The 144,179-nt window shown below is 34.0% G+C and overlaps 1 protein-coding gene across 2 annotated transcripts; it reads right to left on the reverse strand.

The window, feature by feature from the left end:
- On the reverse strand, positions 9,762 to 98,047 carry GABRG1 (gamma-aminobutyric acid type A receptor subunit gamma1). Of its 2 annotated transcripts, NM_173536.4 has the most exons (9): positions 97,803 to 98,047; positions 71,194 to 71,342; positions 57,979 to 58,046; positions 39,357 to 39,577; positions 38,434 to 38,516; positions 32,478 to 32,615; positions 32,210 to 32,362; positions 25,417 to 25,631; positions 9,762 to 15,247 (listed from the first exon to the last, which is right to left on the reverse strand). In NM_173536.4, the coding sequence occupies exons 1-9, from the start codon at positions 97,904 to 97,906 to the stop codon at positions 14,981 to 14,983; spliced, it is 1,398 nt and encodes a 465-aa protein (NP_775807.2). In that variant the 5' UTR covers positions 97,907 to 98,047; the 3' UTR covers positions 9,762 to 14,980. The 2 variants fall into 2 exon arrangements, with proteins under 2 accessions (NP_775807.2, XP_016863479.1); XM_017007990.2 differs by lacking the exons at positions 57,979 to 58,046; positions 71,194 to 71,342; positions 97,803 to 98,047 and adding an exon at positions 53,224 to 53,368.

A 144,179-nucleotide genomic window follows, 5' to 3' on the forward strand; every position in this document is an offset into this window, starting at 1 on the left:
CAAACTTTAAGGCAACAGCAGTTAAAAGAGACAAAGAGGGACATTATATAATGGTAAAATGTCTTGGCCAACAGGAAAATATCACAATTCTAAACATATATGCACCTAACACCGGCACTGCCAAATTTATAAAACAATTACTAATAGACCTAAGAAATGAGATAGCAACACAATAATAGAGGGAGCCTTCAGTACTCCATTGGCAGCACAAGACAGGTCATCAAGACAGAAACTCAATGAAGAAACAATGGATTTATAGTATACCTTGGAACAAACGGACTTAACAGATACATACAGAACATTTCATCCAACAACCGCAGGACACATATTCTATTCAATAGCGCATGGAACTTTCTCCACGGTAGGCTATATGATAGGTCACAAAATGAGCCTCAAAAATTTTAAGAAAATTGAAATTATATCAAGTGTCTCTCAGACTACAGTGGAATAAAACTGGAAATCAACTCCAAAAGGAACCTTCAAAATCATGCAAAGACCTGGAAATTAAATAACTTGCTTCTGAATGGCATTGGGTGAAAAATGAAATCGAGATGGAAATTTAAAAGTTTTTTAACTGAATGACAATAATGACACAACATACTAAAACTTCTGAGGCCAGGCACAGTGGCTCACACCTGTAATCCCAGCCCTTTGGAGGCCGAGGCAGGCAGATAACCTGAGGTCGAGAGTTTGAGACCAGCCTGGCCAAAATGGTGAAACCCAGTCTCTACTAAAAATACAAAAAGTCAGCCAGGCATGGTGGCAGACACCTGTAATCCCAGCTACTTGGGAGGCTGAGGCAGGAGAATTGCTTGAACCCGGAAGGTGGAGGTTGCAGTGAGCCAAGATCACACCACTGGACTCCAGCCTGGACACAACAGAGCAAGACTCCATCTCAAGAAAAAAAAAAAAATTCTGGGATAAAGCAAAGATAGTGTTAAGAGTTCTGGGATACAGCAAAGGTAGTGCTAAGAGGAAAGTTCTTAGCTCTACACACCTATATAACAAAGACTGAAAGAGCACAAACTGACATTCTAAGGTCACACCTCAAGGAACTAGAAGAACAAGAACAAACCAAACCCAAACAATGCAGAAGAAAGAAAATAATCAAGATCTGAGCAGAACTAAATGAAATTGAAACAAAAAAATTACAAACGATAAATGAAACAAAAAGCTGGCTCTTTGAAAAGATAAATAAAATTGATAGACCATTAGCAAGATTACCCAAGAAAAGAGAGAAAATGCAAATAAACTCACTAAGAAATGAAACAGGAGGTATTACACTGACACCACTGAAATACAAAAGATCATTCAAGGCTGGTATGAACACCCTTATGCACATAAACTAGAAAACCTAGAAGAGATGGATAAATTCCTGGGGAAATACAACCCTCCTAGCTTAAATCAGGAAGAGTTAGATACCCTAAACAGACCAATAACAAGCAGCAAGATTGAAATGGTAATTAAAAATTACCAATAAAAAAAAGCCCAGGACCAGACGGATTCAGAGCAGAATTCTACCAGACTTTCAAAGAAGAATTGGTACCAATCCTTGTGACACTATTCCACAAGACAAAGAAAGAAGGAACCCTCCCTAATTTATTCTATGAAGCCAGCATCACTTTAATACCAAAACCAGGGAAGGACATAACAAAAAAATAAAATAAAATTACAGACCGATATCCTTGATGAACATAGATGCTAACATCCTTAACAAAATACTAGTTAACCAACCAAATCCAATGACATGTCAAAAAGATAATCCACCACGATCAAGTGGGTTTCATACCAGGGAGGCAGGGAGGGTTTAACACAGACAAATTAATAAATGTGATACACCACATAAAATTTAAAACAAAAATCACATGATCATCTCGACAGATAAAAAAAATTAGAGAAAATCAAGCAATCTTTATGATCAAAACTCTCAGCAAAATCAGCATACAAGGGACATACCTTAATGTAATAAAACCATCTATGAAAAAGCAACAGCCAACATAATACTGAATGGGGAAAAGTTGAAAGCATTCCCTCTGAAAACTGGAGCAAGACAAGGATGCCCACACGCACCACTGCCCTTCAACATAGTATTGGAAGTCCTATTGAAAACCCTAAAGATTCCTCCAGAAAGCTTCTAGAACTGGTAAAAGAATTCAGCAAAATTTCCAGAGATTAATGTACACAAATCAGTAGCTCTCCTATACACCAACAGTGACCAAGTGGAGAATCAAATCAAGAACTCAACCCCTTTTATAATAGCTGCAAAAAAAAAATACTTAGGAATATACCTAACCAAGGAGTCAAAAGACCTCTACAAGAAAAACTACAAACACTGCTGAAAGACATCATAGATGACAGAAACAAATGGAAACACATCCCATGCTCATGGATGGGTAGAACTAATATTGTGAAAATGATCATACTGCCAAAAGCAATCTACAAATTCAATGCAATCCCCATCAAAATACTACTAACAGTCTTCACAGAACAAACAATTCTAAAATTCATATGGAACCAAAAAAGAACCCACATATCTAAAGCAAGACTAAGCAAAGGAGGCATTACACTACCTGATTTCAAACTATACTATAAGGCCATAGTCACCAAAACAGCATGGTACTGGTATAAAATAGGCACATAGACCAATAGAACAGAATAGAGAACCTAGAAATAAGCCCAAATGTTAACAGCCAACTGATCTTCAACAAAGCAAGCAAGAACATAAAGTTCGGAAAGAAAAGGTGTTCCCTTTTCAACAAATGGTACTGGGATAATTGGCTAGCCACGTGTAGGAGAATGAAACTGGATCCTCACCTCTCACCTTACACAAAAATTAACTCAAGATCAATGAAGGACTTAAATCTAAGACCTGAATCTACACAAATTCTAGAAGATAACATTGGAAAAACCCTTCTAGACACTGGCTTAGGCAAGGATTTCATGACCAAGAACACAAAAGCAAATGCAATAAAAACAAAGATAAATAACTGGGAACTAATTACACTAAAGAACTTTTGCATGGTAAAAGGGACAGTCAGCAAAGTAAACAGACAATCCACGGAGTAGGTGAAAATCTTCACAATCTATACATCTAACAAAGGACTAATATCCAGAATTTACAATGAATTCAAACAAATCAGTAAGAAAAAAATGAAACAATTCCAAAAAAGTGGGCTAACGACATGAATATAGACAATTCTCAAAATAAGATAAACAAATGGCCAAAAAAAAAATGAAAAAATATGCAACATCACCAATGATCAGGGAAATGCAAATCAAAACCACAATGCAATACCATTTGACTCCTACAAGAATGGCCATAATAAAAAAAAATCACCAAACCGTAGATGTTGGCATGGATGTGGTGAACAGGGAACACTTCTACACTGCTGGTGGGAATGTAAACTAGTACAGCCACTATAGAAAACAGTGTGGAGATTCCTTGAATAACTAAAAGGAGAACTACCATTTGATCCAGCAATCCCATTACTGGTTATCTACCCAGAGGAAAAGAAGTAATTATTTGAAAAGGATACTTGCACATGCACGTTTATAGCAGCACAATGCACAATTGCAAAATTGTGGAACCAACCCAAATGCCCATCAATCAGCAAGTGGTAAAAAGCCTGTGAGACATATATATATATATATATATATATATATATATATATATATATATATATATATATATATATGATGGACTACTACTCAGCCATAAAGAGGAATGAATTAACAGCATTTGCAGTGACCTGAATAAGACTGGAGACTATTATTCTATGTGAAGTGTCTCAGGAATAGAAAACCAAACATCATATGTTCTCACTGATATGTGGGGGCTAAGCTATGGGGATGCAAAGGCATAAGAATGATACAATGGACTTTGGGGACTTGGGGGTAAGAGCAGGAGGCAGGCGAGGGATAAAAGACTACAAATATGGTGCAGTGTATACTGCTCGGATAATGGGTGCATCAAAATCTCACAACTCACCACTAAAGAACATACCCATGTAACCAAATACCACCTGTACCCAATAACTTATGGAAAAATAAATGAATAAATAAATTTGTAGACCCAGTTTAGTGATTGCCTGTTTGTCCCCCATTCATCTCTTCAATCTTGTGTCTGGACATTTAACATGTGGCCTTGATTTTCCAGTTATATGGATTAAAGTAAACAATGTTGTTTCTCCAATTTTTCAGAACCTTAATTAAATATTCTGTTTTCAGTCTTATACTGGACATGTGTATGCTGCTCACTCTGTACTCCAATGTTAGTGACCACAACAAAATACGTTCATAATAATGCTTTAGGGTTTAGTCTGGGTACGTGGGGCCTGGATTCATAGACAGGCAATCTGGTAGAGTGCTCATAAGAATAGGCTCAGTCTGGCATGCCTGGGTTTAAACCCAGTTGTACCACTGCAATCGCTATCTCTGTGTCCTTGGCAGGCACGCCAACCACTACATCGCTATCTCTGTGTCCTTGGGCAGGTGTAGTCAGCCACTCTGTGGCTCAGATTTCTCCTGTGAAAATAATAATAGTAGCTATTTCTTAGCGATGTTGTAAGGATGAAACTGGTTATTATAAATATAGCTCTTAGGGCACTGCCAATATTTATTCAGCACTGGCTATGATTATGTTTTCTTATTGTCATATTAATTTTTATGTTCTCATTCTTTATTCCCAAAAGCCATTCCCTCACATAAGTCCTCATAGAAAAACGTGTCTAACATGACTCCTATTCCCATTTTAATTTCATGTATTACACTTATTTGTTAAAAGTGGTCAGATTAGATTTAAACTAAGATGTGCTTGTGTGGTAGGTAAAAGTTCAATTGCAGGGCCAGTCGATATTATCAATACACTTTGGTACATGCCCAATTATATTTTTGTAAATAATTTTGTGCACATAGTAAAAATTCAATACATAATATTTTACTCTATAAAAATTAATGATTCTTCTCTCACTTTAGTGTCTGTGTGCCGATGCCTCCGTAGGAAAAATTGAATAAATACGCACCAAAGTGAGAAATGAGTTGTATTAAATTTATACTGAAGTGCGTGGTCATCTTAGTAATTCTAGAACTTTCCATAAACTATTTTATGAAATGCATCAACGTTTCTATTTTAGTGTCAAGACACCAGAAAAAATTAAAAATGATTCTACTGTATTTAGTCCTACGATAGATCACACGACTATTCATCGAAGTGAAAATACTGGTGCCAACAAAAGCCAACCTTTCAAGAAATAATCTGCCTACAGTGTTTGATCCAGTATCTATACACATAAAACCAGCTGCAAGATAAGCAATACAATTTAAAACAGTTGTTACAATTTCAAGTGAAATTGGTTGCTTCCAATAAGACTTCCTTTTATATAGAGGGGAAACTCACAGTGTGGCAATAAATTCATATTCATTTAAATTAGTGCCTAAATATAATGTGGGTGGTCTCCCAAGCACTCCTTGGTGAATTATTGGCTAAGAGGTGTTTAGAAAGTCTGGGAGGGTGGGTAGTGATCATGGGTGATAGATACTGTCAAGAACTGAAGACAATAATGAACTCATATAGTTAGAGTTCTAGGGAGAATTCATTTTTAAAGGAGTTTTTTGGATAAAATACTACAGAATGCCCAATTAGACATTCAAAAATAAGGAATACTGCCTTTGAGACTCTGAAGAAAGAGGATAAAGGAGGATTAAAATTAAAATAATCACTTTTTATACTCATACTCTAGAATATTATCTTGCTTCCTACCATACCATCACTTAAATGACTTACTCCTAATAATCTTTTACATCTCAGATTAGCTTCTGAACAGTTAAGCCTGGATTTTTTTCACCTATTTGGGCCTCAATTTAGTTCCTCTACATAGCTCATATCAGATTGTTCATAATTTTCTGGTTATTATTTGTTTTTTTCATTTGATTCTAAACTATTTAGCCAGTAACTATGGCATTTTTATTGTTATACTCCTAGCAGGAAAGGAACAGCCAGGAAGACCACGACCTTGTGGTGGTCCAGGTTTTTTTTTTTTTTTTCCCCCTCCTACAAATTGTCCAAGAAAGGTATGTAGTGTAGACCAAAATATATATTTTTGGCTAACAGAACTTTTGGCAACACATGTAAATTTAAGAAATCTAGTAAATTAGATTTTGGCTCTTACAACAAACATATGTCTCAAAATTTACTACACCAATGTGCCAAAAATTTTATTTGCCAGTATCCGAAAATACAGAGCCAGAGGGAAAAAGAACAATCTTCTTAGATGCACTGGTCAAGCTTGCCAAGGCATCCTGGCTAAGCCATGGCTATTGGACCCTGTAACATGAGGCTGAGAATTGAGATTTGCTAGGGGTGCCTCTAGCTCCTGTTTTTCATGTAGGAAGAAAGAATATATGTGACCATAAAGTGCACTAACTTTAATCTGTTCTGAATCCTATTAATATCCTGACATACTCTAAGTATTTCCATTTTCCCTTCCAAATCTTCCCTCCACCCTTCTGCCCTCTGCACTGTGTCCCAGAAAAGAGATGTATGGCTTAGATCAATGGCCCCCTTGCCATCTGGCCTCTGCTTAGGTTGTTCCAGTTGGGAGGCCTAGCAGAAGAGAAGAGGGAGGAGAAAGTCATGCCACTGGAATATTTGTTCCACAGGTTCCCTCCAGCAGCGTTGTCACAGCTGCCTATATCCTTAACTGATGAAGGCCACACTTCATGTCAGATGTTCTTTTGCACACAGAGTTTTTTTGTTTGTTTGTTTGTTTGTTTGTTTTTTCCCCCTGAGACTTAACTCTCCCTGGCCCCGGCTACACGGCTAGAGTGTAGTGGTGCAGCGGCACGATCTAGGCTCACTGCAATCTCTGCCTCCTAGGCTCAAGTGATTCTCCTGAGTAAGCCTCCAGAGTAGCTGGGACCACAGGTGTGCACCACCACGCCCTCGGCTAATTTGTGTGCATGTGTGTGTGTATTTTGTAGAAACGAATTTTCACCATGTTGGCCACACAGCGTTTTACAGCTTTTTACAACTACTCCCTCCCCTTGGTCCTTTATCTCCACCTCCTCCTTTTGTAATTTGTTTCAGGATTCTGGAAGAGCCTAGGGGTATATCCTAACTCTAACTCTTTCCCATACTTTTGTTAAGTGTCCTTTCATTAAAACCTCTGCAAATTACATGATTTGAACATCTGATTCTTCTTCTGAGATCATTACTAAAAAACACATAAAAAACATCTTGGGATGAAAACAAATTTTCATACCTTCCTTACTCATCCTTAAAGAGACAAAGTCAGGGAAGATGGGAGAGATTATGTATGTGGTATAAATCATTTGAATTCTTTTATAATATGCCTTAAAACCTGGGGTTTGCCTTGTAAACACAGAACATATAAGCAAAAGCCTTGAGCTTGCTGTGCATAATATGGTATAGGTCAGCCAAGCTCCCTGGCTCATTAGTTTCTTCTTTGTCAAGTGGAGGGCTTAATATTTGTGCCTCATATTCCACAGACTTTGATAGTGGCCAGCTGATATCACTAATATGAAAACGTGTGTACAGTAAAACAATATGCTAATATTAGTTATTAATGTTAATACAAACAGAGATCTTCAAAGTTTCAAATCTTTTTTATTATGATAGTAATTTTAAAAAATGATAGACTAGGTAATAATTGAGATTTTAGCCAAAGTATTTGAATGCAAAAAGTAAAGAGAATTAAATACTAAAAATCAAATTATCAGTATGAATGTAAGAAAATTTTAGTAGTGACTTGAATCAATATTCAGATATTTTATTTAAGGTAAACATAGAGTATGCATGTCTAAACTTCCCTACTCTATGGTGTTAACTTGAAGGAGCTCTCCTATTTTATTCAGAGTATACAATTGTTTAACAAACTACTCTTTATGACTATTTTAAATATAAATTTTAATCATTGAAATGCACATACTGAAATGCAAAAGGAAAGACTATGAGTAATGTACAAAGTGAATTAAATATTCTGATGAAATTACTAAATTATTCATAAAGGGCTGCTTGGGTTTTAGTGCTGCAAAAATATATTGTTAAAAGCAAGATTTCATATTGACACAAACAATCTTAATGGGAAAACATACCTTATGCTGCCTCAAGAGGGAAAACACTAAAATTACTTTAATATTTGTATTTCTCACTTTTCTTTTACTTAAAGCATCTTGTGTCAATTTTAGTGGTGACAACAACTTTCTCTCTAGATTAACCTACTTTATCTACTTCAAATAATATTGAAATAATTATGAAGAAGCATGTATTTTCATTAATGAAACAGATTTATAATAATTTTTTACAGATCTTAAAAAAGAGGGCATAGTTTTAATTAATGTCGCTTTGAGAGAAGCTAAGAGGATGAAGTACAGTGGAGAGCAATTAATTGCATTACTTCACACCTTCAACGCAGATCTTTTCCTTTTAAAGTTAAAAATTAAAAGAATTAAAAAAGCACTTTAAATATCTGGTGCTTTCTAATTAGTAGTAAAATTTTTCTAAAACAATAGTTGGCAAACTTTTTTCTGTAAAGTGACAATGAGTAAATATTTAGGCTTTATGGGCCATTTAATTTCTTTTGAAACTACTCAGCTCTGTTGCAATAGCGAAAAAGCAGCCATAGACAATAGCGAATGAACAAGGTGATTGTATCCTATTAGTCACTGCTATGGCCATAGTTTGCCAATATCTTTCTTAAAAAGTGAGTTCTCTATATTTTGAGTGAATATCAGGAGTAATTTTTACAAACATACCTAGTACATGTTTAAAATGTTCCAGCTGAAATGAAATCCACTTTAGAAATAAAGGATGAAAAGAGCATGCTATTATGCTGTTACTAAATAATATAGTGTTTTCATGCTTTAGGCAAATGGAGTGGGCTGTTTTTCAGGTCTTTGCTTCTCTTTTGTGAAGGAAAGATGTTCTAGTGTTGGAATAAGTGCAGTCACTCTACCATCAGAGTCCTTCCATGTAAATGAAAGAGAAGGTCTTTACAGATACAGGTACCTAAATTTAATTTTAGGTTACAGGTATATGAACTTGGAGAATGTGTCTACTATACTGAGCTTTGGTCTTTTCACCTGTTAAATAGTGTTCTCTGCTTTGAAAACTGTTATTAATATATAATGCATTTGTAGTTCTAGACACATAGCAGGTACTCCAGAAACAGCAGTCATCCCCTGCCTTCTTCAGCTTTATGAAAATAGCATATCTGTTATTTGGACCTGAGAGAAGAATCACAAAGTTTTAAAAAATATTGTACTGTGGCAACAGGGAAGGGAGAACTAGGAGAATGAAGCAGATAATACCTTATCTCTTGATATTCTGACTTTTAATTTTCCTTCAGTAACTGTTCCTTCAAGTGGAATAGAGTTTTTCATAACATGGGATAGTTGGAATGGTCTAGATATTCATCCTGACCAATATATATTGCTCTCACTGGCACACCTACTGAAGAATACCTGGCCGTTCAAACAGGGTAAAATCACAAATAGTTAGAATAATCCAGACATTCATAGAGCAGTGAAAATCATGCATAAGCTTCAATTATCTTTACCTAAGCTTTTCAAGTTAAACTCCTTTTCAAAAGTCTCAGTCAAGAAGAAACTTTTTAAGGCTCTTAATTGAAAAACTAATGTGAAATTACAAGGATCAGAAGTGAACTTCAATACTGAAGCTATGATCACATACTCTGAAACAGTGAAGGGATATAGCTGTATGAAAACTATCAAGAAAGACACAATTTAAGAGAATGTGACTCTTTATTTATAACAAGTTACTGGTATTTTTTTTGTTCTAAGGATCATGAGAGTAAAGAACACTGAAAAATTGAGACACCTTTGCCACAAAATTACAAATGTTCCTCAAAACAATGAGGCAGTAGCAGAATAACAGAAGCCATTATAATCACAAGCCATAAAACTTTATTATACAAAGTGACTACAAACACTTAATAGATGCAAATAATTGTTATTACAGTGAAGGATTGAAAACCAAACTATTTCCATTTAGGTAAATCATGTCTCAAAAGTCTTCTAATTAGCCCTTTTTGCTTAGCTGCATTTCAGTTATCACAGCCTTTACTATTCACACACTCAAAGGGTCCAGGTATGTTTCATTGTCCAACAATAACAATTCTTTTATTTATTCTGACATAAATATTTCAGAAATTGTTTGAGGAACAGAAATCAACTTTCTGGATTTGTCTACACACAGTAGACTATTTCTACCTGCAATTCTCTTATTCTCTTTGTCCAAATATATATATAATTTTATACATATATATATGTATGTATGTCTCAGTTAGAAAACTGGAAATGGTTATTTGAATAGAAAACTCTTTTAGTGAGGAACATTTTTCAAAAAATAAGAATCTAGACAGATCACTTTAGGATTTACATTTCAGATTATTTTTTTCTTCATCTTTTATGTGTGAAAAAGATAAATCAACAGGAAAAATAAGCCTTTGTATTACATTCAGAATTTCCTTATGGTGTCTTTGTACCCATCTACATGCAAGCAAGTATCTACTACAGGATCCCTTCCACCCAACACACCATGTCTCTCAGTTATGTTGTCTGTTAGTCAAAGCTTAATGTCTGCCACTTTTCTTTCTATTTGGGCCTATCATCCCCCATCTCCGCTGAAGACTTGTGTCACAAGAGTACGGATTTCATCCTCATATTAGCCACTATAAGCTTATACGCCTAACTGGCTTGTTATATTCCAAACCATCACACACAAATAAGATGAAACTTCTGCAGAAATTTTAATAATGTATCTTTTGTACTCAAGTATCTCTGTGAACTTTTTATGACTTCGTAATTTCCCCTAGCCTCCTGAAGTCCACATTCGTACTTCTCAGTTTATTGTTCTAACCTAACCTTTCATTGTCTCTATATGAATCTTAACTTCCAATTAATATGGAATTTTCATTTGTGCCCAGGCTTCTGTTTCTTTTTTCAAGCTGTTTACCCAGTTGGAAATTGTGATCTCTCTCCCTCTTACCTGTTGAATCCCCAGCTCGCATCTCTAAACACATATCCTCCACAAAACCTTCCCAAAGTTATCCTCCCTTCCTTAAATTGTATAACTAATCCTCTCATCTTTCTGACTACATTATATGTTCCTTGAAAGTCATCTTTATATTCCCTTTTGTATTTAGAACAGTACTTTGTACACAGAAAGTGCTGCATATATATTTGAATGAGGTTACCTCACTTCCGAAATGCAAACACAAAAAGTCAGAGCTGACCTTACATTAACTAGAGCAATGTGGTCAATAGTATTTGAAAACTCCATTTGGAAAGTCCTTGATAAAGTTTGGTAATGGTTTTTGTAACTGTATAGAAGCCTGGCAAGACCTTCCTAGCAGTAAAAAGCAATAAAGAATGACCAACAAAAATGGAAATACCAAGTATGTCTTGCCATCATACGGTACAGCACTGAGAAGCTGAATAAATTTGATGATGTGAAGAAAACTTGGTAGGTCAGAAATAAATGTTTCTAGTGAGACAAGCAGTAAAGGCTTAAGAGTCTACTGGGTACCTTCAATGCCAGTTCTAAAACCAATGAAATAATTTCAAATGTAGTATTTTTTTACAGGAAATTTTGTAAGAGTAAAAATAGGTACTGGTATAGAACTTTGAAAATATTATGCATGTATTTATTCATTCGTTATACATTTACTTAAATACTGGTTATTTATTTCAATCTACTAAAATCATCTTATTTAAAGCTCCTCTCTTGTAAAATCAAAGTGTTTTGTGTATTTTTCACAAATTTTGACCTGGAATATAATTTCACATTTATAACTATGGGGCCCTTGGTGTGAGAGAACTGTAGCCTATTCTTTTTTATGCTGAATTGGCATGAATGCAGATTTCAATTTTATTCTTGTTCTTGAGACAAAAACATTGTCTATTTTATGATGATATACTAATGCCAGAATATGGAAACACAAGTGAAAAAATCCTTATGATTGCCTTCATATTTATACACATTTACTGTGCTTAATTTAAAGTTGATCAATTTTAAAAACTTATTAAAGAAATCTGTCTTTAACTTAAAATAAAATGCCTCCAATTAGTTATCTAATTCCCACTTACATCAAGACTTCAGACTTACTGGGAAATTTTTCCCTGTCCCTGCTAAATTCTCAAGTATTCTATGTATTTTTTACTTTTTTTTAGAACTTACTTGGGTTTACAAAAATTAATTTAAGTGAGCCTAATTTTGTCCATGGAATTCGAAGATAAATAAAATATTACCCTGTCATTGTAAATCCAAAATCACATTTTCCCCTCTCAGAATTTCTAGATCCTTGTCACATATTTAGAGGATAGGTCTATATAAACAAACATTTTTACAAATGATCTTATTCCTTGTGCTCCAGGTATCCTTCCCAATTCTTTATATCTAATTTTGGGGTCTATGTTAGCATTAAAAACATTGAAAGCATCCAGGAAAATCAAGTTCCAATAAATTCAATAAATTATTATATAACTCCCCAGAGAAAGAGGAAGATTTTTTAAAAAAATTATTTCTCAAGGTGGTGAAACTTATACTTGGAATAGAGGAACAGGAAATGAACTGAATCAGCTTTGAAAAAAAGCTGTATTTGATTTCTTGAGAAAGAAGTCTAAATGTAGTTTTACCTTTTTATTCTTATTTTTAGAAATAATAAGATTTGTACGCCATTCTTTCTGATCACACATTTAAATAAAACTGATCAAAATACCACTTGCTTTGAAAACAAAGTGCTTGCTTGATGGTATATACAAGGAAAGGCATCTTTCATATATTTACAAATTTTATTTCCACTTGTAAATATTGTCAACATTTAAAACCAAGTTAATGAAACACCAGTGAGAAAATCAAAGCTATTTTTTTTCTTTTACATAGAACGTGGTTCAGAAGGAAAAGCTATTTATATCAAGCACTTTTAAGTATTTTAAAATACAGTCATGCTCAGATACACTTGAAAGAGTCCCAAAATCAAAACTGTCTCATGATAGTAAGCTATAGCTTCAAACATGAAAATAGCCATACAATATTTTAGTAAAGTATTTTATTCTTTATTACTACTTTATTTTTTATTTATCCTTAAATGAATGCTCACTTTCAAAACATCCATCAGTACTCAATGTTATTAAAATGAATGTATGAATAATCTGTAAATGAATATATAGATGGCCAAAGTTTAGTTTGGCTGTTCATTCAAGAAAAGCAGTGTCGGTGGATATTGGGCATTACCATTTGATTCATGCTTATTTTTTTCCAGAAGTTTATGAGCAAGTGAAAAAAAAAATAGAGTTAGCTGGGAACACACAGTAAATTATAAATAAATTAATTAAAAATTTAAAAAACTAGATATTTCCAATACACGTGTATAATCATGCCAGACATTCACTAACCACGCAGCGGAATTATAACATTAAAAACTAGAGTAACAATTGCAGAGGTGACAGGTTTCCTCTCAAACCTTAAGTAAGATAGGCTGTGATCATAAAACTCTTCATCATGGTCATTGGTCTTGGCAACAGAAACAATCTTTAAAGGTTATTTCCAAGCTAAACCTGGTGGTTCTCCAGAAATTTATGTGATGAATCTTATAAACAATTGGTATGTCAAGCTACTTACAGGATTATAATGATTGAAGCCTAAATTTATTCTTAACAAAAGAGACATTTTTAAAACTATTAACTGATAGATTTTACATCCAGTGAGATGCTAAGAATTTAGAGAGCACTCACATTCATGTTCATTAAAGATGCCTCTAACAAAACTCCCTCTTTAACATGATTTTGAGGCTGCCCCCAGTTTCTAGAAAAAAAAAAGAATATTATAATAATGTATAATGTAGTTGCAAAACTGACAGGGTCCAAAACTTTGGAGCTGGAAGAGGCAATATGTAACGCAGGCCTAAAACTGTTTTCTGCATATTACTAGTCTAAAAACAATGCTAATAGCACATATTTAAGATTTTGTCCTCAATATGACCGGCAACTCAGTTTGCCAGGTAATAATTTTTTAACCACGTGAGTAAATACAAGCAATGTTCCTCAATATTTTTATTTTAGGGACTGCAACACTTTCATAAAACATAAAGAAAAAAATAATCATTTCTCTCTGCATTTAATTTGCATTAATGTGCATTTGCAGATTTTAATATTTCAGTGTTAACCTCATCATACATTATAAATGCTATGAAGCAGAGAATAAAATGGTTAGATTTTACCTGATTTTTTCATCTTGCATTCTTAAAAAATGACTGGTGGCTTCATTCCAAGTTTGCAAATCACCAAAGTAAATGCAACTGGCGTTCTGTTTAATATTGTGTCAGAAAATGGACTGGATTAAAAGACAGGTAAAAATTGACCTTTTCATAAGTCTTCAGTAACTGATAGTTTAAAAATAAATCAATTTCTTCTTGGGAATACAATATCTTGGAAGAAAATCCAAGAAAACTATGGCTTTATGTTATCAACTAACTGTATTTCAAGCAGGGTAATCAAATGAAAAGCAAGAAAAAACAAATTAACAGTCTTTTTTCTGGCACAAAAGTTGCTACATAAATATTAGTAATTAGTCTTACATTACAAAACAATTATAGATTATATTTAAACAAAATATGTATTAAAATTATTCCATCTTTAAAACATGAATCATAGAACTTAAAAATTCAAAATTATAATAACATATAAGTAAATTAAAGAAAATTTAAGTAAAAATATGTGAGTATTTTAACCTACTGGATTTTGCAACTAATCAGTTTCACGTAAATTAGCCTGAAAGCTGCTACTTTATTTACTTCTGAAGGCCTTAAAATAGTTACAATACTATTCACATTTTAACCATTGGTCTCTCTGCATTTTAAATTTAAACTTCAAGTTACTGAAGCACAAAAGATTCTACTGAATTTAGTCAGACTTCTTTTGATTTTTGCTTATGAAGTAGATTTTATAAGTAAAGATAGCCAACCCAATAAACCAAGTTGAACAGGGCAAAAGCGGTTGGGAAAAATATTCTAGAATAAGAGTCAATTTTGGCAATGCGTATGTGTATCCTTCCTTCCCTCCAAGATCCTGTTCTGCAGTCTTCAAAGCAACAGAAGAAGCTGGCACAATCTTTGCCCTCCAAACACTGATACCCATAATCATCTTCTTGCGGCACAGAAATATTATTCATTGGAATCAGAGTGGATCCAGGATGGAGACCAGGAGTCATCTGAGCACAATAATAAATGAATTTTTGACATCAAAAAAGTAGCATAAGGAAAGATCAATTTGCTCCTTTAACGCAAACTCTAGGAGACTGACAGGTAATGAAAATAATCTTGATTTCAAAAAATCAAGTATTTTCAATTATAACATGTTTTATATTATAATTTGCTTTGTAATAGAACATTTGTTACATTCTATTAAGCAGAAATGAAATACCCCTGAAAAATAAAATATATTTTTATACATTTAGAAAGTTGACTCACCAAAATATCATTTACCATGGATCTAATTCTAAAATAAAATGAACTGTATATTCTATTTTATATTAAAACATTAACAGTGCTATACACATCTTTTTTTGCTATTATATATTATTTATCGACTTTAATAAAAATGAGAATAAATAGCAAAGAAGACATTTTGATAATGCAAAAGGTTTGTGAAGATATGAATTGACAAAAAAAGTTATGGGGTTTGTGATGGGTAAGCACAAGGCACCATATTTGGGAAAGAGGATGTGTAGGAATTAAAAGCTCAGACTTGGGAACAATTGGTGTTCAAATTCTGCTCATTCTACCAATGTATCTGTCTTCATAGCTGGAATTATACTTGCACCTAATTTCTGTGATAGCTATGATAAGTAAATTTCAATGGCTTATGTAAAATGATCAATGCTCCATCATGCTCAGTAATAATAGCTACTATTATTAACAGCTTTATTTGTAACATGTTAAATTAAGTTTTTATAATACTTGATTTTGAATAATACTTAAATAATTAAAAAGTGAAAGTATTATTCTTTGGCTTCTATGTTTTCTTCTGTACAAAAATGGCAATAAAAACATTGTAGGTTTGCTTGATTATTAAATGGGATGATGGATATAAAACACTAAGCAAAATACTTGAAACATAGCAAGTAATCACCTGCCAGTAGGTAACATCATTATTGTTGTCATTGTTACTGTTTATTCCTGATGAGGCCTATATCACAATTGATTATAAAATTCATGCTAAGATAAACATACAAACAATAATAATAGCAACAACAACAAAGTCCTAGACCACATAAAAATGTTACTGGAAAAAAGTTAATGACTCCTTTAATAAGCTGGCAAGTAAAAGATGAGTATTTCAACTTTAGCAATTCTTCGTTTTTCAGAATTCAACATATTTTGAGGGTTATCTCAAGATGTGAATCTTACAACTTATTGTATTCAGCAATTTCACTCTCTAAACATTAAATATAGCGCCAATTTTATAAAAATTGTTTTAACCAGCTCTTACATCTTTTCCCATGCAAATGTTTGTTAAATGTTTTCATGCTAAATTTTGAAATAGGTCAACAAAATTAAATATTTTATGAAAAACATTTTTACAAATGTATACAAAAGTTTAAAATTTCTTACAACTTTAACTATATTCATGTCCATTTTAGTTCTAAAAAGAAACATAGATTCCAAGTCACCAAATATTAAAAATCCAGTAGATGCAAAAGGAAGCAAATATTCACATTTAGTGATATTTTTAAAAGATTAAAGCATCATGCAGGTCACAATATTCATATTAGAGACAAATGTGCACCTTGAGGATAAGGAGAAATGCCCCAAACACAAGTAAGTTCATGATTAAACTTGCTTAGCTATATCACAAAAAGCAGAGGCAGTATCTTATTAAATGTTAATGACAGATCTTTTGAGGATGGAACTGGGGATAGTTGATTACATTCCTAAATTTTAATGGAGCACTAAAATCATGTAAAAAAAAAGAGAGAGACGAATTGGTACCTATTTCCTTGTCACTTGATACTTGAATAGCATATGCTCTTATGCTAATCAGAATGAAAATTAATTTTAAAAAATTGTTAGGAGGCAATTTTAAGATTATGTGGTAGAAAACACATTCCATATATGAAACGGCATTATCATAAATGGAAATATGGTGTGTTTTTCAGAGGATATTAGTTGTTCATGAGAGAAATGATTAAATTTTTTAGTGCACTAAAATGAACAAAAACTGCAAGGGGTTTATTTAAAAAATGAACTCTCTGGTGAGAGTATCATGGAGAGTTCTATGGGAAATACATTTTAAATTGGCAGTTGTCTAGATTTTTGCTCCCTCCACCCCATCCCCTCAAAACTCAAGTTCATGAATTGAAAGAAACTACACATCAGTGAACAATGAAAGTAAACAGAAATGGACATATAAATGCTGAGAAAAATAGCCAAAAATCTAACACAATGTCAATAAAATAAAATATTGATGAAACACAGATTTCTGACCTTTAAACCACTGAGAAATTAATCAGAAAAATGTATACATTCCAAGTCTTATTTATCTGAAGTGCAGCTATGCTACCCATCTTTTAGTTTCTCAAGAATAGACCCTGCCTTCCCCAAAAAAGCAAACATTAAAAAACAAATCAGTTAAAGCAATTTAAAAAGTAGCAACATAATTGAATAGAATATTCTACCTTAAATAAAATCGTTTTTAAAATACACTTTTAAAAAATTTCAAAAATTACTAAGAATATAGCTGAGCTCACTATTTTGAGAAATTCATCAAATTTTCACTATTAAGGATATATCTCTGTCTAGTTATATACTAATAAAATATATTTTAAGCACCAAAATATACTAATATCAAATAAATGGGAAGTGATAAATAAATCAGTATTTACATATAGTTATTACTTATACCATCTGATAATTATTATACCATCTGCTAAAATTATTAAATATTAGTAATATGAATGGTAAATATTATTTGATGATTATATTATTATGAAATACTGACTATATAATATTAATTTCCCATTTAAAATATTGCATGAGAAAATGCCAAACTAAGCACTGTTTACCACTCCTTCACAAAATCCTGTTTAAGTTGGGATGTTCAAAAATTGTAGATTATACCATCAACATTAAAAAATCAACAGGAGAAGGCTGGGCACGTTGGCTCACACCTGTAATCCCAGCACTTTGGGAGGCCAAGGTGGGCAGATTTCTTGAGCCCAGGAGTTTGAGACCAGCCTGGGCAACATGGCAAAACCCTGTATCCACAAAAAGAGGAAACAAAAGAAATTTATCTGGGTGTAGTTGCATGTGTTTGCAATCCCAGCTATTTGGGAGGCTGAGGTGGGAGGATGGCTTGATCTCAGGAGGTTGAGGCTGCAGTGAGCTGTGATTGCACTACTGCATTCCAGCCTGGGTGATGGAGTGAAACTTTGTCTTAAAAAACAGAAAACAAATTCCAGGAGGTGAATCTTGGTGACGAGGAGCTGCCAATCAGCATTTAGAATTTCTGATCAATTTCTGAAGTACAAAAAACAGATGGAAATAGGCCAATGGATAAAGCAGACCAAAAGAAGACACATCTCAGAAAGGCTCAGTAAATGGAAACATGACTGTGGAATCTACTCTTCCACTCAGTATAAGGAAGGAAGAATGGGAGTAATGAATAGAATGGAAAACATGGTGTTAGCTAAATGTCCACCTCCAGATCAGCTGCACTCCTTTGAACTATGGTTCACCTACTGTGCATGTAGAGAGTAAAGATGACGACGGTTGGCATTCACTCATCTCTAAACTCTATAACTTCTAAAAAATGAGAAGAAACTTTCACTATCCTAGGAGAAAGGTTAGGGCTCTTGATGTTGGAACTGGAATGTCCTAGTATTGTGCCATCATCCTATCATTTAGAATGTATATGTGTATATTTGGAAGGAATCAGATGTCATGCCACGCAAACACACGTATGAAAGTAAAATCCGATGGTTGCAAACTTGACAGTTACATACGAAACTTACCGGGCCTATTTGGGGAACAATCATGAAGAAGTTTTGAGGTAAGTGAACAATACAAAGGAGAAAAGTGAAAATGAACAGCTGGAATTACTGATTCTAATATTTTAGGAAATATGAGAAAATAAATCTAGTTAGTCCACTCAGAAATACTTGAGGAAGTAATACATCCACTTAAGGAAAAATGAACAAAGAACAGTTAGAAAATAAGACCTCTCTGAAATTCATAAAGTTATTGTAAATTTTTAATAAGCTAAAAGTGTTAAAATGAAATCTTGAAAAAACTGCTCATAGTATGGAAAAATGGCTTAAAATATGATAAAAGGAAAATCTGGAATATATGCTGAACCTAAGAAGTCAAAAATCTAACTACCAGTAGTTTCCAAGGAGAAAATAGAAATTAATTGGAATGAACAATTGATAACATTCTCAAAAATAAAACATAAGAATATTAAGTAATGAGGAAATGAAAGAGGACAAAACACAGAAAATGTACGACTCCTTAAGATTTTTTTTTCACTGTAAAAAAACAAGATGATGGAAAGTTTCTTAAGAAAAGAAAAAAAGTTTTATCTGCAAAGAATGATAATAAAATTGGCACTAGAATTAATCACAATAATGAATTCAGAAGTAGAGATTTAAATATATTATTTAAAGTTTTAAAATTAACCAAGTGCCTGACTAATTTTTTGTATTTTTGTAGAGACGGGTTTCACCATGTTGGCCAGGATGGACTCAATCTCCTGACCCCGTGATCTGCCCACCTTGGCCTCCCAAAGTGCTGGAATTACAGGAGTGAGCCAATACACCAGGTCAATAACTATTAATAGTAAGTTAAAATACTGAGAAAGAGAATAAGAAAGATACAACAGAAGAGCTATTTTTTCTTTTGTACCAAAGAGTTATAGATACCTGGAAATTTGGTACAGTAAGAATCAGAAATACAATGAAAATAATAATTACAAGAATGTAAAATCAGAAATGGTTACAATGTAGTTGATTCTGAGATTTTGGACAAAATGTTCTAGGTAGAGAATTTTCTTTATTTGTACATTTATGAATTGTTCTATTTGTTTATTTATGAATTGTTCTATTTGTTTATTAGTTTCAACCATGCTCCACTATTACTGTTAAAATTAATTTTTTTAAATGGGAATTTTACTCAATGATTAATCTGGTCCCTTTCTGCTGTGATAGTCTATGATGTTTTAAATAGAAATATAAATATTAAGCAGTGTTCTTTGGTAGCCAAGGTAGAAAAAAGAGCTGTTGGTGGTGGTATCTATACACTCCAGGGAAGCATCATATGGCCATTGTCACAACTGGTACTAACTGGTTACTCTATCTATTGAAAACATTCCACCATGCACTGACTCTTTACAATTGTTTAAGTAACCTTCTTGCTGTATTTCACATTTCACCAATATCACATAATCCTTCCTGGGAGCTTTGCCAAATACTATTATAAGAAAGAATCTATAAGTTGTGAAACTGTGGATTGATACAGCTTTTCATTATTTTAGTACTCTGAGAGGTAGACAAATGTTTATTCAATAGGCATGCACTGACTGAAATGAAAATCTCTTTGCTGAAAAGGAGCTGTGGGTGAGGACTGTGGGGTGAGGCGGTGCCAGGGGGGACCCAAAAACTTGCTAATGCATTATTTTCATCCTAATATCTTGGTTTCAGCTTTTAGTATTATATTACTTCTGGAACAACTGCAATAGTCTCCAAATTTATCTCCCTGCCTCTTTTGCCATCCAAGTATATACTGTATACTATTTCTAATTATCTTCTGAAAACATACATAGAAATATACCATCCTGCTTAAAAACGTGTATAACTTGCCTGCGCTAACAAGACAAAATGTAAATTCTTAGCATGACTTTAAAGATTTTGCACAACCTGGCCATAAACCACTCTTCTATCCTCAACATAGGTTATTTTCTTTCCTAAGAGAAAATGTTTCTTTCCTACTTTCAAGATAAACATTACCCAATAGCACTTTCTGTGATGACAATGTTCTACATCTACACTCTTCAATATGATAGCCGTAAGTCACATGTGGCTATTGAGCACTTGAAATGCGACTAGCGCTACTAAGATACTGAATATTATATTTTGTTTAATTTTAATTAATTTAACCCAACCTATCTATATGTGCTTAGTGGCTATTATATTGGACAGCACAGCTTGGGACGTATGCTAGTCTACTTTTTGTTCTCACATGTAAGGCTCAGCCCAGCTGACATAGTTCCCTCTATCTTAAATGTTCTTTCTAATTTGTTATCTTGAAAACTGCAACTTTTTCTTCAAAAAATTACTTCAGTGAAGCCACACTTTCTCTGGAATTTTCCTTGCCAAACTTCCATCAGTTTATATGTTTTATGAATGAATTATTTACACATGAAATGAAAGGAATCCTCTCCTCTCCACAAGGTTCTCTTCAACACTGTGTGCCTGTTCAATGTTTCACAGGCCACATAATATGATGTCTGAAGACTGCCTGGGATGCTAGGCATAGGCCACATAGGTCTGGCTTTGTGATACCTGTCTGTTTCCACAAGAACAGTTCCTTTAAAAATACATTTTATGTTTTTATAAAAAATAAAAATATTGTTATTTAAAAATAATAAAATATCTTATGTATATTTGTTATAAAAATAACCTACTTCTGAAAAAGCATGAGAAATTATTCATCTAATTGTTAATTCCCTCACAGACTCCTTGTTTAATTTTGATCTTTATCTTGGACTATTATTTATATTGTATCTTATTATGTTTGTATTTGCGATGCATTTTTTCACAACTGGATGTAATCATCCCTGAAAGCAAAGAACACATTCTATCTCTTTTTTGTCTCCATAATGTCTCGTCCATAGCTGGATAAATAAATTTCTATAATTTCACATCTTAATAAAATCAGGAAACTAAAAATAAGTAAGTTCAATCCTCAAATGGCTATAGCAGGCCCCTGAAGTAGGTACAACATGGTTTTCTGAAATTTCTGCTAGCCTATGGGCCGAATATTCAAGTTTCAACATAAACTACTCTTCAATTGGCAAAGGCTAGTTTATTACTAGTGCCTTTCGGTTTATTACTAGTGGCTTTATCTGTTGCATAAAATGTCTTGATTCCATAGTTCAACATATTTAACTTAACTTCTTAGACTTTCTTGAAAATAAATGTTGGCACAAATACACCTGAATTATATACTTGCCGATTAGTAATAATATATATTGGATGGGCATATGAAACAATCCAAAATGTCATTCACATGTACAATAAAATGGAAGAAAAATTTGGTCATAATGGAATAGAGAAGGAAGGAAGGAAGGAAGGAAGGAAGGAAGGAAGGAAGGAAGGAAGGAAGGTTCTTCCAAGGTAGAAAAAAGAGCTGTTGGTGGTGGTATCTATATACTTCAGGGAAGCATCATATGGCCATTGTCACAACTGGTACTAAATGGTTACTCTATCTATTGAAAATATCCCACCATGCACCGACTCTTTACAATTGTTTAAGTAACCTTCTTACTGGAAAGAAGGAAGGAAGGAAGGAAGGAGAAGGGAAGGGAAGCGAAGGGAAGGAAAGGGAGGAAAGGAAGGAAAGAAAGAAGGAAGGAAGGAAGGAAAGGGAAGGGAGAAAGGAAAAGCAAGGAAGGAAAAATAGAAAGCGAGCAAAAAAGACAAATGAAAGAAAGAGAATGAAAGAAAGAGTGAGAGAGAGCAAGCAAGCTGGCCCATTTCATGTGGAGAGTAAGTTAAAACGGGTGTTTATCAATTTATATTTTTAGGTGGTTCTTTGAAGCTAAAAATCTATTTTGTTCAAGTATTATCTCTTCCAAAAAAAACTGAACATTTTGAGATTCTCAGTTAAGCAGTCAACAAGATGTCAGGAAAAGGATTTTAATTTTGCTTAATAACAGAATTGTTGACCTTTCAGCAACTCTCTAGCCAAAGTATTGCATCCTAGCCTGACTATAGCCCTAAACATTTTTTTTAAAGGGAAAATGCTGGATTTTAAACTACTCTGAATTTTAATAAAGAAATGGGGAGATTGAAGGAAAGACAAAGAGGAAAGGAGAGAGAAAGGCGGAAGGAGGGGGTGAAGTCACAAACATTTAATACAGGCTTAATGGCAAGATGCTACAACATCTTGCAACCAAAGAAAAATGTGGATTCCAGAAAGCCCTTAAATAGAGGATTTGAGACAACAACAAACAGAGTTGCCTGTTCCTCATAAAAGTACATTCTGATTTACCTGATTAGCAAGACCATATGGCTGTACACTGAACCATGCAAGGAGTCAGATTTGATTACTGATCCCGGTTTTTCACTCAAAATATCATTTAGGACTGAAAGAGCTCATAAAGCACATAATTGAACAAAGAAAAGAGACTATCAAACTTCATTATGAATGGCAGTAAAGAAAATATTTTTGGTACTCAAGTAGTCAATTATAATATGTCAATTTAACTGTTGCTATTTGCCATTTAGTACTTCAATACTATCATTTAATTTTCGTTCTTTACCTTTCCATAATTAGTAGTTTGCAACCTAGGCTTGATGCTAAATTTGAAAGACTTAACATATGGATTAAAAATAGTAACTATTCTAGAACAATGCCTAGATTATGGAAGTCCTTAATAAATAGTTGATGAATGATTGAATAACATGATAAGTTTAAAGTCTACACTAGAGTAATCCAGCTCTCTTGAGTAAGTGTGCCATTGGAACTTTGGCTGAGTGTACATGATCTGCGGTCAAACTGATTAGCTACCATCCTAGAGTAGCCATGTTTTGGTTGTGTCCTTCGATAATATAATAGTGGTACCTAAATTATTTATTCTTAGAATGAAATTAGAGAATGGATGTGAGATTGTACATTGCCTGGCCTCTATATTAGTTATTTTTATTCTAAACATCTCCACTCAAAATTTCCAGAAATAAAACTTTCAAGGCAATAATCCAACATAGATACAGATAAGTAAACGATAAAATGGAAAATCCAGAGAAGATGCATGGCTTTGATGAAAGGAAAATTGTAGAAAGCATTCATTTTTCTTTATCTAAAAATGTAACAATGGATATTATAGTTGACTTCTGATTTGTCCATTCAGGAGACAAAATATATCCTATAGATAAGCAAAAATGACGTGAAGTTGACGGAGTCACTGGCTAATTCTACAATGCAAGTTATCAAATTTGTACTGCTAGCAATGTGCTCTGCTTTCTTGGAATATTGTGGGTATCTGAAAGCAAAATACACCAGGTTTTTCTCTTGGAATATAACATGAAAAGTAAAACATAACTTAAAAGTATAGCAGAGTTTTATAAAGAAACCAATGAAAAAAGATTAGGGAAAAATGCATTGACTCCTAGAACTTAAAAAGTTAGATAATATGGAAAACTCATTATATATACATTAAGGTAGGCTTACAAGCTTGCCACTAATGCCTGGCTATTTGATACATTTCTCATTTATTTGAGTATTTTGAAACAAATCTTTGAAAGCATTTACTAAATTAAATGTTTTCTTGTTAATTTTAGAAAAATAAATGTCTATTTTTTTAAGCCCTGTGAGAACAGGATATATAAAGGAAGGGTCACACGCTTGAGCTCTGGCACCAAAAAGGATCCAGGTCTGAGTCTTGGATCTTTCGCTTACTGAGGCTGTTCTTGTGTAAATCATTGAACCTCTACTTAGAGAGTTGCTCTAAGCATACATGAAATCATGCATGTAAAATGCTCTGCAGAGTGTCTGGAACATTCAACATGTGTTAGATATTACTTTCAGGTTGCTATAATTGATAATATAAAACATAATCATAGTCAATAACCCCATACATGAGTATATTAGATTCAGGAGAATCCATTTTAATATATTAGACTTGATGTGATATAAGTTAAGGTAATTATATGATTGAGATGGGAGAGTAAAATAGTACAAATACAGAAAAACAAAAAAAGAACGTTGTGGTCATCACTTTTAAACACAGTTGGACACTACCATTAAAGAGGAATCTTCATCACTAAAAGTAAGGTAATTTTGTTAGAAATGCAAATCCTAACACAAAAAATCGGATCAAAGGTAAATCACAAATAATGTTTGAGGTACAAAGAATCTACCACTGTGGGAAAATTCAGGCCATAATAAACCACTCTTTACACAGGGGATCCAATGGGAGACATTTGAAAAACAGAAATACACTTTTCTTGGTGAGCAATGTTAGGTACTCCAGTTTCATCTTAACTTTGTCTTTGGTTATGGGTCTCAAGCGTCCCTATTTCTGTAAACAAACACATAAATATTCAAAAGAGTATCTCTAAGTAAGTTGAGGTTTATAAAATAGAAATTTTTCTTTTTAACATACCGAGGCTTTATTTTTTAGCTTTCTGTCTTTAGTAGCAGTCTTTCCTTTTTGGTTGCTGGTAAAATAATGCAAGGTTCCATATTCCATCAAGGCTGCAAAAACAAAAATGAAACAAACAGAAACAAAGAGATCCATCGCAGTCACATAAGAAACCTTAGGTAAAGACTTCCTGGCAATTGTACTCAGGGTTGTCATAGTCAGAACTGTAGTGATACCTATAGAGAGAGGAAACAAAACAGGAAATGAAAATTAATAGACCACATTTATTCTTCCATCTGATTTGGCAATATTGTGAGTGAAATTAAACAATAGAAACAAAAATATGATTACTAGTAATTTATATTAATAATTATTGGTAGCCATAGCAACATTGTGTCCAATGTGCTCTTTGTGTTTCTGTGAGTTCTAATCATTTAAATTACTGCGGAGTGCAAGTTGACTCCTGATATCCATTCTTCCCTTCCTCCATTGTAATAGAATATCAAATATTTAGCTGGCATATGACTGCCCAGAACAACTTTATTTGCCATCTCTCTGCAGTTGAGTGTGGCTACAGGCTGAGATCTAGCCAAAGGGAACCAAGTCAAGAATGTAGGCAACATACAATATCCTAAAGACAGCATTAAAGAGACAAGGAATGCCCTTCTTTCCTTCTCATTGCCTTCTGCTGGAATACAATGGCCAGACCAATAGCACTATCTTAAAACATTAGATAATATTGGAAATTAAATTTACTCACAATACAGGAGAAAGCCAGAAGGAGACTGAGTCTCTCATACTATAATGCATTGTATCGCCTTGAAATAAAAAAAAAAAAGAAATACCTACCCCTAGACTTCACATAAGCAACAGATATTCTTCTATCTAATTGAAGTGACAGTGACTTGACATTTTCCACCATACATATACAGTCAAAATTAATCCAAACTAACATAGCTTTTTGTTATATAATAACCTGAGTTAAACCCATTTTTTAATCTCAATGTTTAAGTGAGGAATACTGGCACAGTTATATCAAGGGAATACTGCTTTGAAAGCACAGAGTAAATCCTTTTATTTTTGAGAAGTCAGCATGTATACCTGGGATGTCCCCAAGGGTCCCAATCCTGTATGTGTATCCTTGAAGGGATCTGTTTCTCATCAGTCTTTGTGTGGTTCTTATCACTATTAATCTTAGGTCTCCTAAATTACAGATGCACATGCTAATATTTCTTTTAACCTAAACTTTCATAATCCTCATTCGTTTTCCCAGTAAATATGGCCCCATGAGCGGAATTGTTTACTCTCTTAAAAGTACTAAACATAATGCTAAATGCTTCTTAATTTGACCAATATTTATAGAGTGACAACATTTATGATGAAAAGTAAATCAAAAACAGCTGTAGCAACAGTCTCTTTGGTATAGTGAAGGCAATAACCACCTCTTCCCCTCATGTCTCCATTGAAACATACCCTAAAAATTCTACTCACAAACCTGTCATTTCACTTTTATCATTTCTTAGGATTGGAGAAAATATTAAAGGTGAAACAGTTGTGATGAATTTGGAATTATGATACAAATTTAGGTTTAATCTCTGACTCTTCTATTAGCTCTGTGATCTTAACAAAGTTTTTCAACTCCTTTGTGCCTCTCGTTTAAAAAAAACAAACACAGTAATATCTTGCTTCGTAATTGTAGTAAATATACACAAAATGTACTTAATTTAATTATTTGTCTTTTTTTTAAATTTCCAAATATACAAGGCCATTGTCAGTTATATTATTTTTATTTATTTTTAATTTACTTCCTTTTTTGTTAGAAAATATACTCTGAAAATTTTAGTGTTTTGTATTTTAGTAATATCTTGTTTAATGATCTATATGCACTTGAAAATATTGTGTGCTCTGAAGTTAGGTGTAGTGTCCTATAAATATCAATCAGGTAAAGTAGTTGATGATAATTTCTTTTCAAAGTTTCTATATCCTAATTAACTTTTTCTTGTAGTTCTAACAATGAATGAGAAAACAGTATGGTTGCAGATTTATTTCTCCCACTATCCCTTACAGCTTTTACTTCAATTATTTTGAAACTAAATGTACATTTTTAAAGGCTTTGTTATGGTAAAGGCTAAAAAAATGATATATACAAGTCTCCCTTTGCCTCATCTCCCACACAAGCTTATTAAATCACATTGTTCCCATCGTCAGCCCAGGTAGGTTTCCAAAGTGTTTCTTGGCTCCACAATTATGTCTCCTATCTGAAAAATCTTAAATCCAATGTGTGGTTTCATTTTGTTATCCACTACTGCAATAAATTTTACTTTATTAAGTTTCTGTTACTTTCTTTTTTAATAAGGCAAAAAAACTAAGCAGAACTTTGCTTTCAGACATTTATTTAATTTAGTAATTATTATCACTGTCATTACCTTGAGAAGAACATAGTGGATTTTCTATTAAAATATTTCTGAGTCCGTGATAATAAAAAACACTTAAGATATTAACAGGATATTGAGAAAACATTTTGGATATCATTGCTATATTCTCCATGGCTTCCCCTACTCAAGATCCTACAATAGTCTCCCATCGTTTAAATCTTTAATCCATCTTGAATTGATTTTTGTATAAGGTGTAAGGAAGGGATCCAGTTTCAGCTTTCTACATATGGCTAGCCAGTTTTCCCAGCACCATTTATTAAATAGGGAATCCTTTCCCCATTGCTTGTTTTTCTCAGGTTTGTCAAAGATCAGATAGTTGTAGATATGCGGCATTATTTCTGAGGGCTCTGTTCTGTTCCATTGATCTATATCTCTGTTTTGGTACCAGTACCATGCTGTTTTGGTTACTGTAGCCTTGTAGTATAGTTTGAAGTCAGGTAGTGTGATGCCTCCAGCTTTGTTCTTTTGGCTTAGGATTGACTTGGCGATGCGGGCTCTTTTTTGGTTCCATATGAACTTTAAAGTAGTTTTTTCCAATTCTGTGAAGAAAGTCATTGGTAGCTTGATGGGGATGGCATTGAATCTGTAAATTACCTTGGGCAGTATGGCCATTTTCACGATATTGATTCTTCCTACCCATGAGCATGGAATGTTCTTCCATTTGTTTGTGTCCTCTTTTATTTCCTTGAGCAGTGGTTTGTAGTTCTCCTTGAAGAGGTCCTTCACATCCCTTGTAAGTTGGATTCCTAGGTATTTTATTCTCTTTGAAGCAATTGTGAATGGGAGTTCACCCATGATTTGGCTCTCTGTTTGTCTGTTGTTGGTGTATAAGAATGCTTGTGATTTTTGTACATTGATTTTGTATCCTGAGACTTTGCTGAAGTTGCTTATCAGCTTAAGGAGATTTTGGGCTGAGACGATGGGGTTTTCTAGATAAACAATCATGTCGTCTGCAAACAGGGACAATTTGACTTCCTCTTTTCCTAATTGAATACCCTTTATTTCCTTCTCCTGCCTGATTGCCCTGGCCAGAACTTCCAACACTATGTTGAATAGGAGCGGTGAGAGAGGGCATCCCTGTCTTGTGCCAGTTTTCAAAGGGAATGCTTCCAGTTTTTGCCCATTCAGTATGATATTGGCTGTGGGTTTGTCATAAAAACCCTAGAAGAAAACCTAGGCATTACCATTCAGGACATAGGCGTGGGCAAGGACTTCATGTCCAAAACACCAAAAGCAATGGCAACAAAAGCCAAAATTGACAAATGGGATCTAATTAAACTAAAGAGCTTCTGCACAGCAAAAGAAACTACCATCAGAGTGAACAGGCAACCTACAACATGGGAGAAAATTTTCGCAACCTACTCATCTGACAAAGGGCTAATATCCAGAATCTACAATGAACTCAAACAAATTTACAAGAAAAAAACAAACAACCCCATCAAAAAGTGGGCGAAGGACATGAACAGACACTTCTCAAAAGAAGACATTTATGCAGCCAAAAAACACATGAAGAAATGCTCATCATCACTGGCCATCAGAGAAATGCAAATCAAAACCACTATGAGATATCATCTCACACCAGTTAGAATGGCAATCATTAAAAAGTCAGGAAACAACAGGTGCTGGAGAGGATGTGGAGAAATAGGAACACTTTTACACTGTTGGTGGGACTGTAAACTAGTTCAACCATTGTGGAAGTCAGTGTGGCGATTCCTCAGGGATCTAGAACTAGAAATACCATTTGACCCAGCCATCCCATTACTGGGTATATACCCAAAGGACTATAAATCATGCTGCTATAAAGACACATGCACACGTATGTTTATTGCGGCACTATTCACAATAGCAAAGACTTGGAACCAACCCAAATGTCCAACAATGATAGACTGGATTAAGAAAATGTGGCACATATACACCATGGAATACTATGCAGCCATAAAAAATGATGAGTTCATATCCTTTGTAGGGACATGGATGAAATTGGAAACCATCATTCTCAGTAAACTATCGCAAGAACAAAAAACCAAACACCGCATATTCTCACTCATAGGTGGGAATTGAACAATGAGATCACATGGACACAGGAAGGGGAATATCACACTCTGGGGACTGTGGTGGGGTCGGGGGGAGGGGGGAGGGATAGCATTGGGAGATATACCTAATGCTAGATGACACATTAGTGGGTGCAGTGCACCAGCATGGCACATGTATACATATGTAACTAACCTGCACAATGTGCACATGTACCCTAAAACTTAGAGTATAATAAAAAAAAAAAAAAGAAAGGAAAAAAAAAAAAATAAATAAATAAATTAAAAAAAAAAAAAAAAAAAAAAAAAAAAATAGTCTCCCATCACATTTGAAATAAAATTTAAAGTCCTTAAAATGGCCCACAAAAATTTACCTGATCTAACTATTGGCCCCTTCTCCAAATTTATTTTCTGTGACTATTCATTCAGCTCCAACCACATTTGTCATTTTTCTGAACCCCAAAGCATGGCATAGCAGGAAGATCTGGCTTCAAAAACCATATGGTTCCCCCTGCCTGGAATATCTTTCTGCCCAATATCCACCAGGTTAGCACCACACTTCATTGGGTCACTGCTCAAATGCCACATCATCAGAGGTATCTATTGAGACTCCACAATATAAAATAGCAAATATCATACCACTCACACCCTGTCATTTTCTAAACATTGATTTTGCTATCTCTTCACAGCCTTCATGACTCACTAAAATTTTATTGTATGCCTTTTACATTTGTACATTACCTGTTTTCTCTACTAAAATGTAAACACCATAAACACGAAGTTTTAAAATTTTATTCACTGTTAACACTAAAGCACCAAAAACACTGCTTGTTTAACAGAAAGCATTGGATACATTGTAGAAAAATGCAAGGTTGAGTTCAGGAAATTGTCTTGCAGTGATATGTGTGTGCATGTATATTTAAAGCAATTGTAATTCTCTATCTTAGGGTCCACAATTACAAGAGATATTTGTCAAGTTACATCTGGCTGTGCTTACCTTTATGATTGATATGCTAATATTGAATAAAAATAAGTTTATGCAAAAACGACTTCACAGTTGGCTTTTCTCTTCATGACACTCTAGCATAGAACTTTATACAAACCCAGTGGTATAAATAATCCATTCAAATTCTTTTAGAAACTTCCAAACAGTTATGCATAGTGGTTATACTAATTTACATTCCCAGAAAAATATGGAAATAGAAACAAAAATACTATGGTTAAGTTATAGTAGCATACAAAGAAACTCAAATAATTTATACAACTTATAAAATAATTTTAAACAATGAAAGGAAACAAAATTGAGATACGAATGGATTTTGTCCACTAGCTATGTCAATATCCCTGTTTAGATGGCCAAGAGAACTTCAAGTATAGACCCATGTGCCTCATGCATTGTTGTTGTCACTTTTATGTGACCTGCATTTTACTGTACTTATTAGATGGAATCATTTATAAGCTATCATAGAAATCACATATAAACTTCTTTGTGGTTAAAAATAGAAACTGTCTCACCTTTCTTTACATATTTTTAAGACACAATTATGAGCAGTGTGATTCATGTGTCTTTCACTGATTTGGGGGGTGAATCAATTGATTAACAAGTTTTATTCCTATATCAATACCTGATTGCAGGTTATCATTTTCTTTTAAATAACTATACTGTAATTAGTCACTTATTTTGTTATGTGATTTGATTATTGCAATAGATTGTTACAGAAAAATAGTAAAAGTCTATTTTGTCAAGTATGAATCAAATTACCCTGTTAATCAATGTTATTCTACAGGCAACTACAGGCAACTCTCAAGTATTCACAGAATAAATACACATTTTATACATGACAGAAGCCACAGAAGCCAGGGAGCGTCTTGTTCCTTTCAGCTACTTGCCCTTTGGAAAGATTGACTTCATTAGCAATGTTATAAAAGCAGGTTATTTTAAAGCCATCTGCACACCTCAGTAAATAAACAGTGGTTATTAGTGACTCAGCTATAACATAAAATAAAATCTTGATGAAACGTGATAGAAAAACTCAACCAAAATAAGATTTAGGAATTACGTATGATTTTCATGTATTAATTCTTGTTATGGATCTATGCTTCCCTTGGTCTTCATTAGCAGAAAAAAGAAGGAATTTTCTGAAATTTCAAGTTCTTTACAATTCCATTTTCTACTTTTCTTTTTTTACATATCTCTTTCAACATGGTATTGTCCCTTAGTTCCTGTCAATTTTTTTCCTGACTGTAGTCTAGAAGAATATATCTAATAAATGTGACTATGAACTTTTATCACATCAAAATGATTTTTTAAAGTTCTATGGCATTATAGCATAATATTACATGTCATACCCAACGATGTTCTTGCAGGCACTGCATCTTTATTGATCCAAAAAGACACCCAAGAAAGAACAACTGTCAGAATGCATGGAATGTAGGTCTGAATAGTGAAATATCCCATTCTTCTGCTCAGGTCAAAAAAAATTGTCATGATAACATAATCCCCTGTAAGAAAAAAAAGTTTTATTTTGGCTATATAATATAAATCACAATCCATATATTTAAAATAAAAATGTCATTTAATGCTAGCATCATTTCACTATTTGAGTATTCTTTTTACCAGAGATCGTGTGAGTGATTTCAGTTGAGTTCCGTAACCCTACAAATGCAAACTGATATAATCTCCAGTATTTAGGATCAGCCACTTCTACGGAGGGCTTTTTCCACTTATACTCAATTTCATTTTTAGGGTATCCATCTATAGAGAAAAAATACATAGATTAGCAAGATCCAAATTTGATACCATTGCAATGCCAACATTATCCAAAGGTAGATTCTTGGAACTTTCTCCTCTTTTTTTATTACAAGATATGCCAAACATAGAATATTTGAATACAATAAATATTAATAAGCAGAGTTTAATGACTAATCATACATGGATCAAATAATGATAACCCATGTAATCTACTTAAGAAATAGAAACTTGCTAACACACAGAAAACCCAATATGTCCACCCCAATATAGTACTTCCTCCCCAATCTAGAGGTAATAACTATCCTAATTTCTGCGATGATCTTTTCTTTTTAATATAGATTTTTCATATGCATTTCTGAAAAGTATAGCATAGTTTGGGTTCCTTTGAATTTTATTTGATCATTCCCATACTTAAGGCATTCTTTGGCATATTATTTTTTTCTTCTTTTTCCTCATGCTACCTTGTCTAAGAATGTATTTTTTAATATATTGTGATAGTCATCAAAGTTGTACGTAGCTAAATTTCTTCCATTGTAAAAACACACCGAAATTTATCTATTATACTGTTTTAGACATTTGTGGTATTTTCTGTTGGCTATAACCAACATTGCTCTAGTAACATTATTATGCATGCCTCCCGAAACGTGGCATGCAATATGCAAGCATTACTTTAGGATAGAGTATGGAGTAGCTGGGTCATGGGTTACACATAATATCAACTTTATGAGGTAGTGCCAATCTTTTTTCCATAGAGAGTATACTAACATATTCTCCTTTTTTTTTTTTAGACGGAGTCTCACTCTGTTGTCCAGGCTGGAGTGCAGTGGCACGATCTTGGCTCACTGCTAATGTCTGCCGCCCAGGTTCAAGCAATTCTCATGCCTCAGCCTCCCAAGTAGCTGAGACCTATACAGGTGCTTGCCAACACGAATGGCTACCCTTTTTTTTTAATTTTCTTTTTATTTTTATCTTTATTAGAGACAGGGTTTTGCCATGTTGGCCAGGCTATTCTCGAACCCCTGACCTCAGGTGATCTGCTCCCCTCGGCCTCCCAAAGTGCTGAGATTACAGGCATGAGCCACCACGCCTAGCCACTAGCATATTCTCTTATCAGCCAGAGTGTGAAAGTTAACATGAATGCATATTCTCATTAATCTTGATAAATGCAGTCTTCTTCATTTTTACTCGTCCATGAAGTGTATTTTATTTCACATTCTCCTGATTAATAATAAAACCTAGCCTTTAAAAAGTATGTTTATTAGAATTTTGGATTGCTTCTTTGAGGAACTGCTTGTTCAATTGCCCATTATTTATTTTTTACTTTCTCTTATTTTTTCCTCTCTTTTTATATTAATGTTTTATGTATTCTAGATACTAGTCCTTTGTTAAGGAAAATGTTTTTGTCTACTTTGTAGCTGTCTAGAACGGAGGTCTATCCTTTCATCTTTCTAAAAAATATTTCTGTTTCTGGCTTGTATCAGGAATATCTTTGAGGACTTTTTGAACGAACCAAGTGAAAGAAATTTGGGCTAAAAATCTATTTGAGGTAGACTTGTAATTAGATTCTCTCAAGAAGAATCATCTCACCCTGTATGCTGATTTCAGGGGCAACCTCCCTTTTAGCTTTCGGTGGTTGTATGTGTGTGTGTGTGTGTGTGTGTGTTTAGGAGGTAATTCTTCACGTGATCTCAACTGGTCAGGCTTTTGTATGCCAACTTTATGTGGAGATTATGTTCTATTACACTACCATCTTACAATACCATCAAAGCAAAGCTTGAAGGAAATTACCACGTTTTGTCAATGTCCTCAGGTCAAAATCGGCTGCAACTTTACCTTTCTGGTTTACAGTTTTCATGTAGATGTTTGTAGCTAAAAAGTTCTTTCTACGTATGGTCACATACATGTTTTAGAATATTTTAATGGTATAAAATTTTTGTTTTCAACCGAAAGATTGGTAGCACATTACATAAACAGAATTCACTAATTAACTTGAAATTTCAAAAATAGTATATCCATGTATTTTGCACTAGGATCTCTATTAGTCATGCAATGAAATAGTTATCATCTCTGCTGATCTACTTAATAAATAAACTATTTTATCTTTCCTTTTCTCCATCTTCTTTCACTTGCTCTCTAGGGTTGTAGCCATTTTGATTTCTATAGTTTCTGTCTTTACTTTTAAAAAGTTTTAGAGTCAATAGAGGATAGACATAGTATACAGTAGTGTGGGCACAAATAAACATGATTGGCTAAATAGCCACTCTGAATCTCATGATATTAATTTTTAAAATTGGGACTGCAATGAAATCTTCCACACATATTTGTTGTGAAATATTAGATGCAGATGGCTGAATTCTCTACTGGACCCATGTAGAGTGCCTGAAAAAAATTAGCTATGATTATTATATGTTAGCTATTGACACCCAATTAAACTCACAAAGATAAATGATTAATTACTATTAACAACAATCAAAACCAGAGAGCTATCACACCAAAATTTAAGAATGGCTTCTAGAATGAAGAAGTACAACTGCTACATCAATTATTGCATATGAACTTTTCCTTGAGTTCCTTGAATTCTATCAATCAAGTATTTGTTGCTATTTGGCTGTCTTATCCACTTCAAAGTTACTGTTTAAAAATCAAAGCAGTGAGGTAGATCATTAATATAAAAGAATGCTTTAATGAGACAAAATCATTAAGAAAATTCAAGAATATCATTAATAAAAGGCAAAAAAAAATGTGGAAATTTAGTAAGTGAAGAAGTAGGGTTATGCTTATGAATAAAATGTCATATTACACTCTACCAAATTCTAGAATGTGATCTGTGAAAACAATAAATTTCAAAAGAAAGAAAATAGCATTAGACAATTTGTGGGTAAAGGCAACCACATTTTTATAAGCCATTTTACATATTTTTAAGATAATTGTATGTATCTAGAAAAATACTTTTATAAAAATACATGTGAGGATATGTATGTTAGTAAATATAAAATAAAATTAATATAGCTCTGGAAAGGTTATAATTATTTCCTATAAAGAATATACCAGGTTTTTTTTTAGGATAAATAAAAGCATTTTAATATAACTGATATTATACAGTAGGAAAGTAAACCACCACTACACAGCTACAGGAATGAAGAGTTAAAAATACAACATTGAGCAATATAGAAATAGCATAAGTTACCACTTACATTTTTTTTTTTTTGGTTTTGTTTTCTTTTGTTTTTATGTGGAACAAATTTGTTTATTTTATTTTTTTTATTATTATTATACTTTCAGTTTTAGGGTACATGTGCACAATGTGCAGGTTAGTTACATATGTATACATGTGCCATGCTGGTGTGCTGCACCCATTAACTCATCATTTAGCATTACGTATATCTCCTAATGCTATCCCTCCCCCCTCCCCCCACCCCACAACAGTCCCCAGAGTGTGATGTTCCCCTTCCTGTGTCCATGTGTTCTCATTGTTCAATTCCCATCTATGAGTGAGAACATGCGGTGTTTGGTTTTTTGTCCTTGTGATAGTTTACTGAGAATGATGATTTCCAATTTCATCCATGTCCCTACAAAGGACATGAACTCAACATTTTTATGGCTGCATAGTATTCCATGGTGTATATGTGCCACATTTTCTTAATCCAGTCTATCATTGTTGGACATTTGGGTTGGTTCCAAGTCTTTGCTATTGTGAATAGTGCCGCAATAAACATACGTGTGCATGTGTCTTTATAGCAGCATGATCTATAGTCCTTTGGGTATATACCCAGTAATGGGAAGGCTGGGTCAAATGGTATTTCTAGTTCTAGATCCCTGAGGAATCGCCACACTGATTTCCACAATGGTTGAACTAGTTTACTGTCCCACCAACAGTTTAAAAGTGTTCCTATTTCTCCACATCCTCTCCAGCACCTGTTGTTTCCTGACTTTTTAATGATCGCCATTTTAACTGGTGTGAGATGGTATCACATTCTGCTTTTGATTTGCATTTCTCCAATGGCCAGTGATGGTGAGCATTTTTTCATGTGTCTTTTGGCTGCATAAATGTCTTCTTTTGAGAAGTGGAAATGAAGGGTATTCAATTAGGAAAAGAGGAAGTCAAATTGTCCCTGTTTGCAGACGACATCATTGTATATCTAGAAAACCCCATTGTCTCAGCCCAAAATCTCCTTAAGCTGATAAGCAAATTCAGCAAAGTCTCAGGATACAAAATCAATGTACAAAAATCACAAGCATTCTTATACACCAATAACAGACAAACAGAGAGCCAAATCATGAGTGAACTCCCATTCACAATTGCTTCAAAGAGAACAAAATACTTAGGAATCCAACTTACAAGGGACGTGAAGGACCTCTTCAAGGAGAACTACAAACCACTGCTCAATGAAATAAAAGAGGATACAAACAAATGGAAGAACATTCCATGCTCATGGGTAGGAAGAATCAATATCGTGAAAATGGCCATCCTGCCCAAGGTAATTTATAGATTCAATGCCATCCCCATCAAGCTACCAATGACTTTCTTCACAGAATTGGAAAAAACTACTTTAAAGTTCATATGGAACCAAAAAAAAGCCCGCATTGCCAAGTCAATCCTAAGCCAAAAGAACAAAGCTGGAGGCATCACGCTACCTGACTTCAAACTATACTACAAGGCTACAGTAACCAAAACAGCATGGTACTGGTACCAAAACAGAGATATAGATCAACGGAACAGAACAGAGCCCTCAGAAATAACGCCACATATCTACAACTATCTGATCTTTGACAAAGCTGAGAAAAACAAGCAATGGGGAAAATCCTTTCCCCTATTTAATAAATCCCTATTTAATAAATGGTGCTGGGAAAACTGGCTAGCCATATGTAGAAAGGTGAAACTGGATCCCTTCCTTATACCTTATACAAAAATTAATTCAAGATGGATTAAAGACTTAAACCTAAAACCATAAAAACCCTAGAAGAAAACCTAGGCATTACCATTCAGGATATAGGCATGGGCAAGGACTTCATGTCTAAAACACCAAAAGCAATGGCAACAAAAGCCAAAATTGACAAATGGGATCTAATTAAACTAAAGAGCTTCTGCACAGCAAAAGAAACTACCATCAGAGTGAACAGGCAACCTACAAAATGGGAGAAAATTTTTGCAACCTACTTATCTGACAAAGGGCTAATATCCAGAATCTACAATGAACTCAAACAAATTTACAAGAAAAAACAAACAACCCCACCAAAAAGTGGGCAAAGGATAAGAATATACCCGGTTTTTATACTCTAATTATTCACCTCTAACCACTTCTCTATGAATCAATCTTTTTTAATTAAATCAACTTATTTCTACCTTGGTTTTTCTACCTTATTAAAGTAGTCTCAAATATTTGCTATTCGTATGGTAAATACTATTTGCCTAACCAATTTTTGAAACACATTTCAAAATCTAATGTAATAAAGTTAAATCTTGCCTCCAGGAACATGAATATAATTTGAATCACCTTTTCTTGGGGACTGTGTAAAAACATTTGAATACAAACCTATTTTCAATACTCCTTTATTTAATAAAAATAAGCAAATAGCATTGGAATAAAATTAAAAGTTATAAAGAATGTTTTAATAAAATATATGCATTCATAACACATTTATTGTAAACTTTTAGTTTAAAAGCAAGAAGCAAATATATTATTTGTAATTATTTTATCTAAAAGAATTGAACATAACTCACACTTTTGAAAATCCTATTTTATTTTCTTTCTTTTCATTTTTAAATAAACAGCTTCTAAGGTTAAAATTCTATGAAATTATCAAGTGTTTTGTTACTTACAGCTTGAAAATTCCAGTGGACAGGAATGTTCATCCATGGGAAAGTTATGAAGCTGAAGATAACATTCTGCATTAATTGTCAATCTATTTAGATGGAAAGAAAAGTATTAAATAAAGATAAATAATTTGAAGCATTAAAAATCTCCTGTCTCATTTTAAAACAAGATTTTGTCATATGATAATAGATTGTGACCTATTAGAATATAATAATGATTCTAAAGTCTCAAAGTCTTAAATAGCAATAATATTATAATATTTATATATGACAGAATTCTAACAATTTCCTCTTCAGTCAACTAGGTTACCTCTGTATACATTTCAATATGATCTCTGTGTTTACACATAATAATTCATACTTCAATATGTCAGCAAACACACATATGCAAACATAGCAGATTAACAGATTATAAATGGTTAAGTATGGTAATTTTTTCTCTTGGTTTATTATGAATATCTTTTCCATGAAGGATGGTTCTTAATAAGCAGATATGTTTAAGTCAATGAGTTAAATAAACTTGAACCTTATACATCAACCTTCATTTAATCCTTTCTTAGGGATGTTTTACTACACCATTGAAAATTAGAGTATTATAAAATTTTATAGCAGGGTGGGTTTCTAGAGGAAATCTTACTCAATTATTTGCACTGCAGGTTAAGAAAACCATAATCTTTATGCTGCAACCTGTTCTGCTTCAAAGGAAGAAAATCAAAGAATTTTTTCTCTTTGCTTTTAGTCCTTTTCACATAATAATAACTGAGCTTAAAAAAGTATTGCCAAAGTATTTCACCATTTTATATTTTAGCATGTGAAAGGAGCTCCACATTTTTGGTTTTGCAACTTTGAGAAATAAAAAATTAAGAATTGATTAAATATTAGTATGGAAAATAAATGAGAGCAACTACAGATTTTTAAACCAATATTACCTTAGAGTATACAGAACTCGTCCATCATTCCAAATTCGAAGCAGACGATTAGGAGTTGTTATCCAGTGAGCATCAGATTTTCTTGAGTTTCTGAAGAAAGTGTCAGGAATCCAAATTTTTCCAACCATATTACTGTTAAGCATAAGCACTTTCATGGTACTATTGAATTTTAAACGACTGTCAAACCAGGTTTGGGCAAAAATTATATCTATTGTATATTCCTAAAATATAAGAAGAGTAACAACATATTAGTAAAGCTACTATTTTAGTTGTTTTTCTCGAAAGTTTGAATTTTTGTATTGTAAAGTTTCTGCAAGTAACAGTTAAACTCAGTCTTTTCGGAGGAAAAAAATGCCATTATTTTAAACTTTTTTTTTGAGACAGAGTCTCGCTCTGTCTCCCAGGCCGGAGTGCAGTGATGCAATCTCGGCTCACCGCAAGCTCCGCCTCCCGGGTTCACGCCATTCTCCTGCCTCAGCCTCCGGAGGAGCTGGGACAACAGGCACCCGCCACCACGCCTGGCTAATTTTTTGTATTTTTAGTAGAGAGGGGGTTTCACCGTGTTAGCCAGGATGGTCTCGATCTCCTGACCTCGTGATCTGCCCGGCTCATCCTCCCAAAGTGCTGGGATTACAGGCGTGAGCCACCGCACACGGCCTAAACTTTCTTTCTGTTTGCATGAGTCATGTAAAATGAAATCCAAGATTTCAAGTAGTTATTGTTGCACAGTTGGCTTTATTATTTTTTATTTTTTGTGTGTGAATTTTACTCAAGATTTTGTAGTATGTAGGATGTACTCATTAAACTTAAAAGCAAGTTATCTTAATGTCAACAATTATATTAATTTATACATACAGTTTAAGTCACATAAACAAAAAAGAAACTAGACGCAAAAAACAACCAAATTTTTTAAGAGCCCTTACATTGTTTTTTGTCTAAAAAGTTAATTCCAATTATTTATATCTACTGTTTTTAAATGTTTTAAAGCAACCACAAACTAACTTACTGAGCAATTATAAAATGCCAAACATATGTTAAGAGCTTTGCATGTTCATCTCACTAAATCTTTATTGCAACTCTGTGAAATATGTACTACTATAATCATTATTTTTCAGTAACATCTATTAATAGAAATATAAAATAATTCTTCTCACATCACAGAACTAATAAGCAGTTGATATGGAAACTGAGCCACTGCAGGCTAAATCCCAAGTCCACATCCATAACAAATGCATATAATGGTGGTTATAGTGAAGTCTGATGGGTTCCAAGGTTAGAGCAAAGCCTTTGTCCATAGTAACTGTAATTAGGAAATTCCACAATTAACAGAGAACCTTCAAGAGTAGATGATTAGATATTATCTACCTTTGTATCCTGACAAAATGTCTGCCATATTACAGGCATTTAACATATATAAAATGAACAAGAATGCAGCAGTAATCAATGCCATAGAGGAAAGGAAATAAATATACATATATATTATATATATGTACTATATATATTTATGTGTGCGTGTATATATGTGTGTGTATATATGTGTGTGTATGTATGTTTGCATGTGTATGTATATACTTTTGATATTTAAAAGAATAAGTAAATTGAAAAATAGGTATTATATAAGTTACTTCTGGTGGGAGAGATTGATTACTTGCACTTGATGTCGTATTAGCAATTGGCCAATTTTCCTGAAGGAAAATATTTAATATAAGAAATGGAAGTACAATTGGGGAAGTGGCCAATAAATGAAAAATGGAAAAAAAAATTACAAGTGGTTCATAAGTAAACAAACTAGATTCAACTTATTTATAGGGAAGTTGGATCAAATCCTAGGTTCCAGGCATACTACTTATAATTACAATTTGCTTAACTGGAATATAAAAATAAATTGAGAAGCTACCTCATTTTATCTATTTTTGATGAACAGTGTTACAATTCTGGAAAAGCATATACATAATAATTATTTAAAATCCAATAGGTACCAGAAACTATGTAATTGAGTATGAGATGTATGTTTTATAAAGGGCTTAAAATATATACACTTATAATTCTGAATAATTTATTCATATAATGAAGTAATGTGTAATCATTCAATAGTCTACCTATATATTTAACATCTATATTATGTCAGTCATTGTTTTGAATGGATTTAAAATATGAAGTTTTTGTGCACAAAAATGCTTGCATCATGACCCTCTCTTTACATAATTTTGATTGCTGTGCTAGAGTAACTTAGGGAGATAATTAAAATTTTATTTTTTGCAACTTAATATGGGATGGCACAGATCAAACTGTGCTGTGGAATATGGACTGAAAGTACTTTTGCAACCATGTAAGCCTTATAAATCTGATAGCCACACCCTTGCTTATATACTGTGTTTAAAGCACAGGCTGAGTCATAAGGCAAACCGCATCCCATAATACATAGTAATTCGTATTTACGCTGTAGATGTTTAATCATCTTATTGAGTAATATTAATGGAGTAACACATAAATTGTGCATGCATTTAGGAGGTCCAAGAGACCCTTATACACAACATCACTGGTGTACCTATTCTTTGAACCTTGTGAAAAATTCTTGGACAACTTCACTGAAGTTATCATTAATCCCCACTCTGCCTGCCTGTGTCTCAGGCCAGATGTTTTGTCTTTGGAATCAATTATAATTTAGCCAAGCAGCCTCTTCACCTGACACAAATGACTAACCATTCAGTCTAACCATGTAACCTACGCTAATGACATGATGTCTAATTTTAATGGCAAATACAAATAGACAGAAGGCTCAAACTCTACTATGGTAAACTAAATGCCCTGGAAAGAGCATTTAGTCAACTTTATTTGCCAGAATTATGTTGTACTGTTGCATAGGATCAAACAGCAGAAACTACTTAAGATACCAGTAAGGATTGCGGCTAGGCAAATATTCAACACTGGTTGGTAGAGGGAATGTAATGCTACTTGGCAGTTATACTTAGCTGCAGTATTCCTAATTCACAGGGCATTAAATGTGGCACTTGAGAACCAATTTGTCTAAGGCTGGGATTTCCAAAGCAGCTGTCAATACTGCTTAGCAGCTGCAGGACCTTCTTTAAAATCCCTGATTCTGGAAGTGTTAATCACTGTTGGAAGACTTATGATTTCCAAAGGATCAGAAATGGAAAAAGTTTTCTACTCACAGTTGTCCCCTCAATCTAATATCAAGAAGAGAAAGACTCAGAGCATATGTCTTGATAATCCATCCATCCCAAGCCCTTTGCAGAAGCTAATACTTATAAGCCCTTTTAAATTGCTAATTTTTAATAAATGCCTCACTGAAATAAGAAGACCATTAAAATCTATGCCATGTTACACGTAATAAAAAAAAATCCAGTTTTGTATTAGTGTAATTTCCAGCAAACGACCAAACTGCTCTTGTACTTCATGTTCCTGTTCACAGGTTATAATGATCTACACAAGAAATAAGCAAAAGAAAAACATAAAATCGAACTTCTGTTTACTCAGAACGAAAATACAAGAGTTTCTAAGATAAACATTTTGAGATAAGGAACAGTGCATTTAAAATTTGACATCCAATGTACTTTACAAAATGTGCTGTATCTCCTTGCAAGTTAGCTGACAAAACAGCATTAGTGAATAAATGTGAAGTGAGCCATTTTGATTCCTAACTTAATAAAATCAAATAATAATTGATAAGTGTGTAGTGCAGTCTCATTACTACATTGTCAGTTTGCAATTAAGCACTGTATCTCACATTTCAAATTACCAGTTAATTCAATATTACTGTCTTTCTAGTAATGGGAGAAACTTCACAAAAAATTCAAGACCTGCCAAAGCAATTAACCTAGGTGCATAATTTCATCATAAAATTTGATTGATCCTGATTTATTATTCCTATGTTGGCATTAATCTCTTCCAAAACTGTCTAGTCACATGGCCAGAAGAGAACGGTGGACCTAATAATTTTTAGCAGTAATGGAGCTATAGACATGTAGAGAAAAAGTACAAGTACAGCTAATCCATAGGACAATTAAATACCTTTAGTGGTAAAATTTTATAGGTATCAGCTCCAGTTTGCTTAATTATTGTAAAAGCACCAGCTTCTGAATTCTAGCAGGAAGAGGTAAATACAAAACTTGGTGTTATTCTATGTTTGAAATAGAAAAAGAAATAGGGAACAAAGAGGTTATGCCAATTGCTTAAATCATTGAAGTCATCAGCAATACAGGAGAGAGATTCAAAAAGTAGACACATATTCTGGATTCAGCTACTAACCCTTTGTGCTCTCTTTTTATATCTATGAATGTAGATTGCCAAAGGCACATAGCATCGTGTGCATTCATCAATTAAATTTTTAGCAGACATTTTTCAGTGTTCTTGTTAGTTTTATAATGTACTTGGTTTACAAAGACGAAAATGGAACCTTCTTGGTATGAACATATACATCATAAAATTGGAAATTAATAAAATGTAGAAGGGGTATAAAGAGAAATAGAAATAGTAGAGATTATTTTTAGTTAGGGGAACTTAAGAAAGATTTCACGACAGATGTTGCATTTAACCTGAAACCTGTAAGATTTGGAAATATTTTGATTTATGCACCAATTAGTAAATGGTGGAGGGAAGGGAGAGGACAAAGAGGCAGTAAAGGGCAGGGCGGGATGGAAAATAAAGAATGCAAGCCATATATAATGAAAAAGTAGACATCTTCTGTATGTCAGGGAATGTACATTCCTCAAATACACAGGGTATCCTACATCTGGAAGAGCTTTTTAGCAACTATTATCTAAAATTACCAATTTCCAATGATTGACCCTGCAGCCTAGAAACAGCTCTGAACACTGCACTGAGAATAATGAACTGAAAATCCTAGCACTTCATGTGTTAATTTTCTGCATCATGCTCAATCAACATTTCCTACTGGAAATATATAACTATATTTCCAGAATATATATTATATAATATTCTGTATAAAAATCAAAAGAGTAAAATATCAAACATTATATTCACAGAACAGTTAAACTATATAAAATAGACCATGAAGTAATGCAATCTGTAGGGTTTTATAAACCCTATGAATGAACTCCCAGTTCTTAAGAAGTTACAATAAAATAGGACAAGGTCAGCTTCCAGACCTTGGAATATATATAGTACCTGAGTACCTGAATTCTGGGTTTGGAGCAAGCTATTCTTGTGAGCTTGTATTAGTAAAGGTACTCCATAGAAACACAGCCAACGGGATAAATAGGTGGGCATATAGATGCTGACTGATAGGTAGAGGGATAGATAGATGAAAGAGAGAAAGGGAAAAGAGAGTTGAATCATGTGATATTGTAGGGGCTGGAAAGTGCAAAATGTGCAGGGAAGACTGGTAGTTAGGGAGCCAGGGAAGAGTTTATGATTCAGTCTTGAAGCCAAAGGCAGTCTGCAGCCTGAGTCTCTTCTTCCTAGAGGAACCTCAGTCAATCTTTAAAGTGCTCATCTGACTGGTTGAGGCCCAACTACATTATAGAGGGTAAACTGTTTACTCAAAAACTACTGATTTCAATGTGAATCACATCTAAATAATACCTTCACAGCAACATCTGAACTGGAATTTAGCCAAATACAGTCATGCACTGCCTAATGACATTTTCAGTCAATGATGTACAACGTTGGTACCATAAAATTACAATGCAGCTGAAAAATTCCCATCACCTAGTGATGTTGTGGCCATTCTAACGTCCTAGCACAACAGATTACTTACGTCTTTCTGGTGATGCTGATATAAACAAACCTATTATGCTGCCAGTTGTTTAAAAGTATAATACACACAATTATGCACAGTGCATAGTATTTGGTAATGGTAATGGTAATAAATAACTAACTTAATACTGGTTTACATATTTACCATACAATAATTTCTATCATTATTTCAGATTATCCTCTTTCTACTTTATACACACACAGACACAACAAATATATATGTTAACTGTATTATATATATACATAACACATATATATGTTAACTGTAAAATGACAGAAAGTATAGCATAATAAATACATAAATGAAAATACACACACATATGTTATATATATAATATATAAATATATTATAATGTAATGTATATGATGTATTTATGTATTTGTATACAATATGTATATGTACCATTATATATGTTAACTGTAAAACATCCTCAGGCAAGTCCTTCAGTAGGTATTCCAGACGACGTATTGTTATCAGATCAGATGACAGCTTTATGCATGTTATTGCCCCTGAAGACCTTCTAGTGGGACAAGATGTGGAGGTGGAGGACAGTAATGATGATGATTCTGACCATGTAGACTAATGTGTAGGATTTTTAGTTTTTAACAAAATGTTGAAAAAGCTAAAAAAAAAATTGAAAAAAGCAAAAGCTTACAAAATAATGACACAAAGAAAATACTTTGTACAGTTGTAAAATGTTTTTAAGCTGTTATGAAAATGTCAAACTTATAATAAATTTATAAAATAAAAAATTCAGTAAGCTGATAATAATTTGTTATTGAAGAAAGAAATTAAAAAATTAATTTAGTGTATTCTAAGTGCACAGTGTTTATAAGGTCTAAAGTAGTGCAAAGTAATGTCCAGGCCTTCACATTCACTCACCACTCACTCACTGACTCACCCAGAGCAACTTCCCTGTCTGCAAGCCTTCAGTAATAAGCCTCTTATGCAGGTATACCATTTTTATCTTTTATACCATATTTTTACTGTATTTTTCTATGTTTAGGTATGTTTAGATATGCAAATGCTTATTGTGTTACAATTACCTGTGACATTCAGTTTAATAATATTCTTTACAGGTTTGTATCCTAGAAGCATTGGGCTATATGATACAGCCACAGTATGTAGTAGACTATACCATGTAGGTTTGTGTAAATACATTCTGTGATGTTTCCACAATGGTGAAATTGACTAAAGATACATTTCTTATAATGTGTCTCTGTCATTAAGTGATACATAACTGTATTTGGGCACCATAGCCTGGCTAAGTTGACATGTAAAATTAACCATCACAGAGCTATTAACAGTAGGAATAGACACCCATGGATTGAGAACGCTTTTATAAAAATTATCCATGTGTTTCTTTTCCAGACAAGGGACAATTTATACTGTGGCAAGAAGGAACATATTCCTCCATCTCATGTTCTCTATGAAAATCTGTATTCTTGTCATTTTGTTCCATCTCTTGGTCTCTCTGAAGTTTGCTTCATATTTCTCAATTGAGTGGATGTAATATATTAAAAATCCATTACCTATAGATTATTGTCTCTGTTTATTTTTCTGCACTTTGAACTTGATCTGAATGACCATGAAATCTGAAAAGAAGTGATCTACACTGAAAACATAAGAGTATTGAGTGATGTTTCAAGAAAATAAGGGCAGAAAAACCATTGTGATGCTAGCTTCGCATGTGCGATGAATTTTTTAATTAAGTGAGATATAATAGAAGTGTGTTTACCTGTTTTTTAAACCTATTTTAAACTTACTTTGCCTCTGCTGAGATTCAATACTGATTTAAAACGGAGCAGTTCTTAGTAAAAATACTAATATTTGACAGATTTTAGATATATTTATGATAATATAATTTTTATTTAAAATCTAGCAATCTGGCAAAAGAGTAAAGAATTTCATGAAGTTAGTTTATGTCAAGAGTTGTCATATGCCATAAAATAATTTAAAAAATAATTATCCAAAAACATGCCTACTATTTTTGATAAATTAGAAATGTTTCCATAAACCTTTATTAAATTTAAATAAATATATATTTGATAGCCTTTCATTTAAGCAGGGAAAGCTAATGTAATTCCCTTCACAATATTTTCATTTGCTTTCCAGATTCCATCAAATTGTTTTTGCCCAGTGACTATTCTATATTGCCAAGCTCTATCTTCTCATTTTTTCCTGCTTTTCCCTCATTTTAATTGAGATACAAGGAAGCCTTTCCAAGATCATAGAACGTGTAAGAGATTCTGATCATGTACTCCACAATTTTAAACTCTTTACCGTAACTCAGGTCATCCATATGAGGCAAAAATTTTTAAACCAGAGAAATGAAATTTATATTTTGACAATTAGTAGTTTTGGTCACTTATTTCATACTTACCTTTCTTTTATCTTGTTTTTTACTTTCATGGCATTTGTATCTATGTTATCACTGTGGGTTATTTGGATGAATAAATGATTGAATAAGTCTAACTTGCATGGAGCACGCTTCCTAAGTATGAAACATAGTATGGTAACAAATATACAAAAGATCCCCTTTATTCATGGGGATACATTCCAAGATCCCCATTGAATGCCTGCAATCTTGAATAGTTGGGAACCCTATATATACCATGTTTTTTCCTATACATAAGTACCTATGATAATGTTCAACTGATAAATTACGCACAATAAGAGACTGACAACAATGAATGATACAATATAATTTTAATAACAAAATACTGTACTGAAAGTTCTATGAATGTGATCTCTACCTTCTTTTCAAAATATCTTACTGTACTGTGTTCACCTATTTTTGGATCATTGTTGACCATGGGTAACTGAAACCACAGAAAGCAAAACCACAGATAAGGAGGGACTATTGTATAAACACACTCAAACTATACTTCCCCATTACAGTTTATTACCAATTAACAGCATGATAAGAAGTTCTCTGTGACAAATGATTGATATTCAGATGAAGGTTCTGCTTCCTAGAAAAGCTTCATAGCCAATAGGCAAACTTGCTTTCTATCCACATGTGCAACATTTGTTATAGATTGGTTCAGTGCTAAACAGCTAGATTAATTGCTGTATGATCTGAATGGGAAAAGTGTTTCTACATCTGTGACTGCCCTGTACTAAAAATATTTTCTTGATGTCTGAATTAGTCTGTCCATCTGAGCAAGAGAGAACACTATATTTGGAAATGATATATTTAGAAATAGTCCACGTGACTCATGTTTTAAATTATTTATATTATTACCAGTTTATAAAATGCTTACTGTTGTCCACAGTCCAGCTGCAGAAAATGAAAAACTTTCCAACATTGTATCCTGCTAGTGGGGCATTATTTGCACTGCTGTCGGAAGCACTTGCTGCTTCTGTTTACCTGAGGAGTTTGAATCCTATTGCACATGTCACAAAGCTAGGTACCCCTACCAGGAAATCCAAGGCTTATCATACAGTTTTAACAATTTCAGTTATGGTAATTTGTTACAATTTTTATTATAACAAAATGTCCGAAGTCAAGATATTTAAATAAGTTTTCTCTGCTTCACATTTTAATTAAACTGAAGAGCAGCTGGTGTTAGTTCAAATTCATTGCCAATCTAAGACAAACCTTTACTACATTGTTTTAAGCCTTTGCTAGATATAAAAATAACACATTGAATAAGGGATAAGGTATTGTCTTTTAATTACGTACATAATTTTAAATACTTTCCAGATAATCAATAGAACAAATACTGAATATATCCAAAGTATGCATTACAGTAAGAGTAATGTGTAGTACAAAGAACACTGATTGGATGGAATGGGAAAATTTTGTCATAATTCTGATTCTGAGACTTACTAGAGTAGGGTGCTGACTGAGTCACTTATACACTCTTATTGGCGAAATGTGGGCAAAAGGCAAGATCATAATTATTATATTTCCCAGCTCTAAGACTCTATGATCATGAAAACATTATAAAATATTAGAAATTAATATATATATATTTTAAAAAGTCCTACCTATAAGGAGGGATAAAGCCTAAGATGAACACGGTTTCTTTCAATGACTCTTCCTCATACAAATACTTTCAGTCCGTAAGTACCATTGTTTACTTTCCTTTAATCCTACCTAATCCCTACTAAATTTATAGGTGAAAATGGCCTAGACTAGTAATCTCCAAACCTGGTTGACTAGAATTCTCTGATAAGCACTTTCAAAATTCTTTTTGTTAATTTTTAACTTTTTTACTTTGAACATTTTATTTTAAAATTTTACTTAGAATTTTATTTTAAAAAATTAGAGGCAAGAGCTCACTGTATTGCCCGAGCTGGTTTTGAACTCCTGAGCTCAGGTGATCCTCCCGCCTCGGCCTCCTGAAGTGCTAGGAATACAGGCGTGAGCCACTGTGCCCAGCCAGCATTTTCAAAATTCTAATTCCAGGACTCCATCTGAGATTACTGTATCCGAATCCCCTGGCCTGAGAACTTGGTTTTTTCTTTTTCACAAAATTGCCTTTTTCCTGTCTATCATTTGGGGTTATGAAGGTTTGAAAAACTATGGCTTTATATTCCATTTCTTTACCAGGGTGTAAATATCTACAAAAAATTTAAAAAATCAAATAAAAGAAGAAAGAAAGAAAGGTCCTTGCTATATAAAGAAAATTCTATCTAATTGCAGAATTCCAGGACATTTAAGTGCATTTTGGAGTTTATATAATATCTTTTGCAGCAACATGGATGGAACTGGAGGCCATTGAGTGAAACAACTCAGATAAAGAAAGATAAATACAAATATTTCCATTTATAAGTGGGAACGTAAAACTCTGTACACATGGATGTAGTGTGTGGAATGAGAGACAATGGAGATTCAGGAGGGTGGAGTGGCAGAGTGGTGAGGAAGATAATAAATTCCTTAACGGGTAAATGTACATTATTGTGATGATGGCTACCCTAAAAGCCTGACTTCACCACAGCACAACCTATCCATGTGACAAAATTATACTTGTACCCCATACAATCCTATAAATTAAAAAATCTACAGATGAGAAAAATTGTCTAGGACTCTTCAATCTGAATCATGGAGGCTACCATTTTTCTAAACAGTAGCTCTTTATACTAAAATCTATATGAAAATATGTGTGTTTGTGCGTGTATGCATATGTACATTTAAGGAAATTTTGGTTTTTAACATTCAACTAACATATGTATCTCTACACAGTTTTAGAATGTAATCTCCTAACATGACAAAATATGAACTACCTAAATTTATCTTAGGTCATGTTCATATATATATATATATATATATATATATATATATATATATATGCTAAATTACTTTTTCTTAGATATGTATGGTTGGATGTGTGTTTTTATTATTAGCAAAGTCACTCTTTTCTGATAAATAAATGGGTAAATAAAGGTGTAAAAAATTAGGAATCATAAGAGTATGTTTGAATCAGCTATAACATCTGAGATTTGGAATAGTGACTTGGAGCAGCCAGTTAAAGCAAGGCCAAAAACCAAGTTTTAAGTACATTTATGATAGTCATGAGCTGAAGCAAACTAGACATTCATTCTGTCAGAACATTGCCCACAAACCTGCCCTGAGGCCAGAATTACCAAGCAGTACATTCTACAACATTCTATGATTACTAACCCATAAAAAACTAAAAAAATTGTAACCAATTCAAGACTGTTTGCCTTGAGGTATCTATCTTGAAGTTTCAAAAAATTCAAAAAATTTTTGAATTTGTTTTCTAGGCATTCAAAATATTCACTTTCAATATTTGACCAAAATCTGAGAGGTCTAGGGTGTGTATATATATAGCCTGAAGAAATAATAATGGTGGCTAAAATATTTAATAATAATATTACTCTTAATTACAGCAAATTGGAACTATTCCACATGTAAAATAATTCATTACTAAATAATATGCAACATTTAACGGATTTCTTAAAAGTAATGACATAGTATATCATTACTTTTAAAAAATCCGTTAAATGTTGCATATTATTTACAATGAGAACACATGGACACAGGAAGGGGAACATCACACACTGGGGACTGTTGTGGGGTAGGGGGAGGGGGGAGGGATAGCATTAGGAGATATACCTAATGCTAAATGACAAGTTAATGGGTGCAGCACACCAACATGGCACATGTATACATATGTAACAAACCTGCACGTTGTGCACATGTACCCTAAAACTTAAAGTATAATAATAGCAATAAAATATTTTTAAAAAAAGTAATGACATAGTATAACACATAGAAAAACATAATACTATAAAACAGTGAGGTTAATAAAGCATTGGGTAAAACTATGTACATAAAGTTATGATCATAACAATGGTGACCACTAGATATAATATTTCAGGATATTTTAAATTTTTTCTTCTATCTAAATTAAATTTCTAATTTTCTTGGTTGAGTATGTATTTCTTTTATAATAAAAAACTATTTTTATGAAGAACATCTTTAGAAGAAAATAGCATTAGGATCACCATTTACAATTTAAAATAGGTATAACTTCACACACAGAATTTTTTTTGCCTTTTCCCTTCTCTCTCAGTCTAATTTGCATTTTTAGTCATCTTCCCTGCTAGGTTTTATGTCTTCTGAAGAAAGGATGACATATCTTTTCTGATATCTTTTTTTAACAATGAACCAATTGTCACTATAATAAATGGTAAATAAATATATGACAGACAAATAAAACAATGAAATATATATATACATATAAAATGTGTATTTGAATTAAGAAATAAAATTATTTTGATAATTTTTAGAGATTCTAAGGTTAATCTAATTTCCTAATACTAGGAACTTTCACTTCATATTTATAGAGTCAATGAACACACTGGATAAAAGAAACAGCGATGAAAATGACTTTTATTTATTTCTAATATTTAATTTTTTCTCTATAAATGTTGAATCAAAAGTAACTAAATTTTTTATTATTTTAAAATAAGATCTGTTAAAAAATATATTTTATGTAGTGACAAAAAGTTAATATATGCAGAAGAAAAGAAATTAAAACCATAGTTTCAAGCTTTAAAATACTGCAAACACCAAGAAAATAAACTTATAATAGATTTTAAAAATACAAATGTGTTTCCTAAAGTACTGCAATTAATCACATCTAAGAAGACTAATACCTTTTTCTTCCCCACCATTGGCATATGCAGGTCAGTTATCTAAATAGCAAACAAAATCTTATTTCCAAGCATTTGCCATTTCAAAATTCTTCAAGCTAATGTACTTGGCAAGAATTGCCTCTTTCCAGTTAATATAGTAAAATGAATAAAAAGGGTTTCTTTGATGTGTAGAAACTATAGCTAAAGGTTTTATCTCCTAAAACTAGAAGCCCAGAAACATACAAGGGAGAGAGGGACAGAGAAAGGGAGGGTGGCAGGGAGAAAAAGAGAGGGTGAGAAAGAGATCAGCCTATGGAATGCCGGAACCAATTGCATGAACCACCCTAGAAACATGTGTTTCTTGCAATGGAATAAATTATATGGAAAGAATATCTCTATGAGCACCAGTTTTCTCCATATGTTTAGAATGCTTAAATACAAGTTATATGTCTTGAGAGTTTATTATCAAAATGAGTTTGAAAAGTTAAAGAGGCTTACTTAAAAGTCAGTTCTCACCATTTTGAACTGCCTCTTAAAGCTATTTGACCATAGATTTTGGTCAAATATTGAAAGTGAATATTTTGAATTTTTATAAAACAAATTAAAAAATTTTTTGAATTTTTTGACACTTCAAGATAGATACCTCAAGGTAGACAGTCTTGAATTGGTTACAATTTTTTCTAGTTTTTTATGGGTTAGTAATCATAGCCTATCTACATTAAGGTTGGATACTTGGCCATTTCACTTAAATAAAGGAAAAACAATATTATTGAGAAAAATCCCTCATTTACATTCTATAATAAATAATGTTTGTGACTTCTGTAGCTCCACATACATTTTTGTTTAAAAAGTTTTGTTTTTTTTTTTTCCTTTTGTAGAAAGCAATTCGATTTTCGTTTTCTGTTAAAAAAGATTCTGAAAATGGGCATTCCTGTTACATATTTCTGCACAGGCCAGAATGAAAGCATTCTGTCATTTGCTAAGTTAGCCTGATCCTCTTTGCCTACTGCTCACCCCTTTGTAGTCCTCTCCAGCATGCACTTATTTTGAAGTATAGCCCAGGTGACTTCCCAGCTCCTTTTTAAATTGTCGTCTTCGTAACTGGTGCCCTTGTTCCTCAGCCCTGTCTCCGTTACTAAGAGGAATCAGAATTTCTAGCAGGAAGATTCTACCCAGTTTCAATTTCCAGCAGGAAGATTCTATCTAGTTTCAGAAGTATATTCTAGGACTGTGTGATATATCACTTTTGCGATTGGAAAATATTTAAATTAAGTTCTGCAGATGCGAACTGGGATCTAAGTAGTTTTTATTAGTTGTTCCTTGTCCCTCACTTTCAAAGTTTCTATATTAGTCATCTCTTAATATTGGATTATATAAGGGTATACCAGTTCCTACAATTAAATTCATGTCCAAATTATACCTGGAATTTTTAGTGGTAGCTACTTTTGTACTTACTAATCTTATACTGTAGCCTCCTGTTAGATACCCATAATATCATCTTGAATTTCCTGGAGCTTTTACCAATTTTGACTTGGCTTTAAAGAATTGCTATGGCCCTTGAGTGTTGTACTTGCCAGTCAGAGGGTACCCAACACCGTGAGATATTTACTCAGAAGAGTAAAGATACATAATATCCCCCAAATCTGAAAAGTTACGAGGTTATAACCATTTTGTCTCATAAACTCTAGTAACATGTTCTTGACTTCAATTCTGATTGCATATTTTTCTTCTGCTTATATTGAAGATAGTTATAATCAAACCATATATAAAATTGAACAGCTTCTTTCCAAGTTACTCTATTTTTCCCCAGTCTTCATTAGTGCATCTGTTACTCATTTTGACTGTAAAAAGAAAAGCATATTCCATTGTAGAATAATGTCGTTTTAGGCATTATTCAGAAATCTATGGAAATGCATTTTATGTATCCAAGTTTAAAAAGAAACACCCATTTTGCAGCAAAACAAATTTTGGCTAACTTAAAAAAAACTAATATATTAATTTTGTTTCTTACTGGTCACTTAAATTATATGAGTACTTAAGGGGGTGGCACCCTCTTGCTTAAATATGCTCAAATCTGCTTCCTTGATTACACTCACATTCAAAGCAATTTTGCTCATTTTATGAAAAGTGAATTCTAATTTCCCTGTATTGTTTAGTTAAAATAGTCTTCTACTTAACCTATTTCTTATTCATCCCTAGTATCACAATGCTTTTCTTTTTAATAAACATTATCAAGTGTTCCATGGGGTTCTTTTATTTGTTTATTTTCACCTGTTTTAGTATCACTAGTTTCAATAGCAATTTTATTTAATTAGGTTTTTTTAAACAATCACTGTTGAAGGTTACAAGTGTGTAATTTGCTCCACTGGGGAAACTAAATCTTTAATACCATTAATCTTTTATATAGGAAGATCATTGTAAAAGTCTGTGATAGCCATTCTTGTCAAAGTGTTTCTAGAATACCAATACATCCTTGAATCTTGTTTCTCTTTACTTTAATGACCATATTTTTATTTAATATATTCATGCAAATTGAAAACATAAACCCCAAACGAAAAATATACAATTCATGAAAATGCCAACATTCCCATATGCTCAAACAGGCTTCTTTTCTCTAGGCATTGGTTACTTAGAAACTAAACATTACAATACTCCACTAAAGAAGAAATATAACATTTTAGCAATGTACTACTTTATGAAATCTGATATTTGCATATTGTTAAAAATGCACCTATTACACGTGTATATTAAAAGTTTTCTGTTTGCAAAAATCAGCTTATTGTATAGTAATTTGTTTGAGTAGAACTAATACTAAAAAGATTTGTTGAAACTTTCTCTTCCCTTGGTTTCCACGTCATTGTTTTGTCACTTTCTTGCCAACCTTGATGTTTCATTTACTATCTCAGCTTCATCTTTCAGGTCCTTAAATACATGTGTTCCCTAAGGTCTGCTATTCATTTCTTTGTTCTTCTCTCTTCACTTTAAGGCTGTTTTCCCCCATCTCACAGAGGTTTAGCAAATTCCTGACAAAGATTTGGCCCCAGCCTCAACTTTTCCCTGAATCTTAGCCCCTAATTTAAGACTAACTTCTAGGTCAGTCTATTGGAACATTCCTTCATCCTCTCAAATTCAATTTATCCACAGCCAGTTCATATTTTCTTGCACTAATGTGACAAAGATGTCACTTATGGCATGGCTAGAATGCTATCACTACAGTAATCAGTGCAGACAGCTGTAAAAGTTAATGAGAGTCATGTGAAGATTACATTGAGTAGGAGAAAAACTGAGTGTGACTGTCACACCAAAGGAGTAAGCAGACATAGGCAACTGTTAGGCATATTATAAAGGTTCACCAGCTATAAAGTGGTAAAGCCTGTAATAAAGGGATGATTTGACTATTATAATATTGAATAAATAAAATGAAGAGGAAAATCAGCAAGATATTTGAGAATTATCTTTGGAAGTCTTATGGGCTGAACCCCCTAAATTCATATGTTGAAGACTTAATCCCGAGAACTTCAGAATGTGACTATATTTAAAGGCAGAGCATTTAAAGTCAACATGCGGCTTTTAGGGTGGGCCCTAATACAATATGACTTGTGATAAGAAGAGAAACGTTGGATACAAAAGGAGATATCAGGGATGCACAGGCACAGAGAAAAGACCATGTAAGGACACAGTGAGAAAGCAGCTGTCTGCAAGCCAATGACATAGATCTTGGACTTCTGGCCTCTATAACTGCAAGAAATAGATTGTTGTTGCTTAAACCACCAGTCTGTGCTACTTCGTTGTGGCAACCCTAGTGAACAAATACCAAAGGCAAAAGCGAAGGAGAGGAGTAGAAGACATTATTGAATGCATTCCATGGGATCCAGTAGTTTGAACTCACAGAAATGGGATTATTAGCGTTTGGAACTGAACATTATGAAGTCTTTTTTAAAATAATGCTGGTTGCTCATATTGGCATTGTTAATTTTGCTCTTCATTAGTAATAAAACACTATTTATTCTATGTATAAAACATAAAAAATGAATATCACACTTTCTCAGTTTTCATTCTAAATGGTCTTTTCTTGATATTTTCTCAAATTATCTCTCCCTCCCTTATTTCTCTTCTTCTCTCCTCTACCTTCTCTACTCCCATACTCTTATCTCATCTTCTTCTAAGCCATGTTTCTCAAAATAGTAGTTTATAAAATTAAATCTACATTCCCACTCACTCCCTAGCACCCAGAAACCAGCACATGACTACATCACTATCCCTGCAGGAACCATATTTATTCTCAGGGATCCATGGCAAAAAGTTTGGACATGAGATCAATTTTGAAGATGAAGGAGGGATATGCAATCCAGCTGTTATCCCTTTCCTGCCTTCACCATTCCAACTGAATTTCTCCTAACAAAGCTAATCAACACCACCTACTTGTGAATGCCAGTTATCACTATCTAATCCATTTTATTGTATTCTCATGTGCATTTGTAACTCATTATCATTCCCTCCTTCTTTATCCTCTTTACTTTCTCAGATTTTATAATATCATCTTCTCTCGGTTTTGCTCCTACCCTTCTGACTTTTCTGAATATGTCCCCTTTCTGTGCTTCTCTTTCTTGCAACTATATTTTACATACATTCATCTCATTACACCATCTGGTCCTCAGATCTGTGATCTTCTTAATCTGAATCTTCTCTTAGATCATCTCACACATTCTTAATGTCTTGAGCTTTATTATATACTGCTTGTCTCCTTTCTCTTTCTCATCTACATCTATATTTTGTCCTAACTTCTTCCCTGATAGCAAATCTATAAGGCAAAATGCTGCTGGACCATTCCTGCTGAATGCACCATGAGCATTTGGGGTACATAGGCCTGCACTGTATTCCTACATCTGATAATGACTCTACCATCTTCAAAGTCTCTTCATTTCAATACCTTGGAGTCAGGTTACACATAATTAATAAGTCACCAAATTCTCAAAAAATTACCTATTTTGAAAAAAATGTATTATTTTCATCTCCAGCTTGATTGCAACTGCAGTAGGTAAGCCCTTGAAGATCTATTGTCCAGACTAACACAATAACCTGTAATGGGTCTCTGTAACCCTAACTTGGACTCTTACCTCCATCTTCTATACTGCTATAAGAGAGATGTATTTAAAAATGTACATCTGCATTTGACACTCCCCTGGTAAAATGTTTCCTGTCATTTATCTTCTCCCAAGGGATACAATTTATACATAATACAATTTACAAGCTTCCTATTATGATGGCTTACAAGACTGTCCTTGATAAGATCCTTAAATATCCCTTTTGCCTCAATTCCTTACTTTACACTTTATATTCCAGTAACATCAAATTGCTGGAAGTCCCCCTGATCTTATCAGGCTGTTTCATTCCTCTGTGACTTTGTGCATGCTGCTTTCTCTGCCAGTAAGTCTTTTTTTTCTCTGATTGACTACTTTCCCCTCAGACTTCCTGATTTTTTTTCTTTCCAGATTTCTTCAGGGACCTCTTCTTGGTGGATCAGATGATAATTTGTTATGCCGTTGCATAGTTCTACCAAACACAGCACATTGGAATAACAAGATACAGATTCTTAGATACAGGTATAGTTTAGCTCCAGTTGCCAATACCTGGCACAAAGTAATTGTACATGTTGATCTGAATTCATTCAGAATTAACTATAAAAAATTACTCACATGCGAATTCTATTTTGGAGGTATACACGAGAGATCTCTGTGGCAGTTATTATTTTTAATATTTCTTACTTACCATATTAATTGGATCAACTGGTCCAATGCTGTTTACATAAACATCAGTTTCAATTACTGTGGGCCTCACTGCAAAATATCAACAAAAAGAAAGGTCAAAGATATGATTAGACATTGTTTTAAATAAATCTTAGTTTTAAAGAAATCTTAATAACTACTTATATATTAACACTTCAATCATAAAACATCTTTTATTATGAAATGCAGAAATGTAGCCTTTATAAAAAACAATCTTTTTGGTTTGCAAATCAGTCACAGATAATTATATAGAGATAAAGCACATGAGATAATGCAGAAAAATGACCTTGTAGACTGAAAGTTTCTGTTATTGTGGCATGTTTTTAGTCATACATGCTCAGTTATCCTTTTCAAACTTCATCTGTTTTTCCTATATGACCGAGTACTTATCACTCATAATCGCAATGCTATGATTGACCAGGCAAGATGTATTTATTCTTTTAATACACACACAAGTCTGGCAGGCTGAATATCTATTCAGTCTCAGTCTCCTGGTCTTGGCATTTTTCAATCTGACAGAGCCCTCAAGCTACCAAACTTCAGTGAAAAACTTGAAGCATTTTGTAAAACAATGTCTATCAAATTTTAGAACAATATTTTACCCCTTGCAATTAAAAATACACTTAATAAAACACACAACACTTACATAGTTTGTTTTTCCTCAAGCAAAAATTTTATTATATTGCATACGTATTTAATAACACAGATTTAATTTTAGTACACAAAACTATGTTTCTAGACCTACACAATACTTGAAAATGCAATTCCATTTGCTAGCCATCAATTAGATATCTTAAATAAAAGTAGGTCATATGATTTATAGAAGGTTTTACAATTTAACATAGGCTGATGACTTCTGAGATGAGTTGCTTTAACTGTTTCTCCTTTGTTTCTGACTAGCTAAGACTTGTAGCCAATAAATATAAAATTAAGCCAGTTATAGTTAGATTTACAGAATGATTTTCATGAAAGTCAATTAACAACGAGACAATAGATTTATTAGTTCCATCTGTAAGTACATTTATTACCACTTATAAGTAGTTATAACTGGTATAAACAATATACCATTCTTATATAATAAGAGATTTTTTTTTTCAGTTAAACTGATAAATCAGCAAACGCCGAGTGCCTACTTTTATTTCACATATTCAAAGCTGAACGTTGTCTACATTGAGAGGGAAATTGTTCCTGGGACAATTTTCTTTAGAGGATAAATGTTTTCTACATTTACAATGTCAGAGGTTATAGATATTAGTTAACTGTCTTGGTTTCCTGACATCAACATTTCTTAGCCAATTATAAGATAAACATATACATTAGAAAAATAACTCTGGCATTTTAGCATGAGTTACATAGAAGCAGAGATACTGAAGTGTTTTATGATGAGCATAGAGCAATTGCACCCAGAATGAGACAAAAGAATAATCATATCAGTAAGTCCAATATTGCTACTAATATAGAAGATACTTAGTTAACAATTGTTAAATATGTATGTGAAAGCTATGACGAATCTTTTTGAGTTATTCTGTTCACCATTTTGTAAACTTGAGATGCTATTTGATCTGATCCTTGAATCTGCAGCAGCAACCGACAAAGATGAATAAACCAGGAAGTAGACTAAAATATTTCATATTAATTTTGAAACCACGGCTGGTGATATGCTTTAAAATATAATTAAGAAAAAAAACCAGAAATCTGTAATTGCTTCTTAATAATGACTCATTGTTGCTTTGATTCATACTATGAACAATACTAATGAGTAATATTACTTAAAATACAGGCTTTTGGAAATTGACTAAGTACTCTTTCTTAGCACTATGATTTTCTCAATCCAAAGTTTATTCAATTGCAAGATATGAGTGATGTTCAAAAACTAAGACATTATATTTTAATTTAAAACTAGAAAAATAAAACTAACAGAAAATTGTCATTCCAGACTCTAAATAACATCTTGAAAGTAAGCACAGACTATGTTTAATTCATCAATACACATGGAGATCAAAGATCTCTTTTTTGCAATAGCATAACAATGCATGAGAAAACCATGTACTGCCATGGCAAATCACATATGTATATATAAATGTGAAGGCAGGTAGAGATGACACTGGATTATTTTTGCAAGGTTTCTTTCTGTGCTGTTATTTTAAGTACTTTGCTTTAAGTTGCTCAACAGGATATAAGTAGATATTCTCCCAGTGGGATTAGAGGTTCAGGGCAATTTAAAGAACATCCAGAAAACAGAAATAGGAAGAAAAGTTTAAAATTTTAAAAAGAAAAAAGCTGTGTGATCAATAAAGTTTCCACATTCAGATTCCAAGTAGCAAAGGCAATAGTTAGGACAGCCAATTGTAGAGGTGGGTAATTGGTATATCAGTGAGAAAATATAAACTACAATAGATTTTAAAAATCTTTTCTTTATAATTGATTTTAACCATGCTTTCTTGGACACACTATTCTAATTTCACTAAGATATCTTTAGCAGATTATGTAGCTTTTTGGTCACTTTTGTATATTAAAATTAATTTAGGTCAATTAAAAACTCTAATCCTGGAGAGTTTTATAGACTTTTCTTATTGTCACAGAATAGGCCTTAAAAAAGAGAAATAGTCCCACTTATTCAGATATTGCAGTTATCACACATAATTTTTTTTCTTTATTTTATGTTATATAAATTTTACTTCAAATTTAAATATTTCATTTCACCAAGTATATTATTGTTTGTAAATGATATAGGTACAATTCCAAGAAAGCAAGCAACCACCTAGTGTGAATACTCTTACACAACTGATTGCTTTTGGACTCTCTTCTGGTCCTTGCCCATATACAGGTTTATTTTTATCAACCTACTCAAATTTCTATGAATATTTTCTTTTATTGTGAAAGCAAGTTTTTGTTTTGTTTTGTTTTTAGAAAGCAAAGGAATAAAAGAATGGCTACTCCATAGGCAGAGCAGCCTCTATGATTTTCTGAAAGTTTATTCAGGGAGTCAACTGTTTTTACCTGCAAATAATTGTTTCTCATAAATGTACCAACTGTTTTATTCAACCGATACATTCATGAGAGATATGAGCGTATAATTTTTTTTTCTTGTAATATCCCTGGCTGGTTTAGTTATCAGGATTTTGCTGGTTTAGTGAAATGAGTTGAGTATCCTTTCTCTATTTTTTTTAAAGAATTTGTGTAAGACTTATAGTAGTTCTTTCTTCTATATGTGGTGAAATTCACTAGTAAAGCAACAAAAATGTAATATTATTTCTGAACTGAATCATCCTTCTGTGAATACGTTATTGAGACAATTGGGAAGTGGGGCCAAGTATTCACTGGTAGTAATATATCAATATTATCTTCCTGGTTTTCATTATTGTGTCATGCTTATATAAGGTTGAAATAATATAAGTATATTCTAGGACCACAACAAAGTTAAAATAGAAGTCATTAATAAAAAAGATATCTTTAAAAATCCCTAAATATTTAGAAATTAAATAACATTTAAAAAATAATCCATGAATCAGGAAAAAGTCAGGAGGAGATAAATTTTTCAATAGTAAATAAAAATGAAAATAATGTTACAAGTTATAAAATTGAGAAAAATAAAATATCGATCTAGTTAACAGAAAACCTATAGTTATTAAATGGTAGAGCTTATAAACATGTCCCAAGAAGGAAAACTCCAGGTCCATACCACATATAGACTTTGAAATAATTATGATTAACATGTTCCAGTTTCCCTAGACTATACAGCAGAAGTCTTTGACCCAAAGATAGATACCAAGCTCGAGTTTAGATACTTCTTGTGAGACCTTAATTAACAAGGAAATGTCAAACACCACTTGACAATCAACCTTTCCAGGTTACATTTAGATATATGTGGATGAAAAGGTACATAGGGATAAGTAGATTCTTAAGGCTGAGCTGTCTAATACTGTAGCCAGTAGAAACATATGGCTGTTTAAATTTAAATAGAAATTAATTGCATTTAAATGAAATAAAAATATTTCTTAACCACACTAATCACATTTCAAGTACAGAACAGCCACTTGTGGCCAGTGCTTCCAAAAATGGTCAATACAGAACAACATTTCTATCATTTCAGTAAGTTTTAATGAACAATGTTCACCAGTGGTTCTCAATGAGAACACCATGTCGCCTGTAAATTATTTTGAAAATTTCTGGGCAGCTGTTTGTGTTCGTCACAAAAATTGGGATTGTTAGTAGTAGTGTTTAGTGGATGAAGTGCTTGAACTTCATAAAACAGTCATATGTAATGAAAAATTGTCCCACATTTAACAAGATTTTGAATATCCTGTCTAGCATTCATATAGGTAAAACAGTATGCCTTATAGTCTGAACCTAGAAGATAAGTTTTTTTACACATAAACACAAAATATTTCTGTGTTTGCTAGGAATTCCTGAAAAACAAAACACAGAAATATGGTATTTATTTTGTTCTGACTTTTACAAAATGTTGTACACCATTTTAGATAGCCATATCACCAATCACAATGTTGCTCATAGTACTGGAGTCACTGATAAGACACATTTGTATCTCTTAACTTGCGCAGGCTTTCCAATATGCAGTCATTCTGTGTATAAATGCAAGCATCTGGAAGCTTCATAATTTCTTTCAGTGTAGTTAAACCTGAGCATTCGCATATAGAATGCCAAATATTTCATTATAAATTACTTTTCGCACCTTACAATACAGGCATGGTATAGTGTATATCCCACTATAAAATACACACACACACACACACACACACACACCCCATATATCTATATTTAAATGGCATGTGTGTGTGTGTTTGTGTGTGTTTGTGTGTGTGTGTGTGTGTGTGTGTGTGTATTCCCAAGAATGTCTTCTCAGGAAAATTGAAGGCTGGTTTCTCATTCTCTACTTAAATATATGTTTAGGCAGCAGACTTGGCAACCTGCTCTTGCTCCCATACCTGATCAGGGAAAAGGAAAAATAGAAGTGATAGGACTTAAAGAAGAAAAAGCAGAGGAAGAGCTGCACACCTACTCTTTAGCACTTTTAGGATATTTTATTTTCTTGTGGGTATAAAGCACGCCAAAAGAAAATAACTTGGTTAGCAGCGTCTCACAGGTTTTTTGACCTCAAGAGAGTTGTGCATCAGCAGCACATATCTTCAGACTAGATTGCTGATGAAAGGAGTTAAGGCAGGTGGAAGATACAGAAGAGCATCCAGATTTCCCAAGCCAGGGAATTGAGCCATATACAATGCCTATGAAAAACAACAAAAAATTATTTATACCTCCTAACCATAAAAGTCATTATTTATACGTCAAGCCTTTAACTTACACCTAAGGCCACTTGATGTTACCCCAAAAAGAAGTAACAAGTAACAAGACTAAGGTTGCAACTATGCCCAGTTAAAACGTAGACCAATCTTCTTTATATCTCCCCCATGTCCCCATCGCTAGAAACATAGAAGAGATAAAGAGATGGAATAAAACAACAAGCCACACTACTCCCTTTCTTACCATCCTCTTACCCCCACAGTGTCACCCTAGTGGTGCTTGTCTTACCTGTGTCTCAAGAGAGGATGTCTTTTAATCTGGATATTAAATTTTTATATTAGGTTGAACTATTTAAATAACTGAAACTGTTTGGAAAGTCATAGAATCTACTTGTAAAGTTGTTAAGAAGTAGGAAAATAGGCTAGGCATGGTGGCTTCTGCCAGTAATCCCAGCACTTTGGGAGGCTGGGGCAGGCAGATCGCTTGAGCTCAGGAGTTTGAGATCAGCCTGGGCAACATGGTGAAACCCCGTCTCTACAAAAAATACAGCAATTAGCTGTGCGGGGTGTGGCACGCTTGTAGTACCAATTACTCAGCAGGCTGAGGTGGAGGGATCAGCTAAGCCCCAGGAGGTTGAAGCTGCAGTGAGCTATGATCACACCACTGCACTCCAGCCTGGATGACAGCATGAGACCATGCCTCAAAAAAATAAAAACATAGGAAAATAATATTTATCATAAAGCAATGGAAGCTTAACTGGATGAACAAAACCTTTCTATGTTAATTCTCCATTAAGTTCAGAAGACCTCAATAAGTTGGTTTTATAAGTTTTCATAGCATCACCAAAGACAAAGGGTACTAAAACATATTTTGGACAGAAAGCGATACATACAAAAATTACTTCAACAATTAAGTCACCTATGATGTAGTCAGATGCACAGAAAAAAATGCTACTATTCATGATACAGTTATCAAGGTATCCAGGACATATTTAACCTAATGTATTAAACACAGTGATGCTATCACAATTGTATATAAAATTTGAGCATTCATAGCTTGATCTGAAATAAATGTACCTAAAATGCAAAACTCATGGAGTAGGGCAACTATCAAAATACCTACACATGGACTAAAAAAGACTATATACAATGGATTCTATTCTACAAATACTTGGTAAATATTAAGAGAACCTAGTTTATATTTTAAGCATTGATTTAGCAATTAGGAATATAGTGATTTATAGTTTTAGGGAACTATATATAGTTCTCTATATATAGAGAAAACAGACACAAAATAATAATAGTAAAGTATAAGGAGTAAAACAGAAATACAGACTCTGATGCTTCCTTTGTGGTTTAATTGATATCAAAATATCCAACCCAATAAAGAAAACTATAAATTTTTTTTAAATAAACACACACAGATGGTGAAGAAAGCAGAGCAAATCAGATAGCCAGAATTTGATGTAACAATTCCCTGAAGATAATGAAAATGACGTGAGTTCTACATTACTCTTTGGCCACTTCTTCCCCTTGGTATATTTGCTGTTTGACAGCACAGCAATAGTGACTGAACAGAACAGAGCAGCTTAGAGCTTTTAGATCTTTTATTTGGCTGGAGAGACAAAACTTCGAATTAAGGGCTATCAGGACAGCTAGGACTTCCCTGGAATACACACACACACACACACACATACACACACACACACACACACACACACACACACACACACACGGAATTTAATCGGACATTCTACATGGGATTTCCCCTCAAGGCATTTGCTGTTTCCTAAATTGTACGTATGTGATGTTGACAAACCAAATATAAGCAGCTCCTAAGCATCTAAAACAACAGGAAGAGAGTTGAGCTATTTTAGGGATGTCTGACTAACAAAGGAGAGAGGATCCTGGTACAAACCTCAGGCTGTCAGTCCAGACATCTCAAATGGTTGGTCTTAGGCAAAATAAAAGCTTTACCAAGGAAATTACGCTAGTTCTGACCAAATGACAGTGATTTTCTTTACTCAACCTGACTATCGAAACAAAATTAAGTCCTCTCTGGAATAAAATAATGTCATGTAGAATCTCCATTATTTTTCACATACCCTACTCGCATTCAACACAAAATTAAGACACATTCCATGAAATACAACCACATAACCTTAAACAGAGAGAAACAATGGAAAAGAAAATTTTAAAAAGTTACTCAAGTTATCAAGACATCGTAATGATCAAAGATTTTAAAATAACTTCTGTTAATAAATATAAGAAAATAGAAGAAAAGATTGCAAATATTATAGTATACCTGAAATTGATTTAAAAATCAGGTGTAAATACTACCAGTGAGAAACATTGAACGGGAAATTAGGTCGGTAATAAAGAGCAGATTGAAACACAAATAGGGAGAAAATTATAGAAGAGCGTATGAGATGTAATGACATAGCAGAGGTCAAACATACCCGCAAGTGGAGTTGCAGAGAAATTGAGACAGAAGAAAAATGTCTGATGAAATACAGGCCGAGAATTTCAAAAGCAGCTATGTTTCAACCCACAGATTCAAGAAGCTCTGTAAACTCCTCAATATAAATATGAAAACAAAGCAAATCTAGGGACACTAAAATAAAATGGTAGAAAATCAAAGACTAAGAAAATGTTAAAATTGTCCAGAGATAAAATACATTTTATCTTCAAAATAGCACGATTAATGTTGAAATGTGACTTTTCAACAGAAATAGTAAAAGTCAGGAGAAAATTGAGTGATATTTATGAAGTTTGGAAAGGAAATAACAGGGTTTCCATATCGATTGGAAATATTCAAAATGAAGGCAATACAAAATAATTTTCATATAAAACTGAAATACTCCATTTCGAGAGACTTGCACCAAAAGAAATACTGCAGAGAATATATTTCTAAGTGGAAATAGGGTATTTAAGAAAGGAATTAACACCAGAAATGATAATTTATTGGTATAAGTTAATTGCTTTTAAACACCTTAAAACAATAATAATCATGTCTTTTGGTATTTCAGATAAATATAGAATAAAACATATGGACATAATAGCAAAATGACACTGTAGTTTATGGAAAAAGGTTTGAAATTTCTTTGAATTATGATAAACTTACTGATTTATGATTAAATCTAATAAAGTGCATATTTTACTGACTAAAATTTATAAATGAATATGTGTACAATGCAATGATAGAAGGATAAAATAAAACTGCAAATATTTAATGAATTCAAAAAAGGAAAGAATAGAGAAAAATATAAGCAATAGAGAACAAATTAAATAGCTTAACAAAACAGAAAACAATAGAAAGGTAGTCGATTTAACACAAAATATTCAATAATTACCTTAAACATATCTGCATTAACCACTCCATTTAAAAGAAAATAATTGCCAGACTTGATAATTAGGAAATAGGAACAATATACATATTTCCTAAAAAAAATTACTTAATGAAGGACACAAAAATACTGAAAACTAAAGTATGAAAAAAAGATATTAAAAAATCAAATTGGCCAGGAGCGGTGGCTCACACCTGTAATCCCAGCCCTTTAGAAGGCCGAGGTGGGTGGGTCACCTGAGGTCAGGAGTTTGAGACCAGCAGACCAGCCTGACCAACATGGAGAAACTCCGTCTCTACTAAAAATACAAAATTAGCCGGACATGGTGGCGCATGCCTATAATCCCAGCTACTCAGGAGGCTGAGACAGGAGAATTGCTTGAACCCAGAAGGAGGAGGTTGCATTGAGCCAAGATTGCACCATTGTACTCCAGCCTGGGCAACAACAGCGAAACTCCATCTTAAAAAAAAAAAAAAAAAAGTCAAATCATAACTCAAAGAAAACACATATAGATATATAATATCAATCAAATTAAATGTTATAGCAAAATGTATTCTACAGACCAGAAAGATTGTTTCCTAATGATAAAACTGCTATTCAACAGAAGGTGTAACCATCGCAAAGAAAATTTGGTATATGTATACAATTGAGTACCATTCACCCACAAAAAAAAGGATAAGATTCTGTCATTTGCAACAACATGGATAGAACTGATGACATTATGTTAAGTGAAATAAACCAGGCACAGAAAAACAAAAGTCACATGTTCTCACTCATTTGTAGGGGTTGAAAATCAAAACAATTGAACTCATAGAGTTAGAATAGAATGATGGTTACCAGAGGGTAGTGAGGTAGGGGAGTGGGGATGGTTAATGTGTATGCAAATATAGTCAGATACAATAAATAATATCTATTATTTGATAGCATAGCAGGGTGACTACAGTCAATAATAATATATCATACATTTAAAAATAACCAAAAGAGTATAACTGGAATGTTCATACCAAAAAGAAATGATAAATACTCGAGGTGACTACCCCATTTATCCTGATGTGATTATTACACATTCTATGTGTATATAAAAATACCTCATGTACCCCATAAATGTATACATCCACTATGTATCCATAAAAATAAAAGTAAAACTTTTTTTAAAAAAGGAGACAAAACAATCCAAAATTTGTGTGTACCTAAAACAGTTTCAATATGTATAAAGCAAAATCTTACTGGACTAAAAATTTTTAAAGGCTAAGTCAATCATTGTAGTCAGAGATTTTTAACACACCTCTCTCAGTAGATGTATAGGATTATACATCTATACATTTGAGCAACAAGAATTATAAATCTGACTTAAGTTTATGTTTTCAGACCCAGATTAAATTAATGTAGATACCAATAACAAAAATATACCTAGAACACAGGCTAATTTTTGAAATTAAACAATATTCACTAACTACTGCATGTGACAAAGAAGAAATTACAAAGAAATAAATCGTAAAAGTCTAAAGCAGTACATGAGAAAATTTACATAAATTCCCTGTGTCTTCATCTCCCAATATTTCCTTCAAAAATGTATATAAAAAAAAGAGAAAAGTAGAAGTAAACAAAAATTAAGTTCTCAGTATAACTTAAAGACAAAAAATGCCCACACTTCAAAATGACTGTAAATGTCAAACAAGCAAACAAATAAAACCCCAAATACCAAATCTGGAAAGAAATCTTTCAAACATTGTCTCATCTCTACTCTAAGGCAACAGTTTATGGTGGGCACAGCAGCCTGAAATAGGCTCTGTAGAAGACAGAAGGGAGTCAGTGATGGGCCTAAGGTAGATGCCAAAGTCCACTGAAGAAAGTAAATGTACCATTAATATGAAAGTATTTAAACATGTATTTGGAAACCAGCACAAGAACTAAGAGGAAAAGGATCTACAAGTATGTGTGATGTCAAAGAGTGATGTTCAAAATAGGTTGTTTCTGGGCCAAGAAAAATGTCAAAAACAAAAACAGAAGTGAGGTTAGGAAATAGTATAGTGACAAGGAAAAGTCAAGGGGAGTACCTCATGCTTCTACAAGGAAAAGAAGAATCAATGAATTGGAAGTAACAGAATTTCTCCCCGACCACAAAATAAATAATACACCCCAACACCACAATCAAATCCAAAGTATCTGAACTTTGCTATCGTGACATTAAAATACATCAATAAGCTAAGATCTTGTAGAACACCCAGAAACCACAAAATTAAAAGGACAAAATAATTATTGCAGAATTAAGATACGAAGATCCAATACAAATCAATTGTGGAAAATTCCCACACAAAATAATAAGCAGAAGAAACTGTAAGAAAATACTCCCCACAGTTAAGTATATTCAAACAAAAATTTAGGAATAAGAAAAAATCACCTTGAATAAAATAATTCAGAAACTAAGCAAGATAAATACATTTCTCACGCACACACAAATACACAAAAAGTAAGAAATAAATAAAAAATTGGTTGAACTTTAAAAAATAGAAGAAAAAGACAAAATTATGATGGTCACCAATGAATCAACTAAAAACAGTTTAATAATAGGCAGGAAAATAATGAAGAGAATACAACTGAGATGAAGAGAAGTCAGAAAGTCAGAGAGAATATTGTGCAAATACAAGGCAGGCAAAGTGTGACTAACATACCTATAGTGGGAATTCGTGAAGAAGAAAACCACAACAATGTAACAGAACAAATATTCAACTTTATGTTCCTAAATAAATAAATACAGAAGTAAATGCATTTTCCCAAGGTTGAAAAGAAAACCTGAAATTACATTTTGAAAAAAATGTATCAATGTCTAGAAAAACGGCTACCCAAATTGAACAGCTCTGAAACATATACTAAGAAAAGACTTCAGTTGAAACCTTTCTTAAAAAATCCTAAAGGCTTCCAGGAGGAAAAAAAAAGACTAAGTAAATTACAAGGACTGAATAATAGACTGGCATTAGACTTTTCAAAAATAACACACAAAGCAAGTTACCAGTGCAATTAGGCTATTAAAGTGAAAAGTCAGTGAAAGAAAACATAAATTGAGGATTTTCTATGTAGCCACTATGTCCTTCAAGTTTCAAATCAATAGAAAAATAATTTTACATGCAACAACTTTCTGAAAAATCTACTCAATAAAGAGATGACTAAAATAACTTTAGCAAAATATACCAATGATGAGAATTTTTTTAATTAGTATTTAACTTTTATTTTAGGTTCGGGGTTACAAGTGAAGGTTTGTTACGTAAGTGAATTCATTTCACAGGGGTTTTCCTGTAAAGATTATTTTCTCACCCAGATATGAAGCCCATTACCCAATAGTTATCTTTTTTGCTCCTCTCCTCCTTCCCACTCCCCACCCAGTGTCTGTTATTCCTTTCTTAGTGTTCATGAATTCTCATCATTTAGCTCCCGCTTATAAGTGAGAATGGGTGGTATTTGGTTTTGTGTTCTTGTGTTAGTTTCCTAAAGATTGTAGCCTCCAGCATATATTGAAAGAGCCTAAAGACTAAAGCAAAGATTGGGAAAATGGTGTTAAACAAATTTACAAATATTACATGTTGTGACAAAGCAGAAAATATATAATTAAAAATAAAAAAGCAAAGGAGAAGAAAAAAAGAAAATAGAAAAATATCATTAATTGTTGTATGGACAGTATGTGGGAGTTAAATAATATCAATAACAACTGAGAATCCCGAGTAAAGGGCTAATAAATGAAAGACTAAGGCTATTAAGATAAAAGTACGAAGGTAAAACTAGAACAAAAACAGGAAGCTTCCAAAATACTAAAATAAAACAAATATTAATTAAATGCAAGAAATTCACTGCCCATATAGATACATAGCAAATACTACTAATATATGATGCCAGGGTTGAGCACAAAATTCTCCCTTTTATTTCTTTTCCCTATCACTGCTCAGTTTCTTAAACACACTTCTGTCTAGCTTTCTGATATTTTTCTCTAACCAGAAAGAAACCTGTTTTGAAGACTGTGTTTTCACATCACACATACTTGTAGATGTGTAGGGAAAGAAAGAACCCTAGCAAAATAGAAGAGAAGGTAACCAAAAAAAGTGTCCTTAAAAAAGACGTTTAAGCAAGCATCATACCTACTAGTGAAATAGAGATTACCTTTCCAGATATCAGGAACAATTTGAGATTATTCAACATTATACTCTAGTCTTACCCAGTGCAATATGGCATGAAAAAGTATAATTTTGGAAATGAGAATGTAAAATATTCATTATTTATAAAAATGGTCATTATTCTGTATCTTATCTTTCAAATATTAGCTCTTTTATGAAGTATTTCTCAGTCTTAGGCAGTTTTATCAAAACTCGGTCAGATATTGTTGTAGCAGTTGGAAAATAATTACATTAATTTTTTTTCTTTTTTCTTATTTCAGACTGTGAACTCCTCAAAACATTAGTGACCATTCTAACCAATAATCTTCAAATTCAGCAGATTCTCTGACATACATCAGACACTCAAGGAATAAGAAATAATGATTAAAATAGTACCAGTAATGATATGTTTAATGGTCATCAAAATCCCAGAATGGTAACTCAAGCTTACCTCCTATATCTGGACGAAGTTTATTGTCATAGCCTTGAAGCAATGAATTCAGAATTTGTGTGATATCTCCTTCATGAATTTTTGGGGCCAAGACCCAGGTTTTGTTCACCGTTAAATCCTCATCATCTTCATCATCTGCCTTATCAACACTAAATAATTCAAAGAAAAAAATGGATGGTAGAAGGTTCAATCAAATCATGTATAAAAGTATAGTTTAAGTATGTTACAATTGAGTAAGAAAGTAATAATGGCAGACAAAAAGGTATTACACTAACATTACATTTAGTAAGACCAATACATTTGTCATACAAAGTGCCCTGATATAATACTCAAAAAATGAGAATTCTGTGCAAGAAATACACAATATTAAAATAATAAAGTAAATTTTGACCACTCCCACAACTGTCATTAACATTCATAAAAATTATTCCACCAAAATATGACTGGTGTCCCCTAAATTTGTATAACATAAAATCTGTGCACCCATATGTGGTGACCTTAAACCATCACAACCAAAAATAAAAATTAAAAGGTAAAGAATTACAGGAAAAGATGTAATAATTAGTCTGGTAAAATGTACAAAAAATGGATGTGTAGAAAAGAAGAATTAAGAAAAATTGAGTAAAGGAAGGTTTGAATAAAAAGGAAAACATGTTTGTTGTACATACTGTTGCTCATTTCTTTTAAGTCGGAAGAACCCAGCCATCTTTTTCCAAGAACTTTGTCAAAGATTTTATAATCATCAAATTATCAATAGGTGACTCATCTTGCACATATATTTGGGAGGAGGCATAACTATCACATTTTACTAGAAGTGATATTGGGGAGATCAAATAACTCTCTTCCTTTATTTTATAACTGAGAAAACCAAGGACCACAGAAAAATAGCCAAAACACAAATCTATTTATCAGCAAAACTGAGACTCAAACATTGCCTCTCCAACTATTGCTTTCTGATACACCTGTGTGCTTAAAAGTGAAAAGATTCAGCTGACTTCTGAATTGTGATAGAAACATCCAGTAATAAAGATATTCATCAACAATTCATCAAAGGTAATAAATTACTCTTCTCTTTATTGCCCATAAGTAACGCCATCTTCTTTTGAGTAAGGTCATTCTAGACTTAACAACACACCCATTTTAGGAAATCCCTCATGCTCCAGTGAAAAGGGGTCCAAAAAACTAAACACTAACATTGGTAAAATCAAGTAAATCTGTAATTTTCCAGATTATTCACATATATTTCAAAGATGTGTTTCCCTCAAACAGTAAATACTTAATGCTTTCTACAGTATCTATTCAGACCTCTTTTGCTTTGAATCTAAACACCTTAGCAAATGCAGCCCCAACTCCTTTTATCCGTAAACTCTCAAGCTGATTTGAATTGCTAAGAAATACATCAAGCATGAGAATACAAGAGAACACGCCAGTCCGAGATGTTTATTTTATGTTGGACTACCCTGGTCTTGAGAGAAATATTACTGCTTTTGATTGCCACCTCTTTGGTATTTTTTTAGTGCTTGCCTTCTCATTTTGTGAAAGAAAGTGGAGTGGCCAAACAAATCCTGAATTTTCAGTTCCATTTCCCAAACATCAGCTATAAAAACCTGGATATCACATCTGCTTTGTAGGCTCTCTGTACAATGGTTGGGGGGTTGGGGCACTTAATTGTATCATCAGATTCACATTGCCCTCTATTTTGCTTTTCGTGAAAATATTTTTGTTAAGATGCTTATGAAGATGCTTGTGAAGTAAAAATCCTTATATTGCCATAAAAAATTTTTATGAGATTTTAACATCATAAATTAAAATTTTACTTTCAAAGAATTTACTATATTATTTCATCGTTATAATAATTATATTAATAGTTATCTTCCACGGATTAATAACAGTGTATTATTAACAATGTTTCTCCTCTTCTTGTGAAATAATTATGCTTCTCACCCTACTAACTTTTAACTTGTCTGTAATTTGCAATACTCCTTCCAGCAGGAGGATTATACATCCCTGTCCTGTTGAACTCAGGTCTGACCCTGTGATTGACTTGGGCTAATGGTATATAACTGACATGCATCACTACCAAGCAGTGGGTTTAGTGTCAGTGAAGTTTATTACATCTCTCTTGTCCTTCTGCCAGGTGATACTCAGCCATACTCACAGGCTACTCCATTACTTCACTCTCAGAGTGAAGGTGACTTGGACAGAGCCACAGCTGAACTACAATGGACATGTAATCTGAGTGAGACATAAACATTTAGGGTTGGAAGCCACTGGGATTTGGAAGTAGTTTGTTACCACAGCATAACCTAATGTGTCTTGGCAGATTGCCTCAGGATGGTCCAATTTTATTTGTAACACTTTGAGAATACAAATTGAGAGATGTTAAGTAACATACGCCTCAGTTCTACTATTCCAAATCTCACCAGTTTCTCCCACCACCAACACCTTAGTTAAACAATCTTAGCAAAATCTCTGCCAAAACAATTCTGGCCCCCTCAAGTTAAGTATATCACTAAAGTACATAGAATGTGCTTTGTATGCAACCTCAAGAAAGCTTTCTAGTAGTCAGAGGCCAGTTCTCAGACCCTAAAACCCATGGTCCTTCTACTATTATTATATTCCCTTACTTTGCAAATGAAGAAAAACTCTGTGAGAAGTGGATTAACTTGACCAATGTAACACTGCTACTCTGGTAGAACTGGGGCTCTGATACCCGCAGTATGCAATGAGCACACTATAATATTGTTCCAATTTGAGATACGTTTATATATGAGTAAAAATACTTTGAGCCTGTACTTCTAAGGATGCATTATTTTAAAGTATACAAAGTTTCACTTATAACCCTATGCAGATTCCTGGAGAACATATTAGTTAACATATTTTTACTTACGTACATCATTACAGTAATTATTTTGCTCTACTTATCTTGTGTACAGTATAGAAATTTTGTTATATGATTTCCTTCAAATAATTTCCTATTATTTTCTCCAAGTAAATAAGTACATATAAGCTGAGGAATTAGAAATACTGAGTTGTCACATGTTCTCATTTATAAGTTGGAGCTAAATGATGAGAACACATCGACAAATGGAGGGGAGCAACACACACTGCGGCATATCAGAGTGGGGAGGGTGGGAGGAGGGAAAGGATCAGGAAAAATAACTAATGGAGACTAGGCTTAATACCTGGGAGATGAAATAAGCTGTAAAACAAGCCACCATGACACAAGTTTACTTAACAAACCTTTACATGTACCCCTGAACTTAAAATAAAAGTAAAAAAAAAATACTGAAGTATTAAGAATCTCTGCTGGTGTGTGCTTCTGGAATGTTTTATTTCCTAATTAGACTTGTTGAGATATTGGCAACAACTTAAATTTTAGGTTTTCATTCACCTCTAAATTTCAGTTTTATAGAATGAAGTATCTGGTGGGTATGGCAAGCCACTGCACATATAAACAGTTTATCTTTCCTTGAATAATGATTGCAATCAAATGGAAGATTTTAGAAAAAAAAAAAAAAAGCTTTTTCTGTTTTTTTTTTTATGGTGGCAATATTTTGATAATCTAAAATCCACATGGTGATACTAGTTTATATTGCCCTTTTCTCAGGTAGTAGAGAGGTAATATGAAAATTGACCTCAAAAATACTATAAAGTTATCTTTCCTCAGTTTCGGCAATAACATAAAAGAAATTTCATTATAGGTAATTTATCTACACCTTTTCTCTAAGCTATCTAAGTTATGCTCAGAATGTTCATTAATTACTTTGAATATTACATTGGTGTTATCTTGGTGATTAAAAAGTACTTCATAATTTTAAAAACATAGCACTTATAGTGTGTTTCATGTCCTGATGTTTTTTGGAAGCTGGGAGATTTTTGTAGCAGTTACATGTTTTGGATAAATATTTATTTGGAAGAAACAGGTATGATTTTTTAAAAATAATACTCTGAGAATTTATTAAAAATTAATATACCTACCTTAAAAATGAGAAAATAAGAGATTATAGAATTCCAGGACACACAGCTATTAAACAATAGACCCAGAATTTAAAATAATGTTGATTTAATTTGAAGACATATTTTCTGCTTCCTTAAAGTTTTCCTGGCACAACATATACCTTTATTGAATAATCTAGGGTGGTTCGGTTTTGAATTTCCTAATTCACAAGACCGCAACAAAACCTACGGTACGTAATTAGCAGACACATTTGGATTGTGTGTGGCTAGGGTAGTCTCAGCCCTTGACTCCAGAGAAGGTAGAATCATAAACTCAAGGAGTCGCACACTATATGACAAAAAAAGCACTGTGATCTCAATCTCTGACCCAGTGTTTTTGTCCATCTACAGAGATAATACCGTGTACTAAAAATGTGCTAAGTGCTAGGAATACAAAGACAAATGAAATTATAATCTTGATCTAGATGGTCTCATTTTCTAATAAAGGAGAAAACATTTTCAATCCAATGACACAGAAAAGCATCAGACATTAAGATGCTTATCACGGTATTACCTATGATTATATAACTTTTTTAACAATAAGAGTATGTTTAAATAATGATTTATTAACAAAAAGTACACATCTATTGCTTGTTAAGAGTCTGTAAAAACATCAAATTATTTTCATAATTTAATATTACATGAAAAATAACAGAAAACAGTTTGCTTTAATTGTCATCTATGTATAAAGTAGCTTAAAAGACTTGATGGAAAAACAGAATAATGTATACACTCAACATTCTATACTAGTGAGACAATAGAAAATTTATTTTTGCATGTTAATAGTATCCTGAAATCTTCATGTACACATTGTATAATGTAAATAAATGAAAAGGAGTGAATTCGATGTGAATGCCTACCTAAGAATGAACTTCTTCTTATATACCAGATAACGCTCTGAAATAAATTTCTAATTATAAAATGAATAACTAAATAGAGTATTTTAGAGAGAGGTAGAATATCATACTCTCTTAAGAAAATTATTGTGGCATCCCTGAAAATTTGCCACTTGGTTCTCCTGCTGTGAGAACATAGCTGCCTGCCAGTACTAAGGATGAGCCCTGAGTCTGCACCAGACCCAAGCTGTCTCAGGCTGCTTTCTGTCAATAACTGAACATAGTAGGAATATTAATTCAGATCCATTCCTGTCAGACTAGGAGCCCCTCTGAAGGGCAATTTGTGTTGGAGGATTCCTACCTCCCTGGCCAAAACTTTCTTAGAAGGGTATTGCACTCAGATTCTTTTGATCCAAACTACTTCTTCCCCCCTCTACTTTCATACGTTTCAAACATCTTTGTTACCTGAAGCCTCTCTTGCCACTCCCTCCTCCTCTCATTTATGTTTCCCAAGCATTTCTCTCTTACAAGTCTAAGGCCATCTTGACATCTGTTTCTCAAAGACTTCTTCACACATTCAATTGCAACCTGTACTTATTTACTAAAGAAAATCTTTGAGTCATTTAGTATATGATTATTATTTCTTTTTGTCTTACTAAACTCAGCTATTTTAATGTATCATACAAATTTCTTTGATGACAAGAAATTACTGTATGTGGGAAAAAAACCTTTAATAACTATATTACTCTTCTACATAACAAACAAGAGTTTCAAAATAATAACCAAGGGTTAATTTAAGTAAAGACAAGGCATGCTTTGCCATAAAATTATGAAGAAAATCCATCCTTATTACTAGAGAAAAAAATATATGCCTATAGCAAGTCAGTCAATTAATATAAACTATTTTTCATGCGTAAATTAAACATTCATTGAGGTTTGCCAAGGAAAATCTTGGTTTACACCTGTTGCCCCAAAATGATTTTTAATAGCAGCTTCTCATCACAAAATGGCCTACTTTGGATGATTAATGATCTAGTCACCCTGTATTTAGTTCATATAAAGGTTATTGCAAATTTCCTGGTTCTGACACGGGAGGGAGCTTCTTCCATTAATCTGTTAAGAAACCAGAGATGAAACTCAAAGTAGCTTAATAAGGTGCCTGAGGAATGTGAGTAAACCCTGAAGAAATAGTGATAGACTATTTTCCCCACAGTGTGAAAAAAACATAATTGCAAGTGAAATTGATTGATGAGGCCATTTACATACTTCATTGGAAAAAAATGATAATTGCTACTTGTACTGAGTATATGTACAGAAAAAATTCACTGGATAGTAAATATAATAAATATTTGTCACTGGTACTTCCTCATAAAAACTTCTGGGTTAGTTAGTTGGTCATTATTTCCACACAGGGAAAAGTTCCACCATGTTTATTAAAATAAATATAAAATTTGGTTATTCATATTGTTACCATTTGAGGTTATCATAGCCCTATTTTTTAAAAGTGGGGCTAACAATATTTTAATAGCAAATTAATCAGTGAATTAATATAAAATCCAGATAATAGGTAGATATACTCAATCAAGAAATCCAAATTTTTGCCTGTTATAATTAAAAAATAAATAAATATGTTCAGAAATCATGACTACCACTATTATTCTTGTCATTTGAATGTCATTGACTAGAGTTAATTTTGAGTGTCATTTTGCTACTCCTATTATTTCATACTAATAAACACAATTGACTGGGTGGTTTTGCTATCCCTATTAGTGCTCATTTAGGTAGCTGAGAAAAAGCATAAGTGGTTAGAATGATACAAAAAGTATAGGTACCTTATCAAAACTGATATTTTATATATTTTTATATAGCAATCAGGAGCCAAATTCAAGTTATGATTAGCTGCATGTAATCTCTACCAAAGTTCTATATACGTTACACTAAGCATTTCTAGGAACATAGAGTGTTTGAAGTAAGAGCACGTTTAGATATCTTCATGTCCTACTCCTTATATTAAAAAATAAGGAAACTGGAGTTCTAAACACATAAATGACTTCATTAAGGCCTCCAAGCTACTTAGTGCCAAAAATTTCATATAATTATTATATTCACATGTGAAATGATTATGATGATTCAAATGTATCAATGATCATACCACATTATATTTCAGTTACTTAGAGAAATGACTCCTACTCAAAACATACATAGAGATTGTAGTAAAAGGAAGTTATGAAGTATTTTAGAAACTCTTAAAAAGTAGATAATGATGTAATCATCAACTGTCTATGAAACCAATACACAGTTTAAGAAACAAAACGCTCTACATTCTTCTCCAGCCTCAGATATTATAAATGTTAAGATGAATTTATTGCCGTGTTGTTGTAAATGTAATAACTAATGTGTTACATTAACTAATCTTAGTTAGTTATTACATTTTAGCATATACCTATGTATCCTTGAATGACACAACGTTACATATAGCCATAATACATTATTACGTGTAGTCACATAATCCCTTTTTCCAATCTATTGGATATGAAATAGTATCTAATTTTCATTGCATTACATTCCTGTAATTATTATAAAATAAAACACCTATTTATATGTATTGGTTATTTTGCCTTATGTAAACTACATTCTAGTTGGGATTTTAACACTCTTTAAACAATTATAACAATTATTTTATTAAACTTCATTTGACAAATGTCTATTAGGTGCTTATTGTGTGCTGAGCATCCAGCATTTCTGGATGCTGGGGATGCAAAGATGACTAAAGCAGCCCCCAGAAGAAAGATCATGGAAAATAGAAGCCTTAAGTATTAGTATTAATCTTTTAATGGTAATGTGGGATTTGTACAAATCCTTACAAATCTTTGAGCCACAGTTTCCTCATCAAACTTTTAAGGTTTATATTTCTGTAAACCCTTAGGTAATGAATATATATTAAACATTACTGGATTTATAAAAGGTAATTCAGAACTTCCTCTTGAAAACGGTAAAGTGGGCACGCTATCCTTCCTTTTTCAGAAATCAACCAAAAGTAGCAAGGAGATAGAAAACCAGATTCCCAAACTCCATTTTTTATAAGCAAGGAGACTTCGGAAATCCAAAGCACAAACAAAGAGAAGGAAGCTGGCAGAATGATACTTGCTAATTAAGGCCTGGGCAAATTATTGATACAAGATCAACAAACAGATGCACCATTGGCAGAGGTGGGTGGTCTCTAAAACTGACTTGCGAAAGAAAATTAAAGTGAAAAAGAAAAAAAGAAAACGAAAAAACCAAACTGGCTTAGAAAAGAAAATGAAGCAAACGTCAGTTTGCTGAGGCTGATGGAAGAATGATACAGACAAATATAAACACTACTGTTTTTTTGTAATGTGGTAGAAGACAGTCCCAGCACTTTGAATAGCCCTATAACTTCATATCTTGGCTGCCTGTACATTTAGGAGATTTGGAGAAAATTTGGAAATTATTTTAAATTACTAGTACATGCAAAACAAAGGGGATGTTTTAAAAGGACAATTATTTACTTGAGGGAAAAATTTTTAAGTTCAGAAAAATTGTTATTACACTACATAACATGATTCACCTGTAACTGTATTTATACCACCATAATTAATTTGAATGTCCAATATGGGTTGGATCAACATCACACTATCTCCAGACACATAATCCTCCAATTTTCTAAAATTACTTACCTGTATAGATAAATAGGTAAGCAGTTAGATAGATAGATGGATGGATGGGTAGATAGATGATAGATAGATAGATAGATAGATAGATAGATAGATAGATAGATGATAGATATTCTCTACAAGTTAGTCGGTGTATGCACTTTCCTTTGTATTGATTGTTTTTTATCATCAAAAAGCAAAACAAGTGAAGGAGTCCTATTTCAACCAATTAGATGGCTAGAATTATTTTCTTCTCCAGGTTCCAGTAGCTCTTTACTCTCCTTCCTGAAATGTCTAGTTTTATAGGCACATTTGAGTATGACCACCTACTGAACTACACTGTGACCTGGTATGAAAGCAATCAACAGGCAGGCTGCTTAAGCAGGTCTGTTTATACTCCCAGGTCCTTTCTCAGGCCAAGTTGTTTAGAATAGGGTAGACACCTGAGCCCCAAAAGGTTAGCCAGACTTTCATTCCTGACAGTGGAGAATTTTAATCAATAAATGCAGCAATAGCTAATTTGTAGTGCAGCCCGTTGGCATAGCTAGAGAAAGAGAAGGAATTTCTGTCACCAAGACTGCCCCATCCCCAGCTTTCCTGATGTTTGGTTGATCAGTCCTTCACTGGGTCCCAGGGGATACCCCATAATTAGTCATTTATGTATTTACATTGGTTTGTTTGGTTTGTCTAAGTGCAATTTTGTAATTTAAAATGAAAAAAATCTTATACAACAAAAGACTTTGACAAAGAGTTAGAAAAGCAAAGACATTTTGCCATTGTTTTATTTTGCATTGGTAGGAAATGAGCAGATTTACTTCCTCAAAACATAATACAGCAAGAGCACTGTTAATAACTCAAATGTACATAAACGCTCATAGCTTGAACACAATGAATGCTTGGTTCTACTCTGCTCAACTGAATTAAGCTCAGGATGGATAATATGTTAAATTCAATAATTAGGTATATGAACTCCTCTCACCTAACACCTCCTTTCCTTGTAACATATCCTGACTTTAGAAACAGTTCATTTTCAGTCATTTTTTTGGTATATGAAATAAAACATGTGGAGGTTACTGTAAATTTTTTTTTTTGCTGGGTCATTAAGCTTGATATGAAAAAGAATCATGAGTGAGGAAGAATCTGTCATGCATGGTCACCTAATTCATCTTTCCAGCTCCAAACGCAACTACATTTAATCATTTTTTTAATTAAAAAAATTGTGGGTACAAAGTAGGTGTATATATTTAAGGGGAATGTGAGATGTTTAGATACAGGCATGCGATGTGAAATAAGCACAGCATGGAGAATGGTGTATTCATCCCCTGAAGCATTTATCCTTTGAGTTACAAATAATCCAATTATATTCTTCAAGTTATTTTAAAATATACAATTAAGTTATGTTGACTACAGTTACCCTATTGTGCTATGAAGTAGTAGGTTTTATTCATTCATTCCATTTTTTGTACCCATTATGTGGTTTTACAATTGTCTATTGATCTTTTCTCTCCTCTTGAATATTATTTTCTTTTCATTTGTCATTAACTAGAAACTCATTATAGTTTGCCATTTATCAGCAAAAGTTTTATGAAATCATATAAATTGAATAATATATATGTTCCTAAGGTAATACCTTATAATAATGTACACAATGCTTTATTTTTAACATGATTATACATCTTACTATTTAATATTTTAATGCAGTCATTCTAAATTCTACACACACAAATGTACATGTACACCATCCTCATTGTTACTCAGTTCCTTCCTTTCTTGTTTCCTTTCCTTCTCTTCTTCTTCCTCCCTGTCACCATTCCTCCCACCTCATTTCCCACCCTCCTTCTTTTTCTTATTGCTTCCTATCTCCCTCTCTTTTTTTCTCATATGTGAATTATGATGGTGATACTAAATTATATAATTTTGAATCATTAAATAGAAATGATGATTCTCTTGACATTGCCTTTGGAGATATCAAAAATCCTATCTTATTTTAATTTATTTTCTTCAAATATTCTGTTAACTTGTTGTTACTCTACAACAATCTCATGTTCTACAAACTTTCCAACTGAACAATACTTCTACTCAAAGCTTTGACATTTAAAATACTTTATACATATGATTATTTTTAAAATTAGACTATTATCAGAATACTATTCTACAAGTGGTGACATAACGACTATAAAAAGAAGGATCAATAATAGAATAAGTATTTACTTATGTATTTGGTAAAATGTTTATGTATATGTGATAGACAAAAATCTATGCTAGAGGACATATGACAAAAAAGGGAAGGTAAATCAATAGGTTTCCTAGCACATTCTGCACATTTTAAATATTTGTCAGAAGGAACATTAGAAATACAGAAAAATTATTATATTAGTAAATTGGAAATACTTGGGAAATATTCTGTATAAATGATGGTAATAAGTATGGAATGAAAAAATTCTAAGAAACATATAGTATTGGGGAATTTTTAGCTAGAAGGGAACATGAATTGATACTCTTTTCATGCACATTTCTTAAGCCAGGAAACAAGCATTATGGCCTGTCAGGGTCAAGCCAAATATGAAAAAATTCTGCTTAGTAAATTTTTGGCACACACATTCAGTTTATATGTCACTAAATCTCCGTGTGAGAAGTAGTGTTTTGCACAGCCACTTGAACTAGAAATTGATTTTGTTCAATTCACATTTGCTTTGCTTAATAGAGTCCACTCATTCATCAGTCAAGTAGGAGCAAAATGTTGACTTTCTGTTCTCAAGAATCTTAAAATTTGTTCAAAACTAAAGAAATTCACTCACTCACAATGATCTAATGACAGAAGTTTTGTGCTAGGATTCTGAACATATTAATCCTTACCACTATCCACGAGTGTGGAGTCCTTTACCACTATCCTTACCACTCTCCATGAGCGTGGGATTTTTTTTTTGTTTATGGATGCATCTCTAGTGACTAGAGAAGTGATGGGCACTAAGTTAGCACTCAATTATTATTTGTTGTATGAATGAAAACATGAATGTGGATTTTATAAGGTAGGCATTTTACCCTAATTTTATAAGTGAAGATCACTCAGTTTCTGAGAGATTTAAATAACTTTCCAAAGTTCTTACTATTAGTAAGTGGCAAAGGAAGAATTTATCACAGGTAAAATTCATCAGGAAGACTCAAATTATTTTAAAAAGTCTCCTTTGGGTTTCTTTAATTCTGCCCTTGCATTGATAACATAGTCTATTATCAATACAACACCCATAGTGATGTTTTTAATATACAGATCTTGTCATATCATATCTATGCTCAAAACCCTGGATCTTAGTTGGAGGGTTTTCCATATCTCTTAGGATAAACAGTGTCTCCTCAAGTTTTTAGAATACTTTCAGTAGAATTGGTACCAGGTTTTCTTTGTATGCCTAGTAGAATTTGGCTGTGAATCCATCTGGCCCAGGGCTTTTTTTTGGTTAGTATTTTTTTTTAATACTGATTCAATTTTGAAACTCAGTGATGGTCTGTTCAGGATTTTAATTTCTTACTGATTCAATCTTGGAAGATTGTGTGTTTCCAGGAATTTATGCATTTGCTCCAGATTTTCTAGTTTGTGTGCATAAAGGTATCCATAATAGTATCAGAGGATCTTTTATATCTCTGTGGGATTAGTTGTAATGTCACCATTGCCATTTCTGATTGTGCTTATTTGGATCTTCTCTCTCTCTTTTTCTTTGTTAATCTAGCTTTCAGTCCATCAATCTTGTTTATCATTTTAGAAAAGGTTTCACTGATTCTTTGTACAAATTTTTGTGTCTCCATTACATTCAGTTCTGTTCTGATATTAGTTACTTCTTTTCTTCTGCTAGTTTTGTGGTTAGTTTGTTCTTATTTTTCTAGTTTCCCCAGGTGCGATGTTACATAATTAAATTGAGATTATTTTAACCTTTTCAGGCCCACAGTTAGCATATAAACTTTCTTCTTAACACTGCTTTTGCAGCATAACAGAGACTTTAGTATATTGTGTCTCTGTCTTCATTTATTTCAAATAATTTTTTGATTTATCCCTTACTTTCATTGTTTACCCAAAAGGCATTCTGGGGCAAGTTGTTTAATTTCCATATAATTGTATGGTTCCAAGAGATCTTCTTGGTATTGATATCTATTTTTATTCCACTGTGGTCCAAGACTATAGGTGGTATGATTTTGACCTTTTTGAATTTGTTGAGATGTGCTTTATGGCTGAGCATGTGGTTGATCTTGGAGTAGGTTCCATGTGCAGATGAGAAAAATGTATATTCTCTGGTTGATGGGAAGAGTGTTCTACAGATATCTGCTAGTTCCAATTGGTCAAGTGTCAAATTTAGTTACAGAATTTCTTTTTTACTTTACTTTTCTCCTTCAATCTTGCTAATGCTTTCAGTGGGATGTTGAAATCTTCAACTATGATTGGGTGACTGTCTAAATGTTTTTGTAGTTCTAGATGTATATCTTTAAATGTAGGTGCTCCAATGTTGGGTGCACATAAATTTAAGATAACTGAGTCTTCTTGTTGAATTGCACCCTTTATAATTATGCAATGCCCTCCTTTGTCCATTTTTACTGTTGATGGTTTAATGTCATTTTATCTGATATAACATAGTGAACCCTGCTCTTTTTGCTTTCTGTTTGCCCATTAAAACTTTATCTAAACTTTATTTTGAGCTGATGGGCATTACTACCTCTGAGACAGGTGTCTTGAAGACAGCAGATGGATGGGTCTTGTTAATCTATCCAACCTGCCACTCTGTGCCTTTTAAGTCCTCTCTAACTAATTCTAAAAAGCCAGCACCACCCTAATACCAAAACCCACCAAAGACAATGAAAAAAGAAAACTACAGGCAAATATCCTTGATGAACATAGATGCAAAAACCCTCAAAATAAATAAGGCAAACTGAACCCAACAGTACATCAAAAAGTTAATTCATCACAATCAAGTAGGTTCTATTCCTGGGATATAAGGTTGGTTCACCATATGCAAATGAATAAATGTGATTCATCATATGAGCATAATTAAAAAAAACATGTAATCATCTCAATAGACGTGGAAAAAGCTTTAGATATAATCCAACATCCTTTCATGATAAAAACCCTCAAGAAACTAAGACTTGAAGGAACATACCTCAAAATAATAAGAGTCATCTATGACAAATCACAGCCAACATCAAACTAAATGGTCAAAAGGTGGAAGCACCACCCTTGATAACTGAAACAGGACAAGGATGGCCACTCCTACCACTCCTATTCAACGTAAGACTAGAAATGCTAGCCAGAGCAATATGGCAAGAGAAAGAAATAAAAGGCATCGAACAGAAAAAGAAGAAATCAAACTATCTCTTTTTAGAAAGTGTGTGATTCTATACCAGGAAAATCCCAAAGAACTCCACCAAAAGGCTCCTGGAACTGATAAACCACTTCATTGTAATTCAGGACACAAAATCAATGTTTAAAACTCAGTAGAATTTCTATACGAAAATAATGTTCAATCTAGGAGTCAAATCAAGAATGTAATCCCATTTACAATAGCCACAAAAATAATACCTAGGAAAACATGTAACCAAGGAGCTGAAAGATCTCTACAAGCAGAACTACAAAACACTGCTAAAACAATTCAAAGGTGACTCAAAGAAATGCAAAACATTTCACGTTCATGGATTGGAATAAACAATATTATTAAAAAGGCCATATCGGACAAAGCAATTTACACATTCAATGCTATTCCTATTAAGCTAACAAAAGAGTTTTCCATAGAACTAGGAAAAACTATTCTAAAATTCATATGGAACAAAAAAGGAGCCCAAATAGCCAAAGCAACTCCAAGAAAAAAGAACAAAGCCAGAATCATCACATTATCTTATTTTAAACTATATGAAAAGGCTGCAGTAACCAAAACAGCATGGTACTGGTACAAAAACAGACACATAGGCAAATGGAACAGAAGAGAGCCCAGAAATAAAACTGCACACCTACAGACATCTGATCTTCAACAAATTTGGCAAAAATAAGCAATGAGAAAAGGACTCTCTATTCAATAAATGGTGCTGGAATAGTTGGCTAGCCATACGAAGAAGACTGAAATGGGACCCTTAACTTGCACCACATACAAAAATTGACTCATGATAGATTAAAGGTTTAAATGTAAAACTTCACACTGTAATAATCCTACAAGAAAACCTAGGAAACACCATTCTGGATGTCAGCTTTAGGAAAGCAATTATAGCTCAGTCCTCAAAAGAAATTGCAACAAAAACAAAAATGGACATGTGAGACCTTATTAAACTGAAGAGCTTCTGCAGAGCAAAAACAACTGTCAAGGAGTAAACAGATAACTTACATAATGAGAGAAAATATTTGCAAACTGTGCATCTGACAAAGATCTAATATCTAGAATCCACAGGGAACTTAAACAATTGAAAATCCAACAAAATAAAACCCCACTAAAAGTAGGAAAATACATGAACAGACATTTTTCAAAAGAAGACATAGAGGTGGCCAGCAAACATAGGGAACATATTCCACACCTCTAAACGTCAGAGAAATGCAAATCAAAACCACAACAAGATATCCTACACCAATCAGAATGACTATTATTGAAAAGCCAAAAAGCAACAGATATAGACTAGGCTGTGGAGAAAAGGAAATGCTTATACACTGTTGATGAGAATGCAAAATAGTTCTGCCAATGTGGAAAGCAGTTTTGAGATTTCTCAAAGAACTTAAAACAGAACTATCATTCAACCCAGCAATCCCATTACTGGGTATATATCCAAAAGAAAACAAATAATTCTACCAAAAAGACACATGCACTCACATGTTCCATGCAGCACTGTTCACAACAGCAAAGTGATAGAATCAACTGATAGGTGCCCATTAGTGGTGGATTGGATAAAGAAAATGAGGTACATAAACACTACATAGCCATAAAAAAGCCATTAAAAAACAACAAAATTGTGTTTTTTGCAGAACAGAAAAGCAAATACCCCATGTTCTCATTTGTAAGTGTGAGCCTAACATTGGGTGCTCATGAACATAAAAGGCAATGGGGACTATTAGAGAGGGCAAGGAGGTATGAGGTAAGGGTTGAAAAACTAACCATTGGGTACTATGATTCGTATATCGCTGATGGGATTATTCCTACTTCAAAGCTCAGCATCCTGGAATATACACAGGTAAAAAATCTGCACATGCATCCCTTGAATTTAAAATAAAAGTTGAAAAAAAAATAGCTACACGGCTACAAGTAACTACAAGGCCCCCACATTATGGTCTTCCACTTCAAATTCTTATCTCCCCAACCCTCACTTGGCATGACTGAAAGCTTCACTCACTTATAGTATTTGTTCAAATATTATTTAATCATTGAAGCCTGTCTGATCACTATTTGCTCTTCTATCCAAATTCCACACCTCCTTGCCCGGCTTATTTGTTTCTCTATGTATTAGTCCATTTTTATACTGCTATAAAGAACTGCCCAAGACTGAGTAATTTATAAAGAAAAGAGGTTTAATTGACTCACAGTTCAGTATAACTGGGAAGGCTTCAGTAAACTTACAATCATGGTGAAGGCAAAGGGGAAGCAAGGTACCTTCCTCACAAGGCAACAAGAAGGAAAGGTGCTGAGAGAAGGGGGAAGAGCCCCTTATAAAACCATCAAATCTCCTGAGAACTCACTATCATGAGAACAGCATAGGGGTAACTGCCCCCATGATTCAATTACATTCACCTGGTCTCTCTCTTGACACTTGGGGATTATGGGGATTACAATTCAAGATGAGATTTGGCGGGGGGGACATGAAGCCTAACCGTATCACCATAGCTCTAATTTAATTATAAAATCCTATACATAAATGATAAAGGATGAAATAGTATTAACCCATTAAATTATATTTGCCCATTTGGACAAAAAGATAATTTTATAAGTTCCAATTTAATATATTTATGCTTATTGTTTACTGTGTATTTCTCCCTCCTGAGTGCCAACTCCAAAATGGTAGAAGGTGTTTTATCTCTAGTTCATGGACATATCACAAGTTTCTAGAACAGCATCTGTCACACACAGGGTTTCAATGAATATTCTTTAGTAAATAAATATATGTTGTCTCCACAGGCCCTATCTGTGATCTGTTGTTCATGACAAGTTAGGTAGTATTTATTTACAACCATCAAACACATTTTCATAAACACAGTATTTCAGGGAAAAGTTCCAGAAAAGAAACGTATCTTCTGAGTAGAAGATGCAATATACTCTATGTCAAGAACTGTAAGAACTAGCTTTTCAAAGGGTAGGAAAAATCACTGATTTTAGACCTAAAATCAAAAAGTAAATAAATTTTCTCTCTTTTTTGCCTTCATGTTTGAGCTACTAAACCCTTTTGTAGAAAAGTTCCTTTCTAGGGTTGTAGCTCTGAATAATTTTTCACTGTACAAAAGCTATAGAAAAGCAAAATAAGTAAAAGAGTGATAAATAACAGCATTATAGATTTAAACTTTCAGAATTTTATTATATGTGCAGCTGAAGCAAGCACTAAACCTCCAGAGTTTTAAAGAGGAGAATTGATAATCCACTCAATACTATGATTATTTTATGAGCACAAAGGAAACTACAGTGGAACCTATCACTTAACATACATAGAGAGATGCTTTGAAAACTTGAAATGACAGAAGAGAACCAAGCCTAGAATACTAGGTAAGTGTGTCCTGTATGCTTCCAATCTGTCCTGTGGTTAACTCTACCATGCAGTTAATCATACTGTATCTTAATTAATTACTTATTTATTTATGACCGTCTCTAAGCTTTAAGCAATTTGAAGGTATTTAGGTATTTAAATACCTTAGAGCCAAAGGTATGTAATGTGATACCTCCAGCACCTACTCCCAAATCTGATACATAGTTTGTGCCCAATTTAATAAAAATCAATGAATAAGTAAGTGAACAGAAAAAAAAATTTAAATCCTATTGTGCTATTTTCAGATAAAATTACCATGAATCAAGAACATAACTAAAACTATAACTGTGGTCCTTAATTTAAAAATTATGGTAGATAACCTAACATAAAGCTAATTTAAAAAACATACTAACTTTCTGATACCAATACAAATTCATCAAAAATAAAAACAGAAGAAAAAACCTTACTCATTTGACAATGACAACATAGCATATGAAATGATTAAGCGGAACTATAACAGGGAAGGTAAATGTCTTACGTGAAGAAAACTAAAGAGTTTATTGAGGAACATAAGGACAGAAAAAAAAAGACAAAGTAAATATTTTGCCTATAAAATATTGTTAATGTATGATTCCTAAATTTTTGATGCATTTAATACAGGTTTAATCAGAATCTCACCTTTTGTGTGTAACAGGTTAAAACCATTAAAATTAAGTAGAACAATCAACATGAGAATTTATAAGATATTATTTAAAAAGGGAATTCTTAGATGGACTTTTTCTGGCAAGAATAAAAAGAAAACAAAATAAAGTTTCTGTAAGTAAAACCTCATTGTAGCAATAAATAGTGAAAACAAAATTAAGCTTTCAAAATAAGATCCCAAATATATAGATGTATCCCAAAAATACAATATATGATAAAAGTGAATTATCAGTTTAGAAATACAAGAATTATTCCGTAAGTTGTGTTGAAATGCTAATTAGCTCTTTTAGAAGAAAACAAAATTAGATTCCCACCTTACACAGTAAATTGTTATATATACCATGGCATTAGGGAAAATCATTTTTTTCTTATGTTTCAACAACAGCAACAATTGAAAATATTTTCAAAAAGCAAGTAAAGAAAAATAAAGTTGAGTAAAAAACTCAAACTGTAAAGTAAAATTAATTTTCTGTCTACAGACCAGAGCATGAATAAGATTATACATCAATGATTTTATTTGAGATGTGAAAAAATGATTTAGGAGAAAGAAGTAAAATGTGGCTTCATTTATAGTCTATTTTATATGGTTTCCTTGGTAGGATTGAAGATATAGATCTCTTCAAAATTACATCTAAAATAGGAAACAAATAGCAATTTAAATTGCTTTTAGCACTGTATATCTCTGTTACTTTCAAAAATGAGTCGGACAATTGCCAATCATATCAGAGCATAGTTTATTTATTTAGAATCAATATAAGATTAAACATAAGATAGCTAATGAAAAAAGAGTAATATCAGAATACATTTAAAAAATTAATTGGTACGGTGGCATGTTTTTAGAAAGAGGATAAAAAAGACAATTATAAAACAGATTTTTTTCTTAATGCCTTTGGTTATAGATTTGAAATTTTTGTAGCTTTTTGATTGATTTTTAATAAAAGAATAAATACTACAAATAAAACAGTATAGCTTGCCAACTTTTAGATTTTTGTCTTTGTTGTTTATTTGCTATGTTTAGCAGGCTAACTTTGTTCCTCAAAGCAGAGTGTAGAAAACTACAAACCACCCATCCAATGAAATCTTCAGAAGGCTGGTAAATGCCCAGAAATTGTAAATGTTATTTTATGACCATTTCTATGTGAGTGCTTTTTGGAGTAAGAGAAAGAAAATGTAATTTTTATTATAGTCTATTTAAAAAATGAACACTGAATAGACAATATATTGAAATTATCATTGAGTTCTCCATTTTTAAGTTCATTTTCATAGTGCCTGACAGAACATAAGTTAGACTTAGAAAAAAAATACAAATCGTGGTGACATTCACACTCTCTGAGACTTTGGGATATCTATGCTTCAGATACATTCTTCAAGGCTGCTAAAAATATTGCAACATGGAGGCATTATATTGAGCTTATTAAATTATAAAACATATTAAAAGACCTTAAAAGTGGAAGAAAGAAATCGGAATTCATACCTCTGAAGGCAGAAACATATATATTTTTCTAAGCCTTGGGATCTGAAATGAGTGTCAAATATTTTAATTGACAAAAGATTGTCTTAGACTATTCACTTCAAAAACTAAGAGAATACAAATAAGTGAATAGAAAAAGCAAAACAGTCTAGTCTACTCTAGTCATGACAATCTGATGATTTTGGAAATGAATTGTTACTAAGAAATTCCAGAGACAAATATACATTCATAAGCCACCTGCAGAGGGTAACAAATTAGTTTATAAAATACAGGCATCTGAATTAATACTTAAGTTCAATCCAGCCAACAGGGCTACTCAGTGCTAGTAAATATGGCTCTTTTCTGGAACAGGTATTCTTTACTCAACACACTCTATTACACGTGCTGGAAAATTAATATTATAATTATACCCATCTAGGATGATCAAGAGGTGAATGATATCCCTGTACTTAAGCATACTGTACCTAATGTACAACCATTAGTGATTGTTCTAGAAATCTGCCTAAAGATTAACCTAGTGGCTAGAACCCTTGATTCTAGCAGTCTTAAAGCCATCTAGAGAAACAAATCACATCTTGACATGACTATTAAAATATATATTAAACTCACTATTTTATAATCATAAACTTTCTGATCCTATATTCTAGCTATAGGTTGGAGAGCAGGGTCTATATTAAGTTTACTTCTGTATCTCTATTGCATAGCACAATCTCTATTACTTTTTAGTCACTTAATATTTGTCTAACAAATAAGGAAAAATGTCAAATCTCAGAATACATTGTTTCTGGGAGGAAAAGATTTCTACATTTCAGGATTTCAAAATTAAACTAAATTATATAGCCTTCAATAGGATGTTTCTATTTTAATGCCACATCTTACACAACCAGAGTAAAGGTTCACCTAAAATATATAGGAAATCTATATACAAAAAATTCTACCAAACTGTGAGACTCTACCTTTGGCACAAGATGGTAATGTTATCTCTGTCTCTCTCTCTCTCTCTCTCTCTCTCTCTCTGTCTCTCTTTGTCTCTCTCTCTCTCTCTCTCTATATATATATACACATATGTATACATATATACATATATATGTATATACGTATATAGCTGTATATATATACACATGTATATAGCTGTATATATACATACATGTATATACATATACATATATACATATACACATATACATACATGTATATACATATACATATATACATACATGTATATACATATATACATATGTATACATGTGTATCTATATACATATATACATATGTATACATGTGTATCTATATACATATATACATATGTATACATGTGTATCTATATACATATATACATATGTATACATGTGTATCTATATACATATATACATATGTATACATGTGTATCTATATACATATATACATATGTATACATGTGTATCTATATACATATATACATATGTATACATGTGTATCTATATACATATATACATATGTATACATGTGTGTATGTATACATATGTGTGTGTATATATATACATATGTATACATATGTGTGTATATATACATATATACGTGTGTGTGTGTATATATATATATACAGCTACAGTATAATATGCCTTACCCTTATCCTCAACCCCCTAACAGAACATATAGCCTACCCTTTCCTCAGATGTAAGGATATATATTACATATAGATCTATCTATCTATCTATCTATCTATCTATCTATCTACCTACCTATCTAGATGTATATATATCTTTCCCTCATACTGACCTGAACTTATGCCTATGACAGCTGAGAACATACAATATTTTCCCAGAGTTGCAACTGATGGCAACTTCTTTATTGCTCCCACTGTACCTCCTCCAGAATTCTGAGTAGCAATTACAGCATTTTATTGTGTTTACTTGTTTATGTTAATATGCTATCTTGACACAAACTACTAGAGTTTATGTTCATTGAGCAGGAATTCTGATTTCTGTATCCTGTTCATCTAGCATATAATATATGTCTTATTTATGCTAGTTGAACACTATAGGGCAATGACTTTGTCTTATTTACCATTATTACCATTATATCTAGTTTCCAGAACCCTGCTTAACACACAATGGGCACTGAGTAAATATTGGTGGAATGAACGGTAGTGCTCAGTGAGTATTTACTGAATGAATTAATAGCTAAGGCTATTTCTTGAAACATGGGACTTCAGCTGGCTAAATTATTTTAGTACTGATAGACTTAATGAAATGTTTGAAAATAAAAAAAACTATAAATTTAATCTACCTCCTACAGAGCCTGAGAACGCACTAACAAGTTTCTGCTTAAACATGTCTAGTGATAAGCTATCCATTACCATGTTAGATAACTTTTGTATTGGGAGAAAATCTTCCTTCATATAATTTCTACTACTTGGTTATGGTTTGTCTACTACATCTATACATAATAAATTCAAACATGATTATATATAGCATCCTTTAAAATAAGATAACCATTCAATTCCTCAGTAAACTTATGTAAATTAAAAAATTTTGCTTTTAAGTTACAGTTGTGTGTGTGTGTGTGTGTGTTTGTCTGCGTCAAGTACTTCAGTGTGTCAAAATTTTCTTTAAAATAATCTGGCACTACCCACAATACTCCAGAAAGTGTGTGATAGGTACAAAGTAGATTTTTCTGCTTAATGTGATTTTATCAATGAACTCATAATTTACTGTAGTATCTCTCTTCTCTTCTCCTCTTTTTTTCTCCATTTCCTTTAAAAAATTTATCAACACTAATGTTCATTGTTTTGACTTATATTGCATTCATAATCTGAGAGATGTGGTAGTTAAAAATGCAGGCAGGGGTATAGAACACAGGGATTTAAGTTTCGGTTTCAGCACCTATCAGCAAGATGACCTTTAATAAGTTCACAAAAATGTTTTTCCCCTGTTTTTCCATCTGTAAAATTGAGAGAATAACAATATCGAGGCTATATTCTTCTTCTTCTTCTCATTAGGTAATTTGGCTAAGTATAATCTTCTAGGAGGAATACTTGACTTCAGATTTGAAGACATTTTCCCCATAGTCTTCTGGTATTGCTGATGAGAAATCTCTTGGCTCTTTAGTTCTTCTTCCTTGATTATGATCCATTCTTTCAGTATATCTTCAAAAATTTAGGCTCCTCTGTTTATCTTTAGAGTTCTAGAGGTGTATTTTTAATTTTGATTAAAATATATTTTTTATTTAATTAGTGTCATAAATCTAGGTCTTAGCCATGAATAAGCATAAGCTGCATTTAAAAGACATTTAAAAGACTTAAAAGACATTTAAGAACACACAAGGATCCATATATTTCACTCTACTGCACTTAAAACCACTTTAGCGAGGCTATATCATAATAGAATAACTATAATTCCACAGAATATCTGTTATGACTTTCTTTTCATATAAAATTTTAAGTGCTAGTTTCTTTGCACAGATTTTCTTTCTTGGAAATTTCATTTCTGGAAATGCATACGACAACTCCACACTAATGAAGATTTTCTGCCTCAAGGAGTTGTCTGAAATCACTCCAGTGAGAAATGGTGGAGCTGAAACTGGAATTTAGATCTGTTGGTAAAGGCCAGGATTCTCACTTGAAAGCCTGCCCATATGTGAATTACTCTCTTGAAGCTCATTCTTCCTTTTCTTTCATGGAAGTCATTTATCATATTTTGGTAATCATTTTCTCAGTATCTCCAGAGTCATTTTTCAGTTTTTTTTACTCTTTCTTTTCACCCCTCCTTTGGGCCTCCACCTTCATCCTTATATTCTTACATTCAATTAATCTATTTAATATTTGAATGAAATATCAAACATTTCCTCTTGTTCCTTAGCCATAAGTGTTCTTCATAGTATAGAATGGAAGAAAGATACTGATTGTTTGGATAAACTAAAAGACTCTGTACACAGGGGTTTTATCAATTACGACATTTGCATTTTAGCTTCAAAAATCATTTTCCTCTCAGTCTTTTGCATATTTAACTATCATGGAATATCTTTACTTAGTCATTTGCTTTTCAAGTTTGAATGGTTATCATCAACATTTTATTACAAATTTAAGCCAAAAATCTAGACACTTAAAAAATTATTCATTCATTACTACCCACACAAAACATACTACTGAAATTGCTTGAAAATAATATATTTTAAAAAGCAAGTTTATTTGAATATTTTCAACCGGGCAACTGAATGCCACATAGTATGATTATTGACTCATGGAAATTGTTCTGAAAAAAGAAAATTGTGATTTTTTCCTGGAGCTCTTTCAATGTATAACTCTTAGTCAAGGCTTATTGTAGGTTACTTTTGGTAACAGCTAAAATATCTTTTTAAATTCTTTTTAAAAACCTGATTATAACTAGATTATTTTCATCATTACAAAGAAGTTAAATCAAGCTGAAGAGATTCTAAAGAACTTGTCAAGATGCCAAAGAGTCTCCTAGAGAATGATACACAGGAACCATGACTACAGTTTTAGTTACAATGATAGGATAGGTTTTCATAGTTCAGCAATAAAAAATAAAATAGTGTTTCTCCTCTATACTGTTGATGGAAATTAATGAGGAAACTAAGCATTACAACTGATTAAATACAAAAAAAATGCTTCCAATTTGGGAAGTCCCCAAAATAGATGACTTTCAAGATATATTTTGGAAATCATATAAAACACTAAAATGCTTACAAATGAACTATTTATGGTTAGTTTTGGAAGGGAAAACTAACCAAAAGAAAGGGAAAGGGAGAGAGAAATATGATCGTACATGATTTATACATGTTAGCATCTGTTACCTCCAACTAAATATTAAAAGGATAAAAAGTTCACCCAACTGTAGCTACTTTATTTTACTTATTTTAAAAGAATGTTCATTGCAACATTATTTTTTAAATTTATTTTTTAGCAAAAGCATGCTTTATTTCCTTTTAATTGCTATATTTCCCAACTTGGTCTCATAGAACCCAATGGAGAAAGAAACATGTTCTAATAACATTCTCATGGTTTGCCTACAAAAGTGTTTCTGTGTCAAACTTTTTCCATTCAATGAAGAAAACAGTATATGATGCATCTTAAAGAAAGCATGCTTACATTTGCCTTTTATTGCTAGCTTTCTACCTCATTCTTAAAAATTATGTTTTTGGGGGTACTTTTAAATGTATAACATGAACTGTCATAACTGAGGCCGTAAGGGCTAATTAGAACAACAGCTTATAAATATATCTTTTAATGTATATTTATTCACTGGACAAAATAATCCAGGTTATCTACATTACTATGACAATAAAAATTATGTGTTAACTGTACAATACCTTCCTCACTTATACATATGGTTAAAAAGTCCATAGTATTCACACTTAGAATTTCCCTCTTGAAAAGTACTTAGATAAAACAGTGAAGCAACCATTGACTTATTTCATGTTTCAGTTGAAATCATAGATGTATTGAATGTGAAACTCTTAAGAAATCATATGTGGTCTAGTATCCTTCATTTCATAGATGAACCTGTGTTCAGAGAGGTTAAAGGCCCTTGACACATGAGATCATGTCTCCAGGCTGCTAAACCTGCACTCTGTCCCTTCAGCACATATCTCTTCAATTCTGGGAGCTTGATGTAATTGGCTCTGGAGCCAATTACAATGATTGCAAATATTCCCCAAAACAAAACATGTTTATTTAAAATAAAACATCTCTTGGGATAGATAATATGCTCTTTACTAAGCAGCTTGCCTATTTGTTTGAAAGGAAAACTCGTATAAAATGATAAAAGGTTGTTATTTCAGAAAACTACTGTAAATCTGTTTTTACTTTTGTAATATTATGATGTATGTGTATACCTAAATATCTTTTATAAAATGCTATAATATATTCAAAGAATAAGCCATTACGACACAATATATACAAGAAATAATTCATCCAGTATTATGTTTATGTTCGTGTCAAACATTTAAGAATCTAAGGGAACAGGGTTAAAAAAAAAGAGAGAGAAAACTTCAGTCCTACAAAAGCACTAACTGTCAAAAAATTCTAACAGGTCTAATATTACTTAGCCTACTTTAATCCAATCTCTATTTTCTAAGAGAAAATATACTTGTTCTATATGCTGGTGTGGCAAAAAAATTCACTCTAGCTTTACACTTACGTTTATAATAATAATTCATTTTAGCAGTGATACAAATAGTTATAAAGGCATGTTTCTATCTTCATAATGATTGTACTTTACTTTTGAATTCTATACAGAGTTACTTTTTTAATAATGTAATGATAAAAGTACATTTATTTGAAACAAGTTGCATGGTATGAGTACCATGTCCCAGACCTTTATAAGTGTCTATGTCTTAATCAACGTATTTTAGCTCAAGTCACCCACTACTCCTACGTATAATCGAAGAATGATACCTGAGCATTTTATATGTCTACCAGAATGACTTAAACATTTTACTGAAAGGTATTCCAGTCCAGTTTTGTTTCTGTTAAATTTGAAATTTGTGATCGGTGACACTTTTCTCTCTCTCTCTCTCTCTGTCCCATACACACAAACACACACACACACACACACACACACACACACACACACACACAGAGCCAAGACATTCATGTGGCCACACATTTTTAATTACTGATGGACAGCCAATTTTAAAAAAAAACACTCAAAGCTGGTTCAAATTAAATATACACGGTCAGTTTTTACTTGGATACTATACATTTTTAATGCTGATAGATTTGTTTTTAGCCAGATTTACAATATTTCTTGATGTAAAACACTGGTTTGTTCCAGAAAGTTACCAAAAACGAGGAAAGGGGAAAAGCAATAGCAGTAGGTAGAAAAACATCATACATATCATGCTGTGTAACAACAAGTTTCTGAAATAACTTTGTTTTTAAAATGCAGAATCATCCAGAAAGTTCTTCGGTGGCATTCATTCAGTAAATTTACTGGCAAAGTCATTTCTACTCCCCCTCACTCCCTCCCAGTAACTCAACCTTCATTAGTTCACTAGTTCACTAGTTTATACTCTGCTTGAAGTCAAAAACAACTGAACCAATCTCATGCTTCAGAAATATGTTACTTTCCTTCTATCTGAGAATGAATAGATCTAATCAGAAAATAAAACGATGGTAAATACCACATATGTGTTAGGAAATGCAAATTAATTACTTAAAGTGGAATAATTTTTAAAAGAAAGGGGAATAAGGGGAAAGGGGTAGATAGCAAAGAATAGTTTTAAACCCCTGAATTTACTCACCAGTTTCCCAAATGCAGGGTCAGTAACAAGAAGACCAACCTCACCCCTCTACTTTGACTCCGCAGAAGAAAAGGGGAGAAGAGAAAAGCTTTCAAAGGACCCATCGGAATCGCTTTTTTACGTGTGCTGCACTAGCTCAATTCTCCCAGCCAGGACTTTTCCTCCCACCTCAGCAGCAGCTGGCTGAGTACAGAAGGGAGAGTGTGGAAAGGCAGTGCACCTCCCAAACAGGTAGGATGCGACTCCCAGCAGAATTGAGCCAGGGAGCCAATCAGGCCGAGAGGATGGTGGCATAAATTATCTTAAAAAGAGTTGAGCCAATCAGTAGCCCAAGGAGGCGGGGTTCTCCTACTAGAAATTGAGCCCAGTAGGGAAAAGGGCTCCCTTTTTCTAAAAGAAAAACAAACCTCTTCTCCCTCGCAGCGGCGGAGAAACGTTTGAGTGGCCTTGAACAGAATCCCTCCCTAGGGAGAGGCTGCCTTTCTCCCCTTCTGCTCTTCCTCTTGTCTGACTCTATTTCGGGGCGACTGCCTCTTTCCTCTCCAGCGTTCGGATTCTAAATCTGTCTTCCAAGAGAGACCCGTGGGAAGCAGGCAGTGCCTAATTGGTTTTCCCCAGGTTCGTGAGGATTCTGTTAATTTGTGTTAATCATTTTGTTAATTTTGTGGGTGGGGCGGTGTCTCCTTTCTCTTTGCAGATCCAGCACCTGGCAGGATGCCCCGCACAAATGAGCACTCAGGAGATGTTGAATGTATAATTGAATGAATGAATGAATGAATGAGCAGGCTCCATGCATTCCTGGTCACCACGTTTGCTCCCCCCAACCCCCTTCCACCGCCTTAATAGTGAGAGAGGATATGCAGTCTTCTTCTCCCGCCGGGCACCGAAAGATGACACTAATGAATAATGCCAGGCAAGAACTATCTCATCTTAATCTCATCTTACAAACACAAAAACAGAAGTCTGATTTTATAAATGTTGTCATAGCCATAGGAGCTGTAGACCTATTAGATGGGCAATCCTAGTTCTCTGCCCCACTCCCCATCTGCTTTTGCATCTGTTAAGCCTCAGTGTTTGGTACCTAACTTCAGAGGCTCTGCTTTGAGTTCCTAGCAGAGCCCGACGGTTGCCATGGTAACCAGAAAGCCTCTGGCAGCTGGAACAACTGTACAGGCGAAGACGCTGGAGGTGGTGGAAGCAGGCGCTTTCTCTGCCTAGCCATCTTCTGTCTTAAAACGCCCTCCCAAGAGCCTGCTTCCCACGGAAGCCTCCTGGGGTTGGAGTCTTTAGCTGTTAATCCACCCCACAACTACCTGGAATTGGCCAGATTCTGGTTTGAACTGCAATTTACTACCCAGTTACCTGAGCATATTTGTCTGCCTCAAACGGTTCAAGCCAGAAGTAACAGGGTTTGCGCACGGCCGTAAGGTAACTGTTGCTGCACTACCTACTGAAATCACTTAAAGAAACCGGATAGGGGTAATGAGGTTACTGATTCTTGTTCTATCCCGAAATAACAAATGGTGCAGTGCTAGGCGTTTCTCCCCCTCTTTGATTGATTCTCCACCCTTTTAGTCTCCTCTGGAAATGCACATTGACCCTCCTTGTTTTTCTTCTCCCACTACACATTAATTAGGCAGTATTTTTCTCTTCCACAAAGCATGTTAGTCAAGGTAGCCCATATCAAATAGTTTATAAAACAAAAAAATTTAATTATAATAGATTTTAGGGTGAATAAATTTACGTAAAATGTGATGTCAATATAAATTTGAGGTTTTTTTTCTTTTACTGCTTCAATTAAGAATATGCTTTGGATAGCTATTTAACTGTTTCATTGAATGCACACACTAACTCACTGATCTGATTAGCCAGAGAACTAGGAATTAATTCATTAGAAGTATGTTGTGAATAAAAATACTTGTCTGATTACCCTTTGCATTTTGCTAACATTGGATAAGGTTTGTAAACACTGATGGGAATATGATACTTTATAATACTGCATGCAACAGTAGCTGATAGTCCTTCTGTCAATAATTTTTAACAAGGTTTTACTCTTTAATTTTACATATGTAACTGAAAGACACTGAGAACAGTTAAAAGAAATTAATGAGGAAAGGTGAAGGGTATCTCCTTGGGTAGTAAGAATTTGCCTGTTTATTCTTGTAAACGATTTTTAAAAGCTGGAGAGAATTTCCCGTATTCTCCAAAATCCAGGTTTTTGCAAGTTTTATGCTGAAATATTTTCCAACTTGTTTCATTCATTTCTTTCAAGTACTTTTATTTAACTATATCTATGTTTCTTCCTTTGATATATATTTTCTATTTTTATAATATGTGTTTTATGGGAAACTGATCCTATTCTGCTATAGTTAATTATAATTTCCTATGGACTATTATATGTAAAGGGGATCTGAATCCTGCAGAACCTGGAAAAAAGAAATGATGGTGTTAGGTATCACCCATATGTTGACCCTGAGAGACTGCCTCATTTGATTTGATAAACCGGTTGTATGCATAGTCGGGAGGAATGTGGGGAAAGATACATACTATCGGTTCTGAATAAAGCAAATAAGGTACATCATACTCATCAAACAAAGTAGTGTCTTAGAGGGGCACACTCACTGACTCGGAGAAATAAGATCAGGTGTCTTACAGATTTCTAGGTTAGAATACTAGAAGTTACTATAGGTAAGGAAGTGAAGAAAGCTCTCTGTCTTCCATTATGATAGTCGTTTTCAAGTGGAGGCAACTTTACCCCGTGGGACTTCTGTCAATGTCTAGAAATATTTTCAGTTATCACAATCTGGGGGTAAAGGCAGCTACTAGTATTGAATGGATAGATGCTAGTGTTGCTGCTACATGTACTAAAATGCAAAAGAAGGCCCTCCCACAGCAAAGAATTGCAGAGCTCAAAGTGGCAATAGTACCAAGGCTGAGAAGCCCTGACTTATGAGTGAAGAGAATAGTAACCAGAGTCTACTGAAACTGATGATTTCCTTATATTGTCATCGAAGCCACCATTTCCCTCCTCCTTCTTTTGAACCACTGTCATTATCCACTAGGCTTATATACAGTTATAATGACTATCAACACAGTGCACAACAATTTTTTCCCCCAAAATTTGTTCAGGGATCATCTTAAAATAAAATGTTTGGGGTATCTCTTTAAAATGCAGATTCATGGGCTTCGCCATTAAATATAATTTTTAGCAAGAAATTCTGGAGATATTTTATGCATCCAAGTTTGAGGACAAAGGTTCTACCATCATCTCACAAAATAACCAGCGAGACAGAGACCTGATCATATATGTGCAACCATGACCTTAATAAAGCAGGGGCTCAGCATGATTCCTCTATCCATTGTTAATTAATTCATTCAAAACTATTTATTAAGAAACTGTGATGTCAGGAACTAGGCCAGGAATTAGAAATACAATGGTGAACAAGTCTTACTGCCTTGGTTTCTTAGTCTATAAAAAAAGAGGATAATAATTCTGCTTAGTTTATAGAGTTTTTTAAAGGATTAAATGAATTAATACATGGAGATCACTTGAAACAGTGCCTGGATAATTAAAATTACTCAAAATTTTAATACTGTTATCTAATTGATGGTAAGTTTCAAATCTAATTATTCATTCCAGTCTCTAGTACAGCACCTGGTACAGAAGAGTTAATTTGTAAAATGTACAGTCTATTAGGAAGAAAGGAGATAATTAGGAGACACTGTTGTGCTCACCCTACCTTCAACATTGCCTTGATGTTTGCTTTCTCCAGATCAAGGGGACATTTTGAGTTGTATTCTACCTCTCCTGATACACTTTTCTTCTGATGACCGAAACTCTATACTTCAGCCAATGCATCAATTTCAGGTTCCTAAACTTATCCCTCAAAATCATGCATTTTTGTCTTGTCACAGGCTATTCCCTAGGAGACCCTTCCCTCTTCAATATCTACTTAATCCCTTTTCATTGTTTCTGAATAATTTTATGGGTCATTTTTTTCAAAGAAGCCTTTATTGTTCATTGCATCCTAGTCTGTGTAACAGAGATGTCCTATATATAATAATGGTTAATAATTTTGAGCATTAGCTATGTGTTCCCAGGCATTGTTCTTAGCAGTTCTAGGTTATGGGTGCACACTGTTATCTGTCCTCCTAAAGCAAATGCTTTATTTCTGTATCATGGAATACGTTACATTTTTGGGAATTGTCTGTATTTCTACCTAAACTTTCAGTTCTGTTTTAAAATTTTACATAGTAAGGATTGATACTTCTTATCAGATCCGGTATTATGTCATGTGTTTAATAGTATACGTGCATATTTGATTAGTACATCTCTCTCCATAGAATGTAGCTCTGAGAAGGTGGGGCCTTAATTTGTTTTCATCATCTCTGCATCCCTTTCATATAAAGCAATGGCTAGAGGGTAATAGGCAGTCAATAAATACTTGTAGAATGAATATAGATTCAATACATAATTTACTAAATAAGCAGATGAATAACTTTAACCTTTTGATATATATATATGTATATATATATATATTGGAGCTATGAGGGGATCTCTGTTCCTTAGTAGTGTTCTCTAGTGTTCAGATCCAAGTAGACAAATTCCAGATTTTGATGCTTGACTTATTCCTTCCCATGAGACCATAAGGAATAATTATTTTTCTGATTCACTGCTTGTCAAGACCAAAATCAACAAACCCCGCCATTTCAGTTTATATAATCAGATTATTTTCTATAATGAAACAGAGGTGATGACCAGCACAAAGATATTTTCAAAGACTGAAGGCATGCACTCTTTCTTTGCCAACCTGTTCAATCTCCTTAATCCTGTACCTGGCCTCCAGAGTGCTGCTGAGACAGAGTGCAGAAGTTACTCCTTGATGTCAGGAATGGATCTCTGGCTTCTAACTTATGTTGTTTTAGCTTTTTTGTTTCTGTATTATAATTTCTGAATCTGAACTTTCATCACGGATTAATATCTCTACTCTTTCTTATATCTTCCGTGGTTTCTTTTTACTTGGTTTGCCCACAAACATGTAACTGCTCTCGTGTCTAATAGTAGAGTACACATATACACCGTGTTTTCCTTTCCCCCCCTCAGCCATCCATGCCTTTTTAAAGCCATCCTTCTCTTTTCACCAGCCATTCACTCACTAAACTCTCTGGTCTAGCTTTTGTCCCTGTGACACTAATGCCTGCATGTTGCTAATCCAGTAGAAGTTTCCAGTGCTCACCTGTGTGATCTCTCACCTACATTTGATCATTCCCTCTTTCTCAAAACATTCCTGGATGTTATATTTTTTTCCCATGCACCTTTCGCTAATTCTTTCTAGGCTTCTTAACATGCTTTTTCTACCTTACCTTAATACTTTGGAGTTCCTCAAATATTAGTTTGACTTCTTTTCTTTTTGCACCACGCTGTCATCATTGGCAATCTCATCTATTATCAAATATTTATATATTATTGTAAGAACTTAAAAATATCTCCTTAAATCATATTGCAAGTCAAAGATGTTTTATTGGGCTTCAGACACATAAATCTGAAAAACACCAGCTAGCTAGTCCAACTAAGAGATCTTACAGTTTTTTTTCCCTTGACATATATGTCATCTAATCTATCACTAGCTCTTTTTAATATTCCCAAAACTTATGTTCAAACTATCCAGTGTAAATAGACTGTGGCAACCATAGGTTCATACGTAAGGTGGCCTTGGTTCAAAACCAAGATCTTCTATTTACTTATTTTTTCAATGCCTTAGTTCTCATGTGGTTACTGTAAAAATTACATTAGTTATATAAAATACTTAAAAGAGGGCCTAGCACATACTAAGTGCTCAGTTAATCTTAACAAGCATTACTACTGCTATTATCAATATTTAACTTCTGCTCAGTTAATCTTAACAAGCATTACTACTGCTATTATCAATATTCAACTTCCTTCTAGCTCTACTGCCAATTAATCTAAGTGGCCATCAAACCACTACAGTTGCCTTCCATTTCTAATCTTGTCTACCTTTTACTTATTCTTTATATAACTACTAGATAGCCCTTATAAAATGTGAAAAACTAAAATTCTGTCCATTTTAAACCATTCAATGACTTCCTATTCTAGTTAGAACAAAATGCAATACTATTATCATGGCCTGTGAGACGCTGAAGCTTCTGGCCCCTATGTCTCTCTCCTGCTCCATCTTTCCAGCTCTCTCCTCTTCTCAATGTGTTCCAGCCAGAATGACTTCCCTTGAGGCTCTTCATTGCCATGCCTCATTTTCACCCAATGGTTTTGTAGGTGATTTTTCTATATCCTAATTACTTCACCTCACCTTTCACCCTTCCTCAGCTATTGTCCTATTTTCACTCTCAGCTTAACTAGCCCATCCTTAAAGAAACCTCCAGTTTAAATTAACTCCACCATTATAGCATCTAATAGCACTCAGCACTTTTCCTTCCTGACATTTGATGTATTTTATAATTAATTGATTCATTTAATTCGAGATAGTCACGAGCACCTGGGTTTCAAGCACTCTTCTGTGTACTAAGGATGCCATAAATGCAAAAAGCAGACAGATTTTTATGCTCTCATAAAGAGCATTCTGTTGCATTCTGTTGAACTTTCTATAGTATAAATTATAGTTTTATTCTTAAAAATATTTTCACAACCAGTCTAATTTTTATCTCTTTTCCAGACTGTAACTCATTGATGACCAGTGATTATTGTTTCTTTCTTTATTTACACTACCCCTAGTCTAGAATAGTGTCCATCATAGCCATTTATTGAAGAATAAATGAAGAAAGGGATGAGGTGCAACATTTCTACCTTACTATCTCTATAATTTGGGTATTATACTTCATTTCTGTACACTTAAGCTTCTTTCCTATAAAAAGCCAGGATATGAATATGAAATTTGCAGAATTGAGGTAATACTATTATATAATTTAAATAAATTGTCTACCAAATAACTGTCCCCAATAAATGTTAGGGATGTGGAGTCAGGAGTGTAAACCCATGCAAGCATCATGAATCAGCAATTATGCTATCTTTGCAAAAAGGAGAAATGCACAGTCAAGTAACATAAATTTACATCCTGCTTACACTAATTATTTTTGTGATCTTTGACAAATCATATCTCTCTGAACTTTAAATTCCTCAATTACAAAATGAAGTTAATGATTATTTTTATCATTATGGGTGAGTATGAAGATAAAATAAAATAATTTTAATGCAACTCTTTGCAAACTATTGTGATGCAGAAGTATAGTTTTTAATATTATTGCTATTACTTTTTGATGATCAGTACAAAATGACAGAAATCAGAGAAGGCATAATAAAGAAAAACAAAATATCAAGAGTTAACAATTACATAGTCCTTGCGGTTTGCTACATATTGTATATCTTAATTGATTTGGATAACTTCACTTATTTAAATCCTACAACAATCCTATCAGGCAGTCACCAGTAGTTTTCCTTTATTTTATGGATGAGGAAACTGAAGAGAAGAGGTTTAGTAATTTTCCCAGGTCACAAAGCAACTATATAATGAAGCTGAAATTTGAACCTAGAGAGTCAGGTTTTAGAACCCAGGTTTCGAACTGCTATGTGATAGTGTACTGAACAGCAGATTAGTCATGATATCTGCTTTAAAATAAATTGTTCATATTTATGCCGAGGCCACCTTTTCCCTCTCAGATAAACCAACGTGGCTATTTCAGTGACTACATACCAGGGTATCATTGTTGTGAAAACCTTACATATTTCACTTTAAAGGGCCATGCCATAAAAATGTCAAAAGTATGAAGAGTTTTTAAAGAATGATCCTCATGCAGCCATGTTTCAAGAGAATATAATCCTGTTTAAGATATGAGACACTTACAGGAAAGAGATCCAGTACTGGGAGATTTATTGTAGCCTGACATTTAATGAAAACCCTAAAGGTTTTGATGGAGCTTTATTATATCAATTACTCACTTACCTCATATGTAGCCTAATATATTTTATTTTAAAAAAGCCTTGCTTGCAGAACTGGCATTGAAGTAATAGCCCCCAGGGCATCTTTGAATGGGTCCCATCCACTACCTAACTCCCTACTCACCCAATTTATAGCCTGTGATGTGTGGCTTTGGCTAGCAGCTAAAGAATAATATAATTTCCTGTGGTTGTAAGGGTCCAGAGAGAAAGAGAATCTTCTTCTACTTGCATATTTTCCCCCTCATTTGTCTCACTGTAGCTTCCGGTCTACCAAAATACTAAGCAACTGCATATAAATACTGGGAAATTATTTAGAGCCCCATGAGGAGGTACCATGCACAGCAACAGAACTGCCAGTGTTTATTGATAGAAATCTGTGGAGCCCATATGGGAATGAGTTCTAAGTCAGTTGGATCATATTGAAAAGACTATAATGTTTACTTGGCAAAATGTGTTAAAATGATTGGTACACTAAGCAAAGATTCTGAATTCAATATATTAAATCAAGAAGCTAAAAAGTGTTTGTGACACTTTGCTTCACTAGTTGACTAAACCTTTACTCAAAGGTAATCTATAATAGCGAAGTTGAAATGTCCTTAGATCTGCAAAGCAGTTATCCAAAGTTTTAGGAAAAAATGGTGGTTAGAGTGGATTGGTCCTGTAAGACCTGCTAGCCAGTCCCACTAATGCATTTATGAGGCAAATTCCAGCAGATTTAAAGAGCTCTATAGTGGTTATTACGTACAGGCCAGGGATGATAGTAGGAAATAGTATGATCAAACTGGATTCCTGAAATTCAATGGGAACAATGGGATCTTGGGAATTCTCTGTATTCATTGGGCATGATAAGATTCCATAATGGCAGGGGCCAATTGGCAACAATAATAAGAGATAAAATGAGCGTCATCTTAAGAGTTAATGTGAGCACCAGATTTAATATTACAGTATTGGACAGAAGAACCCTAGCAGCCAACAGTGAAGTTTGACATGAAAATATCCTTGGCGCTAGAGTTATAGATCAAATGTTTGTATCCCTCCAAAATGCATATGTGCAAATCCTAACCCCCAATGTGATGGTAAAAGAAGGGGGGGTGGATTTGGAAGGTAATGTATCATAAAAATAGATCCCCTGTGAATAGAATTAGTGTTCTTACAAGAAGAAACATGAAAGAGATTTTTCTCTTGGTGACGTGAGAATACAACCAGAAGACCACCATCTGCAAACCAGGAAGAGTGCCCTCACCAGACACCAGATCTGTTGACCCCTTTATTCTTGGACTTTCCAGACTTTAGAACTGTGAGAAATAAATTTTTGTTTAAGCTACTCAGTCTATGTTATTCTATCATAGCAGTATGTAACTGACTAAGAGGGTTAGCTAATTTATTATGTTGTCCTCAGAACTGAAGTAGGTGATTGTTCTACAGAGTCTTATTGATGTGTATAGGCAGAAAGGCAATAGATCTGATAATGAGAGATGCGATTTCAAGTACCACCGTGATGTCCAAACCTCCTATCCAATTTTAGTCTTGGACCAATTTATGGACCCAGAGTATCTTAATAAAGGATAGTGTGGGTTCTTTTAAGTAATGATGTGGCTATACAAACAAAAAATTGTACTGAAAATCTACATCGTAGTCTTCCTCCAAGAAATCCTGCCACTATTTATTAGAATGACTATTTTAGAAGGGGAATAACCAGTCTTTTAGGGACTATAATGCCCTGGCTCAAGCTGACAGAAATTTCTGGGTACTCAAAATGCCACCGTGGTCTAGTTGTCATAGTAAGGGCCTATGAGTATCAGGTGATAACTGTGATTATGGTTAGGTCCACAGTCGGCCTATGTCTCTCTGCACATATCCTGCGGCTTTATCCTAATTAAAAAATGTGCAGTGGTAAGAAACATAGAAACTGGCGGAAAACAAAAGGTTTTTTGACTTGTGGAGACAAAACCAAGTGAAAGCCATAATAATTACTGTCACCTACCAACATAAGAAAAACATAAGACCACATGTTTGCCTCATCTAGGACTTAAAAGGTGAAGCAGTGGTATTTCTTATCAAATGTACATTCAGTTTGCTTATTTGCTTTGTATAGAAGGCAGATGGATAAAAGAAAATGATGATGGATTAATAAAAAATGTAACTAGGTAGTGATTTCACTTGTAGCTGCTATCCTAGATGTGGTTTTATTGCTGCAGTTAATTAACAATCCACTGACACCTGGTATGTAGCAAACATTTAGTGGCAAAACCCATTTAGAAGAAATCTACTTTCAGCTGAGAGAGTTAACAATACACTGTCAACTGACTTGCCTCAGTGTTAAATCAAACATCCAGCCCCATGACATAATCTAGTCTAAAGGTATGTTGATTGGCTGTCTGTTTTATAAGACATCATGCTGTTCCATTACAGGGATGACACCATGCTGATTGGATCTGGTGAACATGAAGAATGAAATACTCTAGAAATTTTACAAGACATATACATACAGGGTAGAAAAAGAATCTCATAAAAAATCAGAGGCCTGGTACCTCATGACATTTCTAAGGTTTCAATGGTCTGCACATGTCTAGATATCCCTGTGAAGGTGAAGGGCGATTTGCTGCATTAGGCTCCTCCTATCATTACAGAAGAAGCTTGTCTCTTTCAATTTTGGATGCAGTATATACTTTATCTAGGTTTATTACTCCAACCTATTTACCAAGTACCCTTAAACTCTGTTTTTCATTAGACTTTTATTCTTTTTATTAGGACTCAGAAAAAGAGAAGGCTTGCAATAAGTTTAGACTACTTCACAAGCTTCTCTCTCACTTGGGCCACAGGATACTGAAGATTCAATTATGTTTGACATGATTGTAGCAGATAAGGTTACTGTATGGCGCTTTGGGGAAGATTCCTATTGATAAATCACAAAATAGACTTTTAAGATTTCAGAAGAAAGCTATAAGCTAAGCTATCATTTTAAGATTATTATCCCCTTTTAAAGAAATAATTTCTGCCTTGCTACTGGTACCTAGTAGAGATTGAACACTTACTACAAGCCACAAATTTGCCATATAACATGAGCTAATATTGTCTGACCAACAAATAATAAAATAAAAAATTGACAGAAGCCAATCATAAAGGTGCATGTGATACATATGATATCAGGCTTGAGTGGTGCCTGAAGATGTAGAAAAGCCATATGAGCAAGTCAGCCAGATATCCATGGACCTTACTCTAGCTTCATTTCCCCATCTATTAACCTTCACCCTTAAGCCTAACTAGGAGTTTCCTAATACTATGTAATTAAAGAATGAAAAAATCATTCTTTGTTTACAAATGATTCTGCAGGATTGACTTGAACCACCCAAAAAGAAAACCACAGTTGTGCAATTCTACTTCAGGTTATCTCTGAATAAAATGGTAAGGAAAAAAATCTTCAGTAAATTCAAAGAGTATACCTGTTTGCAGATTTTTCTTCCTGAAATGAGAACTAGCCAGAGATAGGATCTACGTTAATCCTAGACTATGGCCAAGGGTCAGATACTTGGAAGGGACACAGCTTAAAGTTGGTGAAAAGTAGGACTAAGGGAGAGGAATTTGGATAGATCTCTATAAATGGGCAGGGAATCAAGATTTTTTTTGTTCCATCTGTGAATCCTCACTAGATTGGCCTCAGGAGAGAAAGATACTCATAATCAGGTGAACAAGATCATCTGTTGTGTGGATATCAGTCACTCGCTTTCACCAGCCACCTCTGTCCATATGGAATGTGCTCTTAAAGTAAACAAGGCAGGAGGGACGAAGGTTATACATACATTCAACAACATGGAATTTTACTCACCAGGTATTGTCTGACTTGATGACTGTCCAGTCTATCTATAGCAGAACATTATATTTAGCCCAATAATGATTATATCCTCTAAGACCATTAGTCAGTCACTTGGTAGGAGAAAAGACTCCCTATTCAATAAATGGTACTAGGACCACCAGCTAGCTATATGCAGAAGATTGAAACTGGACCCAATCCTTTCACCATATGCAAAATCAATGAAAGCTGGATTAAATATTTAAATATAAAACCTAAAACTATGAAACCTCTAAAAGAATACCTGGAAATACAGTTCAGGACAGAGGCCCTTGCAAAGATTTCATGATGAAGACACAAAAAACAATTCAACAAAAACAAAAATTGACAAGTGGAACCTAATTAAACTAAAGAGCTTCTACACAGCAGAAGAAACTATCAACAGAGTAAATAGAAAACCTACAGAATGAGAAAGAATATTTGCAAACTATGCATAGGATAAAAGTCTATAAGGAACTGAAACAAATTAACAAGCACAAAACGAACAACCTAATTTAAAAATTGGTAAAATAGATGAGCAGATGCTTCTCAAAAAAAGACATATATGTGGCCAACAAGCATATGAAAAAAAGGTTCCATATCACTCATCATCAGAGAAATATAAATCAAAACCTATATGAGATACCATCTCACACCAGTCAGAATGGCTATCATTAAAAAGTTTCAAAATAACAGATGTTGGTGAGGTTGTAGAGAAAAGGGAACACTTATATATTGTTTTTGAGAATGTAAATTAGTTTTAGCCACTGCAGAAAGAAGTTTGGAGATTTCTCAAAGAACTTAAAACAGAACTGCTTATGTGACCCAGAAATCTCATTACTGGGTATATACCCAAAGGAATGTAAATTGTTCTGCCATAAAGACACAAGTATATGTATGTTCATTGCACCACTATACACAATAGCAAATATGCTGAAACAACCTGGATGTTCCTCAAAGCTGGACTAGGTAATGAAAATCTGGTATACATACACAATAAAATTCCATGCAGCCATAAAAAAGAACAAAATCATGTCCTCTGAAGCAACATGGATAGAGCTGGAGCTCATTATCTTCAACAAACTAACACAGGAACAGAAGACCAAATACCACATGTTCTCACTTATAAGTGGGAGCTAAACATTGAGTACACATGAACAAAAAGAAGGGAATAATAGACACCAAGGTCTACTTAAGGTTGGAGGGTGGGAGGAGGGTTAGGATTAAAAAACCAACATCTGTTTTTCTATACTTCTACTACACTGTATATGTGGTCTATTTATAGCAATTTGTATCTTTCATTACGGTGATTTTTTTTTTAAGAAAATAGAAGACTCTGTGTCAGGAACTCTCTCTCTCTCTTTTTTTAAATTACGTATTTATTTATTTGAGATGGAGTCTCGCTCTGTCACCATGCTGGAGTCCAGTGGCCCGATCTTGGCTCACTGCAACCTCTGCCTCCTGGGTTCAAGTGATTCTCCTGCCTCAGTCTCCAAGTAGCTGGGACTACAGGCAAGCACCACCATGCCCAGTTAATTTTTGTATTTTTAGGAGAGATGTGGTTTCACATGTTGGCCATGATGGTCTCAATCTCCTGACCTCATGATCCACCCGCCTCGGCCTCCCAAGTTGCTGGGATTACAGGCATGAGCCACCACGCCCAGCCAGGAACTCTCTTTTTTAATTTTGTGTCCCTAGTACCTAGCAACAGCGGGCACATTCTTGTGTATGAAAAAGAGTTAATTTGTTGTCAATTATCTATTTATCTCTATTTACCCATTTGATACATCTTTGATGTTTCCTATAAATCTCACATTGAACTGTAATCCCCAATGCTAGAGGTGGGGCCTGGTGGGAGGTGTTTGGGTCACAGGGGCAAATCCCTCATGGGTTGGTGCTGTCCTCACGATAGTGTGAGTTGTCATGAGATCTGGTTGTTTAAAAGTGTGTGGCGCCTCCCCCACCCCTCTCTTGCTCCTGCTCTCATGTGATACACTGGTTCCCCCTTTGCCTTCCACCATGATTGTAAGAAGCCCAAGGCCTCATCAGAAGCTGAGCAGATGCTGGCACCATGCTTCCTGTACAGCCTGAAGGACTATGAGCCAATTAAAATTATTTTCTTTATAAATTACCCAGTGTCAATTATTTATTTACAGCAACACAAGAATGGCCTAACATACCATCTACTACTTAACTATCATCTGCAAAATAACAAAATTTAAGTCATGAAAACATAGTAAAAATTAAAGATGTGTCAATTGATTTGGATGCAAATGGTGAAATATATAAGGGTTAATATGAGAAGGAATTTCTCATTAGCAATTGAGATATTTCAAGGGTTTGCTGCAATTGAGTTGTTCATAATTATGATATATTGCAGTATTGTTGGACAAAATCAGACTTGAAAGTTAATCAGGGAAATTGTGTCATATCTCGTGGGTAAAAGAGAGGAATACATTTGTCTGGATATCCAGGGTAGTGACAAGAACAAGAGTATGCCAATTAATCTCTGAAATATTATGAGGCACATAAGGAATACAGAAACAAATGGGAGAAAAATTCATACTAAAATGTTTTGCAAGTAGAGTAGTTGGAGAGGAGTAAGCCTATATGGATTTATATGACATATATGCATAATATTGTAAGTATTTCTCCAAAATCTAATACTTGATTAATACTACAGATTTTTAGAGTCAGTTTCAATGATGTTTCTTCCATCATACGCATTATGATAGTGCTGTGTTATTCTCTGAAAACTGAATTTTATTTTAGCAATACGCTATTAGTTATTTGAAGTCAGTAGTTCATTTAGTAAGAGCCCCTTAATTACTGCTAAAAGTGCCTATGAATTATTCTGCCCAAAACAAATGGCTGAAATGGTTATAAAGACATGAAAATATCTGTCATAGTCTTTAAGAATAAACTTATAATCAGTAATTTTTTATTAAAAATAAGGTTAAATTAAATAACATGTTAGATAATTTAATACCTTTATAAACATTGAAAAGTAGACTCAAGAATTGTTTACTCTTGAACCAAAACTTGGCTGCTCCAAACTTGGCTGTTTAACAGAAAGACCTAGTGGAGCCTGTAAAAATAGAATGCCTGCAATTGGTACAATCTGATTTAGAGTTTCAATAGGTGAAATCCTGAAATATGTATGTTAAAGAAGCTTCTCAAGAGATTGTTATGTAAATAGAGACCTGCATTTGAAACTGCTGATACCAAATACAGTGGCAAGATGTACTCACTATATAATTTTTCAGTGAATATATAAATGAATTAATTGTTGTTTTTTAATTTATCATTTTCTAAGAATGTTAAAATATTTCCTAGAATTTAAGTATTTATAGGTCCATATAATCATTCATACATGGGTGAGCTACCTCTTAGAGCTGATGACTCTTAATGAAATGATGGATGAGATTCATAGTCTTTGAACTCGTCTTTATAGAAATATTATGCATTATTTTTTCTGAGATTAGATTCCATCTCATCATTGATGCAGCAAATATTTGACTACATATAAAGGGTTCCTTCAAAGGTTAAAAACTAATGCCGTAAGTATTTATATAGCCATTAATTTGCCAGTATACTGATCGTTATTCTAGACACACAACCAACATCATTTAAATTTTATGTACCCTTAGAATAAAAAAAAAATACAGTATGAGTAAGAAACAAGGTCAAATACTGCCATTTTCACATGTTACTTTACATATGTAATAGCCTTAGATGTCTGGTTTTTAATTTTTTTAATAGTGGAATTCGCGACAGAGATAGCTACCTTGAGATAATTTTATCAACCATCTGTGTGGCTCAATGGAGCACATTGCTAGAATTTACTTCTGACAAGTATGCAGGAGGGCCGTAATTTTTATGTCCTTGTAGTTCACATTACTTCACCCTGTTAGGTAGCAATACCTTGTGTGAGATTCAAAGTTGGTAAATCAACCACGCAAGGAGAGTATAGATTAAATTGAACAATGTCGCCCTAAAGGGAGATTAAAAGGCATCTTCTTCAAGACAGTGAAAAACACGAGGCTGGGAGATAAAGTTTACTTATATGGGAAATTGATGAAATTGTTCTGAAAAATCATGATGTAATTAAAATGCAATTGGAATGGCTATAAAAACTATTTAGGTATGTAAAATAATGGTTATTTAGGTACAATTTACAAATGGTAAAATTCATCCTTTTGCGTGTATGATTCCATTGGCTTTGACCGTTTGTAACCACTGTCACTATGAAGATATAGAACACTCCCCACAAATTTCATTATGCATCTTTATAGTCAGTTCATTCCAACAGCCAGTGCCTAGAAATTACTAACCTGAATTCTGTTCCTATGTTTTTGCCTTCTCCAGAATATAATATAAATGGAATCATAAAGTCTATAGTCTTATATGTCTGTTCCTTAATTTAACATAATAAATTTGAGATTTTGCCTTATTAAATATTATCAATATTTTGTTCCCTTTATTGCTGAACAGTATTGCATTGTACAGATGGGCCAAGGCATATTTATTCATTAAATAGTTAATGGATATTTGGATATTTACCTTGTTTCCAGTTACTGCTATAAACATATCCATTCTCTTGGGTAGATGTCTGGAAGAACAATTTCTGGGTTCATATTACATTATGTACGTATATACATTTCATATATTATAAGCAAAGTATTAAACTGCTCTCCAAACGGTTGTACCATTTTGCATTCCTAGCAGCAATGTACGAGAGCGGTTCCTCATCTTCATCATCACCACTTGATACTGCAGTTTTTAAAAACCATTCTCATATATGTGTAATAAAATCTCATTTTGGTTTTTATTTAAATTTCCCTGATAAATAATGCTGCTCTTGCATGTGTTTGTTTATCATCTATATCTCTTTTATAGTGAATAATCCATTCAATGTTTACTTTTAGTATTATTTTTTGTATCTCAGTAGTTTTTAGGGTGCATGTGATTTTTGTTTACGTGGATGGGTTCTTTAGTGGTGAATTCTGAGATTTTAGTGCACCCATCACCTGAGGAGTGCACACTGTACCCAAAATGTAGTCTTTTATCTCTCACCCCGCTCCTCCTCACCTCCAAAGTCCATTATATCACCTTGTACGTCTTTGCATCCTCATAGCTTAGCTCCCGATTATAAGTGAGAACATATGGTATTTGGTTTTCCATTCCTAAGTTACTTTACTTAGAATAAAAGCCTCCAGTTCCATCTTAGTTGCTGCAAAAGACATTCTTTCATTCCTTTCGATGGCGGAATAGTAGTCCATGGTGTATATATACCACATTTTCTTTATCTGCTTGTTGGTTGATGGGCACTTAGGTTGGTTCCGTATCTTTGCAATTGTGAATTGTGCTGCTATAAACATGCATGTGCATGTGTCTTTTTCATATAATGGTGTCTTTTCCTTTGGGTAGACACCCAGTAGTGGGATTGCTGGATCGAATGGTAGATCTACTTTTAGTTCTTTAAGGAATTTCTGTACTGTTTTACACGGTGGTTTTACTAATTTACAATCCCATAAGGAGTGTACAAGTGTACCCTTTTCACCAATTCCATGTCAACATATATTGTTTTTTGACTTTTTAATTATGGCCATTCTTGCAGGAGTAAGTTGGTATCTTATTGTGATTTTAATTTGCATCTTCCTAATGATTAGTGATGCTGAGCATTTTTCATGTTTTATGACTTTTAGTTCATCTTCCTTTGAGAAATGTCAGTTCATGTTCTTTGCCCATTTTTTTATGGGATTTTTTTTTCTTGAGGATTTGTTTGAGTTTTTTGTAGATTCTGGATACTAGTCCTTTGTCATATGCTTAGGCTGTGAATATTTTCACCCATTCTGTGGGTTGTCTGTTTATTCTGCTGATCATTTCTTTGGCTGTGCAAAAGCTTTTTAGTTTAATTAGGTCCCATTTGTCTATTTTTGTTTTTGATGTATTTCCTTTTGGGGTGTTGGTCATAAATGCTTTGCCTAGGGCAATGCCCAGAAGAGTTTTCACAATGCTATCTTCTAAAGTTTTTATGGTTTTGAGTCTTAGATTTAAGTCTTTGATCCATCTTGAGTTGATTTTTGTACAAGATGAGAGATGGGAATCCAGTTTCATTCTTCTACAAGTGGCTTGCCAGTTTTGCCAGTACCATTTACTGAACAGGGTATCCTTTCTCAAATTTGTCTTTTTGTATGCTTTGTTGTAGATGAGTTGGCCATAAGTATTTGGCTTTATTCTTGGGTTCTCTATTCTATTCCATTGGCCTATGGGCCCATTTTTATACCAGTACCATGCTGTTTTGGCAACTATGGACTTGTAGTATAATTTGAAGTCTGGTAATGTGATGCCTCCAGACTTATTGTTTTTGCTTAGTATTTCTTTGGCTATGCATGCTCTTCTTTGGGATTCAGAAGAATTTTAGAATTGTTTTTCCTAGTCCTGTGAAAAATGATGATTTTTTTTTTTAATGGAGTCTCGCTCTGTCACCCAGGCTGGAGTTCAGTGGCGCGATCTCAGCTCACTGCAACCTCTGCCTCCTGGGTTGAAGCAATTCTCCTGTCTCAACCTCCCAAGTAACTGGGACTACAGGCACCTGCCACCATGAGGCAGGCAGCACCTGCTAATTTTTGTATTTTTAGTGGAGACAGGGCTTCACCTTGTTGATCAGGCTGGTCTCAAACTCCTGACCTTAGATGATCCACCCACCTCGGCCTCCCAAAGTGCTGGGATTGCAGGCATGAGCCACCGTGTCTTGCAGATGATGGTATTTTGATGGAAATTTCATTGAATCTGTAGATTGCTTTGGGCAGTAAGGTCATTTTCACAGTATTGATTATTCCCATCCATGAGCATGAGATATGTTTTCATTTATTTGTGTCATCTATGATTTCTTTCAGCAGTGTTTTGTAGTTTTCCTTATAGAGATCTTTCATCTCCTTGGTTAAATATATTCCTAGGTATTTTATTTTGTTCTGCAGCTGTTGTAAAAGGGTTTGAGTTCTTGGTTTGACTCTCAGCTTGGTTGTTGTCATACATTGATTTTGTAACCTGAGACCTTACTGAATTTGTTTATCAGATCTAGGAGCCTTTTGAATGAGTCTTTGGGGTTTTCTAAGCATATGATTATATCATCAATGAATAGTGAAAGATTGACTTCATCTTTTCCAAGTTGGATGCCGTTTATTTATTTCTCTTGCCTGATTGCTCTTGCTAGGGCTTCAAGTTCTATGTTGAATAGAAGTGGTGAAAGTGCGCATCCTTGTCTTGCTCCAGTTTTCAGAGGAAATGCTTTCAACATTTTCCCATTCAGAATAATGTTGGCTGTGGGTTTGTCCTAGATGGCTTTATTACTTCGAGGTAAATCCTTCCTATGCTTACTTTGTTGAGGATTTTTATCATAAAAGGTTGCTGGATTTTATTCAAATGCTTTTTCTGCATCTATTGAGTTAATCATATGTGTTTTGTTTTTAATTCCATTTTTGTGATATATAACATTTATTGACTTACCTGTGATAAACCATCCCTGTATCCACTTAATCATGATGTGTTATCTCTTTGATGTGCCATTAGATTTGGTTGTCTATTATTTTGTTGAGGATTTTTGCATCTATGTTCATCAGGGATATTGGTCTATTGTTTTCTTTTTTTGATATTTCATTTTTTTTGCCTTTGGTGTGAGGGTGTTACTGCCTTCATAGAATGACTTAGGGAGGATTCTTTCTTTCTCTATCTTTTGGAGTATTATCATATGATTAGTACAAACTCTTCTTTGGATGTCTGATAGAATTCAGCTGTGAGTCCATCTGGTGCTGGACATTATTTTGTTGGCAATTTTTTTTTATTACTGATTTAATCTCTCTGCTTGTTATTGGTCTGTTCATGGTTTCTATTTCTTTCTGATTGAATCTAGGAAGGTTGTGTGTTTCCAGGAATGTATCCACTCCCTGTAGATTTCTAGTTTGTGCATATAAAGGTGTTCATAGTAGCCTTGAACTATCTTGTGTATTTCTATGGTATCCATGGTAATAGCTCTGGTTTCATTTCTACTTGGGCTTATTTGGATCTTTTCTTTTCTTGGTTAATCTTGCTAATGATACATCAATTTTGTTTCTCTTTTCAAAGAACCAGCTTTTGTTTCATTTAACTTTTGTATTTTTTAATTTCAATTTTATTTCATTCTGCTCTGATCTTTCTTATTTCTCTTTTTCTGCTGGGTTTGGGTTTAGTTTATTCTTGCTTCTCTAGCTCCTTGAGGTGTGACATTAGGTTGTCAATTTGTGTTATTTCAGGCTTTTTCATGTAGGCATTTAATGCTGTGAACTTTCCTCTTAGTGCTGCTTTTGCTGTATCTCAAATATTTTGGTAAGTTGTGTCAGTATTATTTATTTCAAAGATTTTTTTAAATTTCCATCTTGATTTAATTAACCCACAAATCATTCAAGAGCAGATTATTTAATTTCCATGTATTTATATAGTTTTGAGGGTTTCTTTTGTAGTTGATCTCCAGTTTTATTCTACTGTGATTTGAAGGATACTTGATGTAATTTTGTTTGTCTCAAATTTATTGAGACTTGTTTTGTGGCCTATGATATGGTATATCTTGGAGAATGTTCCACGTGCTGATGAGAAGAATGTACTTTCTGCAGTTGTTGGGGAAAATGTTATGCAAATATTTGTTAAGTCCATTTTTTCTGGGGTATACTTTAAATCCATTGTTTCTTTGTTGACCTTCTGGCTTGATAATCTGTCTAGTGCTGTCAGTGAAGCATTGATGTCTCCCACTATTATTTTGTTGTTGTCTATCTCATTTCTTAAGCTCAGTAGTAATTGTTTTATAAATCTGGGAGCTCCAGCGTTAGGTGCATAAAAATTTAGGATTTGTGATATCTTCTTGTTGGGCTGAACTTTGTATCATTATGTAATGTGCTTTTACATCTTTTTATTTTAACTGTTGCTACTTTAAAGTCTGTTTTGTCTGATATAAGACTAATCCTGTTTGCTTTTGGTTTTCGTTTGCATGGAATATCTTTTTCCACTTATTTACCTTGAGTTTATATGAATCCTTATGTGTTAGGTGAGTCTTGTGAAGACAGCAGATATTTGGTTGGTGGTTTTTTATTCATTCTGCCATTCTATATCTTTTAAGTGGAACATGCAGGTGATTTATATTCAATGTTTATATTTAGGTATGAGGTATTGTTCTATTTATCATATTATTTGTTACCTAGAACTTTTTTTCCATTGCATTATTGTTTTATAGGCTCTGTAAGTTTTATGCTTTCTGGAGGTTGTTTTGGTGCATAATGAATTTTGTTTCAAGATTTAGAACTCTTTTTACCATTTCTTGTAATGCTGGTTTTGTACTGACAAATTTTCTCAGCATTTGTTTGTCTGAAAAACACGTTATTGCTCCTTAATTTATGAAGCTTAATTTTGCTGGATACAAAATTCTTGGCTGACAATTATTCTGTTTAAGGAGACTAAAGATAAGGATACATAAGAAGATAGCCTGATTCTTATGTACCTTGGTGTGATCTTTCTTGCCATTAATTTCCTAGGAATTCTTTGAGTTTCTTAAATTTGGGTATCTAAGTAATCTCTAGCAAGGCCAGGATAGTTATCCTCAATTATTCCCTTGAAAAACCAATTATTCATAAGTTGGGCCATTTTACATAATTCTATATTTCTTGGACACTTTATTCAATTTCGATTTTTTAAAAATCATTGTCTAATTGTGTTAATTTGAAAACCTTATCTTTGAGCTTTGAAATCTTTATCCTTCTTGTTCTAGTCTATTGCCAAAGCTTTCCATTGAATTTTTATGTCTTTTTGTCTTTCATTTTCAGAAGTTCTGATTTTTTTATGATATCTATCTTACTGGAAAATTTTATATTCATATCCTGAATTGTTTTCTTTTAAAATTTTGTTTATGTTGAATTTTACCTTTCTCTGGCTTTTACCTTTCTGTGGCATCTCTTTGAGTAGTTTAATAATCAACCTTCTGAATTCTTTATTTAGTATTTCAAAGATTTCATCTTGGTTTGGATCCATTGTTGGGGAGGTAGTGTGATATTTAGGGGGGTACCATAGAACCCTGTTTTGTCATATTACATAATTAATTCTCTGGTTCCTTCTCATTTGAGTAGACTATTTTTTCAAATTGTTATTGAATTCATTTTGACTTGGCTACATTTTTTAAAATTTCTCTTCTTCCCTCTTAAGGACATGACTTTAATGTTTATAGTTTATTCTAGCCTATTTTGGTTCTTGGTTATTTTAGGGGTGAAGACTCTGTATGAGTTCCTTAGCTATCGAGAGTCTTTGTTTGTTGGCTTTCTCACACATTGGTTGTAGTAGTTATGTACTACTACATCCACAGTATCTGTGTGTAGCAAGTTGACTGTTTCCTTTGGGGTTGAAATGGCAAGAATCCCTTGAAGTGTATCTCATTCCCTTATTGTGAACACTTTACTTATTGATTTATTTTTCCCAGTATTTTATTTACTGAGTTGATGGATCAGGCTTCAGGCCAGTATGGGATGGATTCCTGGATAGGAACTAGCTGTAGCTAAAGCAGGTGGGTAGATGCAATGCCCCATGGTGGGCTGAAGTCCCAGCCTTGATGATAGTGGCTGGGGGAGCTCTCAATTCGATATACTGAGGTTTTATCGGGTGAAGGATGGGAGTTACCTCATCTCCCCTGCCAGACAGGCAGGAAAGCTATCCACCTCCCAGTCTCAATGCTGTCCCAGTGTTCCAGCTATTGAGATAAAATAGACTTCTCTTTTTGTCTGTAGAAAAGTTGATGTTCCAAGTAGAGAGGAATTGTGATTCTGCTTCTCATGCAAGCCTGAAACTTTGGGGATGCAATCACCCCGAACTTTTCCAGAAAGGCTCCCTATAAAGTGCATCCACACTAAGTACCCATGGGAGAAGCCTCAGCTGTGTCTGCAGTGGTGGACTAGTGGAGAACAAGCATCCATTCTCCAAAATCCTTCACGAGCACAAAGGCTGCCTGCTTGTTGGAGTAGAAGTGCAGACTTGCCCTGCTGTGCCCAGCACTGCAATTGTGTCTCTGCTGTAAGAAACTTCCCACCAGCAGAAAAATATGAGATTGGAGGCTTCCCATCCATATTCTTTTGTTCCACTGGGTATTCTCTTGATGTGATGCTGTCTCCCTTCCCCTAAGAGTAGGAGCTCCTGAGAGCTGAACAACAGTGATTGTTATTGCTCTTTTGGAACTAGCCACCCAGCGGGACTACCACATTCCAGGTTGGTGCTGAGGCATATCTGCAAGGTATCCAGTGATGTGACCTTTCTTCATGTCTCCCAGAAGTGGGTACCAGCATCAGCTCTGATGGAGGTGGCAGAGGAGTGAGTTAGACTGTGCGATTCCTTGGTTGTAGATTGGCGTAGTTTGCTGGCTTTCTTGAATGCTTGTTATAATTGTATTGAATTGGTCATATGGACAGACTCAGGACCTCTGGTTAGCCAGGGTGTTGCAAGCAGTGATTATAGCTGAGGTTACACAACAGTTTTCTCCTTCGTGGGCACAGTGTGATTCTACCTAGAGGTGCTGTAATGGATTGTCAGTTGGCCTCCAGCCAGGAAGTGGTGCTTGCATCAGCTGTGGTAGTAGCAGTGGAATTTGAGCTTGCCCTAAGTTGCCCCGGGAAAGTATTTTGGTTTCTCAGGTGATGGGTGGAGCTATAAAGCTTCCAAAGGTTTAAGTCTTTTGTTTTAAGCTACCAGAGTGAGTGGAAAGGCACAACTACTTGGGAGCAGAATCAGGAGGGTGTGTACTCTGACTCTCTTTGGCAGGGGCAAGCAATATCCCCAATGAGGGTCAGGATGTGGTTCTTAGGCAACTGTGGTAATGTTCCAGAGGGGACTATAACTGTCTATCCTGCACAGAAGAGTTCTCAAAGGAAGAGGGGACTAGCAAGTGGCAATAAGCCTCACCCAGCTCCCATGCAGCTGGCAAGACAGATCTCACTTTTGCAGTGCTCCCCTAACAGCACTGGGTTGAGATCCAGGCTGTCTATGGACAGAAATCAGACCTGCCCCAGGCCATAAGCCTTCCCCACAGAGATAGCAACCACACCTATCAGGTCATGCCCTCCCTCTCTGCCTCCAAGGCCAGGTGTTGAGCTCCTGCACTTGTGTCTGCAGTTTACTTCCTGCTTGTTCCCCAAGTTCTGGTCAAGGGAGTTCATCCCTACTTGAGATTATATCACGAAATTCAATTGGGAGATTCTTTCACCCTGCAACTCCTCCCTGAGGTAGTTGACTGACTTCTCCAAGGGCCCCCGTGAAATATAATCAGGAATGAGTTCCCCTGGGTCCATATTGGAGACTGGAGATGCCTGCAAGGCACTTCCCACTGCTGCCTCTACTCTCATACTTATCTTCACTTCCAAAATCAGTTTCAGCTCTGGATAGGGGTAAGGCTTTCTCCCATGAACTGAATTTTCAGATTCCTCAGTGAGGATTTGTATTCCGGAGGTAGTATCCCCCTCTCTTACACTTTGAGGACTTACATTTTTTTTCCTTTTTTATGGAGCAGGGTATAGTCTGCTGCTTCTTGCACAGGGTCTGTGGATTCTTTCAGTTTTCCTGTTAAGTTCCTGCATTTCTTCCTGGAAAAAAGTTTACAGTGTGAATCTCTATATGCTGTTCTGTCCTTTTAGATGAGAGAGGTATGCTAACACTACCTCCAATCTGCCGTCTTGGAAAAAAATGACAATTTTTCATTTTTAATAAGGGTATTCTTCTCATTGTTGTTATTATTACTACTACTAAATCATGAGAGTTCTTTATGGATTCTAGATAGAATTCTTTTAATAAATATATAATTTGCCAATACTTTCCCCAAGTCTGTATCTCATCTTTTTATTTTCTTTACAGTACCTTTTGAAGGCCAAATGATTATCATTTTTATAAAGTACAGTTATCAATTTGCTTTTATCATTTGTACTTTGTATGTTTTTAAAACTACTTACCTAATTCAAGCTCAGAAAGATTTCCTCTTATATCTTCTTCTAGAAGTTTTGCAGGTTTAAGGTTTAGTTCTACAGTCCAATTTATGTGTGATGGTTATTTTTTTTTTTTTGAGACGGAGGCTCGCTCTGTCGCCCAGGCCGGACTGCGGACTGCAGTGGCGCAATCTCGGCTCACTGCAAGCTCCGCTTCCCGGGTTCACGCCATTCTCCTGCCTCAGCCTCCCGAGTAGCTGGGACTACAGGCGCCCGCCACCGCTCCTGGCTAATTTTTTTGTATTTTTAGTAGAGACAGGGTTTCACCTTGTTAGCCAGGATGGTCTCGATCTCCTGACCTCATGATCCACCCGCCTCGGCCTCCCAAAGTGCTGATTACAGGCGTGAGCCACCGCGCCCGGCCTGATGGTTATTTTTATGTGTCAATTTGACTGGGACATAGGGTACGCAGATATTTGGTTAAACATTATTCTGGGTATGTCTGCGAGGGTGTTTCTGGATGAAATTAACATTTGAATCTGCAGACTGAGTAAAGCAGATTGCTCTCCTCTATATAGGTCAGCCTCATTGAATGTTTCAGAGGTCTACATAGAACAAAAATGTGGATTAGGGAGACTTTGCCTTCTCTGCTACTCTATTATATATAATAAATAATAAAGATAGCACGTCATTTAAATTAAAAGTGAAAAGACACTAGAGAAAAATCAATGAAGCAAAAGCTGATTCTTTGAATAGATCAATACAATTTATAATCTTTAGCCAAACTGATCACAATATGAAGAGACGATGCAAATGATTCAAAAATCGGGAAGGAAAGAGAGGACATCTTTAGATCCTATGGATGTTAAAGCAAACATTGGCAAATGTTTTCTAAAAACAGACCTAAAGTAAATATTTTAGACTTCAGGCCATACACAGTCTCTGTTGCATATTCTTGTAATTTTGTTTATTTTTAGAACCCTCTAGAATGTAAAAGAATTTTTACCTCATTGAGCATGTAAAAACAGGTAGTGCGACTGATCTGGCCAACCCCACATTAAAAAGGTAATAAAGAATAGTTATGAACAGATTTAGGCCAATAAATGTAGTAAAGTAAATAAAATGCAAAATGTCTTTGTGTTAGAAAAACAGCCAATGTTCATTCAAGAAGAAATCAATAATAGGATTGATTACATATCTATTACAAAGATGGAATTTATAGTTAACAACCTTCCAACAAAGAAAGCTTTATGCCCAGATGACATCACTGGCAAACACTAACAAACACTAAAGGAAGAAATAGCATCAGTGATACACAAATTCTTCCAGGAAATAGAATTTGGGAATTTCCAATTCATTTTATAGGAGAGAAAAAAAAAGGCCTACTGAACAGTATCCCTCAAGACTCTTGTATTAGTTTCCTCTGGCTGCTATAGCAAATTACCACAAACGTAATGGATTACAGCAAAAAAAATTCTTCTCACAGTACTTGAGGCCAGAAGTATAAAATCCATATCAACAGGCCTAAATCACGATGTTGGCAGAGCTGTACTATCTCTGGAAGTTTTAGGGGAAAAAACAAAAATTCATTCATTGCCTCTTCCCAAAGGGTGAAGTCCTGTTAAGAGGAGCTTCCTAGTAAATGACTCTCATTTGTCTGGGGGTCCTCACCTGTTCCACACTGACACATTACCCCGAAATTAGCCTTTAATTACTTCTTAAACTTGTAATCAATTTTTCCTTATTCAATTGTACGCTGATTTCCCTTTTCTTCTGTGCTTTGCTAAAAGTGAAATAATTCTTATGTCTCATCTGTCCTCTTTGGAAATCAGTTTACTTAGTTGCCTTGTAACCTTAACTCTCTGATAAGCTCAAGAAAAATACTGATTTTTAAATTATTCATTTTTTTAATTTTAGGATGGTGATGACATTATTCACAGCTTCTTACCTCCTAAGCAGAAACAAAAGTCTACACTTAGTTAAAAAAAAAAGTTGCTCTTTGTCACATGACCAAAGGGGGAAAAAAAACAGAAAAGAAGAAAAAATAATAATTGCACAATTTCTGAAAGGAAGAGATTAGTGTAATTATATTCCATTTGAAGAAGTAAAAATACCACATATTTTATGCAACTACATATTCAAAATTATTTAACATAATTCAATGGTGTAGTCTGAAAGTGAAGAACACCTATATACCTATCAAAATTTAAATTAATACAAATCTTATATAAGCGTCAAGAAAAACAAAGTTTATATTGAATACAAGTAATTAAACTACATTTGTACTATTTTAATTATGTATATCCCTACTTTAAAAACACTGACAAATAAAAATCTATGATGGTTGAGCATCATCCAAGAGACTAAAAGATACGTTTATGCAACTGAAGTTATTTGGAAAACAGATGACAAATCAAATTAAGTAGCAAAATATGATAATGATCCCTGCAAAGCTCCCTGTGGAAAATAAACTGCTACTAACAAGTAGAAAAGAAAATTTGTTTTCTTTTAGAAATTATTAGGATGAGAAATGTTATTGAGAATATGTTTTACAGTTTAGATTCTCTGTTCTTGTACTTTTCTAGACAGGTAAGTATAAACAAATTGTTTAGCACCATAGAGTTCAAAATAATGATGTGTAAAATTGATAAAATACTTATTTCAAGTATTAGTTGTTTGGTATGCAAGAACACTTTGCAATTTAAAACATGCTTTAAAATTGTAATTAAAAATAAGTAGAAATAAAAAATTAGTAATAAATATACATTTAAATATAAAATAGTAGTTTATCATCATAAAAAGTTGAGAATACCAACAATGAAGGAATTTATGAATTAGCATGCGCCTATTATATGCTACTCACACTCTTATATACCTTATTTAAATTTTCCCATGTAAAACAAATGTGTAAGTTTATCTGTGTTTTAACAACAATTCCATTTTCTATTCTGTTATATTTCTGATATCTACCTCCACTGAAATTCAGAGACCTCCCACTATGTCTTCATCAAATTGCTGCACCTTCATAAATATAACCTAGAACTTAATTATCAGATTAGAAATATACCTTGTGCCGCCTGTAATCCCAGCACTTTGGGAGGCCAAGACGGGCGGATCACGAGGTCAGGAGATCGAGACCATCCTGGCTAACACGGTGAAACCCCGTCTCTACTAAAAATACAAAAATTAGCCGGGCATGGTGGCGCGCGCCTGTAGTCCCAGCTACACGGGAGGCTGAGGCAGGAGAATGGCGTGAACCCGGGAGGCGGAGCTTGCAGTGAGTCGAGATCGCGCCACTGCACTCCAGCCTGGGCGACAGAGCGAAACTCCGTCTCAAAAAAAAAAAAAAAAAAAAAGAAAGAAATATACCTTGTGCCACGAGTCCCCTTCATTTGAGTTTATTAGTAATTTATTCTTCTTGTCATTAAGATCACAAAAATTAAAATGAGATCTTTGAGTCTATTAGAAAGGAGTCAAGAAAGCAAATTGTTCTATTCAATGAGAACGATAGAAAAGGAATACATACAGTCTTGTTGGGACAAGTATGTGTAGTCCAACCCTGTTCATCAAAGTTCAAAACTCCATATAAGTGTTTAGTGTCAAAGCCTTATACCAGGATTTCCCAAAATGTTTTACAAAAAAAATTAATTCTGTAAGATTTCCTTGATGTCAAAATTTATTGCAAAATAATTATTTAATTTAAATAAATATAAATATCCAAGGAGACTTAGATTTCTTTGCTATAGCAATTCTCAAAGCCTTGTGTGTTCTGTGAATCTCCAAGAAGTATAGATAATATTCAGTATTAGTTACAGAATCTCCATCTCCATTTCATTATTGTTGTTTTATTTGTTTTATTAGATATTTATTTTCTTAGATTATCTCACTTTTAAAACTCTACAGAACATGTTTTAGGAACAACTTTTTATTATGATGCTTTTATTACAATAAAAATGGACTTTGCTATCGTGTATTCTAGCCATGTCTTCTTCACAAACATGTAGTAGTTTGGAGACACTGGTTTAGCATTCATAGTTTGACTTATTAGTCAAATACCTTTTCATGTAGAGAGAAAAGCGTAAACTTCACAGTTGAGAGAGAAAATTGAGACATAGAAAATAAAACTGTGTCTAAATCACCAATTGAAAATTTCTGGAATATTATAAATAAAATAGTTGATATTATATTATTCTAAAATATTTGTATTTGCAAACTAAGTAATTAAAATTGAGAATATATCAGAAGAAAAAATAATAATCATTACCACTAAATGAACAATTACTTTTTGGTAGAATCTGTGTCTTTTTGTAGATTTATTATTTTATTTATCCCAAGAAGAATTATTCCAGTTGAATGTATTATATCTATTTTATAGATAGAGTAATGAAGACTTAAATAAGCTAACTTGCTTGATATTGAAATCTCAGCACTTCCTAACTCTAATATCCTGCTGTTTTCCACTATACTTCAAAAAGATTTAAGCAGCTACTTAAAGCCAAGAGCATATTTGTTTCATTTAAGTAACATGATGTTCACAAAATATCAAAGAAGAAATTTGCAACTTGAATACCAATGGAAAAAAATCATTGATTTCATTAATTACAAAGGAAATTTGGGACTTGAATAAACCAAATAAATAAAACTAATTACCCACCTAAATTTAAATATATCCTCACAATGACTTTTATTTGTTCTTTCTAATTTAGTTATTAGATGCATGGCTTCTTTGACAAAACTTTTATGATTACAACTAATACTCAGGGCATTCAAATATAGTAATGAAGAAGTCAGTCTCACAAACATCAGCTCAAGTGTCTTTATCATAATCTCTAAAGATAGTATAAGCTTACTCAAAGATTAGATGATCACTGTGTTATTGAGGTGAACATAATTTATCAGGTATGGAAATACAGATTAAGCGTCTCTAATCCAAAAATCAAAACCCCAAAATGTTCCAAAACTTGAAACCTTTTGAGCTCTGACATGATGCCACAAGTAGAAAATTTCACCCATGACCTCATGTGATACCCGGAGTGAACAAAACCTAGAATAATGGCCCTTTCTCAAATAATTTTGCCTTAACAAACCTGAATTCTATTTGGGTATGCTGTACATCACAGCAGCATTTATCCAAGTATTTTTAACATTTACATTGACTCTCTGTCCCTAAATGAACTGAGATTTTGGAGGGGAGAGAATTGTGTATTATTCATCTTCATGTCTCCAGTGCTTAACACTATGCATGGAATGCAGGAGAGGCTGAATATATTTGTTGACATAAAATGAATAAAGTCTGAATGAATAAAGACTAACAAAAATAAAAGCAATGTGTCATTCCATAATGAGGACCGGATCATGGATGAGAAATTGGTCTTAAATTGTGTCTTTGGAATTAATCAAAGGACGTTTTCAGGCTTGAGTACCCTCATTTGAAAATATAGAGATTGAACTACATCTATTGTTTGTAAATACTTAGTTTATTTTCCAAAGTTTTGTATGTCATATTTTAGTTATGGAGCCCTGTTCTCCAGTGAAAACTGACCACAAATCTCAATATAAACAATGGATAAAAATAGACCTGAACTGGGTGAACAAAGGCACAAGTTATGCAGCCTCATCTTCTTTCATTGTTGTTTCATCCTTTTTCTCACATGATCCAAAAACGACAACCTCTTCTATGACATTTTGAAGGAACACAGTTTGAGAAACACTGCTCTAATATATGGTCTTAATCAATTAGTAGCCATAAAAATATACTATATATATAATTTGTGTTTAAGTAACAAAATATTTTACAGTTAACATACCATCACAATATCCTCCTAGCATGCCTGTCTTGGTGTGATTGAGCTATTGTTGGGGTTTTCTATATAAACTTATGTCTATCTAAAACAATTAAATTGACCAATAAAGTGTTAGGAATAAACAATTTTCTCAACTTATTTTTAAGCAAATTGCTCTTGTTCTTACATTGTTGTATAACTCCCTTTAGAGCACCTTATTTTTAATGCTTAATGTAGTTGCAGCTACTAAAGACATATAAAATAAGAAAGTTAATTAAATATTAAGGATCCTCTCTCAAGTGTGATTCTTTTTAAATTCCATATTTTACTCTTCAGTTGCTTTGAAAAGACAATTTTAATCTAATTAAAATATTGCCATACTCATGCTGCCAGTAATAAACTTAATGAATGCAAAGGGAAGTCATAGGGTAACTATTTTATATTAAAAAAAATCATACTATTAAGAAAAATGATTTTTCATTTGCTACAACAGGTTTATTTTTATTAAACATGGTATAAGTTGTGTTTTTCTTGATAATTATTTAGTATCCTTGGTTGAATATGATCATGCATATTTAGTTTCTCTCCATTAGTGCCCTTTATATTAATAGGGTGCACTGATGAATACATTTCAATACATTGTTTCATTTTTGTGGAAATGGAAAGCAAATATTCTTCCAAATGTATTCACTACTAAAGAAATAAAGTCTCTGTTGTATATTTTAAATATACAATTTAAATCCAGCGTAGGTTTATACCATAAATTTGTAAATAATACCACTTATTTAGACTAAGATTTCCTATTTTTCTTTTGTACTTATATATTCTATTCACTAAGACAACATTTGTGTAAAATATTAAACCAGACTCAGTCCTAGCTTTCATAGAGCCTAGGTATAGAGTAAGAAGAAGCAAAACTTTGATTAATAATAGTACTTTAAGTTTCTTGAGTACTTAACTTGTGCCAGGCACTGTTTTAATGTTTTCAAGAATGTTAAACGGGAAGAAACATAGAAACAGAATGTTTCTATGTTAGGGACCTATTCCCAAGGGGTCCCTAAGCCTCTCTCACAATCAGAAAACTGAAGAAGCAGAAAGTGACCCCTGGAATTATTGGTCCCCAAAGCACACTGCTTTGCAGTAATAACCAGGAATCAAGAATCTTTTTCCACAATGTTGAACTCTGAGCCATATCACTAATTCCTCAGCAGGGGGAAAAATGTGTACACCTCTCACTCCATTTAGATCATTCTTAAATTCAAATGTCATAGTAATTCATCTGGTGGGCAAGGCTGAAATCAGATCTAGAATCTTAGCTCCAAGGAAATCTAGAAAATATAGTTTTAGCACACTAGAAGGGATTTGGAATAAGCCTCCAAATGGGCCAAACTGCAGTGTCCATAAAACCCAAATGCCACTTTTGTGTAAAAAGATTGTACATTATTTTACCTACTAAGATTGGATATTTTAAAGATTGGATCAAGACAGAGAACCCAGAAAACTATGCTTCCTCCAAGCCTATACATCATGAATTTTTGGAAATGCTATTTTTTGTTAAAAACAAAAACAAAACAAAGCAAAAACTGAAATAACCCTGGAAAACAAAAGTGAATCATGAATACAGCATAAATGTCTTAAAACTTTTGGAGATTGACAATCTTTGCAATCATGATTATGAAGAAACAACATAGAAGAAAAAATACTACAATGCAAAGCACATACCAGAGCAAGTTACTGCATTGATTATTATAATTTCAAAATATTCCAAAATTAGAGTCAAAAAATGAGAGATAAAAAGGGGCCCCTTAGTCAATTCTCAGGATCATTATTTTGTTAATAATACACCTTCCCCTGAATTAAATTTATTACAACAGCACAGCTGTCTAAATAGGTATATTAGTATGTGTGTGTTGGAGCCTAAAATATTATAATATGTAGAAAAGGGCTTCTAGAAATTAGGACTCCCAAAATAGTTAATAGTCAATACTACAAGAATAAAATCATCTTTATTTTGGCAATTAGGGGAGCACAAAACTGGGCTTCTTGCTCTCAAGCTATGTACTCCAAAGTGAAACTTGCCAAACAACATTTCACTCATTTACACAGAAAATGCAGACATCATTCTAGCCCCCCCCACTTCAATTATGGGATGAGATTTCTTTGAGGAATCAACTTATACCACTGCAATGGAAACCTACATTAGGTAGCTATGTAAATCAATCTGCATTTTCCTTCAGTACTGTGAAAGTTAATACTGGGTGCCAACTTGATTGGATTGAAGGATGCAAATTATTGATCCTGATTGTGTCTGTGAGGGTGTTGCCAAAAAAAGATTAACATTTGAGTCAGTGAGCTGGGGAAGGCAGACCCACCCTGAATCTCCTGGGTACCATCTAATCCGCTGCCAGTGAATATAATGCAGGCAGAAAAACATGAAAAGGTGAGACTGGACTAGCCTCCCAGCCTACATCTTTGTCCTGTGCTGGATGCTTCCTGCCCTGGAACATCAGACTCCAAGTTCTTCAGCTTTGAGACTCAGCCTGGCTCTCCTTGCTCCTCAAGCTTGCAGACAGCCTATTGTGGGACCTTGTGATCCTGTGAGTTAATACTTATGAATATATATATATATATATATATATGATTAGTTCTGTCCCTTTAGTGAAGCCTGACTAATACGGATTTTGGTACCAGGAGTGGTTCTAGTGGAACAGAATATTAAGGTTGGAGTTCTTTTGTTGGTTTTAGGGTTTCTGGAATTGGCTGCTTAATATGATTACACCCAAAAGTGCTAAAGGCTCTACTTACACTAGTATAGAGAACACTGATAGTCCTTGGCATGAACTGTTTAGAGAGTTATGCAAAATAAATGCAATTGACGCTGCTGATCCACCTGTCATGAAAGGCAAGGAGTTTAGTGACTCTGTACATAATACCTTTGACCATATGTGGAGAACCAAGGAACATAATGAAGCTGATTGGTTGCTCCTATGTTCAGTGGACAAAGTGATGAAAGAAAATGAAGAACTCATGGATTCTGTCTTCTAGCTTCAGAAGCTGATACTGAACCTCAAATCTGCTAAGATTGCCCTGAGTGAGAGTCTTATCTCCTGTGGAGAAAGAGTTGAAATTGTGGAAAAACAGACCCAAGCTCTTATCATGCAAGTGGCTGACCTGCAATGAAATGTAATGCACAGCCTTGCCAGGTGTCTACTGTTAAAAAGAGGACATTGATTGGAAAAGAATGGGACCATGCAATTTGGAATGGGGAAGTGTTAGAGGACCCTGATGAAGCTGGGGACACTGAGCTTGTAAACACTGATGAATCTTTTTTTTTTTTCCAGAAGGAACAGTTTACCTGTCCCCAGTAGTGGCAACATCCCCTCCCTGACCCATGCTGCCATCAGCCTTTCCATCTATATCTGAAAAGATAAACCCTGTGCTGTCTGAGGCAACAGTGATGGCCTCCCCTGAGGCAGTTGCTAGGCAAAATAATGTTGATTCTCCTCAGGAGCCATCCCCAACACCCCTGTCATCACCCAATGGGCCCATGAACACTGTGTCCATGGTTGCAGGGATGGTGCTTATGCATGGGCTCAGTAACATGGACTTCCACTCACCAAGGCTGACCTTGCTAATGTCACTGCTGAGTGCCCAATTTGCCAGCAGCAGACACCAACACTGAGCCCTCGATATGGCACCATTCCTGGGGTGATCAACTAGCAGGTTGATTGTATTGGAACTCTTCCATCTTGGAAAGGGAGGAGGTTTATCATCACTGGAATAGACACTTACTCCAGCTATGGGTTTGCCTATCCTGAATGCAATGTTTCTGCCAAGACTACCATCTGTGGACTCACTAAATGCCTTATCCACCATCATGGTATTCCACACAGCGTTGCCTCTGACCAAGGCACTCACTTTACAGCTAAAGACGTGTGGCAGTGGGCTCACGCTCATGTAATTCGCTGATCCTACCATGTTTCTCATCATCCTGAAGCAGCTGGATTGATAGAATGGTGGAATGGCCTTTTGAAGTCACAATTACAACACCAACTGGGTGACATTACTTTGCAGGGCTGGGTCAAAGTTCTCCAGAAGGTCATGTATGCTCTGAATCAGCATCCAATATATGGTACTCTTTCTCCCATAGCCAGGATTCACAGGTCCAGTAGTCAAGGGGTGGAAGTGGAAGTGGCACCACTCACCATCACCCCTAGTGATCCACTAGCAAAATTTTTGCTTCCTGTTCCCATGACATGATGTTCTTCTGGTGTAGAGGTCTTAATTCCAGAGAAAGAAACACTGCCACCAGGAGAAACAACAATTCCATTAAACTGGAAGTTAAGATTGCCCCCTGGACACTTTGGGCTCCTCCTACCTTTAAGTCAACAGGCTAAGAAGGGAGTTACAGTGTTGGCTGGAGTGACCTACCTGGACTACCAAGATGAAATCAGTCTACTACTCCATAACCAAGGTAAGGAAGAGTATGCATGGAATACAGGAGATCCAATAGGGCATCTCTTCACATTACCATACCCTGTGATTAGGGTCAGTGGGAAACTACCACATCCCAATCCAGGCAGGACTACAAATGGTCCAGACCCTTCAGGAATGAAGGTTTGGGTGACTGCACCGGGAAAAAAAAAATCATGGCCTGCTGAGTTGCTTGCTGACTGCAAAGGGAGTACAGAAAGGGTAGTAGAAGGAGGTAATCATCAATACCAGCTACAACCAAGTGACCAGTTGCAGAAACCAGTACTGTAATTGTCATGAGTATTTCCTCCTTCTTTTGTTAAAAACGTGTTTGTGCATATATACACTTGTAGTAAGAAAATATCGTTATATTATTTCATTTTCCTTTATCATGTGATATAAGATTTATTGACTTCATATCAACATTTAAGTACTGTTAACTTTATGTAATAGTATTTTGTTTGGGGATTGGTGCATTTCTGGTTGTACAAAGGATAGTTGCGTTATGTTAGGTGTAATTATGACCTTATTGTCTTTATTTGAAGATTATATATAATCTTAGGAGATGTGTATGGGTTCAAGTTGACAAGGGGTGGACTTGTGATGGTTAATATTGGGTGTCAACTTCATTGGATTGAAGGATGCAAAGTATTGATCCTGGGTGTATCTGTGAGGGTATTGCCTAAAAAGATAAACATTTGAGTCAGTGGGCGGAGAAAGGCAGACCCACCCTTAATCGGCTGGGCACCATCTAATCAGCTGCCAGTGAATATAAAGCGGGTGGAAAAATGTGAAAAGGAGAGATAGGCCTAGCCTCCCAGCCTACGTATTTCTCCCATGCTGGATGCTTCTTGCCCTTCAACATCAGACTGCAAGTTCTCCAGTTTTGAGACTCGGACTGGCTCTCCTTGATTTTCAAGGTTGTAGACAGCCTATTGTGGCACCTTGTGATCGTGTAAGTTAATACTTAATAAACTCCCACATAAGTATATATCCAATTAGTTCTGTCCCTCTAGAGAATCCTGAGTCAAAGAAAATTGTACTAAAAATTCTCAGAGCAATTTTGAAAACAATTAATTCCTAAAAAAAGATAAAACACTGTCTTGAAAAAGGAAATAGTAATAAACAATATAGTACACTTATCATTTAAAAATATAAGGTATACACGCTTATTAGTCTGGAATTGACTAAAACTAACATTTATTATCTAACAGAAAAATCAGAGAAATCTTCAAAAACCTAGAGGATTAATCTAAAAGAGATTTTTGGATATCTAATTAATGTGTTTTCCATAAGAACAAAGACAATTGAGGACAAGAAACATATGTTGTTTTTATTTATTGTTGTTGTTTAGCTTGGTGTGTGTGTGTGTGTGTGTGTGTGTAAGTTAAGATTATAATTTTCCTGGAACTAGCCTTCAGATTGAAAAACTCCATCAAATGCTGAGCAATTATTACTTTATTCTTTCCTCTAACTCTTTTAACTTCTAACAAACTGATACTATTATTATAGAGATGATGAGATAAAAAGCCCCAAGAGGGAAAGAAAATAGTTATTTTAAAGAAATAAGAATAAAGTTTCCATTAAATTCCTTTCTTGTAACACTGAATATTAGGAATAAAATAATATCTTTAAATTTCTGAATGATATCTGTTTAATTCAAAACTGTATTTCCACTAATACTTTAAATTTAGAAAATAAACAGATATCTTCAGTTAAAATGTAATAACAAGTCTTAATTTTTAGTTTGTTATCTTATGTTTTGGAGAGTTTTGAAAGAATTCCTTGAGATGCAAGGAAGATTTTTTAAATGATTTCAATAAACATAGCAAACAAACCATATAAGAAACAATAGCTACAAAATTAAGTGATATTTGGAATCTAAATTACTTTGTATGCATAGTGAAATATATCAAGTTATTAATCAAAGTCTGTATTTTAATATAGTTGGTGATTACAGCATAAAGTTTAGAACTGACTAAAGTAATAATATGACCATATAGTCATAATAGTAGGAGTTATTTCTAACCTAGAAATATTTCAATAAGAAAAACACACATGCATACACATAAAAGCATACAAACATGCAAATATTGAAAGGGAAGAATTGCACCTTTTATTAAATGTACTATAGATATTGATATATAAACTCCATAAAGGCAAGGAAATGTTTTATCTACCAATATACCCTTAGAGTTTAGAAATCGCATTATACACACTGGGCACTAAATACATGTATGTTAAGATGACCAGACAAAATGTTGTATAAATTACAGCCCTCCTATAATGTATGGAGTACATTAAATTTTAAAAATTAAAACAGCAATTAGCTTATGAAGAAACTCTAGGAATGAAACTGATCAATGTGTAGTGACTATATTTTAAAAATTCTGACACTTTAGTTAATGTCCCATAGACAAGGGACCTAAATTGATAATATTTAATATTCTGGAATAGAAGAAGCCTTTGTAATATAAAGAAGTCAAATTTTCTCAAATTAATTTCAAACCTAAAAAAAACCGAAAAGACAAATCACAAACCATTAGAAAATACTTGAAATACATGAAATACAGTAGTAGCAGAATGTATAAAGAGCTAAATAATTGTTTTAAGTAGGTCAATGGTCACAGAAAACTTGCCAAATAAATAATGTATCTGCATACTTATATCTGTATAAGTATACAGAAAAACTCTCAAATTGAAATGTCACAAAAGAGGAAAAGTAAATTGAAATGACAATGGGCGTCACGTTTCACAACTGAGAATGGAAAAAAAAATTGATTGTTGATACTTTTTACAGGTGAAGCCACAAGAAGAAGAATTCCAGCATGAAACCTACAGGTGTGTTTATGCCAGATGTCACACACTAAGGCTGTGACATAAGTTAAGAAACAAGAAAGAAAGGCAGACATAGCATGTATGGACCAAAGGGATAGTGAGGGGCCGGATATACCTAGAACAAAGAAAACAGACAAAATTCAAAAATGTACATACCAGAAAGACACTAAAAAAGCGAACAGAATTCACTTTTTTGGCATAGAAACTTTCTTGCATGTTGCAGATAATATAGTTTAAGTACAAAGTGGAAATGTGTCACTGGAACACAGGAGAAAATAATCTTTCTTGTCTAGATACTATCAATATGGCACCCATATACATAACAGAAGTAAAAACGGACTTAAGGCTAAAGTGGAGAATCTATGGCTGAACACAAAAAAGTATTCCGCCCAACAGAGATAATACGATAATGGAAATCTAGGGACTTGGAACTACTAAAATGAGACCAATCCCGGGATAGATCATGAAAGGTAACTCACAAAAATTATATGCTTAGGCTGAAAACGAAGAAACGTTTTGAAAATATATACGGATGTTAATGTTTTTAAGTTATAAAAAATAAATACAAATATAAATATGTTTCATGTCTGTAAATTCACTCTGTTAAAAAAATAAGAATTTCCTATCAAGGATCTGATTTAAAAAACAAAAGAAGACATAAAGGAGAAATCAGGAGAGAAAGAGACTGATTTTTCTGAGAGTAAATCTCCAATATAAATACTTGCATCAGATGAACAACAACTTGCTGGGCCAATGACATCAACGCTTAGTCTTCTCCACACCATCTGGTACTTAATACACACTGTTAACTACTGATACCACCATTTATATACATGAGAACTTAATCAGACTCTTTCCAGCTATTGTCCACACAGCTATAGTGACCAGTATTCTCTGTGGATTGGATTATCTCTATGTTTTCAGAGCAACTGGAAAGTAATTAAAGCCACTTTTTATTTTGGACTTTTGCACATCATCAGCATAAACATTAATCTTGCTGCTGCTATTATTATATTTTAAGATTTTTAAAATCAAAGATGTATTGAAGCTATGGGAAATGTGGAGCTCTTTCACAGTAGTGTGTTGTTCTTCCCTTCTATAAAAGAAAATGAAAAGGTGTAGTGGCCCAAGCCTTAATCACAGCGTTTGGGAGGCCAAGGTGGGAGGATTGCTTGAGCCCAGGAGTTCAAGACCAGCCAGGGCAATATAAGGAGACCTCATGTTTACAAATATCTTAAAAATTTAGCAGGACATGGTCACACACACCTGTAGTCCCAGCTACTGGGGAGACAAAGGCATGACGGAATGCTTCAATGTGGGAAGTCAAAGCTGCAGTGAGCTGTGCATGTTACTGCACTCCAGCCAGGATGACACAGAGTGAGAACCTGCCCCCTACAAAAAAAAAAAAAAAAAAAAAAAAAGCAACTGTGGCAAATGCAAAACTTGACAAATGGGACCTAATTAAACTAAAGAGCTTCTGCACAGCAGAAGCTAGAGTAAACAGACAACCTACAAAATGGGAGAAAATTTTTGCAGACTATGCATCTGAAAATGGTTTGATATCCAGCATCGATAAGAAACTTAGAGAAATTTACTAGAAAAAAAAACCCCATTAAAAAGTGGGGAAAGGACATGAACAGACACTTCTCAAAAGAAGACATACAGGTGGCCAAAAATTATATGTAAAAAACTCAACATCACTGATCATTAGAGAAATGCAAATCAAAACCACGGTGAGATACCATCTCACAGCAATCAGAATGACTTACTGAAAAGTCAAAAAAAAAAACAAAAACAGATGCTGGCGAGGTTGCAGAGAAAAAGAAATGCTTCTACACTATTGGTGGAAGTGTAAATTAGTTCAACTATTGTGGAAGACAGTGTGGCAATTGCTCAAAGACCTAAAGACAGAAATAACATTCAACCCAGCAATCCCATTACATGGTATATACTCAAAGGAAAACAAATCCTTCTATTATAAAGGCGCATGCATGTATATATTCATTGCATCACTTTTTACAATAGCAAACACATGGAATCAACCTAAATGCTCATCAGTTATAGACAGGATAAAGAAAATGTGGTACATATGCAACATGGAATACTATGCAGCCATAAAAAAACAAGATTATGTCCTTTGCAGGGACATGGGTGGAGCTGGAGGCCATTATCCTTAGCAAACTAACACAGGAACAGAAAATGAAATACCACATTTTCTCACTTGTAAGTGATAGCTAAATGATGAGAACGCATGGACACATAGAGGGGAACAACAGACACTGGGGCCTTTCGGAGGGTGGAGGCTGGGAGGAGGGAGATCAACACAAGTAATTAATGGTTACTAGGCTTAATACATGGGTGATGAAATAATCTGCACAACAAAACCCCATGACAAACATTTACCTATGTAACAAACCTGAATATGTACTCCTGAACGTAAAATAAACGTTTAAAAAACAAATAAATAAAAGAGCAAAGGTAGTGTTGTTATCAAGCACAGTGAATGAAACAACTTACCGGCTGTTACATTGGTCTTTTTTTTTTATTTTTTATTTTTTATTTTTTTTGAGACAGAGTCTTACTCTGTCACCCAGGCTGGAGGGCAGTGCTGCAGTCTTAACTCACTGCAGCCTCCGCCTCCGGGGTTCAAGCGATTCTCCTGCCTCAGCCTCCCGAGTAGCTGGGACTTCAGGTGCCCAACACCATGCCTTGTATTTTTAGTAGAGACGGGTTTTCACCATGTTGGCTAGTCTCAAACTCCTGGCCTCAGCTGATCCACCGGCCTTGGCCTCCCAAAGTGCTGGGATTACAGGTGTGAGCCACCAAGCCTGGCCAAATCAATCTTCTAGGAGAAAACTTGGTCCTTGACTGTAGAATTGATTAGGGGCATGGCATGAAGGAACATTTATGGTTGAACAATGAGAGAAGGCAATCCAAGTATAGGAGTTTTGTGGATTGCATGGGAGAGGAGGAAAGGGGAGAAGAGGAGAGCTGCTCAGTACAGAACTCTAGGTCAGTTCCTCTGACCCTTCTCCACTAGGCATCAACCTTGGTCTATAAAAATTTGAACAAGCAGTAACACAGTTCTAATAGCTGAAGGCTACATCCCAAATAGGATGCTAGTCCATCCCCACACCCCTTAAAGTGCCTTCTTGAAAAAAGTCAAGGCTGTCAAAACAATTTACTGTTGGATTCAGCCAACATCTAAGGATAGGGCCTCTGTTTCCAAGTCTCTGCTGGAGAATAGAATCCTAACTTCAGTAATTGCCAGCTAGCAGACACAGCTGCATCAATTGCATTTACACTAATTAAATTTTTGTAATTTTTTTACTTCTCTGAATTTGATCTCATGCTTTTCCCCTTCCCTACTCTGTCATTTTCTCTTTAAAATGCCAAGTCACCTCTATACAAATGTGAGTTCAGTTCATGCTGTATTATTTTCCCTATTGCAATAGTTATGACTGATAAAAATCTGTCCTTGCCACTTTAACTGGTGTCAAGCTTTGAGGTAAGACATTACAAAAATTAGGCTTCCAAATACAAAGAAGATCCGGTAGTCCAATCTAGAGACTTTAAACTTGTAGAAGTTTCATGACTAAACCATCATGCAATTGAATGAAGTTTGTTCTCTCTGTGTACTGGACATCGGGGATTTGGGGCCCTTAGATAATGATCACTAAGATTCAACAGGAATTAATGCTATCTTTGGTTAATGCCAAGAGAAAGAATGATCACAGAATTCTGTTATAATCTCTTTCCCAAAACATTTTCTACTGTGGTGATTTAGTTCTAACTTTTTTTTTTTGAAACTAATTTTTTTTGTCATCTCTCAAATAGTCTCAAAACCAGGTCTAGCTTTCGATATGAAATATTTTACAAATATTAACCTGTATCCTGAGACTTTGCTGAAGTTGCTTATCGGCTTAAGGAGATTTTGGGCTGAGACGATGGGGTTTTCTAAATATACAATCATGCCATCTGCAAACACGGACAATTTGACTTCCTCTTTTCCTAATCGAATACCCTTTATTTCTTTCTCCTGCCTGACTGACCTGGCCAGAACTTCCAACACTATGTTGAATAGGAGTGGTGAGAGAGGGCATCCCTGTCTTGTGCCAGTTTTCAAAGGGAATGCTTCCAGTTTTTGTCCATTCAGTATGATATTGGCTGTGGGTTTGTCATAGATAGCTCTTGTTATTTTGAGATACGTCCCATCAATACCTAATTTATTGAGAGTTTTTAGCATGAAGGACTGTTGAATTTTGTCAAAGGCCTTTTCTGCATCTATTGAGATAATCATGTGGTTTTTGTCATTAGTTCTGTTTATATGCTGGATTACATTTATTGATTTTCATATGTTGAACCAGCCTTGCATCCCAGGGATGAAGCCCACTTGATCATAGCGGATAAGCTTTTTGATATGCTGCTGGATTTGGTTTGCCAGTATTTTATTGAGGATTTTTGCATCGATGTTCATCAGGGATATTGGTCTAAAATTATCTTTTTTCGTTGTGTCTCTGCTAGGCTTTGGTATCAGGATGATGCTGGTCTCATAAAATGAGTTAGGGAGGATTCCCTCTTTTTCTATTGATTGGAATAGTTTCAGAATGAGTGGTACCAGCTCCTCCTTGTACCTCTGGTAAAATTCGGCTGTGAATCTGTGTGGTCCCGGACTTTTTTTGGTTGGTAGGCTATTTATTGCCTCAATTTCAGATCCTGTTATTGGTCTGTTCAGGGATTTAACTTCTTCTCAGCAAACTATTGCAAGGGCAAAAAACCAAACACCGCATGTTCTCACTCATAGGTGGGAATTGAACAATGAGAACACTTGGACACAGGAAGGGGAACATCACACACCAGGGCCTGTTGGGGGGTGGGGGGAGTGGGGAGGGATAGCATTAGGAGATATGCCTAATGTAAATGACGAGTTAATGGGTGCAGCACACCAACATGACACATGTATACATATGTAACAAACCTGCACATTGTGCACATGTACCCTAGAACTTAAAGTATAATAACAAAATATGAACCTGAAATTTTTATTTATTAAAGGTGATCCAGAAAAAAATGAAAGTAGATATGCGATCACTTCTAGAATCAATCTTCTAATTTCTAGTATTTAATCAGTTGAATAGGTGGTATTTGTATACTGAGATAATTTTCTTCCTTCTTTCTACTGACCTCTCAGATTCTCAGGGATGTAGACAGACTGACTTCCTGCTCATAAAACATCTGGGACTTTATAATTATTGATACTTTCTTTTCCTTTTCTAGCTTTGTTCAAGAGAGTGAGAAAGGCATTATTCTCCCTCAATGTGCAATTTTAACTCTCCACACACTGGCAAAGTTTGGCTTGAAATTGTATTTATAGGCCGGGCGCGGTGGCTCACGCCTGTAATCCCAGCACTTTGGGAGGCCGAGGCGGGCAGATCACGAGGTCAGGAGATCGAGACCATCCTGGCTAATACGGTGAAACCCTGTCTCTACTCAGGAGGCTGAGGCAGGAGAATGGCGAGAATCTGGGAGGTGCAGCTTGCAGTGAGCCAAGATCGTGCCACTGCACTCCAGCTTGGGCAACAGAGCAAGACTCCATCTCAAAAAAAAAAATAAAAATAAAAATAAAATAATAAAAAAAGAAACTAATGAATCTAATTGATAATTACACATCTGTAATAAATTACAGATATTTTGGGGAGATACTCTCAATGTGTTTATAATTTAGTTACAGAAATAACGTGGGCATAACTCAAAAAAATTCATAATACTATTCAAGGAATAGTAGATAACACATGAAATTTATGGGATGAAAGTTATTTAAATGTTTAGTGAGGAAATCAATATCTTATAATGGAACTTAACCTGTATACAGAAAAATAAACACTTGCTGAGATGCAGGTCAGCAACTGATGACTTTGATGAAATAGGGATATTTAGGTTGGTAAGCATTTAGATACAGAGATACAGAAGAGATTTGAGGCTAGTCAAAGAGTATTGACTCCTGCTATTGTGAGGATTGTTTTGTTTGGTTTTGTTGTATTTGTACAGAGTAGAAATAGGAAGTTTACTTGACTTAATGCAGACTAGATAAGAGCAAAAGGAACCTGCTGCAGGCAGCTAGTTAAACTACATCATGCTTATCTCTGTGTGAAATGATAAAGGTCAAAATTAAGGTTGTGGCAGAAGAAAATGTGGCAGAAATATGTCAGAACTGGGATGTTTCCTGTATATAAATGGCAACTTTCATCATGACAAAATGTATAATATGAAACTAGTTAAAACTAGATTAGGTTTAGTTGCTTCTTTTGTCATTTATACATGTCAGAAACTATTTAGAAAGTTCAAACATAGGAAATTGTTAACAAAACATCTTTTATAAACCTGCAAAATAAGAATGTAATAGACAGATGGGCATATCTGGAAGAATAATGACTGTATCTGCTTACAGTGCCTCGTACCTTCTAGGCACTCACTGAACAGTATACGTATAAGCATGGAGGAAGGAGGAATCATGGCATATATTATATATCAACTCTGACATGCTAGTCATTTTATGGCACATACACACACATAATTTATTATTTACATTAAGTTCTGAATGATCAATACATATAAACTCATCCAGTGTGATTAACTTATTCTAGAGAAAGTAGATCACTGATCATTTAGTGCTTTATGCTTTGATTTGTCTTTAATTAAAAACTATAGCCCTTTGAAAGCAAGGGCTGAATTTTTATTAGTTTAATAATCTGGGATTCCAATTGTTGAAGTGGGATTCCAATGGTTAATGCTCATTTTAGTCAAGTTCTAAATTCTTGCTCAAAATTAGATAGCTAAGTATCTTACTAGTTAAAGAAAGAAGAAAATTGATGTCTGTAGAGTGCTTGCTATGCCTCTTTAGTGAACTAGACGGTTAGTATTTATAGTCGGGTTGTACTTTCTCAACAACCCATAAGTCTAGATGTTGATTAACATTATCATAATTCACAAACATTAATCGCTTATTCCTTGGCACTATAACACAATGCATCATGTTTGTCTTGTCTTTTCTTAAAGATCAAACTACTAGCAATCATGTTAATATATAACTTTATGGTTTTGCATACCCATAAATATAATTTATATACACAAACAATATTATTTCCAAGTAATAGTGATAGATTATACTGTGGGAACTAACAACACCGGAATAAAACACCCAGAATGTTTTTCACTTATGTTCCATGTACAATATAGGTCAGCAGAGTTGCTCAGCTCATGGTAGTTACTCAGAAACCTGGGCTGAAGGAAACGCCATCTCAATATGTTCTCAAGGACACTGCAGCAGAGGGAATAAAATATTATTAACCATGAACTGGATTGTAACATTTCCATCCAGAAAAAACATACATTCCATTAGCCAAACATGTCACACAGTCGTATAAAACTTGGAAGGATAATATATGTATGTTAATAGCCTTAATGAACACCACAAATATATGTGAATAATTTCTCAACTGGAAAATATATGTGGATGAGAATGAATAAATTAATTTGCCAAATATTTTTTAAATATTTCAAAGCACTGTATTATACTTAAATTTCTATATCTTGTGGCTGGTGGTATAACAATAAATACTTTATAATCAATCTGATCAGTAATTTTTACCTAATTAATTGTTTTCTCTTCTGAAAAAAATGTGTAATATTTTCACCATTGGAAAAACAAAGTGAATCAGATTTAATTTTTGAGAAAAAAAATGTGCTGTTTAAATTACCTTATGACCTTACATTCCTTTAAAAGGCTAAAATGTTAATACACTCCAAGATTTTTCCCAGTATTTAGCAAAAAAAGACCTAAAATATCTTCAAAGTGAACACATATCAGAGTGAAGGAGTTGAAATATTTATTAAGAATAAGTTCCTATGCTGCTATAAAGACACACGCACACGTATGTTTATAGCAGCACTATTCACAATAGCAAAGACTTGGAACCAACCCAAATGTCCAACAATGATAGACTGGATTAAGAAAATGTGGCACATATACACCATGGAATACTATGCAGCCATAAAAAATGATGAGTTCGTGACCTTTGTAGGGACATGGATGAAGCTGGAAACCATCATTCTCAGCAAACTATCTCAAGGACAAAAAAAACAAACACCGCATGTTCTCACTCATAGGTGGGAATTGAACAATGAGAACACATGGACACAGGAAGAGGAACATCACACACCGGGACCTGCTGTGGGGTGAGGGGGAGGGCGGAGAGATAGCATTAGGAGATATACCTAATGTTAAATGACGAGCTAATGGGCGCAGCACACCAACGTGGCACATGTATACATATGTAACTAACCTGCATGTTGTGCACATGTATCCTAAAACTTAAAGTATAATAAAAAATAAATAAAATAAATAAAAATAAAAAAAGAAAAGAAAAGAAAACTATTCCATTAAATAATATCAAAATATGAGAAAGTATCTAATGGGTACAATGTATGTTATTAAGGCGATGGAAA

This window comes from Homo sapiens, chromosome 4 (assembly GCF_000001405.40).
Source record: "Homo sapiens chromosome 4, GRCh38.p14 Primary Assembly".
NCBI lineage: Eukaryota > Metazoa > Chordata > Mammalia > Primates > Hominidae > Homo > Homo sapiens.

Bases quoted from the DNA above. Each gene is read 5' to 3' on its own strand.
- GABRG1 (NM_173536.4), bottom strand. From the start codon at position 97,906: ATGGGTCCTTTGAAAGCTTTTCTCTTCTCCCCTTTTCTTCTGCGGAGT. The intron at 32,616-38,433 runs GTAAGTAACAAA...TTTTCTCTATAG, and splicing joins TCCACTGGAATTTTCAAGCT to ATGGATACCCTAAAAATGAA. The intron at 32,363-32,477 runs GTAAAAAGAATA...TTTTTCTTACAG, and splicing joins AATCACTCACACGATCTCTG to GGGATTATGTTATCATGACA.